The following is a 130831-nucleotide window of genomic DNA, read 5'->3' as shown; positions in this document are numbered from 1 at the left end:
GATAAACAAAATGCTGTGATAGAATATTAGCCTTAAAAAGGAGGTAAACTCTGACATGTGCTACAACATGGATGAACTTTGAGGGCATTATGCTAAGTGAAATCATCCAGCCACCAAAAAACAAATACTGTATGATTTTGCTTATATGAGGTACTGAGTAGTCAAAATCATAGAGACAGAAAGTAGAAAGATGGTTGCCAGGGGTTGGAGGGAGAGGAGAGGGGGAGTTATTGTTTACTAGGGATAGAGTTTCAGACCTACAGGAGTTATGGGAATGGATGGTGGCGATGGCTGCACGACAATGTACGTGTATTTATTTATTTATTTATTTTTGGCTGTGCCGCGTGGCTTCAGGGATCTTAGTTCCCAGGCCAGGGATCGAACCCATGCTCCCTGCATTGGGAGCGTGGGGTCTTAACCACTGGACCACCAGGGAAGTCCCTATGTGTACTTTAACAGAATTAAAAAAAAAATTTTTGTAAAAAAAAATTCAGTAGAAGACATAGCTATTTAACAAAATCCTGCTATCAGACATTCCATCAATCTAGTAGAATACATCATCAAATTTAAGATGTTGTCAACTGTAGAATGCACCATTATTTCATTTAATACCAAGAAAGAAAAACTGGTACCAGTTAAACTCTGATGTCAACCGATTAAAAGACATCCCATTCCAAAGATGGTAATTTTTAAAGTGCATCTTAGATTCAGTAGAATATAGTAAGCAGTTTATACACTAAATGCTCACCTTTTAAAATCCACCTGCAAAGTTCAGATTGGTTTTTAACTGTAGCACACCTGTCCTTTGTTTTTTGAACAGGCTGTGTTTGCAAACCATCTCAGAAAAATAAATGGTTACTTGCCTACCTAAAAAAAAAAAAAAAAGGCAGGGAAGGGGTTCAGGAGTGACTGTGTGACCCATCAAATCCCTCAGCTCAAGAGCCTGCGATCCTGTGATTCTAGTCATCATCCTTAAAGTCCTCGCCCTACCCTGAAGGGCTTTCAAGGGCCCTGGCGCTCCAGCCTCCACCCACTCCGCAGTCTTGGGTGCAGTCTCACTAGTTGAAGCCGGAGGGCTCCAGCCAGGGCAGGCCACTTGCAGTTCACAACTGTGCTAGGCTCACTCTCTCTTCTGGGCACTTATTTGTGCTCTTTCCTCTTCCTGGCACCACGTTCCCTTCCTCTCAGCCTGCAGACTTCCTTCAGGTCTCCCTAGCTCAGCTGCCCCTATCCCTAGCAGGCCTTCCCTGCTGTCCCTCCCCTGCCTAGGTTAGCCGCTGCTCCCTGTACCCTCTCAGTACTCTGAGCTGATTGCCATTTACTGTGAGCTCTTGGGACCAGGGACTTGCCTTCCTCATTACTGTACTCCCAGGGCCTAGCGCAGGGCTGCCATCTCAGAGTTCCTTAGTGACTATCTGGTAGATGAATGTCCAATTAGGATCAAAAGCAGCAAACTCTTCTCAGGCTGTTTCCTGGTATTCATTCTAGAGACTCTGAAACTCTGGGGGTTCCACTTGCATAAGGTAAAGGGCAGAACCAGAATTTGAACCCAGACTATGGCCCCAGAGCCCACACTCTTAACCACTATGCTTTAAGCCCCTAATGCCTCAATTTGTTCATGAACAAAATGTGTACAGAGAGCCTACTATGTGCCAGGCACTGTCCTGTAGTAATAACGAAAACGGACACAGCCCCGATTCTCACAGATCTCACATTCAAGTTGGTGGTGGAGGAGAGACAGAAATAAATAAGTGTATAATTTGCCTATTTGTGATAAGAGGGAGGGAATATACAGGACAATGGGAGGAACAGGTTGGAGGGTGGGGGAAGATCAGGAGTTCAGTTCTGGACACACTTAGTTTGAAACACCTAAGAGACAACCAAGTGAAGATACAGAGTAGGAGTTGGATAAATGTCTAGAGCCCAGGGTGTAAGCCTAGGCTAGATAATACAAATTTGGACATCAGCAGCATAGATGGTATTTAAAATCATAGGACTGGGACTTCCCTGGTGGTCCAGCGGCTAAGACTCTGCATTGCCAATGCAGGGGGCCCAGGTTCAATCCCTGGTCGGGGAACTAGATTCCACATGCCACAACTTATTATCCCATGTGCTGCAACTAAGGCCCGCCACAGCCATATAAGTAAATAAATAAACAATTAAAAAAGTAAATAAATGAAAATAAAACCATAGGACTGGCTGAGATTGCTAGGGATGTGATTGTGTATAGAGAAGAGGTCCAAGTACTCGGTCCTACCATACTTAGAGGTGAAAGAAATGAAGAGAATTAGCAAAGGAGACTAACAGGGAGCAGCCAGGGAGGTAAGAGGAAAACTAAAAGAGTGTAGTACCCTGCAAGCCAGGGAATAAAGTGACTCAAGATCAACAGCGGCAAGGATGACGGAGACGTGGAGTCGGCCATTGGGTGTGTAATGTAGATGTCATTGGTGATCTCGGCAAGCAGTGTCTGTAGACAGAGGTGGAGCACGCACCTGCATGAGGGGGGTTTAAAGAGAAAAGGCAGAGAGGAGTCGGAGACAGCAACGAAGACGGCCCTTTTGGAGCTTGTCGTTATAAAGGCTGAGCAGGGAAATGGGGGACTCTGGAAGGAATTATCGGTAGGTTTAAGGCGGAATGAATAGCAGCCTGGAAATACGCTGATGCAGGGAAGACGGATGCAGGAGAGGGATGTGAGACAAGTATGGGTCCTAGGTCCTCCTCTTCATACTTCTACCCCTCCTCTTTCTCCAGCTTTGTTTCCCTGGGCTTTCTCCTGCTTTCTTCTCCTTGCCCCACTCTCTCTTCTTGTCATGAGCCACCACAGTCGACTTTATCTCTGCGAGCATGCAGTGCAGCAATTCACTCTTTCTGGAAAGTTAGCCAGGTTTTATCTTGACCTTTCTTCCTACAAAGCAGCACTCCATCAGGCCACTAAAACAGGATCTTTTCTGTCCCACATGAGGATGACCACCAGAGGCCCCAGGAGCCTCTCCTTCTGCCTGTTGTCATATACCACCGGTATGGTTTGCCTTTTCTTTGGTGTGTATCTTGTGAACCCAGCTGAACTGTAAGGACCTTAAAGACAGGGACTCCACATGATGCTTCTTTGGGTCCCTCATGATACCTAATTGGGTGTTGTGCAGAGTATTCATTTACTCAACATTTATTGAGTACCTGCCGTGTGCTGGGATCTGTGCTAGGTGATCCAGATCAACAGTCCCTATCCTCAAAGAGCTTGTGGTCCAGACAGGAGGCAGACGTGTCATCAAATAATAGCAAATAAAATGTTGAGTGCTGTACTAGGGAAATGTAGGGTGCAGTGGAGGCTTAGAGAAGGAAGAGGGTAACTACATGGGGGATGGACAGGGAAGACTTCAGGGGGTCTTCCCTGGGGGTGGCAATGAGAAAGCACTTGAAAGATGGCCAGGAGTTTCCTGATCAACTGGAGGAGAGAGGGTATCAGGCAGAGGGAGAGTGCAAAGTCACGGAGGTGTAGAACAGCACGGCATGTTTGGAAAAGGACAGGTCTTTTGATGTGATGGTACAGTGGGGAGGGGCACTGCAGGAACAGTGGTGGGAAAGGATCCTGGAGAGACAGAAAAGAATTGGATTGTGGAGGGCTGTGTGTGCCAGGCTAAGGAACTTGGCCTTAATCCCATAAAAGGGAAGGATGGGATCAGACTTTTAGAGAGAACCCCGTGGTGACTGTGGAGTAGAGGTTGACTTACTTTTGGCAGTCATGGTATTAGAAACAGTTTACTTATATTTAATTAGATGCCGATATTTAAAAATCAGGCGGTTTCACAAGAAATCCTAAATTCCAGCTTCTCTAGCCACACATTGTTCTGTGATAGCCGTCAGCCAAAGCTAGGTGGGGACCTTCTGTTACGGATTGAACTGTGCCCCCCCGAAGATGTTGAAGTCCTACCTGCAACCTTGAAAGTGACCTTATTTGTAAATTGGGTCTGTGCAGATAGATGATCAAGTGAAGATGAGGTCACCAGGACAGGCCTTAATCCAGTATAACTGGTGTCCTTATATAAAGGGGAAATTTGGACACAGACAGATGCACGTAGAGGGAGACAATGTGAGGACGTGGGGAGAATGCCATCTATAAGTCAAGGAACAGCTGGGACTACTAGAAGCTAGAGGAGAGCACAGCGCATTCTCCCTCCCAGCCCTCAGGAGGAACCTGCTGTCATCTCGATTTTGGACTTCTGGCCCCCAGAAGCGTGAGATGATAAATTTCTGTTGTTTAAGCCACCCAGTTTTTGGCACTTTGTTAAGGCAGCCCCAGAAAAGCAATGCTCTCGCTTAGATGGGGCCCGCACTCTCCAGTGATTTGAGTTGGTAAATACCTATGCTGGGAATGGATTCGAGGAAGGGGACGGACTGAAGACCATTTAGTAGGTGGTCTGTGGTGATCCAGTAAAGTGGTGGGGAAGGGGGAGCGGTCGGTGAGAGCTCCGCAGCGCTAGTGCTTACTGATGGATGTAGGGCTTAGCAGTAATCCCAGAAGGTCTGTAAACCAGCTCTGAGTTCCAGAGCCGCATCATCTGCTTTTCTTTCCCTCGTGTATTTTCTCTTCCACAGCATCCCACCCTTCTCCACCTGACGCCTCAGCCACCTCCACCTTCCGGGCTTGAATTCTACTCAGTGTATAACTTTCACCCTGCCTCGGAATGGGTGTGATTTCAGCAGCCTTCGTTTCAACTTCCTGTGACAGCTGTAACCTCAGTTCTCACTGAATTACTAAGACTGCTGATAAATGCCAACTGCTTGGAAGTTTTTATAAGTAACTAGGAACGTGTTTTGTGCCAGGCCATGGGAAAATGGGCTATGGAATGGCCCAGAAATTTAATGAATTAAAAGTAACGAGTCAGGAATTCCTTGACAGTCCAGTGGTTAGGACTCGGGGCTTCCACTGTGGGAGGCCCAGATTCCATCCCTGGTCAGAGAACCAAGATCCCGCACAAGCTGCGCAGAGCGGCCAAAAAAAAAAAAAGTAACTCCCTGATGTTTTTAGGCCCATATGTGTCCGTTTAAGAAAAAGACTAGATCTAAGATGAAAATCGTCCTCCCAGCCCCATGTGGGAAGAACGGTTCATTTCCCTGTTCAAAGTCCCAACAGCCCAGCAGAGGGTGAGTGCTTCTACCTCACCATCCCCATGCCATCGCCACCTTTCGTGTCATATTTTGATTATTTGGAAAAGGTTGATTGGAAGGAACAATAGAAAGCGACCTGCCCACCACTCCACCCCCCCACCCCCCGCCAAGCCTCCCCACTAAAAGAAATGTCACTGGCTAAGGAAACAGGATGCTACCTGCGAGGCGGTATCCTGAATAGGATCCTGGAACACAGAAAGGACCCCAGTGGAAAAATGGGGAATCCAGCTAAGGCTGGCCATTTGGTTAATAGTGTTGTACCAGTGTTAATGTTTTAGTTTGGATAAATGGACCATGATTATGTAAGATGTTAACGTAGCGGGGAGCTGGCTGAAGGGTCTATGGGAACTCTGTGTACTACCTTTGCAACTCTCTGGAAATCTAAAATGATTTCAAAATTAAAAGTTTAAAAACAAGTTAAATATATATATATTTAAATGTCTCTGCGATAATACTGGTCCAGAATATACCCTTAGTTATGCTGTCTGACCCTCAGCCCTAAGTGTTGTTTAATGGCCAAAAAGACATCAGCCAGATGATTTGGCATTTGCCGACAGTCTATTCATGGCACTGTAAGGATACCAAGGCAAAACCATATAGAACCCTGCCCTGAAGGAGTTTACTCTCTAGTGAGGGGGACAAACATATGTATAAATAGCTACAATACCTGGAGAGAGTGTGGGGATCAGAGAGATTGATCAAGACCTTGAAGGTGGAGAGAATTTCAATAGAGACAAAGGCCAAGGACTCAAGGCTGGGGGTTGGTGTCAGCAAAACGTATAGGTGTGTGACTTTCCAGGGAGATGGGAAGAGTCCAATAAAGCTGAAACTCGGAGGGGTGGGGGGAAGTGGGGACAGAGGTCTTAGAGACGTAGAAGGACCCCAGCTCAGTGAGGAGGACAAAACTCCTTTCTATTTTTAATATATAATTGTTTTATCATTAATAAAAGGAATATATGTTGGAAAATCCAGACTATTTTGCCCCCAGAACAAATATTTTGGTGCATTTCCTTCATTATATTTTGTTCCTTGTAGTTGAGCTCATACTATACACACGGTTGGGTAGCCTTTGTTCATTTGTTTCATTTAGCTTAATATCACGAGCCTTTCCCCATCTCATTTAAAAAGAATCTTAAAGCACGAAGGGAGGTCACTTTCCTCTTAATGCAAGAATCCTTCTTCACCATCTTGGTGGCTGGCTGACAGATCTTTGTCTGGACATCTCTCCTAGCCAGGATCTCATTCATTCTTTGAGACATCCATTCTATTGTTAGCTAAGTCCAGTGACCACAGAGTTCTTCCATGCATCTTAATTGTGCTTCCCTCCAACTATCCCTTTTTGAAGATGACAGATCTTCAAATACATCAAGAATCAAAGAATTTCAGGGTTTAACTCATCTTGAGGTAGGTTGCAGTTACCTCAAATGCCATGCCAAGGACCCTTGGACTATAATCCAAGGGAGTCATCACTTTTTTTTTTAGGTTTCAGGAATTTTTATTTTTCTCATGTAATGTGCCCCAAAGTTTAATTCATCAAATGTTTTCAAGCAGAAAAGTCGTGTGATCAGAGCTTTGCTTGATGATAGCTGTCACTTATTGAAGGTTTATTAGGCATGAGACATAATGCTAGATACTTTACACATGTTATTTTATTTAGTCCTGACAACAACCCTATGAAGTAGGGGAATTCTCCCCATTTCACAGATGAAGAAACGCAGGCCCCCAAAGAGGAAGTCACGTGCCCAAGCTCACACAGTAGTAACTGAACAGTACCTACAGCATCATTTAAAGCACAGATTCAAATTCCTGCTTGTGTAACCTTGGACAAATGTCTAAAGTTCTCCGGGCTTTCCTCCCCCCATTCGTAAAATAATAGGGTTAGGCTGATAAAACAGTTTACAGTGAGAGCTAAAAACACAGACTTGGAACCTGACTGCAAAATGTCTGTGCTTCTCTGTGTGTGGACTAGTTGGTTAAGTGACAACCTCTTTGCAGGCCTGCTGCTAACATTTGCCAGACCCAAGTCAGGAGTATAAAAGGGAAGCCCATATACCTTACGTCTAAGCATTTAAGAGTTATAAATCAAGCTACCAAACCATTTTCTAAAAATATATGCTTTGTCCTTGTACTTTGACAAGTATACCTCCAAAGTAACTTAGAAAGCCAGGTTTTGAGTTGAGAATTCTTGGGTTGCTGCGAGTTCCAGGTCAGACTGTGGCCGAGCTAGATCCCTTCTCTTCCTATTTCTGGCTCCTGTGTGCACTCCCTACCCCCCAGCCCCCATGTGCAGGATCTATCCGCACCCCTTACAAGCAGCCAGCCTACAGGGGTGTACTCATTGGCAGGGAAGTTTTGCCCTTGGGAGGATAGACCCAGGGAAGGGGCTGGTGCAGTTGCTGAAAGTGGACTCTGGCCATTTGGACAGGGAATTCTGGAGTCCCGGTTCCCAGAGTATGGTCTAGAAGGGTGCCCAGGCTCAGGGTGGGCATGGCTCCTTGGCCCCAGGGGACTCCTCGCCTATGAAAATGGGCACAGCTGGAGGAGGGTCAGAGTGAAGCCCTTTAAAGTGCAGGGCCTAGGACAAGGACCCTGTTGACAAGTCTAGGAAGATACTGTCTCTTTGTGCCTTAGTTTCCTTTAGAGTGACCAACTCATCAGGGTTTGCCTCGGGCTTTCACGGTTGTAGCATTGAAAGTCCTGAATCCCAGGAAAAACCCTTAGTCCCAGGCAAACCGGGACAGTTGGCCACCCTCACTTCCTCATCTTTACAATTGGGTTAATAAATCTCATAAGATTGTTCTGGGGATTAACATGAGTTAACAAACATGGAGTGTTTAGACCAGTGCCTGCCATGTGGTAAGCAGTCTATAAGTATGTTGGCTATTATCATTTTTTTCAAATTTCTTTATTGTAGTAAAATATATATAACATAAAATGTACCATCATAACCATTTTAAAGTATACAGTTCAGTGATATTAAGTACATTCATAATGTTATGCAACCAACACCACCATCTATCTCCATAACTCCTTTCATCTTATAAAACTGAAACTCTATCCCCACTAAACAATAGCTCCCTATTCCCCCTCCCCCCACCAGCCCCTGGCAACCACACTTCTACTTTCTAGCTCTAAGATTTTGCCTACTCTAAGTATTTCATAAAAGTGGAATTAGGGACTTCCCTGGCACACCAGTGGTTAAGCCTCCGCACTTCCACTGCAGGGGTCACGGGTTCGATCCCTGGTCGGGGAACTAAGATCTCGCCGCCACAAAATGTGGCCAAAAAAAAAAAAAAAGAATAAAAAGAAAGTGGAATCAAACAGTATTTATCTTTTTTTGACTGTCTTATTTCACTTAGCATAATATCCTCAAGGATCATCCGTGTTGTAGCATATGTTAAAATTTCCTTCCTTTTAAGGCTGAATTCATGTTCCATTGTATGTCTACACCATATTTTGTTTATCTATTCATCTGTCAATGGTTATTTGAATTGCTTCCATGTTTTAGCTACTGTGAATAATGCTTCTATGAACATGGATGTACAAATATCTCTTCAAGACCCTGCTTTCAATTATTTGGTGTGTATACCCAGAACTGTACTTGCTGGATCATATGACAGTTCTATTTTCAATATTATGATGAACCTCCATACTGTTTTCCACAGTGACTGTACCATCTTACATTCTCACCAACAGTGCACAGGTTTCCAATTTCTCCACATCCTCATCAACGTTTATTATTTTCTGTTTTTTTGATAGTAGCCATCCTAATGGGTATGAGGTGATGTCTCATTGTGGTTTTGACTTGCATTTACCTCATGATTAGCGATGTTGCTTATTTGCCATTTGTACAGCTTTTTTGGAGGAATGTCTATTCAAGTACTTTGCCCATTTTCTTTCTTTTTTAAAAAAACTTTTCATTGAGGTATAATTGACATATGACATTATGTTAATTTCAGGTATACAACATCATGATTTGATATTTGTAGCAGCAAAATTGTTACCATAATAACATCTAATTAACATCTGTCACCATACATGTTACAAAAATTTTTCTTCTTGTGATGAGGACTTTTTAAGATGTACTTTCTTAGCAACTTTCAAATATGCGATGCAGTATTATTAACTATAGGCACCATGTTGTACATTACATCCCCATGACTTATTTATTTTATAACTGGAAGTTTATACCTTTTGACCTCCTTCACCCATTTCACCCTCCACTCTGGCAATCACCAAGCTTTTCTCTGTATCTGTGAGCTTGTTTTTTGGTTTTGTTTTGTTTTGTTTTAGATTCTACAGATAAGTGAGATCATACAGAATTTGTCTGACTCATTTCACTTAGCATAATGCCCTCAAGGTCCATCCCTTGGCCCATTTCAAATCAGGTTGTTTTGTTTTGAGTTACAGGATATTAATCCCTTGTAAGATATATAATTTGCAAATATTTTCTCACTTTCTGTGGGTTGCCTTTTTACTCTGTTGATATTGTCTTTTGAGGCACAAAATTTTTAATTTTCCTGAAGTCCAATTTTTCTTTTGTTGCCTGGTGTCACACTAAGAAATCATTGCCAAATCCAACATCATGAAGCTTTTGCCCTATGTTTTCTTCTAAGGGTTTTATAGTTTTAGGTCTTATAATTAGATCTTTGATTCATTTTGAGTTAATTTTTGTATATGGTGTGAGGTAAGAGTCCAACTTCATTTCTTTGCATGTGGCTATCCAGTTGTCCCAGCACTACTTATTGAAAAGACTATCCTTTCCCCCATTGAATGGGTCTTAGCACCCTTGTCAAAAATCATTTAACCGTATATGCAAGAGTTTATTTCTAGGCTCTTTATTCTATTCCATTAGTCTATATATCTGCCTTTATGCCAGTACCACACTGTTTTGACTCCTGTAACTTTGTAGCAAGTTTCTAAATCAAGAAGTGTGAGTCCTCCAGGTTTGTTCTTGTAGCTACTATCATTTTAAAGGTTCCATTCTATTAGAAAATGCTAAGTTTCTATAAGTGGAAGCTTGAGTGAGAAAGAGGGAAGAGTTGAGTTTGACTGAGGTTTTAGATCTGGAGGGCAAGAGTCTAGCAAAGCCTCTAGCAGAATGGGGAAGTGAGGTATGGTTGGTGGGAAGATGTTAGTTCAATGTGGGTCTTATAGAATTTGAGGACCTTATGGGGCATCCATGAGGAGATGTCCTTTAGGCAGCTGCAAATGTTTTTTAAAGTTCAGGGGAGAGATGGAAGCTCAAGAAGGCAAATAGGGAGTCATCCCCATAAAAGGAATTGTTGGAGGAAGGCATGGAGGTAGATAAGAGGGATGAAGGTTAGAACATAGAGTGAGAAGATGGCAGGGGCAGTGACATCTAGGCCCCGTTCCACCTACACATTTAATGTGTGTGCATTTTACCATATTTTGTTGACTCACATATGCCATTTATTTTTAAGATAGCATTATTTTATATGCCACTAAGAAAATATGCTGTCAGCAATTATGACCTGGTACTTATGGACTATGAGCACACTGATTTCAAAGATACACAAATGTGGGGGAAAATACATCTTAGAATGGATTAAATAAAATATATGCCAGCCACTGTGTCAGGCATCATGGAGAGGGGAGTGGGATACAGCTATGAAGAAGACCCTGCCTTCAATAATCTTCCAATCTCATGGTGACACCTGCAGATACTTCTACCACAAGACTGATTGAGACAGTGATACAGTGCAGGCACCAGAGCTGTTCTGAGATCAGCTGCTGCTTTTCAAGTATTGAGAGGAGTTATTAATATAGACAGAACTGACAGCCATGTCTTTCCTGGGACTTCTAGTCCTCCCCCTCCTTTTCCCTAATGCCTGAAATTTCTAGGAACAAAGCCTTTCCATCCTTTTTTTTTTTTTTGCGGTACGCGGGCCTCTCACTGTTGTAGCCTCTCTCGTTGCGGAGCACAGGCTCCGGACGCGCAGGCTCAGCGGCCATGGCTCACGGGCCCAGCCGCCCCGCGGCATGTGGGATCTTCCCGGACCGGGGCACGAACCCGTGTCCCCTGCATCGGCAGGCGGACTCTCAACCACTGCGCCACCAGGGAAGCCCCATCCATTTTTTAATGAACTGAGATAATGAATTAAAACACCATTGTTTTGTGGTGGGTGTTGAATTGGTACAACTCCTATAAAAGGCAATTTGGAACTATCCAAATTACAAATGTGTTTGCCCTTTGACCTAGCAATACCACACTTTCAGATATACTTACCCACATGGAGAATGCCATATATACTAGCTTGTTTATTACAGCATTGTTTGAAATAGCAAATAGTTGGGAATAACCTAAGAGCCATGGATGGGGCACTGGTTAACTAGATTATGGAACATTCATACATTGGATCCCAGATCCAGGAAATGCTTGATGTATGAACAGGGAAAAGATCACTGATATGTACTGTTAACTGAAAGAATGCTAAGTGCAGAACAGTTACAGCAGACTACCATTTTATTACGAAGTGGGGAATAAGTATACATAGCTAAAATTTGCTTATGTACGCATGGAGAAACCCTAGGATACATAGGAGACTGATAACAAGGGTTAAGGTTGGGGAGGTGTAAGTAGAGAATCTGGCAGATGGGGATAGAGAAGGGAGGAGGACTTCCTATACTTTATTTCTAAACTATGTGACTGTGTTGATCTATTCAAAATGTTGCATTAATTGAATTTTTAAAAATACCCCACAGGAAGAGTTAAGCCAGTGACAATGATTCCCACCAAAAGGAGAAAGTCTACTAGTCATCATTCATTCAGTTATTCAGTAACCTATAGTAATCAAGAAACTTCTCTAGCAATAATGGTTAACAAGTCTCAGCACTGAGATGTGCCAGGCATTGTGCTAAGCACTTTCACATACATTATCTCATTTAATCCTCACCACCTCTATCTGGTGGAGGTGTCCAGCACCAGAAGAGGAAGCTGAGGATGAGAGAAGTAGTTCTTGCCTAAAGTCAACTGCAAACATCCAGGCCCCACCATCTGGGGCCAGGCTCAGTTCTGGGCAGGCACTAAGGATACCGAGACAAGGACACAACCCCTGCCCTCGTGGACTTAGTTGTCTAGTGAGGGAGACAGACAAGTAAAATAGCCGATTCACAGACAGGTTTTGAACAGGAAAAGGAGTGTTAGAGCACGATGCCTAAGGATTAGGGGACAAAGGAAACAGTGAGGCTGGGGACAAGGAGAAAACCTCTCCCACGACACCCTTTTGCCGAGGACAGGCCCTGTAAGCAGCAGTGGAACCTGGAGGCGCCTCTGTGGCAGACAACCCTGCAGCCTCAGAACCAACAATGAACAAAGGCTGCCGGTGCTCTGTAAGAACAGAGCAGATCTGACAACAGCCCAGCTTGTTTGATCAGTGTAGACATCCCTTCTGCACTTTGAAGCCTGAAGCGCTCTCCTTTAGCTGTCTACACAGATCAAATAAGCTGGATGGCTGCCATATCTCTACTTCACTTTGTGTTAAGCCATAGTCGCAGCCAGCTCCACAGCAATTCGACCAAACCATCTGAGCAGAGGCAAAAATAATTCTCATGGGCAAAGACAGACAAGTCCAAGATGTGAACATTAACTCCTTGCTGCCACTTCAGGAGGGAGTGGATTTTGAAGTTAGTTTTAGGAAGCTTCCGAGAAGGGGGCTTCTGCCCCTCTCCAAAGTGAAATGGCAAAGCTGTTTCCTCTCCTTACAGTCTGAAGTCCTTCCTATTCCAAGGCTCATACATGAACACTCATAAGAGTTGACAATTGAGACTTCCCTGGTGGTCCAGTGGTTAAGACTCCGAGCTTCCACTGCAGGGGGCATGGGTTTGATCCCTGGTGGGGGAACTGAGATCCCGCCTGCAATGCGATGTGGCCAAAAAAAAAAAAAAAAAAAGAGTTGACAATAGATAGCTGTGGTCTAGTTCTTAGAAAAGCAGCCCCATCCTAAAGAATAGGATCATCCCACCGGACACATTTTTATTCACAGGATCATTCTGGGGGAAACCTTACTCCAGCCCCCTCAAGTCATCAAGCAGCAGTGGGGATCTCAGGAAATCCTTGTCATAGAGGCTGGCAGGGCCAGGCTTCTATCAACAAACCCAGGAGCCAAGTGGCATCGTTAAAAAAAGATTAAAAATCTACATGAGTTCTAACATCTTCATTCCTAGCTGTGGTTTCCATGGAAATAGACATCTGCTCCAGGGAGAAAGAAAAGGTGGGGGGAAGCGGTATAAGTGCTTTAAAATAATCAGTGTTTTGAAAGATTTATTTTTTTTTCTGTCATAACATTAATAGTCAGAAATGTGAGATTTTTGTGGCAATTTCTTGTATTAAAAAAAAGTGTATCAAATGGGTGGGACCTTCCTCTGCAAACCTACAGATCAAGTACAAAGACTTCAAGATAAAGCCTGGTTCAGGGGATAGCAGACCTCTTGGCCTTGGGTTTCTTGCTTGTGTGTGTTGCCTGCCAATCTGTCACTTTTCAGTGAGCTCTTCTCCCCACTCCTCTTCCTAACGATTTCTGAGATTTTGCTCAGAAAATCTGAAAGATGGAAACACCTGGCTGTTTGGTGGCTAAGTTTGGTCTGAGAGGGAGAAGGCTCTCAGGGTTCAGAATCTGAATTATTCCTGGTCCTGCTCACATGCTAAGGGAAAACCACTTAGACTGGGGGCGGGGGAGAGGCCGACCCCACACAAGGACGATTGTTGGAGAAATGCTGCAACAAGCATATTTCAGGCATCAGTGCATTGCTAATTGTTTGCTTTGTGTGGTGTGTCTGCTGCCTGTAGGATCCAGTTTTCCTTGTCTCAGGCACTCTGAATTGTATTTAACTCCAGCATATCCCTAGTGACTAGCTGGACATGGGGAGTCTTTAAATTAGGACTCCTGTTTCAGCAAACTGGGTCGTGTTTGTTTCTTGGTTTGGGGAGGCGGAGCAATAAAATGAAGGTGTCCTTATGCCTAGTCAGGACCTCAAAGCAGGTGCTTTGGTGGAATGACCACTACCGAGGACAGAGCCTTGGTCGGGGGAATGGGAGAAGGGGCTTGGGAACCATGTTCATTTTATTTATTTTTCCTCTGGCTTTTCTGTGGTAAGAATGAGGCTAGTCGTTCTAAGATAGCCAGGGTCAGACCAATTTCCTTTGTGTATCTGCTGTGCTTCTGATCTATCCAGGGCAGGGGGAACCGTGACCTTGTGGCTTCTTTTGTTTTGATTCTTTAAAAGGGACCCCACCGATCAGGGAGCACGTGCTTCAAGAACAAAAGCAACACTTAACTGCAGTCTGTGTAGTAGTCTAGAACTGCTATTGCGCTTCCTTCCCTATCATCCGGCAAAAGGCTTGGCAGAACAGATGGGAGCCTGCATTTAAGCCGAGTGACTTTGTTAGACCAAAGGAGATCAAATTCCAGAGCCTCTTGCTTTCCCCCCACAGGTCTCTGGTCACCAGCTCAGGGACCCTAATATGGTAGCGAGAACTCACACAGTGAGTTAAGGGCCACGCCCGTGCCCTGTTAGGGCTGAGTGGGTTAGAAATTATGATGATGTCACAATACAGGTGACAGATGGGGGCGTCGAGTGGCATTGTCCTGTCACAAGGGCTTGGGCGTCTTAGGTGGCGTTACAGGGTGGGGCACCGAAGGGGCAATGCGCTGTCCGAGTGCTGCCCTTGGGGCGACGTGGGGCAAGTGGCTCAACAGACACGGAGTCCAGGCGGCCACCGTCTGAGAGGTAGAAAGGGACCCTGCCCCGCCCTTTTCCTAAGGATGGGAGAACTGGTTCAGACCCAGGCAGGGTCACCGCATCACCCTCTTCCGCGGCCAGACGACCGTCCAAGCCCCCGGCTCACACCTGGAGACACCGCCAAGAAGCCCTCACCCCTCGCATTGTCCTTCTGTCCCGCCAGCCTGAACTACACTTCCCGAGGTGCTCCGGGGTCCCCAGGGGCGGGGCTCACTTGGGCTGTCGGGGGTGGGGAGGGGCCGGCACGTGCCGCCTCTCTCAGCCAATGCGGAGCCCTGCGGGGAGGTCACGTGCCGCTGTTTGGCGCTTTTGTGCGCGCCCGGGTCTGTGGGTGCTCAGAGTGTGGCCAGGCGGCTCGGACCGAGCAGGTGGGTGCGGGGTTCCAGGAGGAGGTGGCGGCGGCGGCTGCAGGCTGGGGGCAGCGAGAGGGACGCGGCCGGAGGGAGGGGCAGGGTCTTGGCAGCGACCCCTTGCTGGAGGGCGGCGGGCGGGGCCGCGGCCCCAGAGGGGCTGGCGGGCGGGGATCGCTCCGCTTTGTGTGTGGCTCGGGCGGAGCCTCGGCTTTGTCCCTGCTCCCCGGGGGCGCGGCCGTGGTGGGGAGGGGGCGCGGCCTGCTGGGCGAGCTCGGTGCGTTAGCCCCGGGAGGTCGTCGAGGAGACAATAGGGGGCGTAGGTCCTCGTTTGGCCCCCACCTTCCTCCTGCAGGCGCGGCCCCGCTGGGGTCCCCATTGTCTGAAGGGGCGGGGCGGCGCCCCCAGGGAGCAGCGCCCGAGAGCTTGACACCCCATGAGAGCGCTCCAGTCCTCATGGCGTGGGGCGCGGACCGCTTGGGTGGCGGCAGATTGGGAGTGAAGGAAAGAGGTGGTGAGCCGATGGTGGGGTACCCCACGTTTTTTTTCCGGGGACTGCCCCACCCGCCCAGCTGCGGCGAGGGTGGGGGCCGCCGCAAGGTGTTTTTGGCGGGAGTTGGTGGGGGCGTCCGCACGGGGCGAGCCCGGGAAGGGCGGAGTTACCCGGATAGGACCGTTGGCCCCGCCTATCCCGCCCCTTCCCACGCGCGCGGGCTCCGGGGTGTTATGAGTTCGGGGAGATTCGAAAAGGCGCGGGGAGGAAGGGGGCGGGGCCAGGGGCCGGAGTGTAGGGCATGCTCTGATTGGTCGGGGGCGGCCTGCCGCTCTTCCTCGCTTGGGCCGGGGCCACGCCCACCCTGGATCTGGTGCTGAGTCTAATGCTCCGCCGGGGTTAGACCGTGTTGCTGACTCGGATTTTAAGTTCCAGGTGTTGAGACCCTTTATTCCTACGGTTTTGGTACTAGTCTGGGGTCTACAAGAATCATGACCTTTAAAAAAAATCAAGGGATGTAGAATTTTTCATGAAAAATTCTACACAAGGCAGCAACTATTGTAACCTAAAACCTAGAGGTTCATAAAAACTAATTAATGTTACCAGCTGTTGGACAAGGAGCTTAAACCGCAGGAACAATGGGAGTTCGACATTATTGGTTAATATTAGCTTGGGCGTTTTGTTTTCCACATGGCAGACACAGACAAAGCAGGGTTGGGTATTTCATTTGCACAATGAGTTGTAGGCAGTGTTAAGATGGCTCCGGTCTCGCTAGGCGTTGAACCTGGAATATCTTCTCACCAGGGGGAAAATATAGGGGAGGAAAAAATCTTGTGACTTAAACTCCGTCTAATTTAAAAAATATAAGTATTTTTTGAACAGGCAAGCTCAGTTAACTTCATCTTCTGCAACCAGCGTTCTATTCAATTCACATTTTCCAGTGTTGGAGTATTTTATGGATTTTTATAATTTTCTAGTTAATGATGTCTTATTTAATTCCACAGTAGTGATTTTTCTGACATTGATTTATATGGATGTGATTTGAGGTCCCTTTGAATCGATGGCATGGAAATGCAAAGAAATTGATCGCATGCTTTTGAAAATCGTTTCCAGGGTTTTCCTTGCTAGTGGATTGTGTAGAATACACTGCCAGTCTCTTGTCTTCTGTTCACCATGGCTTCTTCTGGTAGGTAATCTATTTGGAAAATCCGAAATTGTGATGGGCTTCTAATTTTAGGAGATGGCTCAAGTCTTAAGCTTATAATTTGGCACTTGTGTTTTGGTCTTACCAAAAAAAAATCTATTTTATAAATCAGAGAATAATTAAAAAAGAAAAAAATATTATTACTTGAATGTACTGAGAGCTCATAATTATTGTTTCATTATTAGATGATTTGGCTTGGTGTAAAGCAAAATGTGGAGTTTTGCATAAGTCTTTGTTTTGTTCAGGGAAATGATTGTCAAATACTGATATCTTAGAATGGTATTTATTAATCCAAAAATGTTGAGCTTTGTTTTTCTGGGAGGTGGTATTTAGATAATAATTTCTTGCCTGTAAACACAGCTGCTTCATCAGCCCTAATTCTATTCATTAAATTGATTTGGTTTTTAGAAAACGGTAGAACAGTTTATTAGAATAGGAAAACTCCATTTTTCTGAATATATTATAAATATGATCAAATCCAGATATCCAGGTGAAGGAACTGGAGAAGCGTGCCTCAGGCCAGGCTTTTGAGCTGATTCTCAGCCCTCGATCAAAAGAATCTGTCCCAGAATTCCCCCTTTCCCCTCCAAAGAAGAAGGATCTTTCCCTGGAGGAAATTCAGAAGAAACTAGAAGCTGCAGAAGAAAGACGCAAGGTAAACATCAATTCACAGAAAACAGGATATTTATTAATGTAATATGGCAAATCTGTGTTATTTTTATAAGAGGAGGAAAACAGAATTGTAGCCAGATGGTGATTATAACTGTGAAAATTACATATGCCAGTGGTGGGAACAAAATACCAGCCATCATTTATTGAGCTCCTATTGTGTACCATCTCCTTTACTTACATTCTCCTTTTCTACAGTGACCCTAGAGGGTAGGTGTGGTCTGAGATACTAGGTTAGAAAATGGTCTCAGGAATGTTGTCATTTTTCTGAGTCACATAGCTAGTGAGTATTGGAGCCAGAATTCAAGCCCAGGTCTGCCTGAAACCAAAGTTCATGCTTCTCATGCTTTCTTTTTGAAAAATAGATTTGTTGGTAGATGATTCTTTTTTTGTCTCTTAAGGTTTGGGGTTTTTTTGTTTTGTTTTTTGGGTTTCTGTGTATGTCTGTGGTTTTTTTGTTTTGTTTTGTTTTTTGAGAGCTGTACAATAAAAACATTTTAAATTGCTAGTTATGTGATTGTGTTGCTCAGCTGGCATACTGGTATTGTGGCAGCTATTATCTAAGTACTTCTGTTATAAAGTAGCTATCTTTAAAAAGAACTAGTCAGAAAAGTCAACAAATATTAATATGCTTGTTATAGAAAAATTGAGAACCGCAGAAGTTTATAAGTAGGAAATTAAAAGTATCCGTTATCTTACTTCGCAGAAATAACTATTGTTAACATTTTGGTGTATTTCCCTCTATTAAACGTTTCATTAAGAATTTTACAGAAATTCTCATTTAGTCCCCCTTTCCAACAACCTTGTTTGGGGTAAGTGGGTTTAATTTTAAAATTAGAGGAATGAAGGCACAAAAAGGTGAAGTAGTAACCTGCCTACGACCAACACAGTTAGTGTTTTGAAGTCTGGTACATGTAACCACACACATACACTTTGGGCCCCTTTTTAAGCTGCTGTAGCATGTGCTGTGCACCTTTTGGTGCTGCATGTTTTATGTATGTGTGCTGACCCACTGTCAACATGGAATTATTTCCCCAGGAAGAGTGGCTGTGTTTGCAATGGTGTTTCATCTCCCACCTGCTCTTCTTTTTGGTCTGAGTTGATGGAGTTTGATGGAGTTCACTTAGTTTGAGTTCATGGAAGAGATGTAGCCAAAGGCTGGACAGAGACTTTTTTTAGGAATCAGTGCTGGCCCTGTAGTCATTAGTCTGCGCTTTACATAGTAACTGGCTAAATATAGTGAAACTCTTATCACGACTGGGATTTTGAAGAAGAGAATTAACAGAACTAGTGGCAGATGCTCTGAAGTTTTCATGCAAGTTGATGCTTCCAAACACATTGGAATCTGTTTGGCAATAAGCTATTCTGAGTCTGTTGAAGGAGGCACACCGTGGTAACAGAGCTCCAGTGGTCTGGAATTTAATGCAGCTTCCACAGAAAAAAGCTAATAAGCCTTTCCTTGAAACAAATCCTCTGACTTAAATAGTAATCTGGAGGCTTAGTCTTAAATTTTCTATCATTGCCATGTATTTTCTTTTTATCAATATGGTTACATTTTTTATAATGACCTAATTTTCTTTAGGTAGCCTTTGAAGTTAAAAAACCAAAATTCTTTACAATAAAGTGTCATTCCTAAGTGCATGTCACTCAAGTCATCTTGATACCATTAAGCAGTAAATCTTACGAATATTTCCTTAAGGAATAATTGGGCAAGAATCTCTGAACAAATACGGGCAGTCTTCCAAAGTAAATACAAACACTAGAAAAAGAATATAATTTTCACGGTATTTTGATATGGATAATTCAGGTCCTGACTTCAGTATTATTTAGAGATCTAATTTTCTATCTTCAATCTTCAATTAATAATTTCTTTTGTGATTTTTAACTACGCTAAGTAACATTTCAGAGCGCCTAGCCTGTTAAATCTTTTCCAGTCCCATGAAGCTGAGGTCTTGAAGCAGCTTGCTGAGAAACGAGAGCATGAGAAGGAAGTGCTTCAAAAAGCGATAGAGGAGAACAACAACTTCAGTAAAATGGCAGAGGAGAAGCTGACCCACAAAATGGAAGCCAACAAAGAGAACCGAGAGGCGCAAATGGCTGCCAAACTGGAGCGTTTGCGAGAGAAGGTTGGTGTCTCTTCCTGGCTTTGAGGGGCTTAAGAGCTTGAGGTTTGATACACCAACGAAGTGGCTTGGACTCTCTGCCTTGATCACATGTGCTTGGTGTCTTTGTCATCAATTTTGGGGTTAACATGTTAAATCAGAGGCATCTTATATTAAATAAGAAGGAATATTCACCAATTCCCAGCATAATTGCACATTCTTTGGAAGAGCAGTAGAAGGCTGAATCATTAGGTTCCGTGAGTGACCCAGGAAGTTCAAAGATGATGTCTTAGAACTCTAGTTATGTGATTCCCATAATATATAATTATATAATAATAGTATATTATTATATATGTTATATAACATACTTACTGATGCTGATTTGGGCCTCTTGGGGGTGTGACCTGGCAGGCTTTTTTTACTTGACTGATGGTATATACTGTTTCTTTACAGGACAAGCACATTGAAGAAGTGCGGAAGAACAAAGAATCCAAAGATCCTGCTGATGAGACTGAAGCTGACTAATTTGTTCTGAGAACTGACTTTCTCCCCCTCCCCTTCCTAAATATCCAAAGACTGTACTGGCCAGTGTCATTTTATTTTTGCCCTCCTGACAAATATTCTAGAAGCTGATGTAGGACTGTATAGGTAGATCCAGATTGTATGATGTTGTTTTAGGGGCTAAAGGGGAGAAACTAAAAGTGTTTTACTCTTTTTCTAAAGTGTTGAAGTCTTTCTAATGTAGCTATTTTTCTTGTTGCATCTTTTCTACTTCAGTACACTTGGTGTGCTGGGTTAATGGCTAGTACTGTATTGGCTCTGTGAAAACATGTTTGTGAAAAGAGTATGTAGTGGCTTCTTTCAAACTGTTAGATGCTGAATATCTGTTCACTTTTAAATCCCAATTCTGTCCCGATCTTAACAGATGCTACTGTACTTGAATGGTTAATAAAACTGCACAGTGCTGTTGGTGGCAGTGACTTCTTTCTGTCCAGGTAATAAATTGTCCAGTGATAGAGACCCTCCTAGTTTATATTTGTTCCAGATGGGGCCTTTAGGCTGGCGGAAATACCCAGCACACACATCACTGCGAGGTCCCTGCCCTGGAGTTTCTCGCTCCAGAGTCGTATGCATTGTCTTCTTCCACAATCGTCACTTTGTTGTGATGCCTCGGCTCCGATCAGCTGTTACGATAGTGTTTCAGATGTTTATTGGCAAACAAGCATTTTTTGTTTCTGTGCCCCCATTAAAAAGGCAAATGGTGTTTCTAGAGAATAGTTCAGAGAAATCTTAAGATCCTAGTTAGATATATTTGATGGTTTATTTGCTTTATGTTACAGCTGGGGGTGGCGTGAATCCTAATGCTTTCCTGCCATAGGAGCCATTTCTCAAGAATCAAAAGAGTAGTAAAACCTTGTGGACCACTATAGCAGCCCTTATGCACTGAGAAAGGGAACCTTATTTTCTGGAGCAGCATTGACTTGGGTGGTGAAGGTTGGCAGTTGCTTCATCTTGTATCCAGAGGTTACAGTGTTCACAGTTGTCAAGGATTGCCTCTCAATTCCGGGAAAGCCTTTGGCAGCTTTCCTAGGCTATTTGGGAAATAGCCTTAATTACATATGATTATTTGCTTCTCAGACATCTGTGGAAAAGCTCTTGGAAGCCACGCTCCTTGAAAGTTTCCAGGATGACTGCTAATACTGCAGTGGGGTCTGCATGTTGCCATGCTTATGCCTCTGCAGCTCTTGGTTTGGGTTTCACCAAACTTAGAATAATAGCCTACCAACCTTTCTTCTATGTTGTTAGGATTAAGTGAGTGTGTGTGTGTGTGTGTGTAGAGCACACTTAGAACTGTATTTAGTATATATTTAGCACTATATATAAATAACTTTTTAACCAGAGGCTAGTGAGTGAGCTAAGTATATACTCTTGAGGTAGAAATGACTATGAAGCTTTTGTATGCCTTGAATTGACTTATAAATTTACAAGGTGATCAATTGTAGGGGTTCTGAAAGAAGGCTGAATTTAAAGAGTCATGACCATGTAGGGCAAACAGGAAAAGGATCAAGTGTAGTTCGGTTAATGATGGCAATGCCTGAACACATGGGCAACGGTGAGGCTTGTGTGCATATAGTAGGTATTAGAGGTTTGCATGGGTGAGGTGGTGCCTCTGGGAGTCTTGAAAGCACCAGTTCTGAGTAGCTGGGATATAAAGATGGCGTGAAGATAGAAATTTGGAGTAATGATCCTAGGTGTCCTACGGTTAGCAGTAAGTTTTTGTTTATATGGGACATGTAGGCTAGGTAACAGAGATCAGGAAAAAGCAAGAAGAGGGTCAAGATGGGCTTGAGAGGTCCCTCAGTTAGTTACAGCCAACCCCACAGTGGCCCTGACTTAGTATCAAAAAGTGGTCCTGAGCTCCCACCGTATGACAACAATTGTCACAGGGAACTGAAGGGGATGCATCTTACCAACAAAATCAGAAGCCCTGGCTTTTCTATTTTACCTCTGACCTTTGGAGACGTACTAGTCCTGGGCCTCAGTTTTCTCCAGGATAAAATGAGAGGGTTGAACTAGGTTAAGTAATTTCCACGCAAAGTCTTTGCCTATAATTTGGAGAGAAGGAGGAGTGGGTGTTCAGGAGCTTCTGGGGAATGTCTGTCTGTGCTTTCCTGGGCCCGGGGACTCTCTGTCCTGTACTTAGAGTGAGCAGGGCCAGCCTCTCCTGGCAGGACTTATGTCATAGTTTGGGCTTGTAAGGCCAGAGTGGTTTGACTGTCACCACGGAGCACACTCTGTTTCCTTTGACTTGAGTGGAAAATGAGGTGCGTCCCTTCTTCCTGAGGCTTTTGTGCTTGGACATGGTGATTGAGTGCCCTCAGCAGAAGAGAGAGGTTTGAGGGATGAAGAAAGGCCTTAAATCCACGTTTAACAAGCTGCTAGAGTGTGCCCCACATTGAGCTATGTGCTAGCGATGAAAAGATGAGATGGGGTCCCAGCGCACCTTGTGCTTATGGATGAAGCGGGCAGGAGGGTTGTGGAACACTTTGCTGAGAATACGGTCTCGACCACATGCTTGTACTTGGCCAAGTGTGTTTTGGTGGTTTGGTGGAGAGTGTAACCACAGGCGTCGGTGGTCTGGAAAGCTTAATAGAGGAGGGAAGACTTGAGCCAGTCCTTTGAGAAGTCAGGTGTTGACCCAAGCATGCACTGATGAGCACGCACTTTTTGAGAACCTGCCATGATTACTGACTCATGGCAGGCTCTCACTCCCTTTATCCTAAGCAGTGGGGCTTTAGAACACAGGAATGGTAGTGTTCAGTGAACAGAGCCATTTTGAGGGAGAGAAAATGGAGGCAGGGACAGGATGAATTGGAGAGAAGGCGATGGAGACCACAGCAGGAGGCTGTCTCAGCAGCACGGGCATGAAGTGATGAGCGTCTGAGCTGGAGGGGGCCACCCCATATAACTCTGTCCTCCCAGGTAATGGTTTGACCACCTTACTGTTAGTTTGACTTCTGAATCACTGTTGAAAGTGATTTGTTTGGGAACAACAAGAAGATAAGGCCAGGCTTCTTATAGAGGAGATTCCTCCTTTGGACGGGAGGCTGGATTAGGTGCCCTGGAAATTCCCTTCCACATTCAAGACGAGTTGCAGGTCTTCGCTACCTGGTTAGATCAGGGACCAACCATATCTTGGCCATTGAGGATCCCTCCACTGAGCTGAACTTCAAGGCCCCAGAAACATTGCTGGCACTTAAGCCTCTTGCCGTCTGCCTCCTCCCTCTTTACCCAGGTCAAATAGAAGGTCCCCATGGCTCAGGCCCCTGCCAGTGGAAGCAGGTGTTCTGCACTTCAGCGGCACCAGGAAGGTTTTCTGACTTGTTTTACACAGGCACTCAGATTTGTAAAACAGTTGCAGGGTTTGATAAGTTCTGAAATGCAGCAACCTCAGTGGAGGGGCTCTGGCCCATAGTGGGAAATGCCTAGCTTTCTCCCAGTGTGGTCAAGAGCAGTACCTTCCCTGTCCTTGGGCACCAATCCTACTAGGGGCCAGTGGGCTGTGAAATTGATCCAAGGGGAGAAGAAATAGGCGGGAGATTGGCCAGATGCCCGTGGCCGCTACAGCAGAATGGTGGGTACAAGGAGGTCTGAGCTCTGGGGGTGCAGCAGTCCCTGGGCCTTGCTGGGAACAACAAGAAGATAAGGCCAGGCTCCTTACAGAGGAGATTCCCCCTCTGGACGGGAGGCTGGAGGCCTGTGGCCTTCCACTCCCCTCTCTGGGGAGAAGCTCCAGTATCGCTGGGATTGGGGGGGCCTTGGTGGGGTTCTCTGCGAAGCCTAGGCTCCCTCTTACGTGGTCTCACAGCTCTCTGTACTTAATGGCAGTGGCTAATAATTATTTGCATGATCTCAATGGATTCCCAGAACAACCCTATGACATTATCATGCCCATTTCACAGGCAAGAAACGAGGCAAGTGAGACAGGTTAAGGTATTTGCCCAAAGTGACATAAATGGCTAGGTGTGGAGTCAGGAATCTAACCCAAACTTTTTTTTTGCGGTACGCGGGCCTCTCACTGCCGCGGGCCTCGCACTGCCGCGGCCTCCCCCGCTGCGGAGCACAGGCTTTGGAGGCGCAGGCCCAGCAGCCATGGCTCACGGGCCCAGCCGCTCTGCGGCACGCGGGATCCTCCCGGACCGGGACACGAACCCGCGCCCCCTGCATCTGCAGGCGGACCCCCAACCACTGCGCCACCAGGGAAGCCCTAACCCGAACTTTTAACCCCCATGTTATGCTGCAGCTCCTCATGTTTCATAAATGAATTCATTATCATGCAATTATTTATTTCAAGTGTGTCTCTCTAGTTAAAAGGAAGCGTCCCCCAGAGCAGGAGTTGTGCCTGTCACATCGCTGGATCTCCAGCACTGAGCCTGGCACATGGTGGGAGGTTAATATGGGCTGAATTATGAGTGGTTGGTGACTCCTCTGGGCACCTGCTTTGTTCTTGTCCTGTGTAGACCCCGTGGGGAGTCAATCCAATTTTCTAGAAGCAAAGACTGGCTGTGTCCTGGCTTTGCAGACTGGCCTTGGAGGTGTCCAATCCTAAACAGCATCTTCCTAGATCCAAAGGCACCAACTGGTGGCCTGCAGCCAGAGTCGGTCAGCAGGCGTGTTGTCTTCACTCCATGCTGTGCTTTAAATTTTTGAATTAGTTGACAATTAATTACACTTGGAAATATGATTTCAGGCTTATCTTGAAAAACCAGATCTGGCCGCCCTGGGCTCACAGTCCCACGGAGCAAGCTCTGGGCAGCTGCTGCCCCCTTGAGGTGGGATGTGTGCTCTCTAGCTCTCCATTCCTCTGATCCACCCACTTCTGTCCATAAGGACCGCAGCCCCAGGTATAAATACAGGCCTAGAGTTTGCAGTTCCTGACATGGATGACAGCCACTTCATCAGTCAGCCACACGTCTTTTTTAGGTCAAAGTCCAATCAGTACAAAAGGATATGTAAAAGTGTCACTCCTTCCCAACGTCCCCCAGCTCCCCTCCTGGAGGTCCCCGAGTCTCCTTCCACAGACATGCTGCACCACTATGACCACAGTCACCGAACACTCGAGGGCACCTCTTATGGGCCAGACACCAGCTGGGCATCAGAGTCACATGGCACTTTTTCAGAATACAGAGATTCAGGACCCTCATCAGACCTTTGGAGGTAGACTTTCTAAAATTGGAGCCCAGGTGTCTAGATCTCTCAAAAGCCCACAGTATTTTCTGTTGCTCAGCCAAGCAGAGACCACTGTACTCAGATGCAACATCCCAAACACGGGCGCCTCTCTGGAGTACCCCACAGTCTGGTGGAGATGGGCCCGGAACCCCAATCATCAGCACAGCTGCTCAGAGTTGTGCAGATAATACCCTGTGCAAGAGCGCCTAGCCAACGCCTGAAATCTGGCCAGACCCGCAAACCAAGGCCTGCCATACCCCAGAAGAGTAGGCACCACTTTCAAATTTTCCACGTCAGCCATTCAATGAGAATACAGGGAGAAGTGTGCAGTGGGGGCTGGGGGCTCCTCAGTTCCACTGTGGGCCTAGGATGACTTCCTGTAGGAGGTGATGCTTGGGCCAAGTTTGCTATAGGGGTTAGATCACAAAGAAGATCACAGTTCTACCCTGTACTTCTCTGTCTCCCAGTTCACCCCACTCCATCCTCTACCTCACAATTCCCTATACTTATCAGGGGCCACAAACGGGGACACATTATTAATAATGCACATCAAGAAGACCCTGCGAGAGAGACTAGGGTGGAAGAAGGGGTCCAGACATAATTCAGATCAGTGTGCCTGGCCTGGGGCTGCTTGGGGTGACTGGCTTGGTATCCAGAAGTACCTGGTTGGGGAGCAGAAACCTTGTTCCTTCTGGAAGGTCTCCTGAGAGGCTCTGCAAAGCCAGAGTCCACCTCTCAGCAGCCTGAATCAGTACTATCAAAGAGCAGACCTGGGGCTTCCCTGGTGGCGCGGTGGTTGAGAGTCCGCCTGCTGATGCAGGGGACGCGGGTTCGTGCCCCGGTCCGGGAGGATCCCACATGCCGTGGAGCAGCTGGGCCCGTGAGCCATGGCCACTGAGCCGCAACGGGAGAGGCCGCAGCAGTGGGAGGTCCACAAAAAAAAAAAAACAGAGCAGTCCTGGGACTGCTGTCAGTCCACAAAATGTTACTGGTCTGCAATGAGATAAGTACAGAAATGGAAAGTAAGCATATAGAAACTCTCATAACAATCTTACAAGGTCTGTTGAAGACTATTAAAGTTGAGGCTAGCATTTTGAATCTTTTTTTTCCATCAAAATTTTTTTTATTGTAAAATATACATAGCATAAAATGTGCTGTATTAATCATTTCTAAGTGTACGATGCAGTGGCATTAAGAACATTCATAATGTGTAACCGTTACCACTATCTAGTGTATTTAATTTTACAAAAGTCTAAGTTCTTAGCAGATTAAAAACCAATTTTTTTTTTTTAGTTTGAGAGGCACTGACCTAAATCTTGACCTGTGGGCTCCCCAAAGCCTTGAAGATTTGGGGGGAAACATGCTCCTGATTGATTCATTGTTTTAGTTTCATTTCCCCAAACTGCTGAGCTGAGATTTGCCCCAGAGAGTGGGGGGTGCTGAGGCCCAGGCTCCCTGGGCTAGAGGCATGGAAGGATGGGCACCACCCTGGAAGGGAGGGGAGGAGGCATCGTGCTGCCCGGGGCTGGGGCAGGACGAGGGGCTCTCCCTGGGCAGGGCTGCCCTGTGCTCCCTGTGCCCGCATGATAGGCTGTGGGGGTATCTGGCAGGCCTTCCTCCTGACTCAGCTGGGGGAGGCTTTTGTTTAGAATTCTAAGAATGTCAGCTCCAGCTGGAAGGGCCCTCAGTGACCAGTGTCTACCCTCCTTGTTTAGAGGAAGAGCTTGAGGCCAGAGAGAAAGGATGGCCCAAGGTTACAGCCAGTGAGCGTTGGTCCCAAATCCAGGCCTTTCAATTCCCAGGCAGAAGGGGGCAGGGCTTTTTGGAGCCACACAGACTGAGGTTGAAGTTCTAGCTCTGTTAGCTCTTCAGGGGCGTTGGGCATCTGTGCCCTCACCTGTGAAATGGGCATAATCCCTCTCAGGCTGGATGAGTATTGGGTCTGTGCTGGGTTCAAGGAAGTACCTCCTAGCACAGGGCCTGGGCAGGACAAGTCGGTCCCCTGCCCCTCCCTGCCCCTCCCTGTCCCTTCCTGCCCAGTGATCCTCTTCTCAGTCTGCTGTGCTCTGAGTGATCACTGTGGCTGAGGGGACAGGAAGGCAGACCCTCTCCCTCTGGACTGTGGAGAACAGGAAACGTAAGCCAGGGCACCGGCCCGTCTTTGCGGCTCCCTCCCCAGCTGGCCATCATCCCTCCACACTTGGCTCCTCTGCCAGCCCTCTGAGCATCTCAGAGACATTTTTGTTCTTTCTGGGACTCAGAACCTTTGTAAAATGAGGGTGTTGAACCAGAAGAACTCAAGTCCATTTTGGGGAGTGGGTGCTAAAGTTTGGATGCTTTACCTTTCTGTATCCTTTGTGGGAGAGTCAGACTTCCAGCGGGTCAGACTGGGCTGCCCCTGGGTTACCAGCCACCTGCCTCTCTCTGTCGTTGCCTCTTTGCACTTTCTGACTCTCTGCTGTCTCCCTTTCCTCCTCCTTTTATGGCTAAGGTGTTTTGAGCACTTACTATTTGCCACACACCATATAAGTGTTTTACATATTCCATCTTAATGAATCCTTAAAACTTTCTTGTGAATTAAATATTATTCTTATTCCATGAGAGGAAACTGAGGTTCAGAGAGGTTACAGTACTGACCCCATAGCTTGTCAGTGGCCAAGCCAGCAGGGGGCGCTCTCAACATTATTCCCCAGATGGTCGGAGTAGAGCGGACTCCATGTGGTGCCTGCCTGTGCTCACCTCCTCCCTCCCGGTTTCCCCAAATGGGCTCTCACTTCCACCCCAGGGGCACTCTGCCTGGCAGGATCACTTGGGCAGTGAGGGAGGAGGGTTTGGATGTCGGTGGAAAGTTGGTCACTTGTTGGTTTCAGTTTCTGACTTATATCTCAGGTATCACGTTCCCTACCCCCCATCTCCTTCCTCTCCTTTCTATTTAGATGTCCAAGAGCTGGAAATTTCCTTAAGGGAACACCCAAAACAACCCTCTCCACTCATTCATTTATTCACTGAATAAATACTGAATCCTCCTACATGTCCGGCACAGTTTTAGACCCTGGGGATACCGCTGTGCACAAGGCAGACATGGTCTCTGCCCTCATGAGCTTACATCCTGGTGGAGGAGAAAGACAGTAGAAAAGCTTATGAGGAGTGCATGGAGAACACGAAAGGGGTGATGTGTTGCAATAATAGGCAGTGACCATGGCAGGGAGTGAGGGGTCTCCACAGATAGATGGGCAGGGAGCAGTGTGTTCCCAGCAGAGGAAAGAGCTAGTGCAAAGACCCAAAGGCAGGAGCCAGCAGGTGTGAGGAAGGGGTACATACAAAGCCTGCTTAGCTGGATGAGGTGAGCAAGGAGGTCTGGGGCAAGGGAGGCTGTTAGGGCCCAGCCATGCAGGCCTGTGGGCCGGGCGGGGTTGCATTATATTCTGTGTGATATGAAGCCTCTAGGGGCTCTAGGGAGTGACGTGATGGGGTTACGTTTGTAAGGGATCCTTCAGCCACTGTGAGGAGGATGGATGTAAAGTGAGCAGGAGTGCAAGAGGGAGAGATGAGGGTAGTTTGGACTAAGGTGGGGTCAACAGGATGGAGAGACAGGGTCGGATTCAGGATCTATGTCACAGTGGAGCCAACAGGATGCTGATGGGCCGGCTGTGGGCTGTGGGGTGAGGGCTGACCCCTGGGTTTTTCACGTGGGCGACTGAGTGGAGGGGTCATCTACTCCTATGAAGAAGTCTGGGGACGGAACAGATGTGGCGGCTGCAGGCTGGGGAGAAGCAATGACTCCATTTAGCCATCATGGCAGACGTTGCTGGCTGCCCTCCCCATATCAACTCTCTCCTTCCTTGTAACAGAAGCCTGACAGGCTTTTCTTTAAGTATTGACCTTTTGCCCTTTTCCCATCCTCCTCCTTCCTTCCTGGAATGGAGCCATGATACTAGAGGTACAGCATCCACCTTGTGACCATGAGGATAAAAGCCACATGATAAGATGGCTGGAGCAGGAAGGTAGATGGAGCCTGAGTCCTTGGTTATACCAGTGAGCTGACATACCTGGACTGCCTGCCCCCAAGTTCCTGTTATGGGGAGCAAGTTTTTCCTTTTACTTCTTTAAGCCACCGTTTTGTGGCTTTTCATTGTATGCTGCTGAATGCAATTATAGCTAATGGAATCATGCTGAGTTTGAGATTTGGGTGGGGGGGAGCCAGAATTCAGTCATTCATTCAAGAAATGTTTATTGAGGACCTATTATGTACCAGACACCCTTCTAGGTGCTGAGAATTCAGCAGTGAATAAAACAGGCAAAAATACGTGCCCTCAAGGAGTTTACACTCTGGTGTAATCTGGAAGCCAGACCTGAGTTCTGGGCTGTACATTCTCACTTGATCCAAAGGTAGTAAGGTTTGAAGTACAGACAGGTGACGGGGCTAGAGTGTGGCACATCTGTTCTCACAACCTTCCTCACCCACCCACTATGTTTGTAAATCAAAATGGTCAATGTATTTCTCTAGTGTTTTCTATGAGCCGAACACGGGGCTGCATTCTCTATGAGGCAGGTGTTTTATTATCACCCCCATCTTGCAGGAAGTTCAAGAAATCAGCCCCCTGGGACTTCCCTGGTGGCGCAGTGGTTAAGAATCCGCCTGCCAACGCAGGGCACATGGGTTCTATCCCTGGCCCGGGAAGATCCCACATGTCGTGGAGCATCTAAGCCCGTGCGCCACAACTACTGAAGCCCGCAAGCACGAGAGAAGCCTGCGCAACGAGAAGCCACCTCAGTGAGAAGCCCGTGTACCGCACTGAAGAGTAGCCCCCGCTCCCGGCAACTCGAGAAAGCCCGCGCGCAGCAACAAAGACCCAACGCAGCCAAAAATAAATAAAAAAAAAAGAAATCAGCCCCAGTCACACAGCTGATAAGTGGCTGTGCTGGGATTTGAACCCAGGACTTTCTGACTTCAGAAACTCCACTGTACTCACTGCCCCCCTGGGCAACCTCATGGCCCCTTTTCCCTACACCCCTTTTGGTCATTGTTTGGCAAACCATTTCCTGATTTCCCCTTTCTCCTTGCTTTGGGCGGGGACTGTGTCTCTTTTTCGTCTGTCTAGTCCGGGCACCCTTCATTCATTCGTCCCATTTTTCAAGAGGATTTCTTTGCAGTGAGTGCTAGGAATGCAGGACAAGTCACAGAACAACACACTCAGCCCAGGAGGAGGACAGGCAATTAATAGGAGTCAGTGTACTGGGTGTTGGTATCAGAAGCAACAGAAGCACAGAAAAGGACAACCAACTCAGATCGAAATAGTGGCGACCAGTCGGGGAGGACTTCTTGGAGGAGTTCACACCTGAGCTGAGTCCCTGAGGAGAAGCAGGAGTTGAGCAGGTGAAAAAAAACAGTGGTGGGTGTTTCAGACAAAGGGAGCATTACGTGGAGGGCTGAGAGAGGCGAGGTGGCAACACGTGGGGGTGACTGGACTGTGGATGGAGGGGCAGTAGGGAGGCACGAGGCTGGGAGACCACGCAAGGCGTTGTCAGCCAGGACAAGGAGTTTGGACTTGATTTGGACTTGATTTGGTAGCCACTGGGCAGCCACCGATGGGTGGTGAGCAGGGTGGGTCCAGGTCAGATTTGTCTGGGCAACCCATAAACACTTGTTGCTGGAATGAACCCGTGGAAGAAGGAATGAAAACTATGGGGCTCCGTGCAGGGAGGGGACGGTTGAATGAGCTAACAGTGGAAGGACACGTCAGGCAGCCACCTGGATGCTGGACACCACTTCTGTCACCTCCTCCTCCATGACTCCCATGACTGGACCAGCACCATCACTGTCTGGAATCTTTACGGGAGCCTCCACACTAGCCCCCCCCCCCCCAAATGCTGCCCCGGCCCCTCTACAGTGTGTTCTCGAAGGCAGCCCCATGACCCTCTGGAGTCAAGTTCTCCACCCCAGCGCTCTGCTCGAGGCCTTTGCTACCTCGGCTACATCAACATGGAAGCAGCAACTGCCACGTTCATGCAGCCCTTCACCCTCAACGACTCGGGCACGTGCGAAGCTGGCTTTAGCGGGAATGATGCCCCCAGAGCGTTCCATGGGACAGGACAGATATGTGAGTGATGAACTCAGAACAAGAATGGCGTCCTGACCCTGAAGGGCCCCCCCTTGACCTGGGCTGACATGGAGGAAGACCCGGCATCACGCCCTGTTCCACGGCTTCACGTTGCCCCGAGGAATACCCTGTTCCCTTCACCAAAGCTTCACCAAACTCTAAGACCAAGAGAGAGGATGACCCAGGTGGGGTGTGAGACGTCCAGTCCCCCCTGCCCCCCGCCCCACGTGTGCTGCTGCCCAGCCTCTGTTCATGCCACCGGGATGGTTGTGGACTCGGGAGCAGTGTCACCTACACGGTGCCCAACAGTGAGGGCTAGCCCTGCCCCCCACCAGCATCTGGGCTTGGCCAACAGTGACTTGAGAGATGACCTCATAGAGATCCTGACAGAAAGAGGTTACGGCTTCACTACCACAGCTGGGAGGGAACTGGTGCTTGACGTTGGGGGGACGCAGTGCTACGTCACCCTGGACCTGGAGCAGGAGACGGCCCTGCTGTGTCCTCCTCCTCCTTCCCCTAGAAGGGCCATGAGCTTCTGATGGCCAGGAGGTCGCCCCTGGCAAAGAGAGGACCTGATGCCTGGCAGGAAGCTCTCTGATCCCATCACCTTCTTCTCTTCCCCTGCTGTCCTCAGCAGGCCAGCCAAGGCCCTGCTTCAGGGCTTTTGTACAGCAGTCCCCCCTTATCCGTGGGGGATATGTTTCAAAACCCCCGGTGGATGCCTGAAGCCGCAAATAGTACCGAACCCTATCTACATATGTGATGTTTTCCCCTTTATCCTATGTATACATACATACCTATGATAAAGTTTAATTTATAAGTTAGGCGCAGTAAGAGATTAACAACAATAATAAAATAGAACAATTATAACAATATACTGTAATAAGTTATGTGAACGTGGTCTCTCTGTGGCTCTCTCTCAAAATTTCTTATTGTACAAATTTAATGCCTTTTCCATCTAAGCATTCGCTGTGCACAGTGGCCATAACTTTTGTAATTTGAAGCGTGACGGCAAAACTAACTCGAATTTCTTTACCTTCTTGACAATTTCATGGATAGACGATTCAGTCAACCTCAGCATAGAATTTTTTTTCTTTCCTTGTTAAGTCCACAACTTTCACCCTTTCACTTAAAGAAAAACTTTTCTCTTTGGCGCATCCGAATTGCCAGCATCACTGCTCTTGTGCTTTGAGGCCATTATTTAGTAAAATAACGGTTGCTTGAACACAAACACTGCGACTCCTGACAGGCGTCCTGATAACCCAGCTGGTTACTGAGTGAGTAGCAGGTGGGATGCACTGGACAAAGGGATGATTCTCGGCCTGGGCAGGACGGGGCTGGACCACACGAGATTTCATCATGTGACTCAGAATTGTTTACTTCTGTAAATTTCCCATTAATATTTTCTGGCTGTGGTTGTGGTGGGTAACTGAAACTGAGGTAAGGGAAACCGCGGATAACCGGAAACTATAGTACTTGCTGTTCCCCTGATAATCACACAAATGTCGCCTTATTCACAGCAAGGCCTTCTTTGGTCACCCTCCCGACCCTGCCCCCAGCATCACAGCCTTTTCCTTACCCTGCCTTGTTGTATTCACAGTATCTATGTATATTCTCTTTCCCCCATTAGGAGACAGGTGTCTGTCCAGTCCTGAGTCTGTCCTGTCCTGAGTCCCTGGCACCTGGAATAGGGCCCAGCACAGAGTAGGCGAGGTGCTTCATAACTACTTGTTGAAGGAAGATGGCTGGGCCACTGACAAAGCCTGTGTGGCCTATAACCAGGTGTTTGTCCCCCACCACCACTGCTGTGACCTCTCTCCAGCTCCAAGGCACTGTGTCTCCCACCAGCTGTCAGAGGGATAGTGGAAATTTCCATTAGAAACTGGAACAATAGCCACATTCCCTGAGCTTGGCTAGAGGGGCTGAGAGGAAATTTCCATGAGCCATGTCTGGCAGCCTGACAGAGTGGCCCAGGAGCCCAAGGAGGGGCCAGGGGAGGACCAATCTCATGGACCTCTAAACCTGCCCCAGCCCAGACTGGTGTGCAGCATCCTTTGCAGATCTGCAGATCTGGAACTCCATCTGGGCTTATGTCACACTAGGCCCAGCCTGCTGGGGCCTTGGGCATTCTCCAACCCTGGAGCCAGAGGGACCTTTAGCCATCATCAAGTTCAATCCCCTCCTTTTCAAGATGGAGAAACTGAGGCTCAGAGAAGGGAAGCAATTTGTCCCAGGTCACACAGAAAGTTAGTGACAGACAATGAACTCAAACTCACTGCTCTGCCTGGGTTTTTGCTTCTCTTCTCTTCCATTCCTTCCCTCCCATGGTCCTCCAGCTAATCTTTCCAAGGGCCACTTCCGGCCAGCCCAGTGCCCTGGGCCCTGAGCTGCCCACCCTGGAACCTCAGGCCTTGAGGTTATGTCATTGCCACTTCCTCCTATGAGACCTCCAGTGCTCCCTGCCCCTCCACTCTATACCCTGTCCCTGCCACCAACTTTGCCACACATTTAAAAATCCTGATGCCCTGATTGTTCCCCATATCAATTAGATTAGAACGTCTGGGGGTGGGGTCCAGTCTTCAGTATTTTTTTAAAGATCCCTGGGTGATTCCATTGCAGCAAAGTTTGGAAGCCACAGTTTTGGCCTTGATTAATCTCACCTCCACCTCCTGTCCCTTTGCCCGGAGGTTGAAGATTAGCTGGTGATACAGTATATATATTTTTTCTTCCAGATCTACTTTCTGCTGCATGGGCCTGGGCCTCAAGCCAGACCTCAACTGAGCAAACCTCTCTCCCGCCTGCTCCTGCCCTTTGCCCAGCTCTGGGCTTCCAGTCTGACTAGATCGTGTGGTCTGACCGCCTCACCAGCACCAGGTGATCATTAAATATTTGCTATTAGTGATAGCGATGACCTCAGTCCGGCCAAGAGGATCTTTGATATGGAAGAAAGAAAATGGCTTTGGTGTCAGGCAAACCTGAATTCTAATTCTAGCCAGTTCTATTTGCTGTTTCTGGGTCTTAGTTTACTCAGCTATGAAGGGAGGTTGAGTGAGGGATGAAAATGCCTACCTTATAGTTTGCTGTAAAGCTCAGATATACTACCTAATGTCGTGGTCCAAGCGTGGGTTGGAAAAGAATTTCCAGACACAAGGCAGAATGTAAGGAAGATAGAGTTTATTAAAGTGAAAGTGTCGTTGCAAGAACAGAGGGCTGAATTCCTGGTAGCCAGGGAAAGTCGATAATGAGCATGGGTTGCTTATCTGTTTTTATAGCCACAGAACCTGTTAAGTCATCTGCTGACTGGGCAGAGTATGTATACTTTCAGTGTGCTGAGCGGGAGAAAAACAGGGCAAATGTCTTTCCTTATATGGATGGAAAAGGGACAGGGCACGCTGCTTGGGAGGGCTCTGGGACATTGCAATGGTCACATTGTGACAGAGTGATAGGAGTCCTGTAGGTCTTTGTCCTGGCAATATCGGCCCTTTGAGTTTACCTTGTTTTCTGTCCTTGGAGCACACCACGCCTAATACATGTAGTGGGCCCAGCAGCTCCCCATCCAGTTCCTGTGGGAACAGGTTGCTCTTGCCCAGATGGTGGGCAACTGTGACTGTTTCTGTGGGTGGGAGAAGTGGAGCCTTAGGAAGGAAGGTGGCTGTGACCCTGCCCAAGGGGGCTTCCTCCCAGGGCAAGGCACCTGCAGTGGAGAGGTGCATGGGGAAGGCAGAAGTGGAGGGGTGGGGGTCATAAGGGGTCAGCGGGAGAGTGCCACCACCCTGCCTGGGATGCAGCATGAAGTCCTCGGTGGGACTTTCTCTTAGGAACCCACAAAAGCGTCCCATGAGGACAGAATCTGCATGTGGGGACCTGCCATGCCTGGAAGCACCAAAGTGCAACTGCAGCCACTCCAGACAAAGAATAGCTCTCCTGCTTCTATCTGTGCCTCCGAGGGGTCAGAGACGGGAAGCTTTCGACCGAATAGAACCTGAAAATTTTAATGGAAAACAGGACTGGACTTTCTGTAACTCAGAAAATGAGACTGCGCTTGTACACCCAAGAGGGAAGGGGTACAGGAGCATCTTGAGCAGGAACAAGGGTCTTCAGAGAAATTAAGGGGGCGCCGGCAGGAACGAACCATGGGACTGCCGGTGCCAGGCCGAGTCCAGCCTGATCAGCGACCGGCTGCCCTTGTGTTTGTATTATGAAGCCAGTCTGTGCTGGGCACGGATGGAGCTGTTGCAAATTCCTGTGCCACCTTGGCAAGGCCCTTTATTTCTCTGAGCCTCAGTTTCTCTAGCTGTGAAATGCCTCTGTGTTTAAATGGCCCTGCCAGACTTTGCCAGTCTGTAAAAACACCTGAGGTCTCGTAGTTTTAAGCAGGAAAATTAAGTGTGTCCTAAGCCCAAAGTCTGAAACAAACTCAGGTGGGCCTCAGGAAGCCAGGCAGCAAGCTGAAAAATGATCTCCTCCGATAGTGAGGAAATAAAACAGTTTTTTAATGTGTTGTTTAGAGGTTAATTACAATGTTAAACAGTTTTATTGAGACAAAATTTACATACCATAAAATTTACCTCTGTGAAGCGTATAATTCAATGACCTTTAGTGAGTTTATAGAGGGGTACAACCCTCACCACAATCTAATTTTAGGACATTCGATCATCCTAAAGAGATCTCTCATGCCTGTTCCCACCCCCGGCCCTGGAAACCACTCATCTGTTTTCTGTCTTACAGATTTGCCTTTTCTTGCCATTTCATATAAATGGAATCGTGCAGTATGTGTTTTTTGCATCTGGCTTCTTTCACTGAGCACAGTGTTTCTGAGTCCATCCATGTTGTACCGTGTGTCAGTACTTCATTCTTTTTTATGGCCAAGCAGTATTCAATTGTATGGATAGATCACATTTTATTTATCTTTTCATCATCGATAGATGTTTGGGTTGTTTCCACTTTTGGAAAATGCTTCCTTGAACATTTTTGTATAAGTTTTTTTTTTCTCCTTCTTCTTTTGGCCATGCCATGCAGCTTGCAGGATCTCAGTTCCCCAACCAGGGATTGAACCCACGCTCTCAGCAGTGAAGGTGTCAAGTCCTAACCACTGGACTGCCAGGGAATTCCCCTTTGTCTTTGGAAATTCCCATTTCCACATAAGTCTTCGTGTAGACATATGTTTTCAATTGTCTTGGATAGACTCCTAGGAATGAAATTGCTGGGTCATATGATAGATAACTCTTTGAGGAACTGCACATTGTTTTCCAAAGCGGCTGTATCATTTTTATATTCCCATCAGCAGTGTATGAACAGTGTTCCAGTTTCTTCACATCCTGACACTTGTTGTTTCCTTTCTTTTAAATTATAGCCATTCCAGTAGGCGTGAAGTGGTAACTCCTTGTGGTTTGGATTTGCATTCCTACAGTGACTAAAGACCCTAAGCATCTTCTCATGTGCTTATTCGCCATTCATAAATCCTCTATGGTGAAATATCTATTCAAATACTTTGCCCATTTAAAAATTGAATTAGTTATCTTTTTTATTTAGTTGTAAGCGTTCTTTGTATATCCTAGATACAAGTTCATTAGCAGATATGTGATGTTTAGGAATATTTTTCTCCCAGTCTGACTTATCTTTTTTTTTAGTTAATTTATCATAAATGTAAAGGTTTATTTCTGGACTCTCTATGTTATACCATTGATCTCTATATCTATTCTTATGTACTACAGTGTTTTGTTTATGTGGTTTGATAGTATATTTGAAATCTATTCTTATGCCAGTACCACAGTGTTTTGGTTAAGTGGTTTGATAGTATATTTTGAAATCATGAAGTATAAATGCTCCACTTTATTCTTCTTTTTCAGAATTGTTTTGCTTATTTTGTGTCCAATGCATTTTCCTATTTTAGGATCAGCTTTGGAGGCTGGATCAGGACCAGCTTGCCAATTTCTGCAAAAAAAAATGTCTGCTGGGAGTTTGATAGGGATTGAAGTGAATTGAAGATCAATTTGGGGAGAACTGCTATCTTAACAATACTGAATCTTCCATTCCATGAATGTAGTTTGTCTCTCCATATATTTATATATTTTAAAATTTCTTTCAGCAATATTTTGTAGATTTCATTGTACAAGTCTTACACTATTTTTATTTGTACAAGTCTTGCACTATTTTTATTCCTCAGTGTTTACTTCCTTTTGATGTGATTATGTGCAATGTTATTTTATTTAATTTATATTTATTTATATATTATATTGAGGTATAATTGACATCTAACATTATATTAGTTGCAGGCATACAACATAATGATTCAATATTTGCATATATTTCAAACTTATTACCATAAGTCTACTTAACATCTGTCACATACATACATAGGTACAAAATTTTTTTCTTATGATGAGAACTTTTTAAGATTTATTCTCTTGGCAACTTCCAAATAAGCAATACATTATTATTAACTATAGTCACCATACTATACATTATATCCCCATGACTTATTTATTTTATACCTGAACATTTGTACCTTTTGACCCGCTTCACCCATTTCATCCATCCTCTACCCTCCACCTCTGGCAACCACCAATCTGTACTCTGTATCAATGAGCTCGGTTTTTTTGGTTGTTGTTGTTGTTTTAGATTCCACATAAGTGAGGTCATACAGTATGTGTCTTTCTCTGTCTGACTTATTTTACTTAGCATAACACCCTCGAGGTCCATCCATGTTGTTGCAAATGGCAAGATTTCATTCTTTTTTATGGTTAAATAATATTCCATTGTATATATGTGTGTGTGTGTATGTGTGTGTGTGTGTGTGTGTGTGTGTATATATGCCACATTTTCTTTATCTATTCATCCACTGATAAATACTTAAGTTGTTTCCATGTGCAATGTTATTTTAATGCTGAAAGAAAAAGAGAAAGCAAGGAAAATAAAAATATCCTGAGTAGGCTTTTGATAAATGATTGAGCAAATGATTGTCTGTTCTACTGATGGGATATTCTGGGATTATTAAAAGTGGTTGTTATGTGTTTCCCCCAGAAGGATCATTCTGACCATGGAGAATGTAGAGGGTAGGGACAACACTGAATTCATCTCCCTTTTCCTGGGACTGAGCAGACAGCCAGACACAGACTAGACACTCCGTGTGGTAGTCACTCATGCCGGCCACCAAATATTTGTTTCTTCTCCTGTTGCACTTCCCCACCCCTTGAAGTTAATTGTGACCCTGTGACTTGCTTTAACCAATGAAATGGGAAAAGATGTGGTATACGTCACTCCTGAGCGAAACTTTAAGAGCCAGTGTGCAACTTACTATACTTTAACCTCTGCAGAGGTGGCCGATGCACCTCAAGGCTGCTCCATCAGCCTGGCCCTGGAATGAGGATAAGGAGTAGAGACTCTGCCAATGGACATGTAGAGTAAACAAGCAATACAACCTGCTTTGCACTGCTGAGATATTGTTGTTGTTACTGTGGCATAGCCTAGCTCATCCTGACTAGTATATGGATAAATGTTTGTTGAAAAAGATGAATGAAACTCAAGGGCAGAACATTAAATTCTGTCTTCTCTAAAACTATGAAAAACAATGTCTGAAAATGGGCTGTAAACTTAAGGAAATTAAAGTCAGCTAGAGTGTTAGAGGAGGGGATTTGGGGTGAACTGTTTCTCTTTTAAATGTGTTTTTTGGATTCCTGGACCTGATTCCAATGTCTGAGTTGGGGGAGGGGGGAACTTCTCACACAACACTGAGCAACTCTCATACCTAACAGGGCTTCTGAGAATTCAACTCAATTTTGACACTTTCTACCCAGAGACAATGTCAGATTCCACAGGTTTAAGAGCTCAGTCCCACAAGACTAACCCCTTCCCCCACTTCAGATGCCAGTTGCCAGCTCAGGTTATCACCTGTGCTTCTGACCAACCAGCTATAGATCGGAGGTTCCAACGACCCCCTCCTTGGATCTGATTAATTTGCTAGGGTGGATCACAGAACTCAGGGAAATACTTACTGACATTTACCAGTTTATTAAAGGATATGATAAAGGATACAGATGAACAGCTAGGTGAAGAGATACACAGAGTGAAAATTGAGAATTCTAAGCTTCTAATCATGGTTTGGTTTTTCTGGCTACAAGCCCCCATCCAGGAGCCATCCAGGAGCCCACCCAGAGTCACCTTAATCGAACAAAAGATGCTCCTGGTGCTCTTATCACTTAGGAATTTATGAGGGTTTTAGGGGCCCTGTGTCAAGAACAGGGTCAAAGACAAATATTAGAACAAGAGATGCTCTTAGTGTTCTTATAACATAGGAAATTACAAGGGTTTCAGGAGCTCGGTGCCAGAAATGGGGCCAAAGACCAGACATATATTTCTTATAATAAATCACAATATCACAGTGTGTTTTAATGGATATTCAGCCTCACTCGTAATTGGAGAAACGTGAAGTAAAAGAAAACCAAGTTTCCATGTTTCACGTAGCAGGATGGCAAAGAGGAAAAGGTTTGATAGCACACTCTGTTGGCAGGAGTGTAAATTAATACAATGTGAAGAAGCGCACTCCAGTGATATCTATCAGAATCCCCTTTGACCTGATAATTCTGCTTCTAGAACTTCATCCTTCGAACATCCTTGCACACAGGCAAATGATGTACCAAAGAAAACAGCTTTGGGGGACTTCCCTGGCGGTCCAGTGGTTAAGACTCTGTGCTGCTTCCACCGCAGGGCCCGTGGGTTTGATCCCTGGTGGGGGAACTAAGATCCCACATGCCGTGCGGTGTGGCCAAAAAAAAAAAAAAGAAAACAGCTTTGTCTTTTACCCCCACTTCCTGTTTAGACACTTTCTGCAGCTGTCCCTTGGTTGAAACTGAGAGCAGATTCCATGACTTCACTGGACGCTCTCAGATTTCAAAAGTTTCCAATCACTGTAAGTCACGAAACAGTTTCAGTAATTTGAAAGAGTGAAGAGTCGCAACTTCAGACCATTCAAAGATTTCCTCTCCCCCAGCCCAGGCTTGCTCCATGGGTGAAGACATCTTCTTTCCTTCTCCCCTTCCTCCCTCTTTTCCTCCCTCCCTCCATTCCCTTCATCTCTGTTGAGCACGTACTGTGTGTCAGGAACTGCTCCAGTCCTGGGGAAAGAGCGGTGTCCAGGAAGGACTGATGACCTCTGGGATCATCGGTATGGCAGGGGTGCTGAGTGCCCAGAAGGAAAATGAGGCTGGAAAGGGCTATCAGAGGTACCTGGTAGGATGCGGGTGCCAGTGGGTGCCGGATACCAGTTTATATAGGTGGTCAGGGAAAGCCTCTCTGCTAAGGTGACATTTAAACAGAGATGTGAAGGAAGGGGTGGCCAGAAGTTCAGCTGTTTGGAGCCAGGCCCAGTTTCATGGCCTTGGGACCTATGCAGTTCCACAGGGCCCTGCGCTCAGAAGGGTCCCACGCTTGGTTTAACGCTCTACTGTTGCTATCTTGACATTCTTATTTTTTGAACAAAGCCCTGCATTTTCATTTTGTACATGACCCCAGAAATTATGTAGTAGGTCCTGTCTGGGGCAAACTGAGCTCCAGGCAGAAGGAACATCAAGTGCAAAGGTGAAGAGGTGGGAATGAGTTGGCAGCTAGAGTTTGGAGTAGGAAAGGAGCCATGGTGGGGCCAGGCCTGGCTTCTTTATTTCTGCCTTTTGAGCCTGCACCCCTCCCCCCACTGCCCACAGTGGTTCTGACGCCCCTCCCCCACAGGAGGGAGGGAGCAGGGAAGGTTATAGGGTCAGGAAGGGTGTGACTTAACTGCCCTGTCTTGAGCTAGTTTTCTCGCTCTCCAGGTTTGGCAGGGGTTTAAAGCTGACCCTTTCTTCTTGAGGGTGGGGCCTCTTTCCTGGAAGTCTTGGTCTAGTGCTCTCCAAAATCAGAACCTGAGACAGAGACTTAGGTACACACAGTTTATTTGGGAGGTGATCCCAGGAAGCAGAAGGGAGGGAGTAGGCACAGTGAGACAAGGAAGGAAGTAGAGTACAAAGGCGGAGGTGTCTGCCAGTCTGCCCTGCAGACAGAATGCCTCCAGAGTTGTCCTCGCTTGGACAGGAGGCTGGGGCTTTCTCCAGCAGCTTTGACACACCAGTGGGTGAGGACTGCTCCTGGGGCAGGAGATAGATGGGTCCCCTAGGGTAAACAGCTGGAGTTTGTTCCCTGTGGACCGATACTCCAAGATGAAAATAGCAGGACAATAGAGAGAGGAGGCGGGGGCTTGCCCAGATAAAAGATAAGAGACCACGTATTTCTCATTCTTGAAGTCAAGGAGACCTTCCCAGCTAGAAAGCTCTTTGGAGGTTAAAAGGGGAATGATGTCAAGGCTACCCATAGACCTCTTCACTGGAATCCATCTTGGCTGAGAGATGCGAGTGCACACATGGAAGGATCCTGAGATATACCAAATACGGACTCAGAACCAGGCAAATCAAAATGACTGGGGCCAAGAAGGTGTGACCTGGGCCATTGTGTTTGCCACACACGGATAGCCACTGCAGGGTCTCCCACCTGCCTATCCCTTGCTTCCCTTGCTGAGAACAAAGTGTATCCACCAGCCAGTTGCTTACGATGCACCTCCCCGAATCCCAAGACAGCCCAGGACACCTGCAGCCTGTTTCTGCTGAGGCCTCATGGCCACTTCTGGAGACCTCTCTGGGCTGGATCTAAGGTCGCCCCAGGCTGACTCTCCCTTGTTGCCCAGTTCTGGTCTGGGGACAGCACCGACCCATGGCCTGAGCACGCAGGAGCGAAGTTCCTTCCCACCACTGCGCTATTTTCTGCTACTACTAATCCCTTTGGGATTCTTGGGCAAGAGTCAGATATCAGGCCACGGAGTCCCAAGGGGTGCCCACCACCTCTCTGACTGGTCTCCCTGAAGCCCCCTCACCAGGCTTGAAGTGAGAGGAAAGCCACCCCGTCCTACCCAACTCTCCAGAAAAAAAACGCTCTCTCTAATCTCTAACTCCAGTCTCCACATTGCCTTCACAGTAAAGCCCTCCCATCTTGGTTAGGCTGTCTGCATTCTAGCCTCTCCCTACCTTTCTAATGTCAATTGTTGCCACCAGGTCTCCTATATTTCAGGCCCAGAGCCTGATTCTTTAAACTTACCCCGCCACTCACACCTCTGCATCTTTGCACATGCTGTTCCCTCTGCCTGGAAAGTTCTCTCCCCTCCTCATGGCTTGGTGAACTCCTCTTCATCCTCTAAGACTCAACCCAAGTGAAAATGAATCTCTGTAGGAAATCAGTCCCTCCTGCATTGCACTCCCAATGCACCAGGTGTGGTTGAGATTGTGGTCTTGAGTCAGATTCCCTGGGTTTGAATTCTGGCTTCACTATGTGTATGAGTCAGGAATTGCTTCAATGATGCTGTGTAACAAACCATCTCAAAATTTGGGGGCTTACCACAAGCCTTTATTTTCCTCACCTATTGGCAAAGGGAGGGAGTAAAGAGTTGAAATAGAGTGATAGTTGGCATTTATCAAGCAGTCACTCTATGCCAGGCTCTGTGAGCATGTCACATGTATTACTTCATTTACTCCTTATGCCAACCCTATATGATGGGTATTATTAACCTGTTTTAGAGTGGAGGAGATAGATGTCCAGAGAGGTTACATAACTTGCTGGTAAGTGGTAGAACTAAGATGTGAACCCAGGCAAAATACACTCATGTGTCTCACTGCTTTGCTGCCTCCAGTGAATGGAAGCACTTGTTTTGGGGAAAAGACAAGAATGTGTTCCAGACAGCTCAGGCACCCCCATTCATTCTTTCTCTTACTTTGAGTCTGCTGAAGCCCTTCCTGATGGTCTCCCAGCTCAGAGCCTGACTTCTGAGGCCTTTGACTCCTTAGGCCTGCCCAGGGATCTAGTCTCCCTGTTCCTTCAAGGGCTGAGCCTGGCACCTGGGAGGGCAGATGGATGATGCACAGTTTACCGGATAGGTTCCCCTTTCCAGAGACTGGACTCGAAGTCTTATAAGGCTCTGGGATCCTGGAACCGTGGAGTCATTGGGCCTCAACCAGGTGGGCTGAGCTGCAGGAGGGCAGGGAAGGAAGGTGCCCTTGGCTGCCCTGGGGCTGCTCTCACCCTCCCTGGGCTGGAAGGAGTTGGAGCAGCAGAGCAGGGCAGGGAATGAAGTGTCCTAGCCCCATAGCTTCATTCTTTGATACCAGTACTGTGTAGGAGATAAGAACTGGCCTTTGATTAAGGTCTGACACTAGCCAGCTGGGTGGCCTTGGACAAGTAGGATCCTCCTGAGCCTGTTTCCTCATCCACAAACAGAGATAATGACAGAACCCTATTATGGCGTACAGTGTATCTAATGGACTTTGCACACGGCAAGTGCTCCATGACGGATCACTCTTCTTACTTTTATTATTTTTATCATTCAGCTCTCAAGTATCCACAACCAAGTTTCATGGTTAAGTGGCTTTTCTCCCCCAAGCACACCTCCAGGTTCATTTCCCAGAGCCTGGATACATTGGGAGCTCCATGACCGGGAATATGTCATTTCTCTTCACTCGGCTTCAGGTTTTCTATCCATAAAATGGGGACCAACACATTCAACATGCAGGAATGCATGAGGCCAAGTGAGATTTTTTGCGATTTAAAAATATATATATAGGGGCTTCCCTGGTGGCACAGTGGTTGAGAGTCCGCCTGCCAATGCAGGGGACACGGGTTCGTGCCCCGGTCCGGGAAGATCCCACATGCCATGGAGCGGCTGGGCCCGTGAGCCATGGCCGCTGAGCCTGCACGTCCGGAGCCTGTGCTCCGCAACGGGAGAGGCCACAGCAGTGAGAGGCCTGTGTACCACAAAAAAAAAATAAAATAAAATAAAAATATATATATATATTTTATTTATTTAGGCTGCGCCGTGTCTTAGTTGCCGCACGTGGGATCTTCCTTGTGGCATGTGGGCTTCTTAGCTGTGGCATGCAGACTCAGTTGTGGCATGCATGCGGGATTTAGTTCCCTGACCAGGGATTGAACCCAGCCTCCCTGCATTGGGAGTGCAAAATCTGACCCACTGGCCCACCAGGGAAGTCCCAAATGAGATAATTTAACAGTCCTGTGTCCCCTTGCTAAGCCTCAGTTTCCCAATTTGTAAAGGGTTAATAGGGTTATCTGGATCAAAGGAGGTAGTCATGGCAACTGTTTAGCACATGGCTCTGCAACAGCTTAATAAACTAGAGCTTAAAACAAGTCTAGGGGCTTCCCTGGTGGCGCAGTGGTTGGGGGTCCGCCTGCCGATGCAGTGGACGCGGGTTCGTGCCTTGGTCCGGGAGGATCCCACATGCCGCAGAGCAGCTGGGCCCGTGAGCCATGGCCGCTGAGCCTGCGCGTCCGGAGCCTGTGCTCTGCAACAGGAGAGGCCACGACAGTGAGAGGCCCGCATACCGCAAAACAAACAAACAAAAAAAACAAGTCTAGGACAGAGCAGGTGTTTCAAAAATGGAAGCTGAATCCAAGACACCTTTCAAGTTTTTATTCACTATGATAGGATATATTTCATTACGTAGAATATAATCTCGATATTGTCCTTACTTTTTTCATTTCCTACAGCCTACCTGTTCTAAATGATTGGATTTCCTATGCCACTTTTCCTAAGCATAAGGGTAATGGGGATTTAAGTAATTCTTGTATGTTTGTCTGAATATGTTGAAGTAAAGACCTGTTTCATCCTATTACATTATGACTATATACATTTTGTTATAATATAATAAAGAAATGTATGTTCCTCTAGTACATTGCAGTTGACAAACAACCTTCACATCCACTGTTTTATTTACTTCTCCTAACACCTCTGTCAGGTGGTATTATTATCTCCATCTTACAGGTAAAAAAACTCAGGCCCAGACAGCAGAAGCAAGAAGAACTACAATTCTGGAACCTGTGGAAGGAAAACCACATTCACAGAAAGATAGACAAAATGAAAAGGCAGAGGACTTTGTACCAGATGAAGGAACAAGATAAAACCTCAGAAAACCAACTAAATGAAGTGGAGATAGGCAACCTTCCAGAAAAAGAATTCAGAATAATGATAGTGAAGATGATCCAGGACCTTGGAAAAAGAATGGAGGCAAAGATCAAGAAGATGCAAGAGGGCTTCCCTGGTGGTGCATGGTTGAGAATCTGCCTGCCAATGCAGGGGACATGGGTTTAAGCCCTGGTCTGGGAGGATCCCACATGCCGTGGAGCAACTGGGTCCGTGAGCCACAACTACTGAGCCTGTGAGTCTGAAGCCTGTGCTCTGCAACAAGAGAAGCTGCGATAGTGAGAGGCCCATGCACCGCGATGAAGAGTGGCCCCCGTTTGCCGCAACTAGAGAAAGCCCTCGCACAGAAACGAAGACCCAACACAGCCAAACATAACTAATTAATTAACAACAACAACAAAAAAAGAAGATGCAAGAAATGTTTAACAAAGACCTAGAAGAAATAAAGAACAAACAGAGATGAACAATACAATAATTGCAATGAAAAATACACTAGAAGAAATCAATAGCAGAATAACCAAGGCAGAAGACAGATAAGTGACCTAGAAGACAGAATGGTGGCATTCACTGCCATGGAACAGAATAAAGAAAAAAGAATGAAAATAAATGAAGACAGCCTAAGAGACCTCTGGGACAACATTAAATGCACCAACATTCGCATTATAGGGGTTGCAGAAGGAGAAGAGAGAGAGAAGGAACCCGAGAAAATATTTGAAGAGATTATAGTCGAAAACTTCCCTAACATGGGAAAGGAAATAGCCACCCAAGTCCAGGAAGCACAGAGAGTCCCAGGCAGGATAAACCCAAGGAGAAACATGCCGAGACACATAGTAATCAAAGTGACAAAATTAAAGACAAAGAAAAATTATTGAAAGCAACAGAGATAAATGACAAATAATATACAAGGGAACTCACATAAGGTTAACAGCTGATTTCTCAGCAGAAACTCTACAAGCCAGAAGGGAGTGACACAATATATTTAAAGTGATGAAAGGGCAGAACCTACAACCAAGATTTCTCTACCTGGCAAGGATCTCATTCAGATTCGATGGAGAATTCAAAAGATTTACAGACAAGCAAAAGCTAAGAGGGCTCCCCTGGTGGCTCAGTGGTTGAGAGTCCACCTGCCAATGCAGGGGACACGGGTTCGTGCCCCAGTCCGGGAAGATCCCACATGCCGCGGAGCAGCTGGGCCTGTGAGCCATGGCCGCTGAGCCTGAGCATCCGGAGCCTGTGCTCAGCAATGGGAGAGGCCACAACAGTGAGAGGCCCTCGTACCGCAAAAAAAAAAAAAAAAAAAAAAGCTAAGCGAATTCGGCACCACCAAACCAGCTCTACAACAAATGCTAAAGGAACTTCTCTAAGTGGGAAACACAAGAGAAGAAAAGGACCTACAAAAACAAACCCATAACAATTAAGAAAATGGTACTAGGAACATACATATCGATAATTACCTTAAACGTGAATGGATTAAATACTCCAATCAAAAGACACAGGCTCGCTGAATGGATACAAAAACAAGACCCATATATATGCTGTCTACAAGAGACCCACTTCAGACCTAGGGACACATACAGACTGGAAGTGAGGGGATGGAAAAAGATATTCCACGCAAATGGAAATCAAAAGAAAGCTGGAGTAGCAATATTCATATCAGATAAAATAAACTTTAAAATAAAGAATGTTACAAGAGACAAGGAAGGACACTACATAATGATCAAGGGATTAATCCAAGAAGATATAACAATTATAAATATATATGCACCCAACATAGGAGCACCTCAATACATAAGGCAACTGCTAACAGCTATAAAAGAGGAAATTGACAGTAACACAATAATAGTGGGGGACTTTAACACCTCACTTACACCAATGGACGGATCATCCAAACAGAAAATTAATAAGGAAAAACAGCTTTAAATGACACAATAGACCAGATAGATTTAATTGATATTTATAGGACATTCCATCCAAAAAGAGCAGATTATACTTTCTTCTCAAGTGCACACAGAACATTCTCCAGGATAGATCACATCTTGGGTCACAAATCAAGCCTCAGTAAATTTAAGAAAATTGAAATCATATCAAGCATCTTTTCTGACCACAATGCTATGAGATTAGAAATCAATTACAGGGGAAAAAAAACATGAAACCACAAACACATGGAGGCTAAACAATATGTTACTAAATAACCAAGAGATCACTGAAGAAATCAAAGAGGAAATCAAAAAATACCTAGAGACAAATTACAATGAAAACACGATGATCCAACACCTATGGGATGTAGCAAAAGCAGTTCTAAGAGGGAAGTTTATAGCAATACAAGCCTACCTAAGAAACAAGAAAAATCTCTAATAAACAATCTAACCTTACACCTAAGGGAACTAGAGAAAGAAGAACAAACAAAACCCAAAGTTAGTAGAAGGAAAGAAATCATAAAGATCTGAGCAGAAATAAATGAAATAGAAACAAAGAAAACAATAGCAAAGATCAATAAAACTAAAAGCTGGTTCTTTGAGAAGATAAACAAAATTGATAAACCTTTAGCCAGACTCATCAAGAAAAAGAGGGAGAGGACTCAAATCAATAAAATTAGAAATGAAAAAGGAGAAGTTACAATGGACACTGCAGAAATACAAAGCATCCTAAGAGACTACTACAAGCAACTCTATGTCAACAAAATGGACAACCTGGAAGAAATGGACAAATTCTTAGAAAGGTATAACCTTCCAAGACTGAACCAGGAAGAAATAGAAAATATGAACAGACCAATCACAAGTAATGAAATTGAAACTGTGATTAAAAATCTTCCAACAAACAAAAGTCCAGGACCAGATGGCTTCACAGGTGAATTCCATCAAACATTTAGAGAAGAGCTAACACCCATCCTTCTCAAACTCTTCCAACATATTGCAGGGAAGAAACACTCCCAAACTCATTCTATGAGGCCACCATCACCCTGATATCAAAACCAGACAGATACTACAAAAAAAGAAAAATTACAGATCAATATCACTCATGAATATAGATGCAAAAAATCCTCAACAAAGTACTAGGAAACAGAATCCAACAACACATTACAAGGGTCGTACACCATGATCAAGTGGGATTTATCCCAGGGATGCAAGGATTTTTCAATATATGCAAATCAATCAATGTGATATACCATATAAACAAATTGAAGAATAAAAACCATATGATCATCTCAATAGATGCAGAAAAAGCTTTTGACAAAATTCAACACCCATTTATGATAACAACTCTCCAGAAAGTGGGCATAGAGGGAACCTACCTCAACATAATAAAGGCCATATACGACAAACCCACAGCAAACATCATTCTCAATGGTGAAAAATTGAAACCATTTCTTCTAAGATAAGGAACACGACTAGGATGTCCACTCTCACCACTATTATTCAACACAGTTTTGGAAGTCCTAGCCACAGCAATCAGAGAAGAAAAAGAACTAAAAGGAATACAAATTGGAAAAGAAGAAGGAAAACTGTCACTGTTTGCAGATGCCATGATACTATACATACTGAAACCTAAAGGTGCCACCAGAAAATTTCTAGAGCTAATCAATGAATTTGGTGAAGTTGCAGGATACAAAATTAACACACAGAAATCTCTTGCATTCCTATACACTAACAACAAAAGATCAGAAAGAGAAATTAAGGAAACACTCCCATTCACCATTGCAACAAAAAGAATAAAATACCTAGGAATAAACCTACCTAAGGAGGTAAAAGACCTGTACTCAGAAAAGTATGACACTGATGAAAGAAATCAAAGATGATACAAACAGATGGAGAGATATACCATGTTCTTGGATTGGAAGAATCAATATTGTGAAAATGACTACACTACCCAAAGCAATCTACAGATTCAATGCAATCCCTATCAAATTACCAGTGCCATTTTTTACAGAACTAGAACAAAAAATCTTAAAATTCGTATGGAAACACAAAAGACCCCGAATAGCCAAAGCAGTCTTAAAGGAAAAAAATGGAGCCTGAGGAATCAGACTCCCTGACTTCAGACTATACTACAAAGCTACAGTAATCAAAACAATATATTACTGGCACAAAACAGAAATATAGATCAATGGAATAGGATAGAAAACCCAGAGATAAACCCATGCACCTATGGTCAACTAACCTATGACAAAGGAGGCAAGGATATACAATGGAGCAAAGAGAGTCTCTTCAATAAGTGGTGCTGGGAAAACTGGACAGCTACATGTAAAAGAACACTCCCTAACACCATACATAAAAATAAACTCAAAATGGATTAGAGACCTAAATGTAAGACTGGACACTATAAAACTCTTAGAGGAAAACATAGGAAGAACACTCTTTGACATAAATCACAGCAAGATCTTTTTTGATCCACCTCCTAGAGTAATGGAAATAAAAACAAAAATAGACAAATGGGACTTAATGAAACTTAAAAGCTTTTGCAAAGCAAAGGAAACTACAAGATGAAAAGACAACCCTCAGAATGGGAGAAAATATTTGCAAACAAATCAACAGACAAAGGATTAACATCCAAAATATATAAACAGCTTATGCAGCTCAATATTAAAAAAACAAACAATCCAATCCAAAAATGGGCAGAAGACCTAAATAGACATTTCTCCAAAGGAGACTTACAGATAGCCAAGAAACACATGAAAAGCTGCTCAACATCACTAATTATTAGAGAAATGTAAATCAAAACTACAATGAGGTATCACCTCACACCAGTTAGAATGGGCATCATCAGAAAATGTACAAAAACAAATGCTGGAGTGGGTGTGGAGAAAAGGGAACCCTCTTGCACTGTTGGTGGGAATGTAAATTGATACAGCCACTATGGAGAACAGTATGGAGATTTCTTAAAAAACTAAAAATAGAATTACCATATGACCCAGCAATCCCACTACTGGGCATATACCCAGAGAAAACCATAATTCAAAAAGACACATGCACCCCAAATGTTCATTGCAGCACTATTTACAATATCCAGGTCATGGAAGCAACCTAAATGCCTGTCGACAGATGAATGGATAAAGAAGATGTGGTACACATATACAATGGAATATTACTCAGCCATAAAAAGGAACGAAATTGGATCATTTGTAGAGACATGGATGGATCTAGAGACTGTCATACAGAGTGAAGTAAGTCAGAAAGAGAAAAACAAATATCGTATATTAAGGCATATATGTGGAACCTAGAAAAATGGTACAGATGAACCGGTTTGCAGGGCAGAAATAGAGACACAGATGTAGAGAACAAACGTATGGACACCAAGGCGGGAAAGTGGTGGGGGGGTGGTGTGATGAATTGGGAGATTGGGATTGACATATATACACTAGTATGTATAAAAAAGATAGCTAATAAGAACCTGTTATATAAAAAAAATTAAATTAAATTAAAAAATAAAATAAAAATAAAAAGGAAAAAAACCCCAAAACTGAGCCCAGAGAGAACAAGGAGGAGCCTTGCCCAAAGTCACATGGTGAGTTGGGGTAACACCACCAGGACTTGGATCCTGTCATCAGGTCTGTGCCCCACAGCTGTCTCTCTGAATGGGCTCAGAGCTCCCTGAGGGCAAAGGGGTGTCCCTCCTAGACTGTCTTCTCTCAGCGGTCCATCCATCAGGCTGATGCTTCCAAGAAGGGTTGGGGTGTCTCCCCACTCTGCCTGGTCCAGGTCTTTGTACACCTGAGGAGCTGACACGCCCTGTCATTGTTGGTCCAATATTTACTGAGGGCCTACTATGTGCAGGGATTCCTCACCCTTCAGGGTGCTTCCACTCCTGCAGGGAGATGTTACACTAGGAGTAGAAAGGTGTTTCAACGGAAGTCCTAACTCTGTGCCTTAGGCTGGGCATATCAGGCGAAGCTGCCCAAAGAAAGGGCTTTCGGTGGGAACTTAAATAAGTTAGGGGAGCAGAGGTGGTGTGGAGCTCCCCAGGCAGAGAGATGAAGATGGGGAAGGTCAGGTGTGTCCCGACCAGAAGCATCCTGGAGAGGTGGGCTGTGTGGGTTTAAGTGGCTTCAGGGTTGGGCCGCACGCTCTCGCTGGGAAACTCGGGTGCTCCTGCTACAACTTGCCCCCTCCCTCTCAGGTCAGCCAGTTCCAGACTGGGAAGCTTGTGGCCCAAGGCAGCCGGAAGTGGAAACTGCTCAGCTGGAGCGCTTGCTGAGCAACGACGTCTGCTCTCTGGGCCTCCGAGTTCCCATCAGCACGAAAACCACAGGAACTCCCAAGACTGTCGTCACCGGTGTGGGTGACCACTCTCGCCTCCACGTGCAACACGTGTACGCCATTGGGTAGAGGCTGCTGGCGCCCGGCCAGGCGGGCGCGATGGGCGGGCGGCGGCCTAGTCCTGGGCCCGGAGCCCCAAGCGAAGGCCCACTGCCGCCCGCCGCCGCCCCGCCCTCCCCCGGCTCGAGGCGGAGCCTCCGCCTGGCCACCCCTTTATCTCTGCCCGCTTATAGCCGGGATGCAGAGGGCCGCCGAGGGCCGCCGGGTCGCAGTCGGGCCTCCTTTTGCAACTCGGTACCGGGATGGGGGAAAAGTGGGAGGGACGGGCGGCGGGCAGAGGGGGCTCTCCCCGCGGGGCGGAGCGCGGGGAGCTGTGTGCAGCCGAAACTCGGGGCTAGGTGAGGTGGGGGCACGTGGGGAGGGAGTGGGAGGCTGACAGCGGGGATCAGCTAGAGTGGGGGCGCCACTGAGGAGGGACTGGAGCAGGAAGGAGGAGCGGAGCTGGAGGCCGAGAGTCTCAGGGAGGAGTGGGAGGAGACTGGAGGAGAGGGGCCATCAGAGCCGGAGGGAAGCGCATCTGTGAGGGAGTGAGCAGAGGCGAGAGCTGGCCTGGGAGGGCCGTGGTGTCTTGGAAGAGAATAGGCACGGAGCACGCTCCTTCCACTGAAGGAGGAATCTAGTGAGATTCTGGGGGCAAAAAGGGGCGTGAGTACCTGGAACTGGGTGATGTGAGGGGCTTCCAGTTGGGAAACCGGAAACAGTGGTAAGAGCTCTGCTGGGGCTCAGAGGGGCTCTTGCTCCAAAGCAGCTTAGGTCCCGTGGGAGGAGGAAGCCTCCTTTGGTGTCGGGAGAGCATGAGGTTTCCTCCCACTCAGTGAGGGAAGCACTTGCCTCAAGACTATAGGCTTTGAGGACCTCTAGAGGTTTCCCTGGGGCATGCCACCGGCCCCCCCCTCCCCCTCCACTCCGCCCCAAGCCTGGTGGGAGTGAGAGGTCAGGTCTGGCCAAGGCTGGGGAGTTTAAGAGTTAGATATATTCTCAGGGCCTGGCTGGCTGCTCCTAGGTGGATGTCCCATTAGAGACGGACTCAGCCTCCCATCATGTGGTTTGCGCCACCGCTGAGCCCCTTAGTGAGAGGCTGCTTTTCCCCAGCCTCAGTTTCCCTGCCAAGAGGTCAGTGGTGAAACTGGTCAGTGGTAAAACCCAGGTCCCTTTTCTGTCCCCCTGGGCTGGAAACTAGCTAGTTCACCCAACCTCTCTGGGCCTGCTTTCCTCCACCAGGTGCTTCCTTTTCCTCAGAACAGTTCTGAGTCTGAGAGCCTAGGAATTCTTTTAAGAGTGATTTATTTCATGCTGATCACACTTTCCAGTACAAATGGAAGCCCAAAGTGCAGTTACAAAAACAAAAGCGTTTTCTGTTCAGTTTTGGAAGACATGGAGGAAACTTTTCTTTAAACACGTTGGGTAGAACTGGGGAATTGGTTTGCATTGAGGGAGGTGACCCAGTTGCTGAGATATCAAGAAGCCAGCCAGGGATGAAAACTTTGCTTGTACAATCTGTGGCCACCCACTGGGTGCCTGGGAGTTGACCACAGCAGTTGAAGGGCAAGAGCACTGGTTTTGGAGTAAGATGTGCTCTGCCATCCTGCCTCGCTCTGGGGCAGTGACAACAGCTTAGCCACAGGTTCAAAGAGTTGCTGAGAGGGAGAGGTGAAATGTGTGTAAAAGTTCTTTGTAAACAGCAAGCTACTGTAAATTATTAATGTTAGTGCCTAGTCTTATTTTTTATTTTTTTTAATTTTTGCGGTACGCGGGCCTCTCACTGTTGTGGCCGCTCCCGTTGCGGAGCACAGGCTCCGGACGCGCAGGCTCAGCGGCCATGGCTCACGGGCCTAGCCGCTCCGCGGCATGTGGGATCTTCCCGGACCGGGACACGAACCCGCGTCCCCTGCATCGGCAGGTGAACTCTCAACCACTGCGCCACCAGGGAAGCCCAGTGCCTAGTCTTAGTAATAATATTTCAGGCTCTGCCATATTGTGTCATCCTTGTCAGGACCCCTCAAGAGGGTTTACCTCTGACAGCCCCATTGTTAACACTGGTCTGGCTTTTTTGTTATTTTTATCTAATGAGGTTAAACTTTGCCTTTCATGGCAAGATAAAGTTGTCTTTAAGGGAGTTCCTGAAACATCAGGGCCCAGAGAAGCAACAATGAATATTTTGCATGCCAGGAAGGAGGCAAAAGAGGAAGTAGAATTATAATCAAATGATACTTAAAAGAGTTAGGTGCTATTTAGTTAGGCTGTTAAGCTCCAAATGGGCAGGGTATTAATACCCTTAGGGGTTACCCTTAGCTGTTAATTAGCTGGACTATTAGTTCTATGAGGGCGGTGTTTTAACTGCTTTTTTCACTGCAGAAGCTTCAGCTCTTGACACACAGTAAGCCTAAAACAAATATTGCTGGAATGTCTCAGGCGCTGAAGGGCCCTTTGAAGTCATTGGTGAATTTACTCTGTCCTTTGACATTTGGAGAAACAGGGCCAAGCGCGGAAGGGACTTGTCCAGGGTCACACTGGGATTGAGTGGCTGAGTCAGGACTAGAATCCAACAAAGATAGTGGAGCCCATGCTGTGCCAGAGCCAACACCTAGCTAGCATCTGTGACTTTGTTTTGCTTGAGGTAGCTATTATTATCCTCCGATTTCAAATGAAGAAACAGGCCCAGAGAGGTAAAGGGACTTTAGCAAAGTCACACAGCTGGTAAGTTCCAGACCTGAAATCCCATCCTCACATAAAAATGGGGACCTGGGTTCTCTTGAAATATCTGCCCGAGGTGAGAGGTAGGTGCCCTCCCTGGGGGGAGCAGCTCTCTCCAGTTCTGCATGGTTACCACCTGGGTGGCTTCTCTCTGGGCTGGATTTTCCCGGGCCCAAGGGCATTTCATTTGTGTGGGTGAGCCCTGTCAGGGCAGGGAGCCTGTCTGCCTCGTTCACCATGTGCCCGTGCCTTGTGCCTGGCATATAGTAAACACTGAGTAAAATCTGTGGGATGGGTATAACCCAGGGCTCTCCCACTCCAAAGCCTATTCATTACCCCATCCCCACAACTTGGTCTGCTGTTTTGCCCCCAGAGGTATCAGGGGGAGACCAGGAGGAACTAGGGGTGGCAAGCCTTGGTTGAGGAAGGAGGTGAGGAGGTTGACCTTGAGTTTAGAAAAGGGGAATGTGAATTGGGAGGGCTGGGGAGTTAGGAGAAGAGAGGAGGAAGGTGCTGCTCAGATTGACAGAATTCCCACCTGGGCCCTGGAGATCCCAGTTCTGAAGTTCAGCCAACCCAGGAGCCTCCCAAACCTGCAAGACATGCCCCAACCAGGCCACAGGCCTTCTGCATTACCTGCTAGCACAGTCTACCCCCTCTACCCTCCTGCTCTGGGATGGGGCTCCTGGGGCTGCTGAGCTTGAGGCCCTTTTCTCTGGGGATTTCACTTCCCAGCCACTTCTCTTGGGTCAGTGGGCAAGTGCAAATCTTCAGAGCCCTGTGAATCCAGGGAGGTTACTCTGAATGGTCTTTGCTGAGAACACTTTAATTATTAAACTCCAACCAAATTCCCTTGGTCCCTAAATGCATCCTCAGAGAAGGGTAAAGATCTAAAGAGACAGTTAACTTTCTAAGGCCTCCAAACCCAGTGGAACCAGCTATCAAGGGCTAAAAGAGGACCGAGTTTTTTAAGAGAACCCCAAGTAAATTTTTCAAGCTGGGAATATTTTAAATACTAATACTCAGGCTGGGGATATTTCAAATACTACTACTCTTAATAATAATAATTACTACTACTATTAGTAATTAATACTAATAATAGGAATCATTTATTGAATCCCTAAACAGTGCTAAAACTGTTCTCATAAATTTAATCTTTGTAGCAATCTATGAGGTAGATAATATAATTCTTATGTGGGAGCTGAGGATCAGAGAAGGTGAGACACTTGTCTTAGGTCACACAGCTAGTATATTATGGAATCAGGAGTCAAACCTGGTTTGTCCAAATCTGAAGTCCATCTCCTTCACGAGCCTTTATAGTGTCTCTTTTCTCCTTGGTTCCTAACTTCCTTTCATTGTGATTCCCAGTGAGTAGAGGACAGAAGCCAGTCAAGTTTGCCTCACATCCATGAACCAGGCCCTGGACACCTGGTCTCAGCCTAGCTTTGCCCACCTTGCTGTGTGATCTTGGGTAAGTCACAACATTTCAGCTAGCCCTCGGTTTCCCCAAATGTTTCATGCCAAGGTTAACCACGAGCTTCCTTCTGCAGCTGAGGCCTGGCTAGGGATGCAGAGTTTAGCCTGGATTTGACCAACGTGGGAGTGGTGATCGGGGGAGGGGAGAGGGTGGAGGTTGTCTTTAGCCCCACCCTCTGGTGACATCACACAAGACCCCTATAGTCCCTGGAAGCCCCACCCCTGTAGACCCTCACCTGTGGAAGTGACACCCAGTGCTTGGCATCTGGCGAATTTGCCCTGTTCCACAGCAGAAGTCATCAGCCCCTGGGTTCAAGAGAAATCCTTAGGTAACCAGTGCAATTAGGGAGACTTGGAGGGGGGCCATGGAGGTGTACTGGATTGGGGTGGGATGCCTGGAACAGCCAGGTTCTGGCAGCCTGGTGGGCAAACTACTCAAAGGATGCCCTGAGGGTGCCCTCTGAATACTCACCCTCATCCTTCTGGCTCTTGCTAGACTCCTGCCCCTGCTTCTTTCCCCTGGATCCAGTGCCCCTTTCCATGGAGTCAGGAGATGGGAACTAACTCTGAAAATAGAGCTAGTCACATGGAATGGGGCCACTGGTCTAAAGGTCTAAAGGAAATAGGGCAACTTGACCTCTGTCATCCCAGTATGCAGCCTCTGGGTTCTGTGCTTAGGGCCCACTGTGTCTGGGGGAGGGGAAGGGCTGCGAGTGAGCTATTGCCCACCTGAGGAGGTAGCTGTGAGCCAGGGCTTCATTGGTGCAGAGAGAGTGGGTAGCTGGCAACTGGGTGAGTCTGAGGTCCCTGGATGCAAGTCAGTTGCCAGAAGCCTAAGGAAATAATTTATGGGAAAGGACCTGGTTGCCTGCTTTAGACCAGTGTTTTCCAAAGTAGTTCTTTGGGATGCAGTTAGGTGTGACAAGAAGCAGGGCAGCAGGAGTGGCTGAGAGTATCTGTGCTTTGCAGTCGGGGAGCTGGGTCCGGATCCTGGCTCCATCTCTCTCTCTCCCTCTCCTTCTCTCTGTATGGCCTTGGCTAAGGAGCTCCCAACCTCTCTGAATTTCACTCAACAACAAAATGGGCATAGTAATACCTACCTTACAGGCTAGTTATGAGAATTAATTGCAACAAGGCTATGAAGAGTGAGCATATAGTAAACACTTACTACATTTCAGCTAGCTTTATAATATAATCATTACTGGGAAAGGAATCCTTGGTCATGTAAGCTTGGCAAATGTAGGTTCAACAAAGTGAAGCAGTCTTCTTTGGTCAGACCTTCTCCGAGCCTTTAATATGCTGTTATTACTTGGGAAGTTCTAAGAGTGGGATGTGGAGCATCGGACTGGACTTGACAGATCACAGGGACTCAGGAACTAAGGCACCATCGAATGTCATCATTCCCTGGTCTTTGCCCTCATGGTGGAATGGAAACGTGGCTGGATTGGGCAACTCTGGGGAAGGGCTTGCTGTCTCTGGGCTCTTGTTTTCTCAATGTAAAACAAAAGAGCTGCGAGATGCTTTCAGAGGCCTTTTCTGGTCCCCTGAAGTTCTGAGTTGGGAAGACAAAGTTGTAGACAAGGGTAAAGGCCAGACTGTTGAGGCTAAAGCCCTGTCTCTTGGGGAGGAGAAGAAATCCAGTGCTGGCTCCTCAACCAGGGGAGTTCTTATGCTCTGGACAGAAGTGGCCCCACTAATGAGTTCATCAGCAAGGTCTTCTTCCTAAACCTGCCAGGCTGTCTGGGAATAGAAAGTAGTGGTGTAATGACATTTAATTCTTTCCTCCCTACCAGATGAGGAAAGGCCAGAGAGCAGAGCTGACTCCAGAATGTAATGCAGGAGGAGCTCAGGGATGCAAATCAGGCTCGGGGTGTGGAGGTGTGTGGGCTGGGGGCTTGTCTTGATGTTGCCTTTGCATAGCAAGCACATTGCATTTACTTGGACCATGTGCGAATTATTGGGTGGCTTTGGGGGTGATCACGGTGCTGCTGGTGGCGGGGAACTTGAGTGCAGATCTTCTTGCCTCTTAGAATGACTGGTGCAAAGGAAGTTGCAATAAATATCTGATGAATGATGGACAGAGTACATCTGGCTGCTGAGTCCAATAAGCTTCTTGGGGGAGAATATGAGGGAGGGGAGTTGTCTGTCTAGCTAGTTGTCTGGCTAGTTTTTCAACAGATATTTGATTTAATGAATGAAACAGTGGATAATGATAAGCCTGAATTAAGCAATTGGTACCAGGCAAAAGCAGTATATAATTATGAAATGATTAATAGTACTTGCCACCTTGTTTTGCAAAGGGCAGTTTAAGGAAGTGGTTAAGATTGCAAACTGAGTTTATATCATGCCTCTGCCACTTCCTAGGCAGGGTACTTAACTTCTCTGTGCCTCAGTTTCCTTATATGAAAAATGGGCATAATGATAATACCTATCTGATAGGGTGCTATGATGCTTAAATGAGTCAAATATGCATAAAGTGCTTAAGACACGGACACATAGCACATGCTGTGTAAGCATTTGCTATGCTTTGTTTTCCTCTCTGTTACCTCTACCATATCATGAAGTTCCTGAAGGCAGGGATCAAATTCTTTTCCACTCTCCTGCCCACCCCCACCTTTGGGACCCAGCACAGGACATGAAGCAGAGAAGGGGCTCAGTAAGTGTTTGCTAAATGAATGAATGTGTTTTAAATGCTAAATTGTATAACCCATTATAGATCTCCCACAGGGAGAAGTAAGGGGGCATTAAGGAAGTCCCCCGGAGGTGACAGCTTGTACTGGTTTTAAAGGATTTCAGTAGAGGGAAAGGAAGTTGGCACAGGGTCTGACATTTGGGTTAGGTGGGAAATGAGGGTGGGAGCAGGTCATGGGGTCTTGAATGCCAGGTGAGGGGTTAGATTGGATTTATTTGCAATTAGCAATGGTGGAAGGGCTGGAGGGGGGAACTTTTGAGTGAGGGTGTGGCTGAGGGTAAGGGCTGTTTTTATAGGATTAGTTGTTACTAGGGTCTTTTGGGAAAAAAGTGGCTTTTCGAGTTGGGCCTTGAAGGCTATGAAGTATTATCAGGATGCTATTATGTTGTTTTTTCATTCAACAAACATTGAGCACCAGCTACCTGCTAAGCACCAGGGGTTCACAAAATAATAAGACAAACTGCCTACCCTGGAGGAGCTCACATTAACAATTTAATGCCCGTGAGAAGTATTATAATGGTCAAAGGATTGTAGGCACTCAAGTTAGAGGGATCATCATCGGAGGACCTCCAGGGAAAGTGTCACAGAAGAAATGGGTTTTGAGGGATGAATAAGAGTTTGCCAGATGGGCAAGATGAGGTAAATGGCTCAGATGGAGGGAACAGCTTGTGCAGAGCTATAGACATGTGAAACAGCAGGCCCACAGTTTTGATGAGGCTGTCGCTGGATGTGAAATGCACTGTGGTTGAGTAATAAGGCTAGGAAAGGTAGTAGGGACCAGATCATGTAGGGTGATGGAGGGTCAATGGCAGACCCTGGCCACTCCGAAGGAGTTAAAGGTAGAGGCAGCAGGTCTGTTAGCAAGGTCATTGTCAGGTAAACGCTGATGGCAACATGAACACAGGAGAAAACAATGAGGGTTGCTGTATAGAGCCTGGACTGGAAAGAGGTAGGATGACATAGTGAGCCTCTTTAACACATGCCTCAAACATTTACTGAACACCTACTATGTGCCAGGCACTGTTCTAGGCACTCGAGATACAATAGGGAGAAGAACAATCATGAGTCAGAGCTGAGCTCTCCCTTAGGACAACTCCCCTCCTCTTAAACTCAGTGTAGGGATAAGGGGGTGGGGAAGAGCACAGCCCCCCAGCTGCTGCTCATGGGGCAGGAGGGTGAGGACACCAGCCCCCTAACCTTGCTCGGGCCTCTCTCCCAGCTCCTCGCCACGCCCACAGCCATGGCCACAATGGTGGCCCAGAAGCTCAGCCACCTCCTGCCCAGTTTGCGGCAGGTCCACCAGATGCCTCGGCCGTCTGTGCAGCCAGAGCCTGTGTTCACGGTGGACCGAGCCGAGGTGCCGCCCATCTTCTGGAAGCCATACATCTATGTGGGCTACCGGCCGCTGCATAGGACCTGGCGCTTCTACTTCCGCACACTGTTCCAGCAGCACAACGAGGCGGTGAATGTCTGGACCCACCTGCTGGCGGCCCTGGTGCTGCTGCTGCGGCTGGCCATCTTTGTGGGGACCGTGGACTTCCGGGGAGACCTGCACGCCCTGCCCCTCTTCATCATTGTTCTTGCCTCCGTCACCTACCTCTCCCTCAGTGCCTTGGCTCACCTCCTGCAGGCCAAGTCCGAGTTCTGGCATTACAGCTTCTTCTTCCTGGACTACGTGGGTGTGGCTGTGTACCAGTTTGGCAGTGCCCTGGCACACTTCTACTATGCCATTGAGCCCGCCTGGCATGCCCAGGTGCAGACCTTTTACCTGCCCATGGCTGCCTTTCTCGCCTGGCTTTCCTGCGCTGGCTCCTGCTACAACAAGTACATCCAGAAGCCCGGCCTGCTGGGCCGCACTTGCCAGGAGGTGCCTTCGGCACTGGCCTACGCACTGGACATCAGCCCCGTGGTGCACCGCATCCTCGTGTCCCCCAACCCTGCCACGGACGACCCGGCTCTTCTCTACCACAAATGCCAGGTGGTCTTCTTTCTGCTGGCGGCCACTTTCTTCTCTGCCTTCGTGCCTGAGCGCTGGTTCCCTGGCAGCTGCCATGTCTTTGGGCAGGGCCACCAGCTCTTCCATGTCTTTTTGGTACTGTGCACGCTGGCTCAGCTGGAGGCCGTGGCGCTGGACTACGAGGCCCGGCGGCCCATCTATGAGCCTTTGCACACCCGCTGGCCCCACAACTTCTCCGGCCTCTTCTTGCTTACTGTAGGCAGCAGCATCCTCACTGCATTCCTTCTGAGCCAGCTGGTACGGCGCAAACTCAGTCTCGATCGGAAGACCCAGTGAAGGGGGGTGGCAGCTTTTAGGGAGGGAGGTATAGTGGGGGCCCAAGGGTCTGGGCTTGGCTCCAGATGGGAACAAGGCCTGATAAAATTGCTTGTGTCTGGCCCGCAGTGACTTCTCTGTGCACGCCTCAGCTGCCAAGGGGGGGCACTGGCCAGTCCTTGGATTTGAGGATTGGCTGGAGCTGCTGGGGTCCACTTCAGGGCCTGCCCCAGCTCCCTGCCCTGCGAGAGGGAAAGAGAGAGATGTGGGGCACCCTGGTTTGCCTCCCCCCATTGCCTCTCACTTAGGGGTGAGGATGGAGGATCAGCTGGGGCCAAGACCCTGGCCTGGGCCTTCCAGATTATCTCTGAGGGGTTGAAGTTGGGATTTAGGTCAGAGTCAAATCTGAGCTGAGAGATAGAGGAAGCGTCAGCAACTGCCCTCTACCCAGATTTCACTGGTGGATAGGGAAAGGGCAGGCCCAAAATATGTGCAGGATCTTACCATTCTTGAACCCCAGCCTGAAGTTTTGGTGCTGCAGAGAGCCCCCAAAGATAGAAGATTGTGCCAGGCAGAAATGGATCCCATCCAGTGCCCCATGCCTCTTCAGCCACTATCCCAGACAGTGAGCCCTGACCCTCCTACCTCTGGCCTCTACGTCCCACACATCCTGTTCCCAGTGTCTTTCCTGGTTCCCTTGTTCATGATTCAGTGTTTATCCATTCAGTGTTTCTTGGGCCTCTGCTCAGAGGCAGGCCACTGACTGGGCTCCGTGGATCAATGCAGGATGGTAAAGGCTTTAATATCGGAATGAACTGTCAGGGGAAGCACTGAGGAGGGAATAATTAGTGTTGCCTGGGATCCTCAGGGTCTTGGGTTGGGGAGGGTGAATAGGAGTTTACAGATGGAGAAGAGGAAGGGCATTCCAGGTAGAGGGAAAAACCTGTCCAAAGGCCAAGAGGTATGGAAGAAGGAGTTCACTGCGGCTGGAATTAGGAGTGGTCTGGACTCTCGTGTCCTGGATACAATAAAGTGACTGTGATAAGAGCTGCCTCTTTGCTTTTTGTCTCCTATCCTAGAGAGGGAGCCCTGGTGCCCCTTGAATCTGTTCACTGTGTTGGAGGAGGTTTTCATGGGGAGGCTGGAGGTGGGCATAGGGAGGAGGGGACAGATTCTGTCTTATCTTTGCCTGGGGGTGGGGTTGGGGTCTTATTCACTATATATGTGAACTTTTTTTTTTGGTAGGAAAGGTGGGGCAGTTTTATTACTAAATAAGTTTTAGAAGTTAAAAGAATGTGTTTTAAAATACATGATTTGACAAAGATTTCACTTTTTGGTTTTTCAATCAAGGAAGATCTTATATGTTAACTTTTATGATATTGTTATATGTTAATGTTTACAGTGTTGCCTTTTCCACAGTACATAAGCAATGTATGGTAATATATGTACAGTGAAGGAAAATTAGGAAGTACAGGTAAGAAAAGCAAAAAAACCCCTGAATGAATAAGAAATGTCACTCCACTGCTAAAATATCCTGTTATACATATAGTACATCTATGGAGATTGTGGTTATGGTTGCCAGCATTTCTGCATCTCTGAGGGGCTCTCAGAATTTACAAAGTACTTTCACAAACCTTATTTGATCCTCTTTAAAATCCAAGGCCACACAGTAAGCGAGAAAAGCAATACTGAAAGCTAATTCTTGACTGCAAATTTTTAGTTTTATTCTACTTAATGTTTTCTAAATCTTCTCCCATGAGGTTTCATAGTTATACTTAGCTTTTTGTTTCTTGTTTTGAATTACAAAAGTAACCCATTTAAGGTAGCACTGAGGACCCCAGCTTGGCAGTTGACGGATCAGCACCTCCTCTCCTCTTCCTTTTGAGATGTTCCTGAGGATTCAGCGATAAGACAAGGAAAACCCTGAGCCCTGATAGTTATCAGTAAGAAAGTGCAACTAACTCAGCAAAAAGAAAATGTGCATTCCTTGTGCAGTGTCGCGAACGCGTTCACACAGCACAGTTCTGGAATACAACTTCTGAATGAGAAAACCAGCAAGAACGTGGCCTTGGTAACATTAAGGGGTCAGGCTGGCAGGGTTTAGGGAAGGGGCGGGGCTTGGGCCGGGGCGGAGCTGACGCTGGGGGCGGTGCCTGAGCGGGGGCGGCCGCGGCGTAGCTCCTCTCCCAGCGTTGGCGCGAGATTCGAACGTCGGCGGAGTCAGTTATGGCGGTTCCCTGAGGCGGCCGGACCCCCACTCCGGTATCCCGTAGTCTTAGTCTCCTCAGCGGCCATGAGGCGCAGAGGCCCGAAGGAGGAGGAGGCCTGCGGCGTGTGGCTGGACGCGGCGGCGCTGAAGAGGCGGAAAACGCAGGTAGGGCGTTGAGGCGAGAGAGGGTGTTGGGGGAGGGGTTAGAGGCCCGGAGGTGTGAGAAGTGAGGAGTTTGGGAGGACCTGGATGTGATGTGGAGATAGACTCGGGGACCGAGAGTGAATAGCTTTGGCTATTCATGGGAGAGAGGGGCTGGAGTCTGAAGAAGGTTGAAAAATGGGGTTTGGGAAGGGTGGAGAGAAAATGGGGGCGGAAGGCAGGCAGGCTGGCGGGGGGTGGTGGGTGGGGTGTGTGTGGAGAGACCGGGGCAGCGAGGTTTCGAGGTGAGGGAAGAGGGTGGAGAGAAAATTTGCTCCGAGGAGCGTAATGCAGCAGACCCCTTAACTCGGAGTCCCTTCAAGACGGTAGCAGAGGCTGAAATACGGAGGGGTGGGTGCATGTGCAAACTTCGGAAGTTCTCGCCCCGAGGTCCGTTTCTTCCCTACTTGTCAGGTTGCCGGCCATCTACCTGCCCAGAGCATGTAACTTTAGGGGAAAAAGAAGAAGAGACGGGGAGGGGAGCTGGCCTAATATTTATTAAGCATCCGCTGGGTGCCACATACTGTATTAAGTATTTAATATGTGGAAACTGAGGTGAGGTAGTGAACCCGGGTTCACCCAACTAGGAGAACTGGAAAGCCCACCCAGGTTTGGCACATGCGCAAGATTCTCTGTTAGTCATTACAAAGAAACAAAAGTATGGGATAATAATAGTTAATGTTTATTGAGCATTTTAAGCTGGACACTGTGCTGGAATTTGTTGAGTTATCTTATTTGGTGGAATTCTATGTAGTAGTAATATAGTGATACCCATTTTACACATGAAAAACAGGCTCAAAGCAGACAGTAACGGCAGAGTTCTTGCTCTTAAGTTGCTTACAGTCTTGTGGGGAAGAAAAGATGTACAGATAATAGCAATATGTAATTTATTGATTACTTTCTATGTGTCAGGCACTTTGCTGGGACGTTACATGCCTTATCAGTGGCAGGTACTCAAAATTCAATGAAGTAGGTACTGTCATTATCTCTGTTTTATATTTTTCATATATATTTGGTCTTTGTCTTTGGTTCTTGGCTCACAGCTCCTAAAACCCTTGGAATTTCCTGTGTTATGAGTGATAATGGTGTCTTTTATATTTAATGAGGTGACTTTTGGAAAGCCCTTAGGTAACCTAAGGATGGGCTGGTTGCCAGGAAAGCCATCCACGTGATTAGAGGGTTGGAACTTTCACTCCCTCCATTCCCCTACCTCTAAGGAGAGAAGGGCTGGAGATTGAATTCAGTTGCCAATGGCCATTGCCTAAATCAATCATGTCTATGTAATAAAGCCTCCATTAAAAACCCAAATGGACAGGGTTCAGAGAGTTTCCAGGTTGGTGAACATGTGGAGGTGCAGGGAGAGTGGCGCGCCTGGAGAGGGCATGGAAGCCCCGTACCCCTTCCCACATACCTTGCCCTATGCGTCTCTTCTATCTGGCTGTTCCTGAGTTATATCCTTTTATAATAAACCGGTGATCTAGCAAGTAAAATGTTCCTGTGAGCCACTCTAGCAGTTGAACCTAAGGAGGGGGTTGTGGGGACCTCTGATCTATAGCCAGCTGGTCAGAAGTATAGTTAATAACCTGGATTTGGGATTGGCATCCTGAGTAGGAGGGGGTTGTTGGAACCCTGAATCTATAGCCAATTGGTCAGAAGCACAGATAATAGATAGATAGATAAATAAATATATGGATGTATTTCCCCCACAAATGAGATTATATCAGACAGTTTGTTCTGCTACTCACCTTTCACTAAATATATGATGGAGCACTTTCCATGTGAGACATACGGGTTTTAGTATGGGTTTTTAAAAAGACCATTTTGGGACGTCCCAGGTGGTCCAGTGGCTAAGGCTCAGCGCTCCCAATGCAGAGGGCCTGGAGGTAAAACGATTTAGGGCTTCCCTGGTGGCGCAGTGGTTGAGAGTCCACCTGCCAATGCAGGGGACACGGGTTCGTGCCCCGGTCCGGGAGGATCCCACATGCCGTGGAGTGGCTGGGCCCGTGAGCCATGGCTGCTGGGCCTGCGCGTCCGGAGCCTGTGCTCTGCAACGGGAGAGGCCACAACAGTGAGAGGCCCGCGTACCGCAAAAAAAAAAAAAGATTTAGCATTTGATTTGTATATTTGCTGTCTCTTAAGTGTATTATATTTAAAATGTCATTATAACTTAGAAAATAATTTCTGTTTCTTCTTCATCTATGATGCAGTTTAGTTCCCTACCCTTGAGATATGTAGCAGAGAAGGAGAAGTGGACATAACTAAGAGGGAGACGGAAATGCAAAGATATCAGAAATCTTGGCCGAGTCATCAGTGGTTTCTCCGCCAGCCTTGGAGGAGCACTGAATGCCACTCTGACATTCTGCAACTTTATTAACTTTCAGTCCATCAGCAAATGCTATGGACTGTGCCTTCAAATGTATTTAGAATGTCATCCTTTCCTACTGTTTCTACTGCTGCCACCTGAGCCAGAGTGACCCTTTGCTCACTGTTAAGTTTAAAACCATCTAGTGGTTTCTTACCTTCTAGTAAAAACCAAAATCTTTTTAATACCCATAAGACACCATCTGGTCTTGTGTGCCCTCTTATGCCTTTTAGACCTCATCTACTCTTCACTCTGCCTCTGCTCCAACCATACTGGCCTTGCTGTCTTTCAAGGCAAGTACATCTGTGCTTGGGACTTTTATATACTTGTGCCTGAAGTGCAAAGGGATTAGAGAGCCACATTTCTCTGCTCCTTCATTTGTTCAAATGTGAACTTAACTGAGTTTTTTCTTAACCATCCTTTCCCTTATCCTCTACTCTCCATACTTCTAACTACCTTAATCTTGCTTTGTTTTTCTCCGTAGCACTTTTCACCATCAGACATATTATATGCTGCATATTTACTTTTTCATTTATTGTCTTTCTTCCCCTACTAGAATGAAAGTTCCATTAGGCAATCCTTCAGAAACTTTCTGGCATGTAATAGGTGCTCAGTAAATATTTATTGAATGAGCAAATGAGTGAATGGGTTAATCTATCTGGTGGGCTTGGCTTTCAGAAATGCAAATGGAATGGAGCAGTGGGTGGCAGCTGGAAGGACTTTGAAGGGAATGCTAGTGAAAGCTTGAAGAGCTTTTAAAGAACTGTTTCTAGAAGTCTGATGACCTTTGAGGAGGCTGTGGGTGAGGGTTTAAAGGAAAGTGAGAAAAATCTTGGAAACTGGTTACGTGTTGACAAAGTTTAGCAACACTGTTGGCTGTAGTAAAGTGGAAGGTAGAAAATGTACCTAATGAACTGGATGATGTAGCCAAGGAGATTTCCAGGCAGAGTGTTAAATGTGCTAGCTGGGTTTTTTTTTTGGCTGGTTATAGCAGAAAGCTAGAGGAGAGAGAGAAGCTGAAGGAAGGTCTGTTAAAAAGAAGCATAGCCTAGCTGGTTTTTGAAAATTCCCAGCCTCTCCAGGCAGCACACAGTGGCATTTATTTATTTAGTTAGTTACTTATATTAAACTAAAAAAAATTGTAGTTGCTGTACAATATTATATAAGTTAAAGGTGTACAATATAGTGATTCACAGTTTTTAAAGGTTATACTTCATTTATAGTTATAAAATACTGGCTATATTCCCTTTGTTGTACAATATATCCTTGTAGCTTATTTTATTTTGTTTATTTATTTTTTAATAGATCTTTATTGGAGTATAATTGCTTCACAATACTGTGTTTGTTTCTGTTGTACACCAAAGTGAATCAGCCATATGCATACATATGTCCCCATATCCCCTCCCTCTTGAGCCTCCCTCCCATCCTCCCTACCCCACCCATCTAGGTCATTGCAAAGCACAGAGTTGATCTCCCTGTGCTATGCTGCTATTCCCACTAGCTAACTATTTTACATTCAGTAGTGTATATATGTCAATGCTACTCTCACTTTGCCCCAGCTTCCCCCTCCCACCCCATGTCCTCAGGTCTATTCTCTGTGTCTACATCTTTATTCCTGCTCTGCAACTAGGTTCATCAGTACCATTTTTTTCTTTTTTTTTTAGATTCCATATATATGTGTAAGAATACGGTATTTTTCTCTTTCTGACTTACTTCACTCTGTATGACAGACTCTAGGTCCATCCACCTCACTACAAATAACTCCATTTTGTTTCTTTTTATGGCTGAGTAATATTTCATTATATATATGTGCCACATCTTCTTTATCCATTCATCTGTCGATGGACACTTAGGTTGGTGCCATGTCCTGGCTGTTGTAAGTAGTGCTGCAGTGAACATTGTGGTACATGTCTCTCTTTTTAAAATTTATTTATCTTTGGCTGCTTTGGGTCTTTGTTGCTGTGCGTGAGCTTTCTCTAGTTGCAGTGAGCGGGGGCTACTCTTTATTGCGGTGTGTGGGCTTCTCATTGCGGTGGCTTCTCTTTGTTGTGGAGCACGAGCTTTAGGCGTGTAGGCTTCAGTAGCTGTGGCATGTGGGCTCAGTAGTTGTGGCTCACGGGCTCAAGAGCACAGGCTCAGTAGTTGTGGCACACTGATTTAGTTGCTCCGCGACATGTGGGATCTTCCTGGACTGGGGCACAAACCTGCATCCCCTGCATCGACAGGCAGACTCTCAACCACTGCGCCACCAGAGAAGCCCTGTTTCTAGATTTTTGATAATAGCCATCATGACTGGCGTGAGGTGATACCTCATTGTAGTTTTGATATGCATTTCTCTAATAATTAGTGATGTTGAGCATCTTTTCATGTGCCTCTTGGCCATCTGTATGTCTTCCTTGGTGAAATGTCTATTTAGGTCTTCTGCCCATTTTTTAATTGGATTGTTTTGTTTTTTTGATATTGAGCTCCATGAGCTGTTTGTATATTTTGGAAATTAATCCTTTGTCCATTGTTTCATTTGCAAATATTTTCTCCCATTCTGAGAGTTGTCTTTTTGTCTTGTTTATGGTTTCCTTTGCTGTGCAAAAGCTTTTAAGTTTGATTAAGTCCCATTTGTTTATTTTGGGTTTTATTTCCGTTACTCTAGAAGGTGGGTCAAAAAAGCTCTTGCTGTGGTTTATGTCAAAGAGTGTTTTTCCTGTGTTTTCCTCTAAGGGTTTTAGAATGTCTGGTCTTACATTTAGGTCTTTAATCCATTCGGAGTTTATTTTTGTGTATGGTGTTAGATGGTGTTCTAATATCATTCTTTTACATGTAGCTGTCCAGTTTTCCCAGCACCACTTATTGAAGAGGCTGTCCTTTCTCCATTGTATGTTCTTGCCTCCTTTGTCGTAAATTAGGTGACCATATGTGCGTGGGTTTATCGCTGGGCATTCTATCCTGTACCATTGATCTATATTTCTGTTTTTGTGCCAGTACCATACTGTCTTGATTACTGTAACTTTGTGGTATAGTTTGAAGTCAGGGAGCCTGATTCCTCCAACCATGTTTTTCTTTCTCAAGATTGCTTTGGATATTTGGGGTCTTTTATGTTTCCATACGAATTGTAAAATTTTTTGTTCTAATTCTGTGAAGAATGCCATTGGTAGTTTGATGGGGATTGCATTAAATCTGTAGATTGCTTTGGGTAGCATAGTCATTTTCACAATATTGATTCTTCCAATCCAAGAACATGGTATATTTCTCCATCTGTTTACGTCATCTTTGATTTCTTTCATCAGTGTTTTATAGTTTTCTGAGTACAGGTCTTTTGCCTCCTGAGGCAGGTTTATTCCTAGGTATTTTATTCTTTTTGTTGTGATGGTAAATGGGATTGTTTCCTTAATTTCTCTTTCTGATTTTTCATTGTTGGTGTATAGGAATGCTGGTGATTTCTGTGCATTAATTTTGTATCCCGCAGCCTTACCAAATGCATTGATTAGTTCTAGTAGTTTTCTGGTGGCATATTTAGGATTTTCTGTGTATACAGTGATGCAAACAGTGACAGTTTTACTTCTTTTCCAATTTGTATTCCTTTCATTTCTTTTTCTTCTCTGATTGCTGTGGCTAGGACTTCCAAAACTATGTTGAATAAGAGTGGCGAGAGTGGACATTCTTGTCTTGTTCCTGATCTTAGTGGAGATGCTTTCAGTTTGTCACCACTGAGTATGATGCTAGCTGTGGGTTTGTCGTATATGGCCTTTATTATGTTGACGTAGGTTCCCTCTGTGCCCATTTTCTGGAGAGTTTTTATCATAAATGGGTGTTGAATTTTGTCAAAAGCTTTTTCTGCATCTGAGAGGATCATACGGTTTTTATTCAATTTGTTAATGTGGTGTATCACATTGATTGATTTGTGTATATTGAAGAATCCTTGCACACCTGGGATAAATCCCACTTGATCATGGTGTATGATCCTTTTAATGTGTTGTTCGATTTCTTTTGCTAGTATTTTGTTCAGGATTTTTGCATATGTGTTCATCAGTGATATTGGTCATTAATTTTATTTTTTTGTGATATCTTTTTCTGGTTTTGTTATCAGGGTGATGGTGGCTTCGTAGAATGATTTTGGGAGTGTTTCTACCTCTGCAATTTTTTGGAAGAGTTTGAGAAGGACTGGTGTTTGCTCTTTGAATGTTTGGTAGAATTCTCCTGTGAAGCCATCTAGTCCTGGACTTCCGTTTGTTGGAAGATTTTTAATTACGGTTTCAGTTTCATTACTTGTGATAGGTCTGTTTATATTTTCTAATTCTTCGTGGTTCAGTCTTGGAAAATTGTACCTCTCCAAGAATTTGTCCGTTTCTTCGTGGTTGTCCATTTTATTGGCATATAGTTGTTTGTAGTAGTCTCTTATAATCCTTTGTATTTCTACAGTGTCAGTTGTGATTTCTCCTTTTTCATTTCTAATTTTATTGATTTGAGTCCTCTCCCTTTTTTTCTTGATGAGTCTGGGTAAGGGTTTATCTATTTTGTTTATCTTCTCAAGGAACCAGCTTTTAGTTTTATTGGTCTTTGCTATTGTTTTCTTTGTTTCTATTTCATTTATTTCTGCTCTGATTTTTATGATTTCTTTCCTTCTACTGACTTTGGGTTTTGTTTGTTCTTCTTTCTCTAGTTTTTTTTTTTTTGTGTGTGGTACATGGGCCTCTCACTGCTGTGGCCTCTCCTGTTGCGGAGCACAGGCTCTGGACGTGCAGGCTCAGTGGCCATGGCTCACGGGCCCAGCTGCTCTGCGGCATGTGGGATCCTCCTGGACCAGGGCACGAACCCGCGTCCCCTGCATCAGCAGGTGGACTCTCAACCACTGCGCCACCAGGGAAGCCCTCTCTAGTTGTTTTAAGTGTTGGGTTAGATAGTTTATTTGAGATTTTTCTTGTTTCTTTTCTTTTTCTTTTTTAAGGATTTTTTTTTAAACATCTTTATTGGGGTATAATTGCTTTACAATGGTGTGTTAGTTTCTGCTTTATAACAAAGTGATCAGTTATACATATACATATGTTCCCATATCTCTTCCCTCTTGCATCTCCCTCCCTCCCACCCTTCCTATCCCACCCCTCCAGGCTGTCACAAAGCACCAAGCCAAAATCCCTGTGCCGTGCGGCTGCTTCCCACTAGCTATCTACCTTACGTTTGTTAGTGTGTATATGTCCATGACTCTCTCTCGCCCTGTCACAGCTCACCCTTCCCCCTCCCCATATCCTCAAGTCTGTTCTCCAGTAGGTCTGTGTCTTTATTCCTGTCTTACCCCTAGGTTCTTCATGACATTTTTTTTCCCTTAAATTCCATATATATGTGTTAGCATACGGTATTTGTCTTTTTCTTTCTGACTTACTTCACTCTGTATGACAGACTCTAGGTCTATCCACCTCATTACAAATAGCTCAATTTCGTTTCTTTTTATAGCTGAGTAATATTCCATTGTATATATGTGCCACATCTTTATCCATTCATCCGATGATGGGCACTTAGGTTGTTTCCATCTCCGGGCTATTGTAAATAGAGCTGCAGTGAACATTTTGGTACATGACTGTTTTTGAATTTTGGTTTTCTCAGGGTATATGCCCAGTAGTGGGATTGCTGGGTCATATGGTAGTTCTATTTTTAGTTTGTTAAGGAACCTCCATACTGTTCTCCATAGTGGCTGAACCAATTCACATTCCCACCAGCAGTGCAAGAGTGTTCCCTTTTCTCCACACCCTCTCCAGCATTTATTGTTTCTAGATTTTTTGATGATGGCCATTCTGACTGGTGTGAGATGATATTTCATTGTAGTTTTGATTTGCATTTCTCTAATGATTAATGATGTTGAGCATTCTTTCATGTGTTTGTTGGCAGTCTGTATATCTTCTTTGGAGAAATGTCTATTTAGATCTTCTGCCCATTTTTGGATTGGGTTGTTTGTTTTTTTGTTATTGAGCTGCATGAGCTGCTTGTAAATTTTGGAGATTAATCCTTTGTCAGTTGCTTCATTTGCAAATATTTTCTCCCATTCTGAGGGTTGTCTTTTGGTCTTGTTTATGGTTTCCTTTGCTGTGCAAAAGCTTTGAAGTTTCATTAGGTTCCATTTGTTTATTTTTGTTTTTATTTCCATTACTCTAGGAGGTGGGTCAGAAAGGATCTTGCTGTGATTTATGTCATAGAGTGTTCTGCCTATGTTTTCCTCTAAGAGTTTGATAGTTTCTGGCCTTACCTTTAGGTCTTTAATCCATTTTGAGCTTATTTTTGTGTATGGTGTTAGGGACTGATCTAATCTCATACTTTTACATGTATCTGTCCAGTTTTCCCAGCACCACTTATTGAAGAGGCTGTCCTTTCTCCACTGTACTTTCCTGCCACCTTTATCAAAGATAAGGTGTCCATATGTGCGTGGGTTTATCTCTGGGCTTTCTATCCTGTTCCATTGATCTATCTTTCTGTTTTTGTGCCAGTACCATACTGTCTTGATTACTGTAGCTTTGTAGTATAGTCTGAAGTCAGGGAGCCTGATTCCTCCAGCTCCTTTTTTCGTTCTCAAGATTGCTTTGGCTATTCGGGGTCTTTTGTGTTTCCATACAAATTGTGAAATTTTTTGTTCTAGTTCTGTGAAAAATGCCAGTGGTAGTTTGATAGGGATTGCATTGAATCTATAGATTGCTTTGGGTAGTAGAGTCATTTTCACAATGTTGATTCTTCCAATCCAAGAACATGGTATATCTCTCCATCTCTTTGTATCATCTTTAATTTCTTTCATCAGTGTCTTATAATTTTCTGCATACAGGTCTAAACCTACCTTAGGTATGTTTATTCCTAGATATTTTATTCTTTTTGTTGCAGTGGTAAATGGGAGTGTTTTCTTGATTTCAATTTCAGATTTTTCATCATTAGTATATAGTATATAGTATATATAGTATATAGTATATAGGAATGCCAGAGATTTCTGTGCATTAATTTTGTATCCTGCTACTTTACCAAATTCATTGATTAGCTCTAGTAGTTTTCTGGTAGCATCTTTAGGATTCTCTATGTATAGTATCATGTCATCTGCAAACAGTAACAGCTTTACTTCTTTTCTGATTTGAATTCCTTTTATTTCCTTTTCTTCTCTGATTGCTGTGGCTAAAACTTGCAAAACTATGTTGAATAAGAGTGGTGAGAGTGGGCAACCTTGTCTTGTTCCTGATCTTAGTGGAAATGCTTTCAGTTTTTCACCATTGAGGACGATGTTGGCTGTGGGCTTGTCATATATGGCCTTTATTATGTTGAGGAAAGTTCCCTCTATGCCTACTTTCTGCAGGGTTTTTATCATAAATGGGTGTTGAATTTTGTCAAAAGCTTTCTCTGCATCTATTGGATGATCATATGGTTTTTCTCCTTCAATTTGTTAATATGGTTTATCACATTGATAGATTTGCGTATATTGAAGAATCCTTGCATTCCTGGAATAAACCCCACTTGATCATGGTGTATGATCCTTTTAATGTGCTGTTGGATTCTGTTTGCTAGTATTTTGTTGAGGATTTTTGCATCTGTGTTCATCAGTGATATTGGCCTGTAGTTTTCTTTCTTTGTGACATCCTTGTCTGGTTTTGGTATCAAGGTGATGGTGGCCTCGTAGAAGGAATTTGGGAGTGTTCCTCCCTCTGCTATATTTTGGAAGAGTTTGAGAAGGATAGGTGTTAGCTCTTCTCTAAATGTTTGATAGAATTTGCCTGTGAAGCCATCTGGTCCTGGGCTTTTGTTTGTTGGAAGATTTTTAATCACAGTTTCAATTTCAGTGCTTGTGATTGGTCTGTTCATATTTTCTATTTCTTCCTGATTCAGTCTTGGCAGGTTGTGCATTTCTAAGAATTTGTCCATTTCTTCCAGATTGTCCATTTTATTGGCATAGAGTTGCTTGTAGTAATCTCTCATGATCTTTTTTATTTCTGCAGTGTCAGTTGTTACTTCTCCTTTTTCATTTCTAATTCTATTGATTTGAGTCTTCTCCCTTTTTTTCTTGATGAGTCTGGCTAAAGGTTTATCTATTTTGTTTATCTTCTCAAAGAACCAGCTTTTTGTTTTATTGATCTTTGCTATTGTTTCCTTCATTTCTTTTTCATTTATTTCTGATCTGATCTTTATGATTTCTTTCCTTCTGCTAGCTTTGGGGTTTTTTTGTTCTTCTTTCCCTAATTGCTTGAGGTGCAAGGTTAGGTTGTTTATTCGAGTTGTTTCCTGCTTCTTAAGGTGGGCTTGTATTGCTATAAACTTCCCCCTTAGAACTGCTTTTGCTGCATCCCATAGGTTTTGGGTCGTTGTGTCTCCATTGTCATTTGTTTCTAGGTATTTTTTTATTTCCTCTTTGATTTCTTCAGTGATCACTTCATTATTAAGTAGTGTATTGTTTAGCCTCCATGTGTTTGTATTTTTTACAGATCTTTTCCTGTAACTGATACCTAGTCTCATGGCGTGTGGTCGGAAAAGATACTTTATACAATTTCAATTTTCTTAAATTTACCAAGGCTTGATTTGTGACCCAAGATATGATCTGTCCTGGAGAATGTTCCATGAGCACTTGAGAAAAATGTGTATTCTGTTGTTTTTGGATGAAGTGTCCTATAAATATCAATTAAGTCCATCTTGTTTAATGTATCATTTAAAGCTTGTGTTTCCTTATTTATTTTCATTTTGGATGATCTGTCCATGGGTGAAAGTGGGGTGTTAAAGTCCCCTACTATGAATGTGTTACTGTCGATTTCCCCTTTTATGGCTGTTAGTATTTGCCTTATGTATTGAGGTGCTCCTATGTTGGGTGCATAAATATTTACAATTGTTATATCTTCTTCTTGGATTAATCCCTTGATCATTATGTAGTGTCCTTCTTTGTCTCTTTTAATAGTCCTTATTTTAAAGTCTATTTTGTCTGATATGAGAATTGCTACTCCAGCTTTCTTTTGGTTTCCATTTGCATGGAATATCTTTTTCCATCCCCTTACTTTCAGTCTGTATGTGTCTCTAGGTCTGAAGTGGGTCTCTTGTAGACAGCATATATAAGGGTCTTGTTTTTATATCCATTCAGCCAATCTGTGTCTTTTGGTTGGAGCATTTAGTCCATTTACATTTAAGGTAATTATCAATATGTATGTTCCTATTCCCATTTTCTAAATTGTTTTGGGTTCGTTATTATAGGTCTTTTCCTTCTCTTGTGTTTCTTGTCTAGAGAAGTTCCTTTAGCATTTGTTGTAAAGCTGGTTTGGTGGTGCTGAACTCTCTCAGCTTTTGCTTGTCTGTAAAGGTTTTAATTTCTCCATCAAATCTGAATGAGATCCTTGCTGGGTAGAGTAATCTTGGTTGCAGGTTTTTCTCCTTCATCACTTTCAATATGTCCTGCCACTCCCTTCTGGCTTGTAGGGTTTCTGCTGAGAGATCAGCTGTTAACCTTATGGGGATTCCCTTGTGTGTTATTTGTTGTTTTTTCCTTGCTGCTTTTAATATGCTTTCTTTGTATTTAATTTTTGACAGTTTGATTAATATGTGTCTTGGCGTATTTCTCCTTGGATTTATCCTGTATGGGACTCTCTGTGTTTCCTGGACTTGATTAACTATTTCCTTTCCCATATTAGGGAAGTTTTCAACTATAATCTCTTCAAATATTTTCTCAGTCCCTTTCTTTTTCTCTTCTTCTTCTGGAACCCCTATAATTCGAATGTTGGTGCATTTAATGTTGTCCCAGAGGTCTCTGAGACTGTCCTCAGTTCTTTTCATTCTTTTTTCTTTATTCTGCTCTGCAGTAGTTATTTCCACTATTTTATCTTCCAGGTCACTTATCCGTTCTTCTGCCTCAGTTATTCTGCTATTGATCCCATCTAGAGTACTTTTAATTTCATTTATTGTGTTATTCATTGTTGCTTGTTTCACCTTTATTTCTTCTAGGTCCTTGTTAACTGTTTCTTGCATTTTGTCCATTCTATTTCCAAGATTTTGGATCATCCTTACTATCATTAGTCTGAATTCTTTTTCAGGTAGACTGCCTATATCCTCTTCATTTGTTAGATCTGGTGCATTTTTATCTTGCTCCTTTATCTGCTGTGTGTTTTTCTGTCTTCTCATTTTGCTTATCTTACTGTGTTTGGGGTCTCCTTTTTGCAGGCTGCAGGTTCATAGTTCCTGCTGTTTTTGATGTCTGTCTCCAGTGGCTAAGGTTGGTTCAGTGGGTTGTGTAGGCTTCCTGGTGGAGGGGACTAGTGCCTGTGTTGTGGTGGATGAGGCTGGATCTTGTCTCTCTAGTGGGCAGGTTCACGTCTGGTGGTGTGTTTTGGGGTGTCTGTGGCCTTATTATGATTTTAGGCAGCCTCTCTGCTAATGGGTGGGGTTGTGTTCCTGTTTTGGTAGTTGTTTGGCATAGGTTGTCCAGCACTGTAGCTTGCTGGTCGTTGAGTGAAGCTGGGTGCTGGTGTTAAGATGGAGGTCTCTGGGAGATTTTCGCCGTTTGATATTATGTGGAGCTGGGAGGTCTCTTGTTGACCAGTGTCCTGAAGTTGGCTCTCCCACCTCAGAGGCAGAGCCCTGACTCCTGGCTGGAGCACCAAGAGCCTTTCATCCACACGGCTCAGAATAAAAGGGAGAAAAAGTAGAGAGAATTAATAGAAGTATGAAGAAAGAAAGAAAGAAAGGAGGGAAGGAAGGAAGGAAGAAAGAAAGAAGCAAAGAAGGAAAGAAGGCAAGAAGGAAAGAAAGGAGGGAGGGAGGAAGGAAGGAAGGAGGGAAGGAAAGAAAAAAGACAGAAAGAAAGAAGATACAGTAAAATAAAATAAAGTATAATAAAGTTATTGAATTAAAAAATAATTATTTAGAAAAAAAAAGGGACGGATAGAACCTTAGGACAAATGGTGGAAGCAAAGCTATACAGACAAAATCTTACACAGAAGCATACACATACACCCTCACAAAAAGAGGTAAAGGGGAAAAAAATCATAAATCTTGCTCTCAGAGACCACCTCCTCAATTTGGGATGATTTGTTGTCTAAAGGAGGGAAGGAAGGAAGGAAGAAAGGAAAGAAAGAAAGAAAGAAAGAAAGAAGGTAAAGTATAATAAAGTTATTAAAATTAATTATTAAGAAAAAAATAAAAAAAAACCGTGGACGGATAGAACCCTAGGACACATGGTGGAAGCAAAACTATACAGACAAGATCTCACACAGAAGCATACACATACACATTCACAAAAAGAGGAAAAGGGGAAAAAATCAGATCTTGCTCTCGAAGCCCACCTCCTCAATTTGGGATGATTCGTTGTCTATTCATGTATTCCACAGATGCAGGGTACATCAAGTTGATTGTGGAGCTTTAATCCGCTGTTTCTGAGGCTGCTGGGAGAGATTTCCCTTTCTCTTCTTTGTTCTCACAGCTCACAGGGGCTCAGCTTTGGATTTGGCCCTGCCTCTGCGTGTAGGTCGCTGGAGGGCGTCTGTTTTTTGCTCAGACAGGACAGGGTTAAAGGAGCCGCTGATTCGGGGGCTCTGGCGCACTCAGGCCGGGGGGAGGGAGGGGCACTGCGTGCGGGGTGGGCCTGCGGCGGCAGAGGCCGGCGTGACGTTGCACCAGCCTGAGGCCCGCCGTGCGTTCTCCCGGGGAAGTTGTCCCTGGATCCCGGGACCCTGGCAGTGGCGGGCTGCACAGGCTCCGCGAAAGAGGGGTGTGGATAGTGACCTGTGCTCGCACACAGGCCCCTTGGTGGCGGCAGCAGCAGCCTTAGCGTCTCCCGCCCGTCCCTGGGGTCCGTGCTTTTAGCCGCGGCTCGCGCCCGTCTCTGGAGTTCCTTTAAGCAGCGCTCTTCAACCCCTCTCCTCGCGCACCAGGAAACAAAGAGGGAAGAAAAAGTCTCTTGCCTCTTTGGCAGGTGCAGACTTTTTCCCGGACTCCCTCCCAGCTAGCCGTGGTGCACTAATCCCTTCAGGCTATGTTCAAGCTGCCAACCCCAGTCCTCTCCCTGCGCTCTGACCGAAACCGAGCCTCAGCTCGCAGCCCCGCCCGCCCCGGCGGGTGAGCAGACAAGCCCCTCGGGCTGGTGAGTGCTGGTCGGCACCGATCCTCTGTGCGGGAATCTCCCCGTTTTGCCCTACGCACCCCTGTTGCTGTGCACTCCTCCGTGGCTCCGAAGCTCCCCCCTCTGCCTCCCGCAGTCTCCGCCCGCGAAGGGGCTTCCTAGTGTGTAGAAACTTTTCCTCCTTCACAGCTCCCTCCCACTGGTGCAGGTGCCGTCCCTATTCTTTTGTCTCTGTTTTTTCTTTTTTTCTTTTGCCCTACCCAGGTACGTGGGGAGTTTCTTGCCTTTTGGGAGGTCTGAGGTCTTCTGCCAGCCTTCAGTAGGTGTTCTGTAGGAGTTGTTCCACGTGTAGATGTATTTCTGGTGTATCTGTGGGGAGGAAGGTGATCTCCGCGTCTTACTCTTCCGCCATCTTCAAGGTCCCCCCTCTTGTTTCTTGAGGTGAGATTGAATTGCTATAAACTTCCCTCTTAGAACTGCTTTTGTTGCGTCCCACAGGTTTTGGGTCATCGTGTTTTCGTTGTCATTTGTTTCTGTGTATTTTTTAATTTGTTCTTTGATTTCTTCGGTGATCTCTTCGTTATTTAGTAGCGCATTGTTTAGCCTCCATGTATTTGTGTTTTTTACAGTTTTTTCTGTAATTGATTTCCAGTCTCATAGCGTTGTGGTCAGAAAAGATGCTTGATATGATTTCAATTTTCTTAAATTTTCTGAAGCTTGATTTGTGACCCAAGATGTGGTCTATCCTGGAGAATGTTCCATGTGCACTTGAGAAGAAAGTGTATTCTGCCACTTTTGGGTGGAATGTTCTATAAATATCAATTAAATCTATCTGGTCCATTGTGTCATTTAAAGCTTGTGTTTCCTTATTTATTTTCTGTTTCGATGATCTGTCCATTGGTGTAGCGGTGTGTTAAAATCCCCTACTATTTTTTCTTTTTTTTTTTTTTTGCGGTACGTGGGCCTCTCACCGTTGTGGCCTCTCCTGCTGCGGAGCACAGGCTCCGGACACGCAGACCCAGCGGCCATGGCTCATGGGCCCAGCCGCTCCGTGGCATGTGGGATCCTCCTGGACCGGGGCACGAACCCGTGTCCCCTGCACCAGCAGGCGGACTCTCAACCACTGCGCCACCAGGGAAGCCCCAAATCCCCTACTATTATTGTGTTACTGTCCTTTCATGGTTGTTAGCGTTTGCCTTATGTATTGAGGTGCTCCTATGTTGGGCCCATAAACATTTATAATTGTTATATCTTCTTCTTGGATTGATCCTTTGATCATTATGTAGTGTCCTTTTTTGTCTCTTATAATAGTCTTTATTTTAGAGTCTATTTTATCGGATATGAGTATTGCTACTCCAGCTTTCTTTTGATTTCCATTTGCATGGAGTATCTTTTTCCATCCCTTCACCTTCAGTCTGTATGTGTCCCTAGATCTGAAGTGGGTCTCTTGTAGACAGTGTATATATGGGTCTTGTTTTTGTATCCATTCAGCCAGTCTGTGTCTTTTGGTTGGGGCATTTAATCCATTTACATTCAAGGTTATTTTATTTATTTTTTATTTTTTTGCGGTACGCGGGCCTCTCACTGTTGTGGCCTCTCCCGTGGCGGAGCACAGGCTCTGGATGCGCAGGCTCAGCGGCCATGGCTCACGGGCCTAGCCGCTCCACGGCATGTGGGATCTTCCCGGACCGGTGCATGAACCCGTGTCCCCTGCATTGGCAGGTGGACTCTCAACCACTGTGCCACCAGGGAAGCCCCAAGGTTATTATTGATATGTATGTTCCTATTACCGTTTTCTTAATTGTTTTGGGTTTTTGTGGGTCTTTTTCTTCGCTTCTGTTTCCCACCTAGAGAAGTTTCCTTAGCATTTGTTGTAAAGGTGGTTTGGTGGTGCTAAAATTCTCTTAGCTTTTGCTTGTGTGAAAAGCTTTTGACTTCTCCATCGAATCTGAATGAGATCCTTGCTGGGTAGAGTAATCTTGGTTGTAGGTTTTTCTCTTTCATCACTTTCAGTATATCCTGCCACTCCCTTCTGGCCTGCAGAGTTCCTGCTGAAAATTCAGCTGATAACCTTATGGGGATTCTTTTATATGTTGTTTTTTTCCCCTTGCTGCTTTTAATATTTTTTCTTTGAATTTAATTTTTGTTAGTTTGATTAATATGTGTCTCAGTGTGTTTTTCCTCGGGTTTATCCTGTATGGGACTCTCTGATTCCTGGACTTGAGTGACTATTTTCTTTCCCATTAGGGAAGTTTTTGACTATAATCTCTTCAAATATTTTCTCATACCCATTCTTTTTCTCTTCTTCTGGGACCCCTATAATTCAAATGTTGGTGCATTTGGTGTTATCCCAGAGGTCTCTGAGACTGTCTTCAATTCTTTACATTCTTTTTTCTTTATTCTGCTCCTCGGCAGTTATTTCCACCATTTTGTCTTCCAGCTCACTTATTCGTTCTTCTGCCTCAGTTAATTCTGTTATTGATTCCTTCTGGTGTATTTTTTATTTCATTTATTGTGTTGTTTATCTCTGTTTGTTTGTTCTTTAGTTCTTCTAGATCTTTGTTAAACATTTCTTGTATTTTCTCAATTCATGCCTCCATTCTATTTCTGAGATTCTGGATCATCTCTACTATCATTACTCTGCATTCTTTTTCAGGTAGATTGCCTATTTCCTCTTCATTTATTTGGTCTTGTAGGTTTTTACCTTGCCCCTTCATCTGTGACATATTTTTTTGCTGTCTCTCTTTTTTTTTAATGAATGGGAATATGTTCCTGTCTTACTGGTTGTTTGGCCTGAGGCTTCCAACACTGGAGTTTGTAGGCTGTTGGATAGAGCTGGGTCTTGGTGCTGAGATGAGGACCGCTGTGAGACCTCACTCTGATGAATAATCTCTGGGGTCTGAGGTTCTCTGTTTGTCCAGTGGTTCTGACATGAAGCTCCCACTGCAGGAGCTTCGACCTGACCCCTGGCTCGTGAACCAAGATCCCGCAAACTGTGTGGGGTGGCAAAAAAATAAAAAAAAAAAAAAAGAGAGAACAATAACAAAGTTAAAAATAAAATTAGACTCGGAAACTAACAGGCATGTTAGAAAGAATATAAAAATAAAAATATAGATGAATCAACAACCAGAAGGTACAACAGTACCACAATAGTAAAAAAGAAGAGGGAAAAGAGATAAAAACAAATAAAAAAGAAAGCCCAGGAAAAGGCCTTGGCTGTGGAGGGTGGGGCCTAAGCAAGGGTGAGGTTTGGGTGGTGGGCGGGGCCTATGCTTAGGACCCACAGGGCTGGAAAAGGCACTGGGGGCTGTGCGGGGTGGGCTTAGGCTCAAGGAACAGAAGGGGCACAGGCGTTCCCCCCCACCTGGTCTCAGAGGGCGGGGGACCTCACCTGGGAGCCCAGCAGGCTTCCTGGGCTCGAGTGGGTGGGGCAAACTCGAGGTCTCCTCTCCTCTCCTGCTCCTCCTGCTCCTCCTGTCTTGGAGGGCCCCTCCTACCTGCCTCTCCTGTTTTCCCCTTGGCCTTCTTCCTATGCCCCCAGGACCCACGTGGCCTGGAGAGGGCTTTGGAGGGCAGGGGACCGGCCTGGGAGCTCAGCGGGCTCCTGGGCCCAAGTGGGCAGGGCAAATGCCCTCTGCTCCTTTGTCACTCCTCCCAGAGGGCCCCTCTTGCCTACCTCTCCTGATCTCCCTGGCCTCAGGGGCGCCAATCCTGTCTGGCCTCCACTTCTCCTCCCCCATCTGTTCCCCCATGTCCTACTGGTTCACTTGGGGGTTCCTCCCATCTCATTGGGTGTCAGGGTGTCCCACCAACGGCCGGCAGCCACCCTAGTTGTGGGGAGATGCTAACTCAGTGTCTTCCCACACCTCCATCTTCACTCCGCCTTCTGTAGTTTATTTTATATCTAATAGTTTGTACCTCTTAAGCCCCTACCCCGTATTACCCATCCTCCCCCGCCATTGGTAACCACTAGTTCTGAGTCTGCTTCTTTTTTGTTACATTCACTAGTTTGTTGTATTTTTTAGATTGCACATATAAGTGATATCATACAGTATTTGTCTTTCTCTGTCTGACTTGTTTCACTTAGCATAATGCCCTCCAAGTTGTTGCTGCAAATGGCAAAATTTCATTCTTTTTTATGGCTGAGTAGTATTCCACAGTATGTATGTATGTATACATATATTGTACATGAAGTTTTAAAATTACTAGTTCAGTCTCTTTATCTATTCAGGTAGAGACTTGATACTCAACATTTTTAGTCATTAGGGAAATGCAAATCGAAACCAGAATGAGATACCACTTCACACATGCTAGGTTGGCTGTAATCAAAAAGACTGATAATATCAAGTGTTGACAAGCATGTGGACAAATTGGAGCTCTCATAAACTGCTGGTGCACATAAAATGGGTTAGGCAGTTTGGAAAATAGTTTGGCAATTCCTCAAAATGTTAAACATAGTTACCATATGACCCAATAGTTTTACTCCTAGGTATATACCCAGTGGACATGAAAACATATGTCCACACAGAAACTTGTACATGAATGTTCACAGTAGCATTTCTCATAATAGCTAAAGAGTAGAAACAACCCAATTGTCCATTAATTGATGAATGGATAGATAAAATGGTGTATCTATACAGTGGAATATTATTTGTCAATAAAAGGGGAATGAAGTTACCTATACACGCTAAAACATGGATGAACCTCCAAAATGTGCTCAGTGAAAGAAGCCAGTCACAAAAGACCAATATTGTATGATATATGAAAGGTCCAGAATTGGTAAATCCTTAAGAGACAGAAAGTAAGTCAGTGGTTTCTTGGGGCTGGGGTAGGATGAGAATGGGGAATGACTGCTAATGGATACAGGGTTTCTTTTGGGGGTAATGAAAAATATTCTAAAATTAGATTGTGGTGATGTTTACATAATTCTGTGCATATACTAAAAAACACTTAACTGTATACTTAAATGGGTGAACTTTATGGTAACTGAATTATATCTCAATAAAGCTGTTACAATAGAAAGGCTTTGTGGAAGGTGGCATTTGAGGTAGACCTTAAAGCAGCAGGGGTTAGATATTGTTGGAAAGCAGTGGAGGTGAAGTAGGTATTCTAGGGACATTATGAATGGTGGCATAGTGGCAGGAAATATAAGAGATGTTTGTGAAACAGCGGGTGAAAGTTAGAGAATTCCCAGGACCACCCTCACTTCTGACATCCAACTCCATGTTTGCGGTTATAGGTGTTACCAAATCATGTTCGTTTGCCCAGTGCACAGCAAGCCAAACACTGAGACACCAAGGTTTGCAGCAGAGAAAATGTTTATTCAGGAGGCAGCCAAGCTAGGAGACTGGGAGAACAAATCTCATGTCCACCTCCCCGAAGATAGGGTTTAAGGATATTTATGGGATAAAGAGGCAGGGTAGTTCGAGGTGTGGGGAAAGGTGATTGGAGGTAAGAGAAGTGAGGTAATCAGTGGTCTGTGCAGGTGTAGTTAAGCTTCATGGCTCTTCATAGGATGCATGTTCAGAAAATTGTGGCATGTTCTGAGGGTGGAGTTTTTGGCCCTCTGGCATCAAAAGGTCATCCATTGGACACTCACAAAGGCCCAGTTGAATGGTCAGTGGTTTCAACTGGTCTGAACTGGGCAAGAACTAGCTCCAAGTACCTGAAAAACAACTTAAGCAACTGTTAGTGTAGTGATTCATACATCAGAGGGCGTATGAATCTATCTATTTATCTATCTTGGCTACTGACTGTTAGCTATATGGGTTTTTAAATGAACTAAAAGCAAGGGATTAAAAGCAAGAGAGGCAGGTTAGGTTTGGCAGGCCTAATCAGGTTAGCCCTCTGTTTCATGGGGGAGGAAAAATAATATTCCATCTGCCCTCCTAGGTTCTTGGCTGAGACACCCCTGTAATAAAAGACAAATTAATGGGAGAAAAACAAACAAGTTTAATAACATATGTCTCCTTTATACTGGGAGATACCCAGGAAAACTGAGTAGCTACCATAAATGGCCCAAGCCATCACTTTAAATAACATCTCCCACTAAAGACAAAAGATGTTGGGGGTTGGGGAAGGCCAGTTATGGGAGGTTATTAGGAAAAGCACAGTAAACAAGGGTACGGTTGTTATACAGATTTAAGCCTTTGCCTTTTCTGTTGATAAGAGTTTCTAGAGATGTAGAGTCATCCTTCTCTTCCAGGTACAGAGAGGAGGACACCCTTACAAATGGAGATTTCCCTTATAAATGTAAATTTCTTTTACAAAAGGGTAACTTCTTGGTTTTCAGAGCTTCTCCTGTGTATGCTCTTAAAAATAATCAGCCTAGGACTTCCCTGGTGGCGTAGTGGTTAAGAATCCACCTGCTAATGCAGGGGACACGAGTTCAAGCCCTGGTCCAAGAAGATCCCACATGATGCGGAGCAACTAAGCCTGTGGGCCACAACTGCTGATCCTGTGCTCTAGAGCCCACAGCAACAACTACTGAGCCCGTGAGCCACAACTAATGAAGTCCGTGCATCTAGAGCCCGTGCTCTGCAACAAGAGAAGCCACCGCAATGAGGAGCCCATGCACTGCAATGAAGAGTGGCCCCCGCTTGCCACAACTAGAGAAAGCCCACGCGCAGCAACAAAGACCCAACATAGCCAAAAATAAATAAATAAATTAAAAAAAATAATCAGTCTAAAATAATCCTTATGCCAAACAGACATACTTTAGGGTGGCAAATTTTGCTTCCCCTCAGGGGTCCCGCAAACCATTGACAGGTTTGATAATACTTAGAAGGACTCACAGAACTCACTGAAAGCTGTTATACTCATGGTTACAGTTTCTTAAATTGTTATTTTTAATTGAGGTGTAGTTGATTTACAATATTATATTAGTTTCAGGTGTATAACAGTGATTCAAAATTTTTATAGATTATACTCTATTTATAGTTATTTTAAAATATTTGCTATAGGGCTTCCCTGGTGGCGCAGTGGTTGAGAGTCCGCCTGCCAATGCAGGGGACATGGGTTCGTGCCCCGGTCCGGGAAGATCCCACATGTCGCGGAGCAGCTGGGCCCGTGAGCCATGGCCACTGAGCCTGCGCGTCTGGAGCCTGTGCTCTGCAACAGGAGAGGCCACAACAGTGAGAGGCCCGCGTACCGCAAAAAAAAAAAAGAAAAAAAATTTGCTATATTCCCTGTACTGTACAATATACCCTTGTAGCTTATTTTATATGTAGTAGTTTGTATTTCTTAATCCTTTACCCCTATCTTGCCACTCCCTCCTTCCTTCTCCCCACTGGTAACCACTAGTTTGTTCTCTTTATCTGTGAATCTGTTTTGTTGTTGTTTTTATATTCACTAGTTTGTTTTACTTTTTAGATTCCACAAGTGATAGGAAGACAGTATTTGTCTTTCTCTGTCTTACTTATTTCACTAAGCATAATACCCTCCAGGTCCATTCCTGTTGCAGATGGCAAAATTTCATTCTTTTTTATGGCTGAGTAGTATTCCTGTGTGTGTGTGTGTGTGTGTGTGTGTGTGTGTGTGTGTGTGTGTATTTTGGCTGTGCCACGTGGCTTGCGGGATCTTAGTTCCCCAACCAGGGATTGAACCTGGGGCCATGACAGTGAAAGCGCTGAGTCATAACAACTGGACTGCCAGGGAACTACCCCATTGTATGTATATCTATATGTATATGTGTGTGTGTGTATATATATATATATATATATATATATATATATATATATATATACACCCCACATTCTTCTTTATCCATTCCTCTGTTGATGGACAGTTAAGTTGCTTCCATATCTTGGCAGTTGTAAATAATGCTGCTCTGAACATTTGGGTGCATGTATGTTTTTGAATTAGAGTTTTCATCTTTTCCAGATACATGCCCAGGATTGGGATTGCTGGATCATATGGTAGCTCTAGTTTTAGTTTTCTTAAGGAGCCTCCATACTGTTTTCCATTGTGGCTGCATCAATTTATATTTCCTCCAGCAGTGTACAGGGGTTTCCTTTTCTCCACATCCTTGCCAACATTTGTTATTTGTGGTCTTTTTTGTTTTTTAAATTAATCAATTTATTTATTCTTGGCTGCGTTGGGTCTTTGTTGCTGCGCGCAGGCTTTCTCTAGTTGTGGTAAGCAGGGGCTACTCTTTTTTTTTTTTTTTTTTTTGCAGTACGCGGGCCTCTCACTGTTGTGGCCTCTCCCGTTGTGGAGCACAGACTCTGGACGCGCAGGCTCAGCGGCCATGGCTCATGGGCCTAGCCGCTCCGCGGCATGTGGGATCTTCCTGGACCGGGGCATGAACCTGTGTCCCTGCATCGACAGGCGGACTCTCAACCACTGCGCCACCAGGGAAGCCCAGGGGCTACTCTTTGTTGCAGTGCATGGGCTTCTCATTGCTGTGGCTTCTCTTGTTGCAGAGCATGGGCTCTAGGCACGTGGGCTTCAGCAATTGTGGCTCGTGGGCTCTAGCAGTTGTGGCTCATGGTCTCTAGAGTGCAGGCTCAGTAGTTGTGGTGCATGGGCTTAGTTGCTCCACGGCATGTGGGATCTTCCCGGACCAGGACTCGAACCTGTGTTCCCTGAATTGGCAGGCGGATTCTTAACCACTGCGCCACGAGGGAAATCCTGGATATTTTATTATTTTTGATGTGATTGTAAGTGTTTCCTTAATTTCTCTTTCTGATAGTTCATTGTTAGTGTATAGAAATGCAACAGATTTCTGTTTATTAATTTTGTATCCTACAACTTTACCCAAATTCATTGATGACCTCTTGTATTTTTATTTTTGGTAGCAATTTTAGGATTTTCTATGTAAAATATTATGATATCTACGAACAGTGACAGTTTTACTTCTTCCTTTCTAATTTCGATCCCTTTTATTTTTTTTTCTTATCTGATAGCTGTGGCTAGGATTTCCACTACTGTGTTGAATAAAAGTGGCTAGAGTGGGCATCCTTGTCTTGTTCGTGATCTTAGAGAAAATGCTTTCAGCTTTTCACCATTGAGTATGATGTTGGTTATGGACTTATATATGGCCTTTATTATGTTGAGGTATGTTTCCTCTATTCACATTTTCTGGAGAGTTTTATCATAAATGGATGTTGAATTTTGTCAGTCTTTTTCTGTTTGCTTTGTGTATCCCTTAACTGCTTATTGTGCATATAGATGATTTTACTTCTTTTGTCTTTTAATTTCCCTACTACTAATTTTGTGTGTAGATGACTTACTACCTTTACTGTATATTTGCCTTTATCAATAAGCTTTTTCCTTTCATAAATTTTTATGTTTCTAGTTATGGCCTTTTTTTTTTTTTTTTTTGCTTAGAGAAATCCCTTAAGCATTTCTTGTAAAGCTGGTTTGGTGGTGCTTAACTCTCAGCTTTGGCTTGCCTTAAAACTTTTGATCTCGCCATCAAATCTGAATGAGAGCCTTGCCAGGTAGAGTATTCTTGTTTGTAGGTTTTTCCCTTTCATCACTTTAAATATATCATGCCACTCCCTTCTGGCCTGTAGAGTTTCTACTGAAAAGTCAGCTGATATCCTTATGGGAGTTCCCTTGTATATAACTTGTTGCTTTCCCCTTGCTGCTTTTAATATTCTCTCTTTATCTTTAATTTTTGCCATTTTAGTTGCAGTGTGTCTTGGTATGGTCCTCTTTGGGTTGATCCTGTTTGGGACTCTCTGTGCTTCCTGGATTTAGGTGTACTTTTCCTTTCCCAAGTTAGGGAAGTTTTCAGCTATTATGTCTTCACATATGTTCTCTGCCCCTTTCTCTCTCTCCTCCTTCTGGTACCCCTGTAATGTGAATATTAGTGTGCTTGATGTTATTCCAGAGGTCTCTTAACTCATTATTGACCAGAGGATTTTGGCAGAAACTAATGCCTATGGCTGGTGATTTGTTATGTAAGTGAATATTGAAATATCTGCGGTCAATAACATTCAGGTAGCAAAGACCTATTAATGTGTCTCTGGTCAATAATGTGTTAAACTTTCCTCATTTCTTTTTATTCTCTTTTTCTGTTCAGCTTCAGTGATTTCCACTGCTCTGTCTTCCAGCTTGCTCATCCATTCCTCTATATTATTTAGTCTACTGTTGATTCCTTCTAGTTTATTTTTAAGTTCAGTTATTGTATTCTTCACCTCTATTTGGCTGTTCTTTATATTTTGTTTGTTAAAAACTTCTAACTTCCCATGCTGTTCATCCATTCTACTCCTGAGTTCTTTGGTCATCTTTATGATCATTATCTTAAACTCTTTTCTGGGTAGATTGGCTATCACCACTTCACTTAGTTCTTCTGAGATTTTATCTTGTGTCTTCATTTGGAGCATATTCCTCTGTTGCCTCATTTTACCTGACTTGCTGTTTTTATTTCTTTGTATCTGGTAGGTTGGTTATGTTTCCCTGCCTTGGAGAAGTGGCCTTTTGTAGGAGACATTCTGTGTGTCCCAGCAGTGCACTCCCTTCTGGTCCAAGTGCCCCTTGTGTGGCCTGTGAGGGTCCTTCTGTTGTGGCAGGCTGACTACTATGGGCTGTTTGGTAGGTGTGGCTGGCCCCCTCTCGATAAATCAAGAGATGAGTTGTTAGGGCAAGGAATAGTGACTTTATTTGGAAAGCCAGCAAACTGAGAAGATGGTGGACTAGTGTCCCAAAGAACCATTTTACCCAAGTTAGAATTCAGGCTTTTTTTATACTAAAGGGGGAGGGGGTGTGGTTGGTTGTTACAAACTTCTTGATGCTGGAATCCTTTGTTCTTGCAGCTGTCCATGTAGGTCAGGTCATGATGTTCCCATAAACTTCCAACTGAGACAAAGGTTATTTTCTGTTCTGCAACTTTTTTTCTTTATGTAAATGGAAAAGTGTTATATCTTTAAAGGTCAGAGCCTTGAGAATGGGCTATCCTTATATTTCTGGCTATAGGCAACATTCTTGTAGCAAAAGCAGTAGAATACAAAGGTTAAAGTAAAAGAAACAGATCTAATATGGAGTCAGATTTGTTCTTCCCTATTATAGTGCCGTGTTGGTGAAGCCAGATCCTGGGGCTTGTGCCCGCCCACTGGCGGACAGAACAAGGTCCTGATATCTGGCTGCAGGGCCCAGGGTCCCAGGCCTGATGCTGGCCTGCTGGTGGATGAGTTGGGTCCTGTCATAGCAGGCAGCAGGGCTGTGGCTGTCTTGGGGCTTGTGTCCTCCTGCTGGTGGGTAAGGCTGGTCTGGAGGCTAGAACAGGTTTGCTGGTGAGGGGGCTGGAGTGCAGTGGGTTTGGGGGCTGGTGTCTGCCCACTGATGGGTGGAGTTGGGTCCCAGCTTCTCTGACTGCAGAGCCCTAGGGGTCCTGGGTCAAGTGCCTGTGTACTGGTGTTTGGGGCTGGGTCCTGGCCCCTTTGGTGGGTAGGGCCGTGTTCAGGGGTGATTGTAGGCTTAGCAGGGGGTCTTAAGGCAGCCTGTCTGCTTGTGGGTGGGGCTGTGTCCCTACCCAGTTAGTTACTTGGCCTGAGGCATCCCAGTACTGGTGCCTATAGGCTGGTGGGCAGGGGTAGGGCTGGGTGCTGAAGCTAATAATAAGCTAAAAGGGGGATTCCAAAATAGGCTTGCCAGCCCCAGTGTCTGTGTCCCCAGGGTGATCTCTAGTTGCCTCCTGCCTCTCCAGGAGACTTTCCAAGATCAGCAGGTACGTCTGACCCAGGCTTCTTTCAAATTACTGCTTCTGCCCTGAGTCCCAGTGTGTGCACCCTTTGAGAGTGGAGTCTCTTCACGGTTACAGTTTATTACAGCAAAGAGATACAGATTAAAGATTAAAGGGGCAGATTCTAGGTGAGTTTCAAGCACATAGGACAGAATCTAGGAGGATTGCAAGCATGACATTTCCACTGTCCTTCCAGTGGCATATTGGACAGCACTCATTACTCCCAGTGTCCTCTACCAGTGACAGTACACACAGAGTATAGCCAGTCATGGAAGCTCACTGAGCCTTGGAGCTTTTACTGGGGCTTAGTCTTGTAGATATGGTTGATACTTGTGCGGCTGACCTTAGTTTCTGTTCCCTGTTCAGGTCAAGCTGATACTGTTTGGCCCAGAGCTCTTGCCATAGATCACATTGTTAGTACAGACTATCTGGTGTGGCCCAAGGCCTCAGGGTAAACAAAGACACTCCTGTCAGGACATTAGAGGTTGCTTCCTATTAGCTGAGGGCAAAGGCCAGACCTCTCTTTGGGTAAGATACTTTCCTACATGGGAGTAATTCAGTTTGGCTAATGTGTAGGGTATACGTAGAGGAGTTGAAGGTGAGATTAGGAGGGTAAATTCTTGCCATGTTGGAAATTCAGGGAAGGTGTTTGACATAATGGGAGGTGTCTCTATGAAGATAAACCCAATAGTTGTTATAGGAAAGTAAGTGGTACAGTGAAAGGTAGGCTGGAGGAATATATTGCAGAAGTTAAGGTAAGAAATAACATGGGCCCAATCCAGGATAGTAGAAGTTGAAGTGTTTTGTTTTGTTTTGTTGGATTGTTGATCTCTAAAAGTTAGTGTTATTGAACCAGGTTTGTTTGCCTGATGTGCAGCAAGCCGAATATTGAGATGCTGAGGTTTGCAGTAGAGAAAGGGTTTATTTACAAGGTAGCCAAGCAAGGAGATGAGAGAACAAATCTTATATCTGCCTCCCTGAAGGTGAGGGGCTTGGGATATTTATGAGATAAAGAGGCAGGGTAGTCTGAGGTGTTGGGGATGTTGCAGGAGAATGGGGCGTGAGAGGGTGATCATGTCCCAGGTCTTGGATGAGTTCCTGGGATAGGCCACCAAGTGAGGGTCCTTGGCTTCGCGAAGGAAAGAATTCTAGAGCGACCCATAGTGATGTGAAAGCATTTTATTTAGAGAGATACACATTGCATAGGCAGAATGCGGTCATTCTCAGAAGGCAAGAAGCGGCCCCAAGGTGTGGGGCTGGTTAGTTTTTATGGGCTGGGTAATTTCATAGGCTAATAAGTGGGAAGATTATTCCAACTATTTTGGAGAAGGGGCAGGGATTTCCAGGAATTGGGCCACCCCCCACTTCTGGCCTATTATGGTCAGCCTCAGAACTGTCATGGCGCCTGTGGATGTGTCACTTAGCCTGCTCATGTGTTACAGTGAGCATATAATGAGGCTCAAGATGTACTGCAAGTCAAATCTTCCGCCGTCCTGGGCCTAGTAGGTTCTAACCAGTTTTTGACATATCGTCAACATCTATGCCATTCTTTTAAAGGTTGTGCCCTGCCCCATTCCCTCCTGTCTCAGGGAAGGATGATTGGAGGCAAGAAAAAGGTGGAGCAATGGGTGTTCTGTGCAGGCATATCTGAGTTACATGCTTCTATCATGGGACGCATGTTCAGAAAATGGCAGTGTTAGCGTGATCTGAGGGTGGAATTTTTGGCCCTCTGACATCAAAAAGTCATCTATCTGACACTCGAGCAGGCCTAGTTGAATGGTTGGTGGTCTCGACTGGTTTGAATTGAGTAAGACTAGCTCCATGCTCCTGAAATACAACTTAAGCAACCATTAGTATAGTGAGTGACCCATAAGTCAGAGGTGTTATCTATAGGGAGTGGTTAAAGGAGTCTTGTGACATGTTGTCTAAGCTACTTGAAGCTTGGAGGGTATGCAGTTTGCAAGAAAAGTTAAAGCAAGCTTGGTCAGTAAAGGCAGGTTACATGATATTATTCATTAAGCAAGTTATAGTTTAAGAGAGCTAACTGACGACTACCCTTGGTTTCTTAAGTATATATCTAAAATATAGCTATGCTCAAGAAGGACCTAAATGTGGGCTTTCGTGAGGGGAGAGGGGTGTTACTTAAATATGTTTTTTAAAAAATTAAATTTATTTATTTTATTTTTATTTATCTTTGGCTGTGTTGGGTCTTTGTTGCTGCATGCGGTCTTTCTCTAGTTGTGGCGAGTGGGGGCTACTCTTCATTGTAGTGCGCGGGCTTCTAATTGCATTGGCTTCTCTTGTTGCGGAGCATGGGCTCTAGGTGAGTGGGCTTCAGTAGTTGTGGCGCACGGGCTTAGTTGCTCCGCGGCATGTGGGATCTTCCTGGACCAGGGCTCGAACCTGCGTCCCCTGCGTTGGCAGGCGGATTCTTAAACACTGCGCCACCAGGGAAGCCCTTAAATATGTTTTTTAAGCTGTGACTTTGGTCCAGTTATCTGCAGCCCTCAGTGTTTCTCACCTTTTAAAGGACCTTTGCATCTTCCCTTCGGTTCTGTTTACATTTAGGAACCAGAAATTGGTACCTGAGTAAGTAGAGGATGATTATAGAGAAAAAAGTTAAAAATATAACTTGAAATAGTGATTGGAAATTGGGAGAAACAGTATAGGCTGATTTGTGTGTATGTGTGTGTGTGTGTATGTGTGTGTGTGTGTATGTGTATCGTAGAGGCAGAAAAAATTTCCCTTGTTCCCTTCTGGGTTCTTTGGCTTGTCTAATAATTAAATTGATATAAGACAGATTAACAAAAGAAAAATCAAACAAAAGTTTAATAACGTATATCTCCTGCATAGATGAGAGAGACGCAGGAAAACCTAACTCTCAGAAATGGCTAAAGCTATCACCTTAAACACCATTTTCAGCTAAAGACAAAAGAAGATGTTGGGGGTGGAGAGTCAGTTATGAGAGGTTACCAGGAAAAACACAGTGAACAAGGGTAAGGTTGTTACGCAGATGTAAGTTGTTGCCTTCTCCATTGATGAGAATTTCAAGAGATTTAGAGTCATCCTCTTCCTGGTACAGAGAGGAAGACAGCCTTACAAATGGAGATTTCCCTTAATATAAATGTCTCTTACAAAAGGGTAACTTATACTCAGAGCTTTTCCTATGTCTGCTTTTTCTTAAAAATAATCAGCCTAAAATAATCCTTATGCCAAGGAGGCATATTTTGGGGTGACAAATTCTGCTCTGCTTCAGTATATCTCTATCTCTATCTGTATCTATATCATCTGTGTTACACACACACACACACACACACACACACACACACACACACACAATATGCTTCTATTCACAAAGTTGACATCTAGGCTGATTCGCAGAGTTGTCCCAGAGTGGGGATGCCCCCTCCATTGTGTTTCAGTTGAGGCACCTACTTTCCCATTTAAGTGAGCCCAGTGCTCTTCTTTCTTTCATGGGACTGTCATCTCTACTATTGAGAGGGTCACATGTGGCCATTCCTATTTTGGAAGTAGTTAAAGCAGGATGTTTAAACAGATTTTCAATAGTCTTTATTAGGGCAAAACTGATGATAAATGTACTAAACATTGTACTACAATGAACTCTGACATACATGGCATCCTTTAAGTGAGAAAAATCTCATTAGCAAGAAGCACCTTTGTATGAGACTTAGTGTTGCTCATGGGTGTAGACATATCAGGTCTCTAGTTTAGGAGTTGTGATACTTAGAAGAAATTGCTTTTCTCTTATCATTGCTGAATTTTCATTAGGTTTAGATGAAAAAACAGTGCCAGGTCGTTCTAGAGAAGATTCTTGCAATAATTTTCTATTGTTAGATTACTTTGGGAGGAAAATCTTCACAGTTTTCAATGGGTGTACCTTGAGCCTGTGCTCTGCAACGGGAGAGGCCACGGCGGTGAGGGGCCCGCCTGCCGCAAAAAAAAAAAAAAAAAGTAGAGCTTTAAGACAAACTTGCAGATAGAATGAGGGCTCTACAGAATTTAAATGCTATGGGGGCATGAAAACATTTTCTAATAGTAAGAGAGGTGATGTATATGATCCCAGATTTGCTTTGCTACTAGAGTTGTGAGTATAAGAAAGGATCACTTTTGGGGTAATCCTTGCCCCCCCCACCCCAAAGCATCATTCTCTGTAGGAACACGTCATAGGGGATCCTTGTAATATAGCAAGAGTAGCAGGAGCTCCATAGTTGTAAGAAGTCAGTTTTTCCTTCTACCACTATGAAAGAAGAAAACGACTGGGCCACGAATGTGATATACCAAAGGATTAGAGATTCTTTAGTTTTGGAGGGAACGTGCCTCTTGAAGTTAGGTTCTTCAGGGCATTCTTGAGGGTAAAAATTGTCAATATGTAGGCTGTGGCTTACCATGGGGTTTGGTCCTGTAGGAAACCGATGCCTATTAGATAGGCCTTCTTATACTATGTAATGTACATACAGGGGCTGCCTTTATTTTGAGGTAGGGATAATCAGCTGAAGGGCTTTGTACCTGGGCCCTCCTCAGTTCCAGATTACCTCCTCTCACTCACAGTCTTAACATTCTACTGAGATAAATGTAAATACTTGAAGCCATGGATTTTCTGAGAGGTCTATATCTGGGGCAGTATTACTCCTGACATCGCTCTGACCCAAGGATGGAGTCTAATCCTGATAAGTATGGCCAATTTGGTAAAAAGCTTATTCCCAGACGTTTTGCTAATTGAGGTCTTAACTGTTTTCCGATAATCTGTAGTTTTCTATAAGTTGTCGTTACAGGATTTAGCATACATGTAGTAATTTAAATAACTATTACTAGTTTGTCTGTTTTCCCCCTTAAGCTGTAAGCTTTATCAGGGCAGAAACACTTGTTTTGTTCATTACTGTTTCCTAGTACCTAGCCTATAGATACTTGTTGGCATACTAACTCACATTATTTCACATATCTAGGATGTGTCTCCCATACAATTTAAAGAGCCATGTGCCTGCTTGGGTTTTCTCATAGCATGGGGGCCTGGTTCCAAGAGTGAGCATCTCAAGAAAGCAAGGCAGAGAAGTGCATGGCATTTTTATGACCCAGTCTTGGAAATCATGTAGTGTTGCTTCTATCATACTTTATTGGTCAGGCAGTCACAAAGTTCTTCACCAGTTCAAGGTAAGGGAATATGACTCACCACTTGATGGGAAGAGTAGCAAGGGCAAATTATAAGAAAAGCATGTGAAATGGGAGATCTTGTATTGGTCTTTGAATTGCCTTTGAATTGGTCTTTGAAAAAGACAATCACAGTTGTTTGTAGTTTTCATCAAATTTGGAAAAATTTGGGCCATTATTTCTTTAAGTATATTTTCTGCCCACTTTCACCTTGTTTTTTGGAATTCTCATTATATGTATGCTTGATACCCCACAGACCATTAAGAATTTATTTTCAGTTTGTTTCTCTCTCTGCTTCATTTTGGATAGTTTGTATTGCTGTGACTTCAGGTCCACTGTTATTTTTTTCCTGTAGTCTCTAATCTGTTGTTAAGCCCATCTAGTGAATTTTTTGTATGTTCTTTTTCTCAGTATTTTCACGTTTTCCTTTAAATCCTTGAGCATATTTATTGTAAAGTTTGTCTGCTAATTCTGTCATCCCTGATATTTCTGTTTCCATTTAACCGATCCCCCACGCCACCCCCCAGCCCCCATTATGGATTGTTTTCCTGCTGTTTCACATATCTAGCAATTTTTTGTTGTGTGCTACATGGCTGGGTATCTGGATTTTACTGTCTTTAAAGAATGCTGAAATTTGTTTTGGCAGGTAGTTACTTGCTAATCAAGCTTGCTTTTAAGCTTTGTTAGGACAGGTTTGGAAGTTTTTGCTCTGCAGCTAGTTTAGCTCTACTGCTAAGGGGTGATCCTTCTGCTAATTCTGCTGAATGCCACTGGTATTAAAAAGGTCTTTCCACTTTGCCTAGTGGGAACTCTCCCAGCCCTGTGTGAGCTCTGGGAATTGTTCATCTTGCAGTTCCTGGCATTTCTTTGTCTGGCCTCACGGGGTTTCACCTAACACACTTGTAGGTTAGTATTCAGTAATGGACTGAAGGGATCTCTATGTAGACTTCTGGATGTATTTCTCTGCACTGCAAATCCCAGCCACCTTATCTTCCCCAAATTCCAATCTCAGTCTACTCAGTTTATCAAGACTGCAATGCTTTGCCTGAGTACTCTCTGTATACATTGCATTCTGACAAGTGCTTCCAAGCAGAAAGCTAGGGTGTCCCAAGGTTCACCTCATTTGTTTTCCTGCTCTTGGGGATCACAGTTCTGCACTGCCTGTTATCCATTGTCTAAAATCAGTTGTTTCATGTATTTTATCCAGTTTTGTATGGTGGAAGAGAATGTTCCACACCAGTACTCCAAGTCAAAGTATGAATTTTACGTCCAGAATTTCTTCCATCTTTTAACCACTTAAAGTACATTTTAGTTTCCAAATGTAAAAATGAAATGAAGTCAACTTTGGGCTAGAATTAATAATTTAGGTTCAAGTTTCAGGCCTACTTCCAACTTGGTACATGGATATTGGCAAATCTCATTTCTTCTGTGGCTTTCACAGCCAAATTGAATTGAATATAATCCTATTCTCCCTACTTCTCAAGCATTCCATAACAAGCAAATGGAAACAAAACCAAACTACATTAAATAAGGATAAGGTATAAAAGTTGACACATTCCAAACCTTTCTGGCCCATCTTCCAGTTCATACTCGAAGTATAAAGGGCGGGGAGATGAAAATGTAGTAAGACTGTTGCTGTTTCATTGCTCCTCCTCTGAATAATAGCCAACTATTATTAAATGCTGTATATGTGCCAGAACTTTGTAAGCCTTTTATGTGAATTAACTCACCAAATCCTCGTAACTGCCCTATGGGCTTGGTACTATTATTGTCCCCATTTCACACATGAGAATGAGACAGAGATCAGACAACTTCTAGAGGGTCATGCAGCTAGTAATTGGCAGTGGCAGAATTGGTACTGGTTTGAACAGAAGCTGTGTGACTCAGGAGCCATGCTGTTAACCACTGTGTGACTATTTGAAAACTATTAAAAATGTATCAACTACTACTGATGTAGAATCATTAATTATCTATTATTAAAAAAAGTTATTTACTTATTCATGTATTTGGCTGCACCAGGTCTTAGTTGCATGCGGGATCTTCGTTGCTGTGTGCACAATCTTCAGTTGCGGCACGCGGGATCTTTTTTTTTAGTTGCAGCATGCAGGATCTAGTTCCCTGACCAGGGATCAAACTCGGGCTCCCTGCATTGGGCACACAGAGTCTTAACTACTGGACTGCCAGAGAGGTCCCTAGTTTCATTAATTATCTTTAAATATAAAGGAGAGAATAATATCACCTGTGGAATCCCTTCCTGTTTGTTTAGTCAGCCTGCCTGATTTCCATGGGGAAGCAGAAAAAATGGGCTATGGTTCGAATATGTGATTCTTGAGGAAAAACAAACACTATCAGTTGGCAGAAATTGGTGGAAGGCGATGTACAGCAAAGACTAGAGGATATGAGTCGAATCCAAGAGGTCTAGTGTGTTTCCAAGAGGGTAACTGGTGTTTACTGAATCCTGTCTGGCAGCTGTTTTTTTTTTTTTTTTTTTGGCAGCTGTTTTGATATTAATAGGTTTCTCTTATTCTTTTTCTCCCCCTTCTCAGACACATTTAATCAAGTCAAGTACCAAAATGCTAACACTCTTTCCTGGAGAGAGAAAGGCTAACATTTCTTTTACTCAAAGAAGTCGTCCACCTGCAGGCACCCGGCAGACCAGCATTGCTTCCTTCTTCACCTTGCAGCCAGGTATGGTGACTGGACTGGAAACAACCAGGGACCAAAAGGGAGTGCATTCATTTTTCCATGCTGGAATATCTATGAGAAGTGGTGCCATTAGTGCATTGTGTTGAACTTAGCTGACCTATTAGATGTTTTAAAACACAAGAAAGCATCGTCTTTTGGAAAGCAATATATACATACTTTTACAAACATACTTTTCTGGTTCTGTTTATCTCAGTCTAAACAGAACCAGAAAAATATTGGTATTCCCTGACAGAGCAGTGAGGAAAGGCATACTTGGGAGTTGGGGGTGCAGAGGGGAGCTGATGTGCCATTAGTAAGATATACGTCTTGGATTGGCCACAATTAGCAGTCTGTATAAGATTAATTGATAATTGATATGTCTATATGAAGCTTCTCAAATTAATCAAAATTCAAAAGAGATTTTTCTTAGAAAGCTTGGCATAAAGTTGGCTTGTGTTTCATCATCCTTTGGCAGTTCTTTGTTTGCATGTTCCTCTTCAGAAACCAGCTGCCTCAGACCAGGCTGGGGCTTACAGAGCAGGGTTCTTGCCAGTTGAAGGGTGCTGGGAAGAGAGCTCTAACTCTTGGTGCCGTTCCCAGGATTGCTTTGCATAAACCTTCAAAATGCCTTCTCCCTACCACAAACAAAAACTTAAACTCTTTTGCTTTAAGTAACAAGGGCAGATTTTTCTCAAAACCACTTTCCATTTCAAAATTCTGATATTTTCTACATAGTCTGTATTGAAGTCTTAGGCCAGTTGAGAACGCTTTTACAAAACAATTTCTGTAGTATATTTCTTGGAAAGGAAAGAAGAAATCAGTCATTCAGCCTTGTTTGTAATTAGATCTTAGCATAATTTGGTGGGGGGGGAGTAGGAATTCCACGTCGTCTATTTTTAAGGCAGACAGGATCCATTCCACACCTCATAAAGTAGACAGGCTGGACAGTAATAGTTTTTTTAATTGTCCTTTCTACTGATGGACTTAGCATCTAATTGTGTCTTTACTCCCTTTCCCATGAAATTTTTGGGGAGCAGGAGACCCATATTCTTTCTCACTGTCACCAGAAGGTTTCTCAGCGTTGGCTGGTCAATGTGATCTTTGAGACTTTACAAAAATGGTGTATATTGAACATGTTTCTCAAAGGATAATATCCAGGGGTGATATTTGGCCAGGATCACTATTTAGCAGAAACTATGTTAAATAAAAAACAAAAGCAAAACTGATGTGGCCTATGTTAAACAAACCCCACTCAACTGGAAAAGTAGGCTGTGGTCTGACTGTATAACATGTTTGACTTTTATTAGGTAGGTCATGGGAAGCATCTATATATTTGAGTAGGGGAATATAAGAGCTATGTTTTAGATCATTCAGGAAAGAAAAGAGATTGAAAGCAGGAAGATCGGCTACAAAGATCTGTGAAGAGTCCTAAGACCCCTGCACTAGTAGTTATGGTAGCTGATACTGATTTCAGAAAAAGCCACCTAAATCCTACTCAGGTGGAGTTTTCCTGCAGAATAATATTTGTTCGTCTTGTTTTACTAGGAAAGACAAATGGTGGTGACCAGAGGAGTGTTTCGTCTCATATAGAAAGTCAGACCAACAAAGAGTCTAAGGAAGATGCAACCCAGCTAGACCATCTGATCCAGGGCTTGGGGGATGATTGCATGGCACCCCCTTTAGCCACTTCAACCCCTGCAGACATCCAGGAAGCTAGACTTTCTCCTCAGTCCTTCCAGGCTTCTCACCACCATGGAATAGGAAGCCCATGCGTGACTGTGCTGTCTTTGTTCCAGCCTGATACCTTTGTCTGTGCTGGAGAGAGTAAAGCATCACTGCCCTGTTCCTTCACCCAAGACCTGGAGAGTTCTTGCTTACTGGACCAAAAGGAAGAAGAGGATTCTTCCTGGAAAAGGGAATGGCCTTATGGATCTAAGAAAAAGAACTATCAGAATGTGGAGAGACACAGTAAAACACCTGGGCACAAGGGCCATCAGCTCTTGGATAAGACTAACTTGGAAAAGGTGTCTGCCAAAAGAAACAGGCAGGCCCCCATCCTCCTTCAAACATACCAGGATTCCTGGAGTGGAGCAAACAAAGAAGCAGTGAAACAAAGCCCTTGTCCTATTCCTGTGTTTTCCTGGGACAGCGAAAAGAATGACAAGGACTCCTGGAGTCAGCTTTTCACCCAGGATTCTCAGGGCCAGAGGGTCATTGCCCACAACTCTAGAGCTCCTTTCCGAGATGTAACCAATGACCAAAATCAGGGCTTAGGACAGCTTCCTAACAAACAGCTCTTGGGCTCAGTGCCAGGATAGGACCACTCAGTTAAATCTGCAGACTGATTTGCTCTTTACCCAGGACTCTGAAGGTAATCAAGTTATCAGGCATCAAGTCTAAATGTCTTTGTGAGGGTTTGGTTCCAAAAGTACCTTGAAATGACATATAAGAAAGTATCTTCAGGGGGTGAGTATATTGGAGTAGGGGAATGTAAGATCTTTGTTTTAGAAAGGTCATTCAGGAGAATGATCTTGGGTGGGAGGGAGGCATGGGATGATGCTGTTACTATTGAGCATTTTCTTTGTGTAAATAAAGCAGGTGGCCGCTTGTTGAGACAGTATGATTGGCATCATGCCCCTCCCTGAGGAGGAGGTGGCTGGTATATTCCCTGCATGAGTCTATGGTGAACACTGAGGAGGCAGGCCAGGTGCTCATCTCTCCACTGAAGAGCCTGCTACTCAGCCTGCACAGAGCCACCTCTTTGCCCTTTCAGATGCCTGACTGGGATACTGCTTTTTATGGATGTGTGGTCTTTCTTTTAATCTCTGGCTGTAATCTTACCCATGCGACCTAAGCTGTGACCATTATTCTTGACACTTTTTTGAGTGATAAGGCAAATCTCCTAGACCCAGGTGTACAGGGGCAGGGAGGATAGAGAGAGAGGTAGATGATTAGGTAGTTTTGTTATTTTATTTTGGTGGTAACTTTACAGCATTTTAAAGTTATATACTATATGTTTAAACATCTCCCTAAAAAAGGCTGACCTATATAACGATCTAAATGGGACTATATCATTCTTCTACTACAAGGTGGGAGAGAACTCCCATTGTAAAACTATGAATCCAAATAAATGTTTACAAAGCTGGCTCTGCTGGTAATTAAAACTTACCAATTTTATTTTTGAAAACGCAACTCTGCTGTCATTGCCATGGGTCTGAACACGTCTAATTTGACTTGTGTTCTACTCAAGACATCCACTAGGTGGCAGTTTCCCATGTTGCAGGTGTGGTACCTAAGAGGCTTAAAAATAAGCCTCTGGGGGGCAAGCTTGCAAGTTATAAGATGGGACCGGGTTTGAAAGGTTAGGGCAAAATCTCTCTGTAAAGAAAGAGATAAGAAGCTCCCTAGGGAAGCCTTCTCTTCTAAAGGCAAGGGGAAGCCAGGAACCTGTTTAAAGAAGTTCATATACCTTAAAATTAATAGAAATTCTATACCTGTGGGAGATACTGGGTGATCACGACTCAGAGATGGACACAGCAAATGCAATATCTCTCCAAATCCTTCCTTTAATGTCAGGTAGTGCTTCAACCCAAACACACACAGGATACATACTGTAGAGAAAAGGGACCTGAGGGCATCTGAGTCATGCATGGTGTGGTAGGTACAAACCTTGGCCCAATGCAAAGGAGCAGTCAAGGGCCTGGAAGAAGGATGGTACTCTCTTTCCCATCTCCATTTCTCTTTCCTACTGGACTTACACTAAAGTCCATGGAAGAGAAAGAGCTTTCAATTAGTGGAACCAATGAGGGCCCAGGGCCTTGGAGGGTAGATTTGGTTGTACAGTATTACAAAATATATTTAAGAAAAAACAGCCCAGGCCTCCCAGTAGCCCAAGTGTCAGCTGGTCCAGTGGCTCGACCTCAACATGTAGGTGTTGGACAGAGAAGGGGGAGAGAGTGATTGCTGGGCACTGGTGTCAGTTCATGATGGAGCAGCATAAGATTTTCCCTGCCCTGTGAACATGTACATAAACATAGCCCCCTCCCCTCAGCCCTGCTCTGCTGCAAGGAACTGGCTGAGAGTAAGTGACAGCTGGGCACAAAGTGTTCAGTGAGACCAGTTATGGGGTCTAGTGCAGTGAAGTCAGTCATTCATTTAGGACCTATTTTCACACAGGGGCAAGGAAAAACCAGAAACTTCTATCTCACCCTTTAAACTGGGACATTCCAACCTACACAATTACCTGTAACGTGTCTCAGCTCAAAACAGGCAGCTTCTGCTAAGGTTTGAAGTACAGAAAACATATAATGCAGCTCTTCTCTTAGTCCAAGCTCTAGCTTTTGGCCAGACTGTTGCAGAAGATTTCTAATTGAGAGGCAGAAACATCTGCAGTGAGGAAGGCAGCTATTGAAAGAATTCCAGGAGCATGAGACTGAGTTTGCAGAGCTGAGTGCCATCAGTTTCCTTTTCTACTGATATCTTCTTCCTTCAGCGCAAACTTCCTCCTTAGGACCTCAGAGATAAGGAGGGCTGGGTCTTCCTCCTTCAATAAACTCCGGTTCCTAGAGACACAATAATAGCTTGTATTTATTGAGTACTTACTCTGCCCTGGGCAGTGTTTTGTGTGTTGGAATACAATCTCATTTAATCCTCACAACACTCTTATGAGGTAGGAGCTACTACAATCCTTTTACAGATGAGGAAACTGAAGCACATTGAGGTTATGAATTTACCCAAAGTCATTAGTCACTCAGTAAGTGGTGAATCCACAGTTCAAAACCAAGCTTGCTGGTTACAAATCTCATCTCTTAACTAGACATGGCTTTGCTGTTTCCTAAAATGGCTACAAAATGTGGGCAAACCTGTTGGTATTGGCCTGTGGTGGCTAAGCTTCTGCTCCCACCTTCTGGCCCTATCTTTTCTTAGTAGCATTTCCCCAGGTCAGCAGGGGAAATGACTGATGACTCTTGGCTTTTCTGACATTTATTCGTTCTGAGGAAAAGGTGTGCTGAGGATTTACTATTACCTCGTCTCCCTGTCAGGGAAACTGAGAGGTTTTTTATAAGCAATCCAGAATTTATAGTAAAATGTTCACATCATAAGGGGCCCGTGGGAACAAAACCAGTTTCAGATTAGGGTAGGTTCAAATTACCTGATAACATCAGGTATTTTCCTGGAAAATAGTTGCTTGAAATTCTAGTGAACTCTTACATACATACATCCTCATGAAAGCATTTTATTGGTCATTATGCTAGATGTAAAGGCCAAGATTGATTATTAAACCTTGAAAACAAAAAGAGGAACTGCCTTCAGTCTGTCACATTTCTGAACCCTGAAGATGGCGCTACTTTCCCGTTCTTAGTCATCAAGCCAGCTCCTTAGTCATCAACCCCCAGCTCCTTCTATCAACAAAGGAGGAAAGGGCCCAGGACACAAGTGAGAGGAAGGGCTTGGCAGTAGGGGGTCACAGATCTAATATGGTACAAGAGGCAGGTATAAGAAAGTTGGAGAGTCCAATCTATAAAACATTGACCAGAAGAAAAATGCTCAGTGTGGCCCCAAGGCAGCAGCAGCAGCTGAATTTGGGAATGCAGGAGACCAAAGACCTGCGGGTCCGTATGGCCAGAGAAGGAAGGTAAAAGTAACTTTCCTACAGAATCGACTACCAGGACCCTTGTCTAGTTTTCAGAAGAAAATGGGGCCACAAAAGGATCCTTGTGCGAGGTGAGTCACTGTTCCTTTAAGAGGAACTTTGTCAGCTCAGGAGACAGCCCTCACCTCCCCACCCCCCAAAACAGCTTTTTAACTGCATTAACAAATACAGCTGCACATCTGGCCTCTGGATTTTGAGGTCTGGATGTCAAATATTTCAATGCCCAGGAACCTGCATTTGAATAAGCTCTTCTGGTATGTGCTGTGCGGTAGGGAAACACTGCAAGGTGGTGACTCCCTCAGGCTGGAGCTCTAGGGCTTCTCTGCTAGATGAGTTTCTCATGGTAGGTATTTCCCACATCCCCTTACACTGACATCAGAAACACCTAGAGCTCTACTCCTTGGGGGTTCTGCTTTGTTAAGTTTAAGGTGTATTTTTTTTTAAATAAATCTGAGCAATTCTGATAGGCAGCCAGGTTTAGGAACTACCTAGGAGTCTCAAAAGCCTTGTTCATAAATCTCTGAATTTGCAGGGCTGGTTTGAATAATGGACCACTGTGTTTAAAGGAAATGTTCCTTTCACCAAATAAGTCTACTTTTTTGAGATACTAAAATAACTATTACGCAATTATGTTTTGAAGGGTGGGGCATGGGGACACTTGTCACTAGCAGTATGAAAACTGAAGTGGTGAAGCCCCTCTGGGGGACAGAAGCTGGATTAGATGAGGTTTCTTGTAAAATCCCTATTAGTCTAACAACATTTGGTTGGGTTAGGTCACCCCAACCAAATGTAAAGTGTTGCTCTTTCCTCAAACTGGGGACCCAGGCACTAGCAAGCAGGCAGCAAGCTTTGTGAATGAAATAACAAATGACTACTATTGAGGACTTACTATGTAAGTACTTTCTATTAGATAATTGGCCACAGGCAACTTAAACAATAAACAGATCATCACAGCTCCTTATAATACACTTACAGATCTTGGCTCTGCTTCACCCGGTGAAAGTCCTTTAGGATACCCATCATATCTGCAAAGCTGCTGGCCTTGGACAGAGAGACGCAGTCATCTTCTTCAGACGAGCTGCAGGTAGCCTTGTGTTCTGGTTTGCAACATTCAGGGCTGGCAGAACAAAGCAGGGGGACTGATGGAAGCTCAGGGACCTCTACCTCGGTCTCCTCGGTGATGTCACTAATGACAAAGGAAGTTGTAGAGTGGAATGAGGATCCAAAACAAGGTAAGGGAGAAGAGACATTTGAACTTCCTGGAGATAAGAAATCTGGCGTTAATGAAGCCGAAGCTGAAAGAGAAAACAATAGGCATGGATGGACACTGGGGCTAAAATACAGCAGTTACATCTCCCTGCAAGCACTGCCTACCAAACATTCATTTCCTACGCTGACACCATGACATCCTGGGTTCCTCCACTACCTTCCCCTCTCAGGATCTCAAGAAGATGTAGCAGTACTGGGCTCTTCCAGTGTTCCAGGAGGGCAGAAGAAAACCACCCCATAAGGGCCTTGCCTCCTAAAAGCTCCTATTCTGCAGTGGGCTGTGGAGTGACAGCACTCTTTAGACTGAAGCAACAGTGCAGAACCAAGGCCTGAATTTGTCCTTTTCTCTAATTAGGCCAGTGCTTCTGACTGTGCTCCTTTGAATCCAGCTATCTGTGACTGAAAGAATTGTTCTGAAGCAAAAAACCAGAGTGGTGATGGTCCTCCTAGTGCCCAGATTTTAATGGATAGAATTTCCTCAATTTCTAAGTTTCTAGGGAACATTCTAGGGACAAAAAAGTAGCCAACAAATATAAATGGAAAATTCAGGTCCATTTCCTCTATAAAACTGCCATATGAGGGAATTAAATACATGAAGATTTCAAAGAGAACACCGTGATTTTTATGTGTTCTACCAACTGACAAGGTTTGGGAGCTATGACTACGAGTCAGTGAGGAGCAAAACTGAGAATGGGAGGAATATGAGGGTTAAACACTGAGCACCTTGGGAGAGATCCACCTGTTAGTATTTCCTGCATCTGGTCATCCCATTCATTTCCAGTGGTTCTGCCTTAACTGCAGACAGAAAGGTGGAGGAATGGGTGGAGGGTCTCTGCTGGAAAAGGCAAGGAAAGGGGAGATAGGTGCTTACAAAGAGGAATGTCTCTTAGTTGTAGGGAATGCTTATTTCTCATATTGAAAAGGAAAGCCATGAGCGCTCATGGAAGACATGATCTTAAAGACACTTGGAAGAGTGTTGGTTTTTGTGGCCAAGGCGGGGAATCTGCCTGGGGCCCCAGGTTAAGTGAAGATTTTGTTCCTAACCCAACCAGTCAGCCCCAAAATGGCTGACGGAAACCATCCAAAGATTGTAACAGGCTAGCCAGGCCTCATGGCAACCTCAGAGCCCTAGGCCCAAACACCCCCAAACCAAGGACCATCCTTATCCCTATCCTGTCCAAAAGCTAAGCAAAAAGGAACAGCCTGCTATATCCTAGTCCTAGCTCAGGGGCTCTTACCTGCATCAGCTGCCACTATTTTAGCAATCTGGCTGCGCAGGTGGCTCAGCTCCTCCTGCAGCTCTGTGGTGCGGCTGAGGGCTGGCAGGGCTGGCTTCTTCAAGGCCAGGAGCCTCTCCTCCGACCCACGGAGGTTGGGCACTGAGGCATTGCGCTGAATGACGATCAGAGGGCTGGGCTTCCAGGTGTGCCTCAGGGGGCGTGTATCGCTCCTGGACCAGGGAAAGACAGTGTGTCAGAGAGAGCGGGCCACTGCACTGCTTCCAAAATTCCTTCAACCACTCCTACACGAGTAATACAGCCAGGTTCTGCTCCCACTCTGAGCCCACAGCTCTCATTCCTGTTGCCCTCCACCTCTCACTCTTCCTGCTGCCTACCACCTCATCTGGGAAGAAGCTTTTCATTCCCCAGCTGGTAGGCTATTGCCTCCGCTACCTGACCCGGGCATAAGTCTCCTCTTCATCCGCAGCAATCCAGGCGATGTCAGCCAGAGTAGGGACTGGGGGCACATCCCTCAGACAGAGGTCGGAGATGTTGGGCAGGGTCTGTAGGGAAGCAAAATTCATCAACATTTACTGCCTTCATGATGAAACAACTGGAGACTGAGCAAAATACAAAGGAGGAACACCTAATGTATAGGGAAGTCTTCGTAGAGGAGGTCCCAGTTGGAAATAGCTTGAATAAGAGGCCAGAAGCAAGAGTCTGTGAAATTTCAAGTAATTCAGCATGGCTGGAATTGGATTGGTGGGGTGGGGAGTTGGGAGAGACTGGAAAGTGAATTAGGAGCTTGATTCTAAGATCAATAATGAGCCACTGGAAGATTCTGAGTAAGTAAGGATCAGATTTGAGGTTCTAAAAGATTACTCTGGCTACTGGATGGGAAGGTGCAGAGACCAGTCATGAGCGTGTTGTATCCTCCAAGCAAAGCACGGTGGCCAAGAGCGGGGATGGGACCTGTTTTTATATACAGTGTTTTACTGGAAAAATGGTCATACCCATTTGTTTAAGTATCATCTGCGGTGGCTTTTAAGCTATAACAGCAGAAGTAAGTAGTTGTAATGGAGAGCAGTATGGCTCAGAGCCTAAAATACTGGTTGGCCAAAAAGTTCTTTTTTTTTTTTTTAAATTTATTTTTTTTTGGCTGTGTTGGGTCTTTGTTGCTTTGCGTGGGCTTTCTCTAGTTGTGGTGAGTGGAGGCTACTCTTCATTGTGGTGCGCGGGTTTCTCATTGTCGTGGCTTCTCTTGTTGCAGAGCACGGGCTCTAGGCGCGCGGGCTTCAGTAGTTGTGCCACGTGGGCTCAGCAGCTGTGGCTCACAGGCTCTAGAGTGCAGGCTCAGTAGTTGTGGCGCACGGGCTTAGTTGCTCCGCAGCATGTGGGACCTTCCAGGGCCAGGGATCGAACCTGTGTCCCCTGCATTAGCAGGCAGATTCTTAACCGCTGTGCCACCAGGGAAGCCCTAGTTCGGTTTTAAGTAAAAAATAAATGACATTTTTCATTTTCACCAAGAACGTTATTGAATGTATTCACTAACCCAATGAACTTTTTGGCCAAACTAATATTTACTCTCTGGCTCTCTGCTGACCCCTGGCTAGAGCAAAGGGGTGTTCAGTGGTACTGGCCAGAGTTACTTTTTAACAGATGCCCACGGCCTAAGAGCGTCTTGCCTTCTGGTTGTGAGAATACAGGTGCAAGGACATGGACAATCTGTTACAGCAACAGGAAATCTCTCCTGGCAAGCTCCTTACAACACCTTTGTAGCTAACTGGGATCTACATGTTAAGGCAACAAACACTGTTAGAAGCAAACTTGATAATCTGACTATTTAGATTTAAATAAAAAAATAATTATACAAAAGGAATCATAATGTAACTCCTTAAATTGCTCCTTCACCCAAATGAACAACTAGGGAACAGAGAGACTGAGTGACACCATGTTAAATGAAAAATTTGGAAGGTTCAATTATGTACTTACTGATTACAACAAAGAAAGAACCATGCATTTAGAAAAAGATTGAAAAGAACTACACTAAAACATTAACAGTTATTGTGCCATGACTGTGTGATTATAGGTAATTTGTTTCCCTTTCTCCTTTTTTACTTTTCATAATTTAATATTTTTATATGGGTAAATTAAAGAATAATAAATCAGCAAGATTCCCTTCAAATATTTAAAGTAATCAATTTACAACAAATCTAGAGATAATTTCTCAAAAATCCACCTATACATGAGTTAAATTCAGATGTTTCTGTTATAGACTGTTTGGTAGGTAGATCAGGAGTTGATAGCTCTGGCTTTTTGATAGGGAACCTGGGTCTCGCAGGAGTGAAGTGATACTCCAGGGTTACAGAGGAAGACTTCCACTGACCCAGGAGCTAATGCTAAGATGGGCCATTTAGGGGAAGCCTCCATCTGCTTTCCTTGATTACCCAGAGTGCTCCTCTGCTATTGGCAATTAAATGAGTTAACATATATATAAAGTACTTAGCACAGAGCCTGGCACATTGTATGGGCTCAGTAAATGTTAGCTAGTATTACTAATACTACTCCTGCTCCGTGGGAGCCCGTGCCCTTGACCATCTCTGCCCAGCAGCATGCAGGCAAAGGACTGGAGGGGCTACAGCCGAGCGTGGGGGCAACCCTGACAGACTCACACTCCCTAGCTGTCCTTCCCTTTGCTCCTGATGCTTAAGGCAGCTAGGGCCACTTCCTGCCCTACACAGTAACTGGCAATCTGGGTCAAGGGACAACACCCCCGCAACCCACTCCTGACTAATACCAACCCTGACACCAATTCAGAGACTCCAGATCAAGCTCCTACACAGACTTTGCAGCTCAGCCATGTGACATACAAACTCAGCTCCTTCATTTTTGTTTCGCCCTGGGCCCACATCCTTTCAGGCATATATTTCTGTCTCCTTTGTGTAGGCAGAAAGCTGAAGTATCTCTTTTGTGTCCCAGCTCCCCAAATGCACACACCTTAACCATCTATCCTGGAGCTGATGCTTAACCATTAGCTCTCAGAGGGAGGCAGCTGGGACTAATAAAGTTACTTAGCTTTCCACTGCACGAGGGGTCTTACTTGGGCCAGACAAGAATCTGTGCTGCAGAGTGGGTACTAAAGGCCCCCTAGGCACAGAGGTGAGACTGAAATAGCCCAGTAAAGGAATGGTTAGACTTGGCCAGAAGGAAGAGGATGGGGCATAATGGCCTCATGGAAACACTGAAAATAGGTAGCTAGAAGAAGTGACCAGGAAAGCAACCTGCCTTGGCAACGCCAAGGAGTCTGGGGCACAGAAGCAGCACCAGCCTCCCATACACTCTGAGCCTCTACTCTGTCTGCCCTTCCAGCTCACTTACCTCAAAGGATGCCCGGGGACATGGCTTCAGGGGCAGGTTGGTCCCGATTCTTCTCACTACACTTCGAGCAGCCCCATGCGGCTTGTTTTGCCAGATTGGGATGGTCTAGAGCAGAAAGAGACAGGGACGGCCACAACCTCAGAGAACATCCAACTACTGTCCCCATCCTCTCCCCTTGTCCCCTTTAGCAGGGGCCAACCTTCACCTTGGCCAGCCACCTAAGGGGACACCTGCTGCTGTCGAGGCACAGTCAATGCTGGGAGGGTCCAGTGAAAGGGTGAGGAATTAGCCGGGTGTAGGGATCAGCCAGGCTGCCCTCCCTTCCCTCTGCACAGAATGATGGAAACACATTGACTCCTTAACTGCCCCAAGATCATAGTTGGTTCTGCCTTGGGGGAGGGGATGGAAGGGAGGACCCTTCAATTCCAGGCCTGGGTTGGGGAAGAATTAACTTGAGAATCTCAGAACTGCAGCAGGTCCAGTGTTTAACCTTCCCCACCACACCCTTGCCCTGGGAATGCCCCTTACCACACTGGCTTCCATTCCCGACATTTCCACTGGCTCCTGCACTTGAAGGACAAGGCAGCCACAGGGCAGCTCTGGAGGCTTGGGGACGCAGGAGGCGTGATGCCTTCATATCAGGCCATCTTAAGGAACCAGACTCCTCTTCCTGTGAAAGACCCCCCACAGGAGACTCAGTGGCCACCACACAAGCCCCACAAAACCAGGCCCTGCAGACCCATGACTAACGCTGAGGCTTCTCTGACATTTCACAGGGGGAGAAAACCAGCCGAAGAGGCTTCCCTCACCCAACAACAAATCCAGACCCTTAAAGGTTCTATTTCAGATTCGCTACACGAGCTTGGCCAACCCTGGGAGCCTTCCTGAGCCCTTAGGTTTCCTGAGGCAAAACTTCTAAAGAATATATACGTATAACTGAATCACTGTGCTGTACACCAGAAACATGACATTGTAAATCAACTATAATAAAAAAAATTTTTTTTTAAGTTGATAAGAGAAAACAACAAGCAAACTTCTTAAGATTAAACAGAACCCTTTGGAAGTTAAAAAAGCTCATGGGAAAGCCAGAGTTGTAGGTACCATCCAAGCCCAACATTCATTCCTGGGGATAAGATGTAAAAAGGCCAGCATGTGCCACCCAGCCTAGCGCTGCTGGGCCCCCATAAGGGGAAGAGGTAAAACAGACAACAGTACAAAGAACAGCCAACCACCGGTAGCCAAACTGTCTACTGGGCTACAGGGGAAAAGAGCCAAGTGTTTATCCTGGCTCAGCCATCTACTGGCTTAGTAGCCACAGGCAAGTCACATGAACTTTCTGAATGTTGGTTTCTCCATCTGTAAAAAGATGACAGGAAGAGCTGCCACTCTAAGTTACCTTAAGAGTCAATCAGTGAAACGGGATTTTAAAGTACTTAATGAACTGTTAAAGCAAGACACAGATGGGTGGAGTTGCTGCTGACTGGATTCCTCACAGCTGCCCTTGCATGGTGAGCAGCTGCAGTCAATGAGCTCATTCAGTCCCTTGTTCATCAAACACCAACAATACTCACTCTGTGCCAGGCCCTGTGCTGGGCACTGTAGGGGCTATGGAAGGAGTAAGACACAGCCATGCTCTCAAGGAACTCATAATCTAGACGAGAGATAGGACCTGAATACATAATTCTAGCAGAGACTGAATATCACTGCTTAAGAAAGGCACACCAGGCAGGTGGCCAGGTGAGTTCAGCCCCCGGCCCCAAGGCCACAAGGTGACTTCAGAGCGGGTAAGAAGGGAAGGAAAACAGCAACACCACCACAGGTCTAGGAAAGGAATGTGAAGAGATATGAAGAGCAGAGTATGGTAAGGCCGCAAAGGTAGATGGTGGGGGGTGGGGTGCGGTGTTCAAGGGCTGGGAATGTCCTGGGTAAGAAGTCACTGGGGAGCCAAGGGCAGCCTCTGAAGAGGGGCTGGGCTGCGCTGACCGAAGCAGCTCTTTCTGGAAACCTCCCTTGGAGGGTCTCTCTTCTACCGCTAGGAGAGGAGGTATCACTCACTCACTTTACAATACATGAGGAAAAGAAGCTAGAGAGAGGAAGGGACTGGTTTAAGGTCACTCAGTGGTCACGGCAGTAGAAAGTCTGCAGACCCTGCTGCCTCCTGCACGGGCTCCATCTTCTCAGCAAATTCAAGCCTTTTATCAAAGTCCTTTTGTGTGCCGGGCTCTTCGCTGAATTTCAGTGGCTGCCACAAGCTCCATACAACACTGTTTCCCTGCGTTTCTCACTTTAGTCACTGCAGCCACTTCCTCTCCAAACTTACCTCCAAGCTCAGCTGGGCCTAACCCTCACACGACAGCCAGGGGAATCTCTCTAGAACACAGTGCTAATCATATCCCTGCCATGCTTCAAACCCCCTATGCTTGCTAGAGCCAAGAGGATAACGTCTAGACTCCTCTGCATGGCCAGCAGGCCGTCCCCAATCAGGCCCAACCTCATCTTTCTCTGCCCTGTGTACCCAACTCCCCGCAGCCTACAAGGCCTGTCCACTCCGGTCCCTGCACACTTCACAGCCACACCTGCTTTAGCCTTGCCCTCCAGCCACGCTGGCCTTGTCCACACTATTGCCTCTGCTCGAAACACCAGCACCCCCTTCTCCAAGCTCATCCTTAATCATTTCTGGAGCTCAACTCAAGCATCGCCTCCCCTTCTCCGCCCGGCACCCCGCGTTTCCTTCGAGCAGCAGTAACTAGGTAACGGTGTGCTGTGCAGTTTGTCCGAAGGGCGGGGACTTCCCAGGCACAGCCCAGCGCTCGCTCAGTACACAGCAGGCACTCGAGCATTTGTTCAATTAAGACACGGACCAACGAGAACGCCGACTTAGCCTTGAACCCTCCACAAGCGTCTGGCTAGAAGACGCCCCCAGCTCGCTGGCTGCGCCGGCTGGTTCCCACCACCTCTGCGCGCGCACTGCCCCTTCCGACGCTGCTGCCCCAGTGTTTACACGCGGTCCCCCGCCGGAGACGCAGCGCCTCCCGAGCGGGGCCTGGCCGCATCACCCCGGTCCCCGCCGAGGTCGCCGCGCTCAGCGCAGTTCTGCGCCGGGGGAGCCGCCGCGAGGACCTTGCCCGGGACACGCCTCCCCTCCCCCGCAACAGCCCGACCCGACAGGGCCAAGGTCGGCCAAGTTTTCGCCGCAGCTCGGGCGGCCCTTGGACCCACAGGCCCGGGGCCGGGTCCCGGAAGGAGCGAGGAGGCGGCCGAAACGTGAAGCCTCTGGTGCAGCTGGCTGACTCGGGCGAGCAACTGCCCCTGGGGACTCAGTTTCCCCCCTGACATAGTGAGGCGGACGACACGGGCTCCCGCGAGAACCGGCGCGGGCACAGCAGCCGCGGGCACCGCACAGCGCCCGGCACTAGGCCGCGCGACAGCCGGGCCGGAAGGCCGCGCTCCCGCTCCGGGGCGGCGCTCGGACCTAGTCTCACCTCACACTGCGGCTCCGGACTCACTCACCTCACGGCCCCTCCTACCACAGCCGGCCGCCCAGCCTCAACCGCCCTCACTTCCGCTGACCCGCCCCCCGGAAGCGATCCCTAGCAGCTGCGCACCGTGCCGCGGCGGCGCTCGCCCTAGGAAGGCGGGCCCTGCTGGGGGCGGGGCGAGCGAGGGCTCTGCGCGGGGCGGTGGGGGGGGCGATGCACTTGCCGATCCCGAGGGAGGAGGCACGCCCACCCGAGGCCGCGCCCCAGCCTGTCAAAGCCCTGGGGAAAAGCTGATTGCGCTTGGAGATCCCTGAGGCCTGCCTGGTCTCATCCGCCGCTGGTCTCGGCCTCCTTGGCGCTCTCCGCGCTTAGTCCCGAAGCGACTTCTGGAAGGGGTCTGAGTTGCTATCGGCCCCCCAATTGATCGGTGACTGCTGTCCCCACCCCTAGTGCAAACTTCAGAATCCTCCCTCTGGCGTTCAAGGCCCCAGACTTACTGCTTGGTTGCCTCATCTCGCCCTGGTGCCTTCACAGTTCATGCTTCCCAGCCAAGACCCTCCAGTCTTCTCTGCAGCAAGAATGCGCCTCTTCTCTGACTCCTGCCCTCCAGTGCTTTGTAGCTTTCTTTTATTTTAGCCTTTATGTATCTCTCTCTCTCATACACACACACACACACACACACACACACACACACACACACACACACACACACACACACACACGGTACAGTGAGTTGGTTGATCAGATGGGTAGATTGATGGGGAAAGACACCAGAGGCATTGCGAAAGAGACCCACATTCCTTCCAGTCTCACTCACCCACTCCCTCTTCGTGCTCAAACCTCCAGGGTCCTGTCTCCACGGCATCCAGGCCTGGGTCACATGCCCTCCTCTGACTTCAGCACGTGGCTGTGCCTGGCTCCCAGGCTGCAGTTTTTCGGGCTCAAAGCTTGCAAGTCCTAGCTGCCAGGGATGGATGGGCTTCATGGCAGGGAGAACCTGTGCAGTCACACAGGCCTCATGCTCAGACTGACTCGTTCTCGCTTTAATGCCCTGTTGTTGACCTCTTGAAATTAACAAAACAGTTTTCTTCAACAGGGCCCTGCATTTTCATTTTGCACTGGATCCTGCAAACTATGTAGCTGGTCCTAGTCAGAGACTGTGTCCACCCTGATCCCCACCATATTTCAAATGATGAAATTGGACTTTCAGGTCCAGCCCTCTTTCCACGATGACAAATTGTTGCTTTAATCATTGCTTTCCCATCCTGGGCAATGGCAGATCTTGCAAATCCACTCTAGTTGTCTTTCCTTGGTTCTCCCCAAAGATCCCTTTTACCCAACCTGTGAATCCATCCCCCAGCAGCTGTGTTGGCTACTCACAGCTGCCCCATTCTCAGAATGGAAGCCCTAACCTGGTAAGTTACCCTACCCACTAAACCACTGACTGACTGATACAGGGTACAAGAGGCCAGTTCAACTTGGCAGTGTGGTTTGTGCTCTAGAGCCCTGCTCCTGCGATCTGGCCAAGGCTTGGCTTTGAGACTCTACCCCTGCTCAAGGTTCTTCCTTTCCCCCTTCTGCTTCAATCCTTCTTTTACAGGTTTTTCCTGAAGTTCACACCCTCAAAGAAATTTACCTAATGCCTGTCTCATGCCCTGCTTCTAAGATGATGGGTTAAATTCAGAATCTTTCTCAACACAGAGCACCAGATTCTAAAAATAGTAAGTTCTTCCTCTAGGTCTATCACAAATTTATTTTAAGCAAATCACTCAAGCCTTCTGGTGACAAATAAGATAGTCCCCAAAGGCATTCCAGCCATGCTCCCTTGCCCACCTGCCAAGCCAATCCCGGCAGAGGAATGAGACCGAGGACAGAACTGAACATCCAGCTCAAAGGAAAGGCACTTAGAACCACCCTAATCTCCAATTTTATTATAGGACACACTGGGGACAGGGGAGGGAAGTGGCAGAGGGGTGACAAAAGAGGGCAGCTGGGGCCCTCCCCCACCATGAGCCTCAGGGCTCAGGTGGGGGGTGAGGCAGAGGCATCAGGTGAGGATGCAGAAAGCCCAAGCATGTTTTACCTTTCACAGGGTACGGGTCGCTCATCACGCTGCCGGCCTTCCCAGACCAGAGTGAGGGGAAACGCCTGCTAGGTGGGAGGGCTGAGCCTGCTGACACTGGGTGGCTCATGGGACAGGCTACTGCCACCCGTGCCTGGAAGCACTGAGACAGGCTCGGTGCCCTCCCTCCCTGTAAGCCGCATGGAAGCACCGCCTTCCAGAAGGGACACAAAGAACTGGGCTGAGCTTGTTGGCTCACGCCTCATTTGCTCTGGAGAACAGAGAGGAATAAGACATTCTGGTTTGAAAGGCTTTGTTTCTCACCTCAGTGAAAACAGACACGGGAGAGAGGGGACGGGGTGGGGGATGGCATGTGTAGTGCAAGACAAAACACTCCAACATCAAGACACAGGCTGAATCTCAACCCTACCACTGAGTGACCTCGGGCAAGTCACTTCACTTTCCTGAGACCCAATTCCTTCATCTGCAAAATGGGAATGGTTAATATCTGCCTCACGTCTGTTGTGAGGATTAAATGAGGAAATGCACGTGACCTTAACCAAGTGCTTTAGGTAGAGAAAGCTCTTGGTAACTGGCCATTATTACGATACTTGATACAACACTGAGAACATGACAGTCTGTGAGGAAGACTCAGTGTGGAAGCTCCAGTGACAGGTGGGAGGCCTGGGAGCGCATCTGAGGAAATGTTTGCCTGCCTTCCTCTTCCAGGATCAGGAGGGAGTCCCCCTGTGGGGTGGCGGAGGGGGCATAAGCGAGGGCAGGGGTGGGCGGCGGAGGGGGCTTTAGGAAAGCCCAAGGGCCCCTCACGGGCCTGAGCAGAGGACAAGGATAGAGCAGGGGGTATACTGACCCTCTGAGGACTATTTTTAAACAGTTGGAAGAGGAGAAGGAAGAGAGGGGTGTTTCTTCCCACAGCAGCAACTGCAAAGACATCAAGCTGGATCCACCTAGGCTTTCAGATCCAGCCATCATGGGGCAGTTGCTGGGGGGTACCACTGCCCCCTCCTTTCTCCTCAGTGCCGGGGCTATCAAAAATACATATAAACTGTGAGAAAGTTCACATAAAAACACTTTTCCTGCGTGTATAAAAAAGAGACTGGCTGTGGTCAGTGGCTCAGGATGTGGACCAAGGCCCTAAGAGAGGCCAAGGAGAGTCAGTGGCCACCCAGTGGTGGACGGGCTGGTCTGGGCTGCCTGATGGCTGGGACAGTGCCAGCTCTGGGGGACGCTGTGTTCTCTGACTGGGATACACTTCCGTGGAGTGGAGGTCTGAGGGGCAGGAGGTGTTACAGGGACGCTGGCTCCTGCAGTCCCGCCGTGGCCTGTGCTGGGGTAGGCGGTAGGGGTGCCATGGCCCTGGGCCTCAGCGGACTCCTTGCCAAGGGCAGAAGCTTACTTCGTGGTAAACCTCCCTAGAGAGCTGGCTTCCAGTAAGTCCTGAAATAGGCGGTGGGGTCCTCTTGTTAGGCTGGATTGAGTGGTCTGGGGAGCAGCAGGGGTACAGTACGATTTCCGCTTCTGAAGGAGGGTCCTACCCAGAGCTTCCAGAAGGCTGTCTCCAGCTGAGACTGACTCCACTGGGGACACCAAGCACAGGAGGTCAGGGCTATGCGAGGAAGAAGGCGCCAGAGAAACAGGAGCGCTTCCCTGGCAGCCTGCCCACACCCTCAGGCCAGGGCTTCTTGATGTTTCCTTTGGGACGGGGTGAAGGTAAGGAGAGGGGTGGCCCTGTCTTCCTAGCACCCACTCTTCCCTACTACTCGCCCTGCAAGGGCCGGGACTATGTGCCTGAGTGAGTGAGGTCCAGGGAGATGACCCCGGGCCCTCTTCTGGGGTCCCAAGCGGCTTCCGGAGCCAGGTGGGTAGTAAAAGGCTGATGGTGGCAGCTGGAGCTCGAGGTTCATCCACCTGGTCAGCCAAGGACCCCCTGTCCCCCCTTCACTGAGGCAAAGCTCGGATGGCCGCACCCCACGGGCAGCCTGAGAGGTGGAAGGTGAAATGTGCGAGGGCTGCTCTGGCTCCGGGGCAGAGGGGCCTGTCCAGCTCCCCGTCCAGTAGGCTTTTCACTGCCCAGCAGGCGCACTAGGCCTGGAGGAGGGGCAGGCCGCGCCGGAGGCCCTCCTTCAGGAACTGCATGTAGGTGGCTGTGGACGGGTCTTCAAAGGTGGATGAGAAGCTGAAGACATTGTTCTCGATGTCCTCAGGCTTCACAGAGGTGATGTCCAAGAAGTAGTTGGCGTTGATGTGGTGGACCTGGGAGAAGGGTGGGGTGAGGAGAGCGGGGGCCCAGCCGGGCTCAGTGCCCCCGCGGCCTCAACTGTTCTCGCTGAGGCTGATGGCGGACGGCAGGGGCTACCCGTTCCCCCTCCTCCTCTGCTCACAGGGCCCTCTGACTCCAGGGCTCCACACCTCGCCCACCAGGTGAAACCTAATGCCTTCCGGCATCACCTTTCCCTACCCTGCCTCCGCGCCCCATGACCTCTCTCCTCTGTTCCCAGAAGCCCTGAACTCCGCACTCACTTCTCTCGAAACGCCCACACGCCTGTGTTCCCATCTGCCTCCCGTTCCAGGTAGGGGCACCTTAAGGGCAGGTGCCCGGTAAACGAACAAACAAATCGAGCGGGTGGGAGAGCACAGGCCACCCGCAGCCCAGGCAGAGTCCTGTCCGCCCAGCTTCGCCACCCCTGGCTGGGCCAAGTCCACCACAATGGGCGCCTGTGGACGGGTGCGAGCTGGCCGACTCCCCCGGACCTTTCCTCTTCTGAACTTCAGACAGAAGGCCCTTGGCTGGCACCCTCCTCCTCGCCACCAAGCCCTCACCGGACGCCCCCATTCCAGGCCAGCCCCAGCTCTTGCTCCTGCACTGCTCCCCACTGCTTCCATCCCTCAGTCCCACAGTGACCACCCCTTGGGACTTAAAGGATAAGGGGCAGCTCTGCTCAGAAGAGCGGGTGACGCTGAGGCTCACAGGCGGGCGCCTGTTTGGCAAGTCAGCTCCATTTCTTTTTTTTTCTTTCTTTCTTTCTTTTTTTTTTTTTGGCTGCGCTACACGGCTTGTGGAATCTTAATTCCCCCACCAGGGACTGAACCCAGGCCCGCAGCAGTGAAGGCGCCAAGTCTTAACCGCTGGACCGCAGGGAATTCCCGGCAGCTGTACTTCTTAATTATGCAGCTTTTGCCAAGTCTCTGAACCTTTCTGAGCCTCAGTTTCCTTGTTTGTGAGATCAGCATTCGTGCTCATCTATCTCCCAAAGCTCCCGTGAGAACCCAACGCAACGACGTGAATGCTGTGTAAGGGGCCCTTAGGGAGAGAGAGGGTCTTGAAGCCTGGCTCAGCCTGGGGCATCCCCAGGTCCTCTCTGCCTGTCACGAGGCCTGTCCGTCCCTCCCTCCCTTCCATTCCAGGACTGGCTGCAATGGTCTGAGGTGAGCCTTCCCTTCCAGGTCACGTTCCTGTCCGCTCTGCTGCTAGACCACGCCCACTGCTGCCAGGTGCCCAAAGTGCTGTTGAGGTTCCCTTTCTGAGGAAGCGTCCCGACACCTGCACGAGGCAGGCCGAGGGGACATCAGGGGATAACTGAGGCTCGGACTGGCTAAGACACCAGCCAGGAAGTGGTAGAGCCAGACCTGGAGCCTGATGAGGTCTGTAAGCCGTGCCCCTTGTTTGCCACTTCCTCTGCCCCGTGGTGCCTGGCCCGGGGCCAGGGATGAGTGGTGGGGGACCTACCACGGTGCCATTGGGCAGGCAGATCATCATCTCCACGGGGAAGCTGTACTTCTCCAGGTGCAGGCTGGCCAGCTTCTGGTGGGATGGGTTCTCCTGGTTGTTCTATGGGGACAGTTGGGCACACTCCTGACACCTCGGCTCCCAGCACTGTCCCAGGGGCTGCCATGGGGCTCTTCCTGCCCGCCTGCCACTCACCTGCAGGTCCTCCAGTTCCTTCACTAGGGACCAGGTGCTGATGAAGCTCTCGTTGAGGAGGGTGAGGATGGGCGAACTTTCCAGGACAGTTTCCCGGAGAGTCCGCCCTGAACCTGTTCCGGGAGAGGGAAGGCCAGGTGGGTGAGGCACCCTGCATGTCTCACTGGGTTTTCTACCAGCAGTAAACCTCATCAACTGTAGAACGGTCAGTGCAGCCAGGTGAAAAAACAGATTCAAAGCATCTACCACAGAGGAGGTGAGGAATAAATGGCAGCTGTAACTAACTTCAGTAACATACTGGCATCCTGGGCTGAGACTTGGCTGGGGGTCTGCCTGGCCCAGGGGCTTCTCGACAGTGACAGCTTCTTAAATCCACTAACCTGTGTCCCAGGGCCTTTGCACAGACAATTCTTCTACCTAAAACACTTCCTCTGTCACTTGGAAAACTCATCCTCCTCAGCCTTCGAAGTCTCAGGTTATATGTCACTTTCTCTAAAGAAGCCTCCCCTGACCCCGCCACCCCCCGTTACACACTCTCGTGCCACTCAGGACCATGCCTTGTGTAAATTCACCACGCTTGTACTTGTTCATTCACCGTCTGCCTTCTGCACACACTGTGTGCTCCCTGAGAACTGGGGCTGATTCTGACTTCCTCAGTGCAAGGTGCCCAACACCTAGCCTATGGCTCGGCACGGGAGGTGCCCAGGATGTTTGTCGATTGGCTGCATGTGGGCAGGGCCATTGTTTGCTCATCTTTGTACCCAATGTCAGGCACCCAAAGAACTTTGCACCAGTGGGTCTTCGTTGAATTTTCTGAATAAGTGAATGCAGCCCAGGCTCTGGCACTACCTTCTCTCACTCGTGTGAAACACTGCACAGAGTACAGGCACTTTCACGTCTGTTTTCACAACTCTGGGAGGTAAGTACATTACCCTCTTACTGCTGAGAAAACTGAGGCTCAGGGAAGGAGTTACTTGGCCAAGGTCTCCAGGCTGAAAATGGCTGAGCTGGGCTCTTTCTATTGTGTCCAGCAGCTTCCTCTGGGCTTAGCGCAGAAGCCTGCGAGCCCTCACCCCACACCCCACCCCATGTCGTCCCTGAGTCCCTCATACTGACACAGGAGAGCGTCATTGGTCTCAGGGCCTCCTGCACCCACAAGGTATGAAGTCTGCCCCCCTTTCTCCCCTCAGACTGGAAGGGTCTCCCTCACCTCAGCAGGACTGGTCGTCCAGGGCCCCCCACAGCAGGACTGAGTGCACCAGCTTGTTCTCGGCCTTGGCTCGCTCAAAGGCCTTGGTGAACGGCAGGTAGGTGACCTGGGGCCAAGTCGAGACAGAGAGAAGCTACCGTGTGCCGCCAGGGTCCCATTCAGGGGCTGAGTGTGTGATGTGCATGTAGTGTGTGTCCGTAGTGTATATACGTGTGCGTGTACATATGCATGTATGTTTGCAGTGTGTGTCTGTGTGTCTGTGTGAAGGGGTGATGCTGAGCCAGGGGATGCCTCCTCCAAGTTCTAAAGGGCAAACGGGAGGCTCCCCGGCCCAGGCTGGGCCCCACAGGGAGGCAGCCTCAGCAGCAAGCCCTGCACAGCATCCCACGCCCAGTGCCCACCCGCTGCTCCCACAGCTCCGGACCCAGCCCCAGGGATCCCAACCCCGCCCCTTACCCCGTCTGGCCTCACCTTCTTGAAGGGGTACATGGCCACCTCCAGGCGCCGGGCGGCCTCCTCCCAGCTCAGCTCCTGCTGCCACGTGATCTCCTCAAACACAAACTGGAGGGGCTCCCCTGAGGGCAGGCGGCTGTCGATCATGTTGCCATCCTCGTCCAGGATCACAGAGGGCACTGAGGGGCCCGTGGCCTCCAGCTCCATCTAGGCCAGAGGTCAGTGAGGGATGATGTCACTGAGGGACGTCTCAGCGAGGGGCCTGAGTCCTCCAGGGGCCCCGAGAGACCCTCAAAGATACGCCACTCATTGCAGAGGTGGGGAGACAGGCCCAGGGAAGGGAAGGGCCTGGTCAAGGCTGTGCAGTGAGTCCAGGACAGAGCCAGTGATCAGCCAGTGTGAAGCCATCTGAGGACCCATGGCAGATGCTGGCTAGGAAGAACAGGTGGCTTCCTAGGATCCTGCTTTGGGGACAGTGGCTTCAGCCTGCAGGAACTCTGTCTTTCACTGCCCCAAGGCTCCTAGCCAGCTGGGCCTCCCTGCAGCCAGGCTGAGCCCCACCTTCCTACCTGGGTAGGGACCCCCTGTGCACTCACCTGGGGTATGTAGCCGATGTCCACCTCCATGTTGCTGCTCTCGCTGGCCCCGTACAGCCACTCCATGTCCACATTCAGAGACCTGGGGACAGGCGAGAGGGTGGCCAGGGCAGAACACCACCGTCATCAAGGCCCATTAACCAGATGTCGGACTTTATCTCACTGAAAGCATGCAGCTGACCCTATTTTATAGATGAGGATGCTGAGACTTGGCAGGGTGAACCCAAGGTCCCAGAGCCACTGAAGTTCTGACGGCAGAGCCTGGGCCCTTTCCTCTCCCCAGGCCGCCTCTTTGGAAGGCACTGTGACCATACCACCCTCCACTGGCCCAGCCCTTTACAGTTCACGAAGGGCTTCCATACCCATGGCTCATGCACTGTCCACGATCCATGACTCTTTGAGGCAGCACTCATCAGTGCCTCCCCCAGCGGGAAGTCTGGCCTGAGCATGTGCAACCTGCAGATCCGCCACATGGGGGCGCCCCAGGACAGACAACCAACCACCTTGGGCAGGTGAAGCAGTCAGGGTGAGCTGGGTGCCCTCAGAGCCGGTCAGCGGTCTCGTGGTCTAGGCCTGAGACACAGGCCCAGGAGCAGTTGCCCCCTCCTGTTTCATTCAGTCCAGGACCCCACCTCCAACCCTGGGCTGAGCCCCTGCCGCACAGGGGCTTGCCCGATGAGCGAGGAAGGAGGAGGAGAGCTCGTCCTTCCTCCTCATTTTCCCCGTGGGCCCAGGATGCTCCCTCCCTCGGGGGACTGAGAGGAAACCGCTCCTGGTCCTGGGGGCAACTTTCTCTTCCCAGGCTGTCCCAATGACCCCCTCACTCCTGGCCAGGAGCCAGCCTCCCATCTAGCAGATGAGGAAACTGAGGCCTGGAGGGGTCCAGGGCCTTGCCCACAGCCACGGGTGCCACGGCTGAGACTTCGCTCTGGGCACCTCATCTCTCAGCCCAGGTCTTGTCCCTGCACAGAGTCACTCAGGTTCACTAAGCGGCTGCGGGCTATCAGGGAGGTATCTGGAAAGACTCTCTGCGTCCCCTGCTTCCCTGCCAAGAGGCCGCCCCTGAGCAGTCAGGCAGGCAAGCAGGCAGGTGACTGGCATTGAGCCCTCCCAGGAGCCGCCCCCTGGCCCCCCAGGGTCTGTGGTAGCAACTGCAGGCGTGGAGGGCCTGCTGCTTAGGCCTTTGTATGTGCCCTTCCCTCTGCCTGGCTAAACTTTCCTCAGCCCCCAGGTCGCTGCATAGACGTCCCTTCCTTTGGGAGGCCTTCCTGGACCCTGACCAGCTGGGTCCCTCCCCACCTGCTGGCCTTCGCCTAGGGTGGCGTGAGCAGGCTGTGGTTACGGGTCTGTTGGAGGTCTGTCAACAGTATGGGGCGGGTGTGGGGGGCAGTTCCATCTTCAGGGAGGGGCTGTCGGCCGCTGCGTTGGGTCCCAGCACTGAGCTGGGAGGCCAGGCCCACAGAGCACCTGGGACGCACCTATCAGACGATGGAATGACCCCCTTCAGCCCACCGCAAGCTACCTCCTCCTGGGTCAGCTCTAGGCCCCTCCCAAGAGAAGTAGCTCTGGGGAGAGACTGCGGGGGCCTCTGGGCCCCTGCATCTGAGCTCCTGGAGCTGGTGGGGGGCAAACAGGAGCAGGGTGCCAGGGCCGGGGCCAAGGCTCTCACCTGTGGTTGGGCACGAAGAGCCGGAAGTCACGGACGTGGGTGGCGTCTTTGGAGAGGATGATGTGGCCCGTGAACTGGCCGGGTGAGAACCAGAAGGGGAAGTCGGGCGGCTCGCTGAGCTGGAACTCCGCGTGGATGCTGGAGGGAAAGGGCCTGGCTGGGAGCAGGTTCCCTGCTGAGCAGAGCCTGCCCACCTGCCCTCTCACTTCTGCCCCAAAGCCTGGAACTCTTGGCCAGACTCTGTGCGGGGCAAAGGGCTGGACGGGGGAGGAAGACGTGTGTGGGGCAGGCAGAAGGGACGCCCTCCAAGTGCTGCCCATCCTTCAGGGCCCAGTTCACGTGCTGCCTTCCCCGGAAGCCTTGCCCAAGTCTCCTCTGAGCCCTCCAGGGTGTGTGTGGCCTGGTGTCACAGCTCTTACGCACCCCCTTCTGTGTGGATGACAATCATGGCCAACAACCCCATGCTAAGCACATTCAACACCTTTTCTCTTCCTCCTGGAGGAAGTCACCACCGCCCTGATGCACAATGAGGAAAGTGAGGCTCAGAGAGCCAAGGCTGCTTGCCTGGGACCACAGGGTGGTAAGCGGTAGAGCTGGGGGCTTTGAGTCAGGCCCTGCCTCCTGGTGCTCAACCCATCTGTGCTTCCCTGCAGTCCCAGGCCCAGGTGGGAGGCAAGGATGGGGCTGCCAGGACCCCTCACCGGAACATCACGGTGTAGTAGAAGTCGCTGGTGGCGGTCAGGCAGGCGACGGCCCCCTGAGGGGCAAAGCGGGTCTTCACGAAGGGCCGAGGGTGGAACATGCTCAGGAGCCGGTGGATGATGACCTGGGGGGAGGGCAGTGGGACCTGGGCTGGCTTGCTGGGCCCAGCTCCCCTGGGTGAGGGTCAGCTCTGGACCTGGGGCCCAGGTGGGGGCGGGGCCAGAGGCAGGCCAGAGAGCAGGTGGGGTAGGCGTGGCCCCGGGGGTCCAGCTGCCGATGGGGAGGGGCCGTGCTGGGGCTGGGGGTCAGGGCCCCGGGGCTTGCCACGGGCTACCCTCACCTCCTTGCCCTTGGGGGGCGGTGGGTAGAAGCGGTTGTTGGACAGATAGCCGGTGAAGACGCTCAGCTCACTGGGGATGATCCACCAGGGCTCGCCTAGCTCCGCGTGGCCCCGAGGGGGAAGAAAGGGCCGGAAGTGGCGGGCGGCAAACACCGCGCTTGGCGAGGCTGCGGTCGTCCAGTTGCGGAGGCCGGACAGGGCCAGGCGGGAGACCTGGGGCAGAGGAAAGTCGAAGCTCTGGGGCACTGAGAACGTCCCAGGCGTGTGCGGAGGTCTCCTCGAGCCCTGAGCCAACCCACAAGCCCAGGAAGCAGAGGGACCCGGGAGGCTCCTGCCTGCTCACGGCCACGAGCCTGGCACTCTCCTGCCAGAGCTGAGGCTCATCTCACCTTCCCCGGCCCCTTGCCCAGAGAAGCCGTGCCCCTGCGGCCCCTCAGGTCCAGCCCAGGCCGGAACAGCTCGCTCGAGGGCAGGGAAGCAGAGGCAGCTGGAGGGGCCCCCCAGGATTGGAACAGGGGGCTCTGTGAGGGGGCTTCTCACGGCCTCTTCCCTCCCTCTCCAAACCCAGGTCCCGGGCCTCACACAGTCCTGCCTGCCTCTTGTCTGGTCTGCCAGCAGACCAACCCTGGGTGCCCCGCCCTGCCCTGGGCTTCCTCTCCCCGCCCACTGGCCTTGCTTTCTGCTCTCTAATCCCCCCACCAAGTCTCCTCCCTGCAGCTAATGTCCCGCTGACGAGTCAGAGTTTAGGTTTGGAGTTAAGTCTGCGGAGGGAGGTGGCAGCCACCTTTGGGTGAAACCTCTAGGGCCAAGAGCAGGATGAGACCACAGAGAAGGGGAAGGAAGGGCACCCCCAGAGAGCACCCTGCTTCAATTATAGCCTGGGCCACGCTGGCTGGGCACCCCTGGCAAAAGGCCTTCCCTGAGCCATTTCCTCATCAGTAATCCACCCCACTGCTATCTGCTGAGCTGAAGGGTGGGAGAGAATGAGGGTCAGACGCTCTGCAGGCCTCTCTGCACATCTGCCTGGAGCAGAGGCGGAACCTTGGGGCATGCAGGTCCCCTGGTCAAAGCTGCACCTTCAGTAGCTCCTCCCTGCCTTTCTGGGCCACCATCAGTGGCCGCCAGGACAGTGAGTGCCTGGCACCCCTCAGGGTGCTCAGCCACCAGGGAGCTGCCCCACCTTTGACCTCCCTGGTGATGGGACCCGGGCTCAGTGGGAAGCTGAGGTGGGAGGAGAAGGGTTTCACAGGCAAGTTCTCAAAGCGGGGCTGGCTTGCAGGGCCAGGCAGAGCCTGCCCGCCTGCTGCGTCCTGTTCACAGGTTGGCGAGCTCCTAGCGGAGCAGCCCACAAAAGGGGGCTGAGCTAGGGACGCAGGGCTGGGGTGCTGCTTCGGACCCATCTCCCCTGTACGTGCAGGTGGGCCCCCTGCACCTGCCCCACCCTGTTCTCTCTGCCCTGTAGGAGGGACTCATCTGCTCAGACATCACTTCAGCCCATCAATGCCAGGCCTTTCTCCACCCAGATCTTACTGGACTCTCCCCCTGGACATCTCTCAGGGAACTCAACTTCAACAGTCCAAACTGACCTCATACCCTCCCTACCAGACCTCCAACCCCCATCGGGCAATGGGCCCCATGCACCTGGCCACCAGCCAGAAGCCCGAGTCACCTCAACTCCCCCTCCCTCCCTTTCCATTAGTAGCCACACCCTAACTTTCTTCCTTTCCCAGCATCCCCCGGGCTGCCTTTCCTCTCCATCACCATGGCCTCCCCCCACCTGTCTCCCCCTCCCTCCTGGGAACTGGTCTTCTTGCCTCCCTTTTCTCCCCAGCTGCCAGTTTGGAGAGCCCAGATCTGATGAGAGAATTCTCCTCTTTCAAAATCTGCTATGGTATTTTGCTGCTGCAGAACGGAGGCCAAAGTTAGGCAGCTGAGGCCCTTTGCCATCTGGCAACTTCTCTTCCAGCCCCACTGACCAGGATGCCCCCGCACGTGTCCCCCGTGCCCTGGGTCCAGCCACCCCTTCTCTCTGCCCTCAGTGGCCTGCCTGGCATCTCCTGCTGAAATGACAGTTCAGCTGAGCTGTAAAAGCTGAGTGGCTGTGAGTGAGGCAAAGAGGGAAGGTTGTTCCTGGCTGAGGGACCAGCATATGAGAAGGCTCTCAGCTGGAAGAAAGCCCGGACATCTGGAGTAGCGCAAAGCTGAGAGGAGAGCGCAGGGGAGACAGCAGGAAAGGCGGGCAGGGCCTGGGAGGGATTGAGACCCTGTCCACAGGGCCTCGGGTCCTAACCACAGGGCGGGTTAGGATGGCACTGTCAGGGTCATCCCCACCCTACAGCCGTTGCCAGGGGTTGAACCTCAGGTCCGGGTTCATCGGGGCTCAATGGAGCACCTGTCAGGCTCCAGGCACTGTGCTAGGGGCCTGGGGAGGCACAAATGTGTGAGTCACCGGCCTTGCCCTGAGGAAACTCACAGCCTGGGGGGAAAGACTGACTTGCAGCAAGTAATGATTACAAGGGCTGCGGCTGCATCCGCTCGGTCTCTGCACTTGCTGTTTCCTCCAGCCGGATCCTTCTCCCACCCCTGCTGACAGCGGGCTGAGGCCTCATCCCCTGCAGTCACTGTCAAATGTCATTCCCTCCAGGAGGCCACCCAGATCCCCACTCTGGGTCAGAGGCTCATGCCTATCCCTCCTACCTCCCCTACCAGACTGTGTGCCTGGACAGCAGGGACAGCATCGCACCCACTTCTGGACCCCCAGGGCCTGGCGCACTGGGTGCACAGAGGGTGCTGATAAAAGATGGGAGGAAAGACAGAAAGAAGGAAAGATGAACAGAGCACAGACCCATTCTCAGGAGGTGAGCACACACAGATGGTCCCTCTGTCTCTGGTTCCGCCTGTGGGGGACCCCCTGCCCCAACTTACCCCTAGGAACCCATCTTTGCTCTTGGTCATGGACTCTGGCAGCAGAGGCTGGAAACGGGCTTCTATGGTGAGTGTCTCCTCGCTGGGGTCAGGGGGCAGGTCCTCCTCCTCATAGCTGGCCGAAGGAGTTGACCCTGTGAGATACAGGTCACTGGAGAGGGGTCCTGCCTTAGATGGCAGGGCCTCACTTCTCTCAGGATGTCCACACTGGCCAGTGATTAAGGGAGCCGGGCCTGGCAGGGATGGGGGTGGGGGTGGGGCTGTAACAGGTAACAATCAACAAAGTAACAATATAGATCACATCGTTTATCAAACATACACAAATTGTATATGTATGATATATAATGTGTACATATGTATACCACATGGTATACCACACATACACATTTTCTCCAATGTATATCACATTTTAGTTTCACAGTAACCCTGTGAAGGCAGTATTATCAATTCCATTTTACAAATGAGAAACTGGGGGCTCAGAGAGGTGAAGTCACTTCCCCAAGGACACACAGCTAGGTAGTGTGTGAATCAGGATTCAAATCCAGGCCTGTTTTACTCTAAACCTACGATCAACCACAACCTTCTTGCGGGGGCATTAAGATCTCAAAAGTTTCCTCAAAGGCTTAGGAACCAGACGACCTGGGTTCAAATCCTAGCCCCACTCCTCACCAGCTTGTGTGATGGTCGGCCCAGTGGCTTGTTATGAGGATTAAATGAGATAATCCAGGCCTGGTACAGAGTAAACCCGTAATAAATGTCAGCTGTATTGCTATTACCGGTGGTTTCATGGTTGGGGATCCACAGGGCTAGGGCTCAAACCTAATTCTGACTCTAATGTGTGCTCTTTCCACCAGGCCAGGCTGGCTGCAGAAAGGCCATTCTCACTGTCCCCCTTCCCTCAGCCCAGCTCGGGGGTGAGGTTGGCTCCATTTCCTGGACAATTTGGGGCAAATCACTCATCCTCTCCGGTTTTCCCACATTAGAGATGGAGCCTATGCTCCCGTGCCTGTCCCGTCATGAGGGTCTCATGGAGAGCAAAGGCTGCTCAGAGAGGTCAGGGGACGTGGAATCAGGTCATCTTTGGTGTCCCAGAAAGAGCACTGGTCCAGAAGTGAGGACACCTGCTTCTCCCTGTTTCCTGGGTGGCCCATTTCCCCATCAGTACGAGGGGCTGGACTGGCAGTGGCTGAACTTGATTTGTCAGATCTCTTCCTGCTCAGAGACCTGCCAAGTCTGTAGTCTTTCAAGGGTGGAGGGAGTCACGATGAAGGCTTTAAGGGAGGCATGATGCCTACTGCAGAAGGGGTGCCTAACAGCAGGGCAGGGTCCCACGACACAGATAATGGGACGAAGCATGGGTGGGTCCTGTTACAACTGCTCTCTTGCTGGTAGAGACCACGCCTGGCATTTGTTGACAGGCTGGACTGACAGACTGAATGGGTGCATTAAAATGGGTGCATTCTTAACCAGGAAGCATCAGAATCACCAGGATGCCTTTTTAAACTACCGATGCCCAGGACCCCCCTCAGACCTACTGAGTCAGAGTCTTCAGGGGCTAGAATCTGGAAAACGTGCTCCCGATGAACGCTCCCCAGTGGCTCCTGATGCAAAGCCCTGTTCTTAAGAACCATGGCTACTTCTGCATTCGTAAGTCAAGGCAACAAAATTTCAGAACAGCAACCCGGAAACCTCCGGGGAAGGGAACAACGGGAATGTGCAGCGTTATACCGGCTGGCTTGCTTATCCAATTACGTAACTGTTGTCACAGGTAATTATGAATGACGCCCAGCATTTTATGGCTCTTTGGTTTTTTAATAAAAAGGTTTATTTCCTGACTTACAAGTAAAATTTGCTCACTACTGACAACTTGTAAAACTTTTAAGGTATAAAGCAGAAAGTTAAACGCACACAACTGTACCAACTAGAGAGGACTCTTTGCCTCTACTTCCTGCTTAGATTTGGTGTTTCTCTGGTTTTGTTTTTTGTTCTCCCAGAAACTTGGTCCCGTTTTGCACTCACAGTGGCCTAGGAGGTAACTGAGGGAGAGACTCTTTTCCCCCTGATGGAGAAAAAGATTTGCGTGAAAAAATTAAAAGCACCCGCAAGCCCAGCAAGCTTGGCCAACACGTCATCGTGAGGGAACTCTTGCTCTCTGGCCATAAAAAAGGACAAGGAGGTGGCTGTGTGGCTGCTCGGAGAAGTGTGTGCAAAATAAGAATTCAAAGCAAATCCACACAGGGCTGAGCTGTGTATCTGCCCATCTGCTTTCATGACAGTACTGACTGCCCCTGGGAGGCACTGACACACCGCTCCAGCAAATTAGCATTTTTCATCTGACCCTCCTCCTCCGGCAGTGACCAAAGGCCAGCGGGTCAGCACGTGGCTGACCTACCTGACCCATCCTGAGACACAGAAAGCCCATCACGGTCCTTTGGCGCTTACCTGCCTGAGAGCAGCCCGTGTCTCTTTCTAGTCTTTCCCATCTATTGACCTACTTACACCAGGCAATTTGGGTAACAAGTAGATGCCCAAGTTCATAAGTTCAAGAAACGTCCCAAGATATGGACACAGAGGTTAGGGTGGTGATGGAGCAGTGAGAGAGGCATTTTATAATTCATTAGAATGCTTCGGCCCCTCATCTTTACAAGAAAAATCACTGATTACAACCAGGCAACAATGGGTAACAAGGTGGGATAGGAATCTGACAGCTCCCGAGCAGTTTAATATTGAGCAGTAATGGTAACAGCTCCCGTCTATTGACTACCTACTGCATGGTGGGCACTTTGCAGACATTTTTCTCTAAGCTTCAAATGAGCCGGTGCAGGACCTGAAGACAGAAGGCCCCTAATCCTGGCTCTGCACCTTTCCAGCCTGCGCAGGCTGGAGACCCTTCCTGCGCCTCCGTCTCCTAAACTATGCACGTGAGGATCAGGACAGTGTCCGTCTCACAGGCACTGTGATGATTAAAGAGATGACTCACAGGAGGCGCTTAAAGCCATGTCTGGTCCTGAGAAGGTGGTCAGGGAATGTTAACTAGTTTTAGTCACAAGTGAGGAGAACAGGCTTGGGTGTGCGAGTATGTGTGGGTGCCCATGTTGAAGCAGCTCGCCCAAACCACCAGCCGGAAAGTGTCAGAGCTGGGAGGACCCCAGGGCTGCCAGGACGCACCATCCTCCCCCTACTCCAGGCAGCCCTTCTGTTCAGGGCAGACACAGAAGACACAGACCAAGAAGTCCAGGGCGGTGCCCCGGCTCCCTCCTGCCTAGTCCCCAGCCTCTCCCGGTACCTGTCAGCTTCTCAGCAATGGGCTTGAACTCCTCGGGGCTGAGGTACATGTCCCCGTCAGTGTCCAGAGAGGAAAAGAGGAAGAGGCCTTCTGTCCCCAGGGCTTTCAGCGCCGAGTCCTGCTCGGGAGGAGGTGGCTGGGCTGAGCAGTTGTACACCCAACTGGCATCCCAAACGGGCGGAGGGAGCTGCTCCCGCCACGTCCTCCTGGGTTCTCTCAGCCCATCTCCCAGCCCATCTGTCCAAACGCCACCTCTGCACGCCCCAGGGCCCCAGTCCCCCTTCCCATCCCTCCTGGTCCCCGCTTCACGCTGAGCCTTCATCCACTGTCCACTCTCTAAGTGCCCCCTTTCTATCTGGGCCCATCCCGCCCATCTCGTGTCACCCTCTTGGTCCACCCATTGTCCTCTCCTGTCTCCCCTCCCCACCGTCCCAGCACTGCCGGCCAGTCCAGATGCTCGGGTCCCACCTTTGCTCTACGCTTTGTCTGCACTGTCCCCCTGCAGCCTGTCCCAGCTCCTGCCTCACACTGGGCCAGTCCTCTCATCTCCCCCATCAGTCCTTCCAAGTCTGCCCGACCCCTGGAGCCCCGTTTTCCTATCACTTCCCTGCCGCCTTCCCGGCCCTCCGGCCCCCACCCGACCCCCGCCCCTCGGAGCCCGGTGCCTCTGCGAGCCCCACCGCTGCCCCGGCCCACCCGAGTCTCCCGGCCGCCGCGCCCTCCCCGCCGGCTCGGACCTGCCGCGCGGCCGCCTGGGCCTCGGCGTGGCGAGCGAAGGCCCGGGCGGCGGCGGCAGCGGCGGCGGCGGCGAGGAGCGCTCCGAGCAGCGCCAGGGCGCGGGTGCGGCGCGGCGGGGCCGCAGGCGGCGCGGCGGGTCCGGGGCTGGACGGCTCGCACTCGCCCGGCCGGGCCCGGCCCATGGCGGCTGCTCGCGGCGGCTCCGGACGGGTGGCCGGGGACGCTGACCCGCGGCGGCGCGGGCGCGGGCGGGGCAGGGGGCGGGCCTGGGCGCCGGGGCGGGGTCCGGCGCACAGCGGGTTTAGTGGGCGCACGAGTCCGTAAGGGGGCGCCGGGACCCCTGCTCCACAGGCCCTTTCTTGCCAGTCGGTGCCTCCTTCTGGTACTTGGTCTCCGAAAACGAAACCGGGCCTCCGCGTCTCATCTTGCCTGGCGGAGCCGGGAGCACTTCCAGGCGGAGGACTGGGAGAAGGAGGGGCTGGGCCGGGGTGGGGAGGACCCGCACAGCCGAAGCTTTCCC

At 47.2% G+C, this 130831-nt stretch overlaps 5 protein-coding genes across 12 annotated transcripts; 3 read left to right on the top strand and 2 right to left on the bottom strand.

Annotated features, from left to right (window-relative positions):
* Positions 1–15203: 15203 nt before the first annotated feature.
* Positions 15204–20726, top strand: STMN1 (stathmin 1). Of its 2 annotated transcripts, none has more exons than XM_079941185.1 (5): positions 15204–15296; positions 16885–16957; positions 17458–17630; positions 19579–19770; positions 20200–20726. In XM_079941185.1, the coding sequence occupies exons 2-5, from the start codon at positions 16945–16947 to the stop codon at positions 20269–20271; spliced, it is 450 nt and encodes a 149-aa protein (XP_079797311.1). In that variant the 5' UTR covers positions 15204–15296; positions 16885–16944; the 3' UTR covers positions 20272–20726. The 2 variants fall into 2 exon arrangements, with proteins under 2 accessions (XP_079797311.1, XP_079797312.1); XM_079941186.1 differs by lacking the exon at positions 15204–15296 and adding an exon at positions 15630–15789.
* A 31035-nt stretch (positions 20727–51761) lies between these two features.
* Positions 51762–62080, top strand: PAQR7 (progestin and adipoQ receptor family member 7). 4 transcript variants are annotated; one of them, XM_079922449.1, is made up of 3 exons: positions 52057–52133; positions 55962–56064; positions 59981–62080. In XM_079922449.1, exon 3 carries the CDS (start codon positions 60002–60004, stop codon positions 61052–61054), a length of 1053 nt encoding a protein of 350 aa, XP_079778575.1. In that variant the 5' UTR covers positions 52057–52133; positions 55962–56064; positions 59981–60001; the 3' UTR covers positions 61055–62080. The 4 variants fall into 4 exon arrangements, with proteins under 4 accessions (XP_079778574.1, XP_079778575.1, XP_079778576.1 ...); XM_079922450.1 differs by lacking the exon at positions 52057–52133 and adding an exon at positions 52140–52237; XM_079922451.1 differs by lacking the exon at positions 52057–52133 and adding an exon at positions 52258–52602.
* Positions 62081–63192: 1112 nt separating this feature from the next.
* On the top strand, positions 63193–99811 carry AUNIP (aurora kinase A and ninein interacting protein). The gene is made up of 3 exons (XM_079915422.1): positions 63193–63407; positions 97250–97391; positions 98934–99811. Exons 1-3 carry the CDS (start codon positions 63327–63329, stop codon positions 99704–99706), a joined length of 996 nt encoding a protein of 331 aa, XP_079771548.1. The 5' UTR covers positions 63193–63326; the 3' UTR covers positions 99707–99811.
* Positions 99812–99859: 48 nt separating this feature from the next.
* MTFR1L (mitochondrial fission regulator 1 like) lies at positions 99860–112529 on the bottom strand. Of its 3 annotated transcripts, none has more exons than XM_079915434.1 (7): positions 112419–112529; positions 109437–109578; positions 108909–109013; positions 105984–106093; positions 105549–105760; positions 104015–104336; positions 99860–101950 (listed from the first exon to the last, which is right to left on the bottom strand). In XM_079915434.1, exons 2-7 carry the CDS (start codon positions 109458–109460, stop codon positions 101845–101847), a joined length of 879 nt encoding a protein of 292 aa, XP_079771560.1. In that variant the 5' UTR covers positions 109461–109578; positions 112419–112529; the 3' UTR covers positions 99860–101844. The 3 variants fall into 3 exon arrangements, with proteins under 3 accessions (XP_079771560.1, XP_079771562.1, XP_079771561.1); XM_079915436.1 differs by having other exon boundaries at positions 112391–112464; XM_079915435.1 differs by lacking the exon at positions 112419–112529 and having other exon boundaries at positions 109437–112366.
* Positions 112530–114131: 1602 nt separating this feature from the next.
* Positions 114132–130536, bottom strand: SELENON (selenoprotein N; the record flags this gene model as incomplete). Of its 2 annotated transcripts, XM_079926195.1 has the most annotated exons (12): positions 114132–116723; positions 118198–118299; positions 118393–118505; positions 119603–119708; positions 120074–120262; positions 120652–120733; positions 122321–122458; positions 123022–123146; positions 123363–123575; positions 126288–126421; positions 129574–129691; positions 130311–130536. In XM_079926195.1, the coding sequence occupies 12 exons, from the start codon at positions 130491–130493 to the stop codon at positions 116553–116555; spliced, it is 1674 nt and encodes a 557-aa protein (XP_079782321.1). In that variant the 3' UTR covers positions 114132–116552. The 2 variants fall into 2 exon arrangements, with proteins under 2 accessions (XP_079782321.1, XP_079782320.1); XM_079926194.1 differs by lacking the exon at positions 130311–130536 and having other exon boundaries at positions 129574–129895.
* Between the last annotated feature and the right edge of the window lie 295 nt (positions 130537–130831).

This window comes from Stenella coeruleoalba (genome assembly GCF_951394435.1).
Source record: "Stenella coeruleoalba genome assembly, chromosome: 1".
Classification (NCBI taxonomy): domain Eukaryota; kingdom Metazoa; phylum Chordata; class Mammalia; order Artiodactyla; family Delphinidae; genus Stenella; species Stenella coeruleoalba.
Note: the sequence above shows the minus strand (reverse complement) of the source record. Positions and strands in the feature narration are given on the sequence as shown.

Bases quoted from the DNA above. Each gene is read 5' to 3' on its own strand.
- STMN1 (XM_079941185.1), top strand. The intron at 17,631-19,578 runs GTAAACATCAAT...AATCTTTTCCAG, and splicing joins CTGCAGAAGAAAGACGCAAG to TCCCATGAAGCTGAGGTCTT. The intron at 19,771-20,199 runs GTTGGTGTCTCT...GTTTCTTTACAG, and splicing joins TGGAGCGTTTGCGAGAGAAG to GACAAGCACATTGAAGAAGT.
- PAQR7 (XM_079922448.1), top strand. From the start codon at position 51,939: ATGGGCGGGCGGCGGCCTAGTCCTGGGCCCGGAGCCCCAAGCGAAGGC. The intron at 52,134-59,980 runs GTACCGGGATGG...CCTCTCTCCCAG, and splicing joins GGGCCTCCTTTTGCAACTCG to CTCCTCGCCACGCCCACAGC.
- AUNIP (XM_079915422.1), top strand. From the start codon at position 63,327: ATGAGGCGCAGAGGCCCGAAGGAGGAGGAGGCCTGCGGCGTGTGGCTG. The intron at 63,408-97,249 runs GTAGGGCGTTGA...CCCCCTTCTCAG, and splicing joins TGAAGAGGCGGAAAACGCAG to ACACATTTAATCAAGTCAAG. The intron at 97,392-98,933 runs GTATGGTGACTG...TTGTTTTACTAG, and splicing joins CTTCTTCACCTTGCAGCCAG to GAAAGACAAATGGTGGTGAC.
- MTFR1L (XM_079915434.1), bottom strand. From the start codon at position 109,460: ATGTCGGGAATGGAAGCCAGTGTG. The intron at 105,761-105,983 runs GTAGCGGAGGCA...TCCCTGGTCCAG, and splicing joins GAGACTTATGCCCGGGTCAG to GAGCGATACACGCCCCCTGA. The intron at 104,337-105,548 runs GTAAGAGCCCCT...TTTCTCTTTCAG, and splicing joins AATAGTGGCAGCTGATGCAG to CTTCGGCTTCATTAACGCCA.